The sequence below is a fragment of the Molothrus ater genome, chromosome 2 (assembly GCF_012460135.2).
Source record: "Molothrus ater isolate BHLD 08-10-18 breed brown headed cowbird chromosome 2, BPBGC_Mater_1.1, whole genome shotgun sequence".
Lineage (NCBI taxonomy): Eukaryota > Metazoa > Chordata > Aves > Passeriformes > Icteridae > Molothrus > Molothrus ater.
Genome location: NC_050479.2, coordinates 79,205,893 through 79,320,899, shown reverse-complemented (window position 1 = coordinate 79,320,899; position 115,007 = coordinate 79,205,893). Strand labels below are relative to the sequence as shown.

General features: G+C 40.0%; 5 protein-coding genes, 1 long non-coding RNA gene and 9 other non-coding genes across 17 annotated transcripts; 4 read left to right on the top strand and 11 right to left on the bottom strand.

The window, feature by feature from the left end:
* The first annotated feature begins 24,012 nt into the window (after positions 1-24,012).
* On the top strand, positions 24,013-67,521 carry CEP295 (centrosomal protein 295). Its single transcript, XM_036388112.1, has 29 exons — positions 24,013-24,060; positions 25,514-25,647; positions 26,360-26,560; positions 28,829-28,953; positions 29,724-29,817; positions 34,517-34,630; positions 35,476-35,616; positions 36,653-36,836; positions 38,621-38,788; positions 39,658-39,882; positions 41,138-41,268; positions 42,684-42,896; positions 43,977-44,068; positions 44,201-45,269; positions 46,223-46,394; positions 46,540-46,692; positions 48,209-48,322; positions 53,696-53,802; positions 55,262-55,376; positions 56,985-57,218; positions 58,756-58,916; positions 59,147-59,300; positions 61,372-62,015; positions 62,636-62,809; positions 63,882-63,999; positions 64,755-64,961; positions 65,550-65,658; positions 66,171-66,270; positions 67,108-67,521. Exons 2-29 carry the CDS (start codon positions 25,540-25,542, stop codon positions 67,153-67,155), a joined length of 5,475 nt encoding a protein of 1,824 aa, XP_036244005.1. The 5' UTR covers positions 24,013-24,060; positions 25,514-25,539; the 3' UTR covers positions 67,156-67,521.
* Positions 54,921-55,004, top strand: LOC118693968 (small nucleolar RNA U2-19). Its single transcript, XR_004981352.1, has one exon. It is a non-coding gene; the product is annotated as a small nucleolar RNA U2-19 (small nucleolar RNA).
* Positions 67,522-68,007: 486 nt separating the features above from the next.
* LOC129046615 (uncharacterized) lies at positions 68,008-74,620 on the bottom strand. Of its 3 annotated transcripts, XR_008508247.1 has the most exons (8): positions 74,568-74,620; positions 73,227-73,356; positions 72,831-72,875; positions 71,905-71,941; positions 71,521-71,589; positions 69,798-69,869; positions 68,902-68,974; positions 68,008-68,262 (listed from the first exon to the last, which is right to left on the bottom strand). It is a non-coding gene; the product is annotated as an uncharacterized LOC129046615 (long non-coding RNA). The 3 variants fall into 3 exon arrangements; XR_008508246.1 differs by lacking the exon at positions 74,568-74,620 and having other exon boundaries at positions 72,826-72,875; positions 73,227-74,559; XR_008508245.1 differs by lacking the exon at positions 74,568-74,620 and having other exon boundaries at positions 73,227-74,558.
* On the bottom strand, positions 68,729-68,858 carry LOC118693944 (small nucleolar RNA SNORA25). The gene has a single exon (XR_004981348.1). It is a non-coding gene; the product is annotated as a small nucleolar RNA SNORA25 (small nucleolar RNA).
* LOC118693936 (small nucleolar RNA SNORA8) lies at positions 70,016-70,157 on the bottom strand. Its single transcript, XR_004981346.1, has one exon. It is a non-coding gene; the product is annotated as a small nucleolar RNA SNORA8 (small nucleolar RNA).
* LOC118693962 (small nucleolar RNA SNORA18) lies at positions 70,860-70,991 on the bottom strand. Its single transcript, XR_004981351.1, has one exon. It is a non-coding gene; the product is annotated as a small nucleolar RNA SNORA18 (small nucleolar RNA).
* LOC118693922 (small nucleolar RNA Z40) lies at positions 71,664-71,736 on the bottom strand. The gene has a single exon (XR_004981343.1). It is a non-coding gene; the product is annotated as a small nucleolar RNA Z40 (small nucleolar RNA).
* On the bottom strand, positions 72,423-72,554 carry LOC118693950 (small nucleolar RNA SNORA1). Its single transcript, XR_004981349.1, has one exon. It is a non-coding gene; the product is annotated as a small nucleolar RNA SNORA1 (small nucleolar RNA).
* On the bottom strand, positions 72,996-73,134 carry LOC118693930 (small nucleolar RNA SNORA8). The gene has a single exon (XR_004981344.1). It is a non-coding gene; the product is annotated as a small nucleolar RNA SNORA8 (small nucleolar RNA).
* On the bottom strand, positions 73,462-73,589 carry LOC118693974 (small nucleolar RNA SNORA40). Its single transcript, XR_004981353.1, has one exon. It is a non-coding gene; the product is annotated as a small nucleolar RNA SNORA40 (small nucleolar RNA).
* A 137-nt stretch (positions 74,621-74,757) lies between the features above and the next one.
* Positions 74,758-74,829, bottom strand: LOC118694004 (small nucleolar RNA SNORD5). Its single transcript, XR_004981362.1, has one exon. It is a non-coding gene; the product is annotated as a small nucleolar RNA SNORD5 (small nucleolar RNA).
* Positions 74,830-75,992: 1,163 nt separating this feature from the next.
* On the bottom strand, positions 75,993-80,527 carry TAF1D (TATA-box binding protein associated factor, RNA polymerase I subunit D). Its single transcript, XM_036389171.2, has 7 exons — positions 80,506-80,527; positions 80,289-80,361; positions 78,241-78,489; positions 77,690-78,137; positions 77,246-77,421; positions 76,625-76,682; positions 75,993-76,325 (listed from the first exon to the last, which is right to left on the bottom strand). Exons 3-7 carry the CDS (start codon positions 78,474-78,476, stop codon positions 76,218-76,220), a joined length of 1,026 nt encoding a protein of 341 aa, XP_036245064.1. The 5' UTR covers positions 78,477-78,489; positions 80,289-80,361; positions 80,506-80,527; the 3' UTR covers positions 75,993-76,217.
* A 358-nt stretch (positions 80,528-80,885) lies between these two features.
* On the top strand, positions 80,886-92,467 carry C2H11orf54 (chromosome 2 C11orf54 homolog). The gene is made up of 9 exons (XM_036394708.2): positions 80,886-80,909; positions 83,492-83,614; positions 85,728-85,826; positions 86,768-86,841; positions 87,402-87,503; positions 88,446-88,622; positions 89,349-89,498; positions 90,079-90,195; positions 92,195-92,467. The coding sequence occupies exons 2-9, from the start codon at positions 83,557-83,559 to the stop codon at positions 92,366-92,368; spliced, it is 951 nt and encodes a 316-aa protein (XP_036250601.1). The 5' UTR covers positions 80,886-80,909; positions 83,492-83,556; the 3' UTR covers positions 92,369-92,467.
* A 470-nt stretch (positions 92,468-92,937) lies between these two features.
* On the top strand, positions 92,938-105,581 carry MED17 (mediator complex subunit 17). The gene is made up of 12 exons (XM_036383821.1): positions 92,938-93,191; positions 93,487-93,653; positions 94,067-94,286; positions 95,642-95,778; positions 95,877-95,961; positions 97,102-97,254; positions 98,032-98,162; positions 99,206-99,390; positions 99,913-100,050; positions 101,013-101,130; positions 102,337-102,496; positions 104,433-105,581. Exons 1-12 carry the CDS (start codon positions 92,960-92,962, stop codon positions 104,636-104,638), a joined length of 1,932 nt encoding a protein of 643 aa, XP_036239714.1. The 5' UTR covers positions 92,938-92,959; the 3' UTR covers positions 104,639-105,581.
* Positions 105,582-109,077: 3,496 nt separating this feature from the next.
* Positions 109,078-114,412, bottom strand: VSTM5 (V-set and transmembrane domain containing 5). The gene is made up of 4 exons (XM_036383835.2): positions 114,303-114,412; positions 110,952-111,281; positions 110,711-110,851; positions 109,078-109,189 (listed from the first exon to the last, which is right to left on the bottom strand). The coding sequence occupies exons 1-4, from the start codon at positions 114,385-114,387 to the stop codon at positions 109,146-109,148; spliced, it is 600 nt and encodes a 199-aa protein (XP_036239728.1). The 5' UTR covers positions 114,388-114,412; the 3' UTR covers positions 109,078-109,145.
* Between the last annotated feature and the right edge of the window lie 595 nt (positions 114,413-115,007).

Genomic DNA, 115,007 nt, shown 5'->3' with positions numbered 1-115,007 from the left:
AAGTAGAGGGGCACCTTTAAGCATAGCAGTGATTCCATGCACAAATGTACCTTTGAACGGGGAAAATTTTGGCATTAGAGTTATCTACTCATTTAGTAGGGCTATTATGTATGTTTAATGATCACTTGCAGTACCATGAGAAATATCCAAGAATGGTCACCGCTTAAAACCATTAAGGAAAGATAAATTATGTGTGTATATTCAATTCCTCCTTGGGCTGACTTTAAGAAAGAAAATGCAGCCAAGTCGATTTAAGGTTAAAGTGAATGTGTGAATCTTTGCTACATATTCCAGGAAATCTGTAAAACTTACATAGTACATAATTTGGTGGTTATCGAGGTACATATTTATGCTAAAGTACTCCAACAACAAACTATACTGGAACTTAAAAGTTTGAGCAGTAGATCCTGGCTGGCACACAATTACTTGCTGCTGTGATCACTCCAGCTTCAGCGATGCCCAGCAACAGGATGTTGCCATTTAGGAAACACAGATTCCTGTCTAAGCTTTAGGCAGAAGACATTCTGTGGGCCATATAGGTTTTCCAACCTGCATCTGTCCAAAACAGATATGATTAAGTGCATTTTTGTTTAGCTATTGATTTATTCACCTGGCTTCCTCAAATATCGGATATATGTATGTCTCTTGTCCAAGAAAAATAGGGCTCTTTGGAGTATTGATTGCAGCAGTGGAGTCTGCAGTACAGCTCAGTAAAAGGTTTGGTTCACATTTTAAGACATTGCACTGTTCTAGGTCATAGGTAATAGTAGGTAATAAACCTACACGTCCTTTGGATGTAGGTGTAAAAATTTGCTGCCAGGATTATAATCTTTATTATTTATTCTTAATGTAGAAAAAAAAAATCTTTTCAAGTTGAGCTATCAGTATGCAGTAATTTCCCCCTGAACCTGCTCAGAATTTATAGATTTGTTTTATACAGTACTGTAAAGCATGGGAAATGCTATTGCCAAATTTAGTATTTTGCCCCTTTGTTGTATCCTGCTTCTGTGACAGTAACAGCTTAGTCTTTTAATAAATACATATGGTTTTACATATGTGCATGTATGGAGAGAACAAGCAAAATAATCACACATAAAGTGCAACTGAAGTGCAGAAACTGTGGTGTTCATTACAAGTTCTAATACAAAATATAATCAAATGGGTTCATACACGTGTACACTTACAAGGCCCTTTCCCTTGAATATTGTTTCCTTCTCTGGGAACTTACAGTGGCAAAACCCTACAGATGATATCCTTCCCAAATGGCAAAATAGTTTGTGACAATAAGAAACAGATGTTGCTTGCCAAGAGTCTTTGGATTTGTGATTTTCACAGTCTCTGGCAGTTTTGGACTTTTTCTCCAATGACTGGTGGAACCACAGCACAGATACTTTCCACTGCTGTGCAGTTGCACCCCCAGGTTTTGCTTTTGCCTTTGCCTTCCAGGAACTCCTTTGCCTTTCTTTTGATTTCTCTTTGGTTCCACACTTTCTTCAGATTTACTCTGGGTTCTTGTTTTCCTTATTTTCTGTTCATATCAATCTCCTGTGAGACTTCCCCTAAATCTCATCCTCAGAGTCTTCTTTCTCTCATTAGATTCAACATGGAAATCTCACAGTTACCTCCAACACTCAGACTAGATGATCTGTCAAGCTTTGTGTGGGACAGAGGTGCCATGGAAGTGCCTATTTATCTCTTTCTGACTATGAAAAGTACATAAGAAGTAGATCAGATTTAGACATTTAAAGTGGGGTGAGATGAATTCCATCTTATGATACTTCTCTGTTGCCAGTGAAGTCAAAGACAAACTGAGTCATTTCGGTACCAAAGATAAGACATTTTTATGTCCTGGTAACAATGGTACCTGAGGGGATGGACAATGAATGCTTTCTTTTCTAACTCAGCAGCTACCTCAAAACACAAGTGACCATTACTTATCTGTAAGTAGTTTGGTAGTCTTGGACAAATGAGAAATCTACATGGCTTTTAGTGTGTATTTTCAGTGACTGCTTCATGAGAGATGTCACTCACTGAACTGTCTCAGAGACTATAATGCTCCTTCTCCTCTGGAGAGGAGATCTTTGGACCTCAGTCTGTGTTAGAATAAGTGTATCAAAAAGGTGCTTTAAGGAGCACAGCAGCTCAGGACTGGAAGTAACTATGTATGGAACAAGATCCTAGGAACAGACTGTTAACTAAAGTTAAAGCTCAACAATTTTCACACTAAGAATGAGATTAAAAACATAAAAGCAAATAAAAAGGGAAAGTAATATACATCCTGTAAAATTGTCAGTAATAATAATGTCTACATTGAGGTAGGATGCTTTCCTGATTTGGGCCCAGAAATTATGATGACCTCTCTATATATAGAAAGTCAAAGTAAATTATCACAGTGCTTTCTTCTGACTTTACAATTACTGAAAAAGCTCTCAAACAGAAAGCTGGGCCATATTGACAAGGTAGAAGAAGCTGGTTTGTACCGTCACCATCCTGCAGAAATCCTTTTTCTGAAACCTGAATAACACTTTCACTGTCACAACAATTTGCCCAGTGTAGAGCCTAAAATAACCTTTTGAAGACAGGAGTTTTGATACAAAACAAAAGACTGGATTCATCTGCTGGTGTTAACTTGGCGTAGCTCCATTGAAGTCAGTGGAATTATATTGATTTACACAAGGAGCAAATTTGATCTATAAACATTTGAAGCTAAGACTAACGCACACTAAGACACTATCCTTTTTCCCTAGTACTCCAGGTTGCAGCAGAACTCTTGGACTTTAAGATTCCTTTTTCAGCAGAACATGATATGTAGCATTCTGAAAGATATTATAGAAATGTGATGTCACCAGAACTTTAGCTAATCTTATCTGAAAACCGTAAAAGTATTATTCAGATACTTCTGAGAGATAATTTATATTTTGTGTGTTGGATACATGCCAGTATATTTTGTAGGCTAATTCTGTAGTGCAAGTTTAGTCTTTTTATATTTCATCCGCTGTCACAAATGATCAAATGACAGATAAAAAATTTACTTGATAATAATTGAGTATGTCATCTGCTTTCAAAGGCTCACAGTTCCAAAACTGGGAAAGACTGAACAAGGAGAAATGTATAGTGTCTCATTATACTTTATCTTTCAGGTAGCTAAATATTGTGACTAAAAGTCAGACTAGACAGTTACATCTGTACCATGTTTTACAGAAGTGGAAAGATAAGTCACAGACGTTGACAAGGCTTTCTTCAGTACATTCTATTGAAAAAAATGCTTTAGTTGATCTGCTTATAATTTTTCATGCTGTGTCCTCTTTTGGCACTGAACTCTATGAAATTTACAAAAGCAACACCTGCAGCTCTAAATCACAGCCCTTTTGAAAGTTTATGTCTACATATAACACTCTCTCATTCAATCAACCTAAATGTGTTAACAGCTATGTAACTTACAGTGAATCCCTGAAGACTTACGCCTGAGAAAGAATCTTCTTTGTTTGAAGATGTGTCTCTCTGAAGAACCTGTCATAGCACCACACTTTCAAACTCTGCTCTATAAACACCATGGCACTGTGCTGAGCAACTTCCTGTGAGTTACTAAGTGCTTTCAACTCTTACTGAACTTTTAGGAATTGTAGGAAGTTGACTATTTACAGGAAGAGCTGAGACTTTTAAAGAATGAAGTGCAAACTAATTTTATTAGCTTACAAGCTTGTAGCTACTTTTAGGTATAGTTTGACATTTTCTATTTTTTCTTCTCGACATAAAAATATACTTAACTGGCAAAGTCTTGCTGTCACTTCAATTAAGATTCTCACACCAGCCATCAGCTTCTTCTGTTGCTGTTGATGTTAGAGGACAAAATGTTTTGGAGGAACTTAAGTATAAAAAGCTTTAGATTTTAAAGTTAATATGTAGTGCCATGAATTTCAGCAGATAATTTGCTTCCCTTACATATATAAATGCACTAATGTTGTGAGCTATTTTATATTTTTCCAAAATCTTAGCAGACAGATATCCAAAGGACCAATTTGGTTGTGGACTTTTCTCTAAACAATCAGTGTATTTCCAGACCAGAGCTGTTGACTGCTTAATGATCTGTTGAAAGATTCAGTAGCATTTGGCACACAGCTATTGTTTACAGCATGCCCTTCATTCTCTCTGGCACATAACAGAGCCTTCTGCTTCCTTTTGCTTCCCTGATGATCACCTTATAGTGACTCTGGAGGTAAAATAATATAATTAAAGGGAGTGTGGGAATCTCCAGATAACATTAGAAAATCACATAGCAGGATTATCCAGCTTTGTGCTTAGCAAGTTTAGCGGAAAGATGGGTTCTGTGCTTTTTGACATAGATGTCACTATAATTCTTTGTGATGGGCCTTCACATTTGATGATATTGCAAAAGCAGAGTGGAATAGATTTAACCTTGAAATAAATTGCAATCTGTGTGAATAATTAAACAGTAGGGTGCCTTCACAATGAAGTGGTGGATCCCTATAGCTTTGCTTTTTTCAAAGAGCTGATATCTTTTTTTACAAAATATACTTAAATCATCTGGAAGAAATTTACAGCCCCTGTACTGAGATTATGGGCTGGAGACATTATAGTTCCTTTTGATTTCTGGAACCATGAATCCATGAAGAGTTTCTGTTCTTTGTGGATCGTGGCATAGTGAGTAGAATTGTGCCTATAGCCCTTGCTTTGCTCATGGTACTAGTAGTTCTGTATTACATTAATGTGTGTAATTAAAAGTCATCTCTCAGGAGTCCAGATGATTTCCTGAAGTGGTTAGGAAGTTTTCTCTACCTTGCCCCCTCACTTGCCTGGGCAAAACCGGCCAGATGTACTTTTTTTTATCTTTCCCTCCACCAAACCCATTAGAAGTGAGATGCTGGATAGCATAGACTGGTGGCTGGAGAGGGTGAAGATTTCACACTGGCTGGCTGGAATTTCTTGTTCGCGACCCAGCTTTGGGCCTAAGGAAGAGAGATCAGTCATAAAATGAATATATATGTTTCTGTCAGAAAGGAAGTGTTGGGGGTTTATGCTTACAGTTGGGTGGAGGAGTGGAGTAGATTCTGGCTGCAGATGGGTTCCAGTAATACCACTAATGATGTCACTATAGAACATTTTCATGCATAGCATGATTAACAGAGAATGTGTGGTTCCTGTTGACCTGCCTCTGAAAAGAAGTTTGTAACTCAGCTGTAAAGTCTGAGGGTTATATTGCCATGCAGATTGAACTAGGCAGTAAAGACCTGTTCCTCATAAAAGTATGCAGGTTTAATTCCAGCCCCCAAACCCTTTTATTTATTAATATCAGACTTGGAGATTTTAGGAGAAGCATAAGGAACTGTCTTGTATCAGCAGTTCTTTCTGGGCTCAATTCCAAAGTCTTTCTCCACATTGTATCCATGAATTTATCTAATATTACATCTGTGGACATCCTTAATAATTCAGTTCCTTGGATCCCAGAGGCCAAATTCATAACTTTCTTTTTTTCCCCCTTAAGGTTCTACACTTATAATGCAAAGATATATATTGCACTTCTTTTTTTTTTCAGTGTTGGGAGAAGTGAAGGGGGGAAATACTCTTGCCCCCTTCTCCTTCAGTCTAATAACTTCCATGAGTAGATGCTACTCAGCATGAGGGACTATGAGAGCAATCTCACCAAGCTGGGCTGGGCATGAAATTCTATTTTGAAACTGGACTCACATAGAAGCCCACAGTCAGGGATGGGGGTATTTGAAATAGTACATTGATGATGGCTTCAGATTTAGAGTTCTGGCTTTGGATGTTTTCCCAGTGGAGGTAAACATGATTATAGACCCTAGCAGGTGTTATATAATCTCTAGTCACATTTGGATTCACTGCTATGTATGTTTGATACTTCCTCTCATACAAAATATTAGAGATTAGTTCTCTTCACCTCCATCTGTGTAGCTGGGATTTTTTTCCAATAAAATTCAATAACAAGAAATATCCAATGCATTTATACTCACAGAAAACCAGTCATGCAAAGCATTCGTTTATGAAAGAGAGATGGTTACGCTGAGTCAATACTAATACAATTACCTACTTGAACAAGCTCAGTTACTCAATGCATTACCTAATTCTGCCTTTTGAGAATTTTGCTAGGTTGTTTTTTCCTTAAGGTTCTCTTTCTGTACGCTTTTATTCTTGTGTTTTCAGGAACCACCAGTAGCTAGAAATGTAGAAGTACACACTGTTGTCATGGACAACCTGACTTACCTACACAGATATTTACCATCACTGTAAACAAAAAACAGATGCAAGATTTGCAAACTATATTTACAGCTCTGAGACACAGTATGCTATTTGGTAGAGCTGGGAAATATTTTTCTTCTGTCAAAATCTTTAAATAACCTTTTCTTATATCCAGTGGGACCAAACTTTTCTTATTCCAAGTGGGACAAAAGTTTTGAGGGGCAGGGAAATGAGTGGGATAAAAATAGTCTCTATTAAATTTTTTAATTAAAAAAACCCTCTAGATGACTTCTCATTTTTTACCTTACTCTATTCCAAATGTTTTGCTTCAATTTACTTTTTTATGAAAATTATGAAAATTTTAAATGGCAAACCATACTGAGGTTAAACATTTCTAATTTGGAGAATACAGAAAGAGGAGGATTTTTACTATTTCCTAATAGAAACTGCTTTGAAATTGATAATTTTACATAACCCCCCCCCACACACACACACACTTCTGTAGAAATGGTGCTTTCCAAACAAAATATTTATGTTAAAAAGTGTGACTAGTCTAGTTTATCAACAATTCTTAAAAATGAAGATTGTTAATTTCGAGTTATATCTCTGACCCTCTGAAATCAATGGGAATCTTCTAGTTTCTAGAGACTGTAGTAATTATTTTTCCTAAGTGTTATATGTCAAGCCCATATTAAAGCCGAGCTCATATTAAAAAACAACTTTAAATAGGTTTCATTTCATCTTAGGGACCTACTGAAGTTTACCATAGCCTGACATTGCTGACCAGGAGCAATGAAACAGGAGCTGATTTAAACTCTGCATCCAAGGAGCATGGAGCTGCTGGTCCTTCCCCTTTACTTGTAGTTAGAGGAAGCTGCTCCACTGCACTTACCTGTGTGGTTGCACTTGATCCTCCAAATTTGTGGATTAACCCGGAGTGTCGCACTGATCACAGTTTCAAGTCAGTTCAAAAGGCACCAGAATCCAATTGTGATCCACATAGAAGTGAGTGGTAACGTTGCTCCTCTACCACAGCTGTTCATCTCACAACGTAGTGTTATGAGCAAATTTAGGTATGTGCCATTGGGCAGTGCATGCTTAGCATTCATCTTAAGTTTTCCATAACATATTTAGTAAATTAAAACTCATATACTCCCTGGAGAACAGACAAGAAACCCCGTTCCTTCTCCAGTCCCCACCTTAATCACTAAGTTACAAGCCATACTCTCTCAGGTCCCTGTGAATATCAGTTGTTCTACATAAAGTGGAACAGTTTCAGCAAAGGTGGTGAGACAGACATTCAGAGTGCTCTACAACTGACATTATGGCACATCCATGGGAAAACAAGCTCAAACCTTTAAGGCAAATGAATTAACTGGGGCACTTCTGTCCTAGGCTGCATTCAAACTCCAATCTCTATCAGTGAGTTGTTAGGTAAAAACACTTATCAAGAGCATCCAGCAGGCCAGAAGAGCTCAGCCTTGAACCTAATCCAAAGCAGTTTGGTAGCAGTACACTGGTCACAAGAACATGGCTGGTACTGGTATGCCTTCTTCTGGAGTTAATAATTATTTAGAAATAATGGCTGCAGTGGTTTGTTTTTTGATCAAGCAGAAGGAATGAGGGTAGAGCAGCCCTCATATTTGCTGTGTCACAAGGGGAGTGTGAAGCAGAAGCTCTTTGGGAAAGCTACTGCTGGAAATCTGCACCCGCTCCATCGCTCTGCAGCTCACCACTGGGAAAGGGCTGGCTTTGCCGAGCTTGGCCGCAATGAGCATCGCTCAGCTGACAACTCAGAAAGCTGGGCTTGGCTCACACACAGCCATTTCCAGGTGATGACTCGGGTCAGTCAATACATTCACTTTGGGAGTCATAGTAAGAACACTCTCAGTTTGAGCAAGGCTACACTGCATGAGTATCTCCCTCATCTGAAAGAGAGATGAAGGCTGCATACAGGACAAGGCATGAATAGCATGAGGAAAAGAAAGAGAGGCATTATATCTTTTGGAGAGAATGGTTTCATATATTTCCCTTGATCGTTTTAAAGGTTTGGGTTTTTTTCCTTTTTTGTCATGAATCCCATTTGTAGCCAATGGGACTCTATGCTTCCACCCTTTCCCCACTTTTCACATATACTCCATAGAATGCATAGCTATGGCTGTAACTCAACAGTTGTGCCCAGACTGCATCCCTTCTCCAAAGAAGAGGGACCATTACTTAGCAAAAGACTCAGAAATTAGTGGCTCTTTTTGAGAGAAAAAAAGTGCAGCTGGACACAGGAGGGGACCAATCTCTGTTGGGTTACAGGCTAAAAAGAACAGATTTCATGGATCAGATGCCTAGCAGTAAGCTTCCCTTCATTGCTTGGATTCTGAGCTGTCTGGAGCAGAGCAGGTTGTTTGGTTTGATATTTTTTATCAGGTTGCATGATATAGTATAAATAAGAACAATTCACAGTTCAGTACTGCTGATTTAGGCAGTACCTAATCTTTTTTGGTGCAGGGAAACAATGAGCTCTTGGCTTCTTTTTTTAATGTGTCACACACAGGAGGAATTCCTCATGTTTTACACAGTCAGTTGCTGCTAGATTTTTTTCTGCCACTGGCATTCAGTCTTTGTTGTTGCTGCATTTGCCACATCTCTAAGTGCATAATAATACAATACATATTAGCATCAGACCTGCCACTATGTTACTTGCTGATATAGCTGCTGCAAGAACAGCTTTCTCTTCCTGTTTCTGGTCAGGGGGAGAACCTTTCCTAAAAACCCTTAAATTAATCAAATATTCCCAGTGTGCACCTTTTACTGTCAAACTTTGCTGCTTTTAGGGCAGTGTGCAAGTGTGCAGGGCACTGTTACAGCCTGTGAGTGTGCAGGACGCTGTTGTGAGCATGGCATGTAATGGAGGAGCCGGGCCACTCCTCTATCACAAAGGGCCATGCCTGACAAGAGCAGAACAGGCTGGTATCAGCTGGAACCAACTGGAACTGGCTGGCACTTGCAGGCTGCAGCCCTTACGCTTCCAGACTTGTGGCCTCTGGTCTGTTGACTTCCCTTTGGGACAGCTCTTGGACTCTCTTATCCCCATTAGGGCAGCTCTTGGTATCTCTTATCTACACCCTGGAACAGCTCTTGGTAACTCATCTTCCAACTGGTATGGCTTTTCTACTCTCACATCTTCCCATTGGGACAACTCTTGGACTCCTCACATCTTCTGCTTTGTACAGAGATGTGTCATTGGCAGCCTTACAATCCTGCAGTGTTAATCAAACCAAACAGTGGGCTTATTTTGTTTCTAATACAGATATAGAGCCTTAATTACTCCAGTTTGTTTTAACTACCTCAGCACGTTCTTATCTGTTTTACTGCACTTCATTTCATATTACACATTTCCAGTTGGAGGCTTGACAGGAGGCAGAAGCAATCAAACCATATTGTCTTGCAAAACAGTGGGGAAACTGCCATGTCTCTCATGCAAAAGATTAATCATAGACTGTGTGCTGTCTTTGTTAAACAAAAACACGTCTCACTTAAACAGCTTAAAAGTTACGTCCTCTGTGATGCTGTCAGGGTGGGGGCCAAAAGTCAGACGTCTAAGGAGTTGAATCTTTGAAGAAGCAGCTGCTTTTTTTTTTTTTTTTTTTTTTTTTTCCCTTGTAAATCTTACCATAAACTGCTGCAGCTGATCTGGGAGCACGATGCTTACAGGAGGCTGCTGCTGCAGAAGGGAAGGGACAAACTGTTGCTGGGCAGATTAGTGAGGGAAGCCGGGAGTACTTCAGGTGAAGAGGGAATAGCCTGCTATTGCCAGCCGAGGGAGCTGTTTAGGTGCAAGCTTGAATTTTAGATCCCGACATTATCTCTGGAATATAAGGAGCCTAATTGTGTAACTGCTGCCCTAAAATACCCGTGAGGGCCAGGAACTTTATTTCTAGGTCTGACAACAGCTTGGAGAAACCTACATAGGTGCTGTCTCCCTCTTCACTGTGTTTAATCTGAGGAGATAGGGCTATTTCCAGAATTATTAAACAGAAAAAACAGGAGTGGCAAGACTTCTGACAAGGCAACAAAAGTTTATTTGGAATTTTTACACACAGATTTATTAAGGAATGCTTCAGAAATACATGAAATTGCTGTAGGGATTGATTTTCAATCCAGGAGTGTAACTCCTCCATATTGCATTTATTGTGATCCATCTTGTCCTAAACATCTGAATTTAAGGTAATGCAGCACAGAGGACTGGATTTTTATTAATTTCACCAAAATACAGAGAAATGGTAAAACGTAAAAAAATTTGCAGGTGGTGGGGAGGAGGCAAATAGAAAGTCCTGGCACAGGGACTTATCCTCTGCTTGCAGAGAATGCGTCTAATCTTCATTAACAAATTCAAAGCCTGCTTGGCATGGATCCTAGATGTGTAGCAGTTTGTTTAGCAAAGATGGAAAGCTCACTCTACATTAATTCCTAATGGTTTATTGCAAAATGTTCTATAATGATGACGTGCTTGAGCTGTTAATTGATTATGAAATGCCTTGGGATCTTTATGAAAAGCATAAGATATAACTATTATTGGATCATGCCACTCATTAACTTTACAGAAAATAAATGTGCTGTAATTCCAACTGTCCTGTAAATCTCTTCTGTTTGGAAATACTTTTATGTCATCCTCATTTTCTCTGGTAGTATCAGTGTTTGCTGCTTGTTCAAATTCCAGTACATTCAGGGAGATTAAGGGCCTGAACAATCTGACCGAAGTCAACCTGAATTGTTCCCACTGAATACAGAGGAAGTTGGAGCAGTCCTTGTTTGCTCTGTCCAAGCCTGAAAAGAAAATCTCTGGAAGAGCGTGACAGCCATGAGACTTTCCGAAGAGAGGGGACATGAAAATTCTTGTTTCTGAACTGAGAGAACTACTTTATCCTAGAGCTGTTCCAAGCTCCCTGCTGTCTTTTGTTGTCAAAAAAAAATCTGCATAAATGGTGAGGTGTAGGAGATTGGGACAGTGTTTTCTGTGATACTATTTAATCTGGCATACTCAAGGTCTGGGTATAATTACCCCATAACCTGGTTTCAAGAGGAGTTTGAATTCTCAGGGTACCACTGAGACATGGTTAGGTGACACTGGCCAGTGCATAAGAGCCAATCCAGGAAAGGAGATTAATGAGTGGGATTTTTACCTTGTTCTGAATGGAGCTTAGGGAAGAAGCTTGGCAGCAAGCCTCCGTGAAGGGCTGAATTTCAGCTCCAGTTCTTGCACTTGCAGCAAGTCCATCATAAATGGAGAGCTGAGAAATTTTATAATTAATACATTTGAACTAATTTAACTGGAGACATGAAAGTTGTATTTTTAAGCATTTTTACCTTATACCATTTCAGAAATAATGCTGTTGCCACCAGTTATTTGGGAGCAAACGTGTTGCAAAAAAACTTTCAATTTTATCAGAAATAGTGTAGACCCCTAATTTCTGCAGAGCATTCTGTCTAGAGAAGTCAGCAGACTCCTGCATTACTCCAGACCTCAAATGCTGACAGGTAGCACTGGCACCTGGAAGGTGAAAGTGAATTCTGGATATTCATAAGTAAATTGAAGAAACTGATGTCCCATTGTTCTTTTGCTTTCAATTAAAAAATTAAGAGAGAGAGAAATAAGAAATCCCCCCAAATGTAATGAAGTATTTGCATATAAAAAGACCTTTAACTTACATTCTTTGCTCATTGGCAGTCTTTGGAAGCCCATAATTCTTTTCTGATGTTAAACTTACTCAGAAAAAAATTCACATTTCTGGGGAAGTAGAAGTTTGTTTTAAAAATTTATTGTTGTTCATTTATTTTCACAGGATGCAGACCTTTCCAGACACAACAATTGTTTCTAGACACGATCAGAAGAAAAATGTAAGATTCTGTGGTGGTGTGTTGTTTTGGTTTTTTTAAAATATCCTTGATAAAGGTTTATAGACCCTATATCAGTAGAAAATCTTACTATGGCAGCAAAGGAAATGTGGATGTTTTCAGTTTCTCATCCTGAGTGTGCAGCTTTGTGACTAGATAACCATGAACAAATGACTTACTATATCAAGGACTAAAGTTAGTGTTATTTCTACTGGTGTAAATCTGGAATAACTCCACAGAAGTCAATGGAGTTACAATGCTAAGCCAATATTGTTTCCTCATCTGTAAAAGAGGTTAATGACATTATCCTCTCTTGGGGAATATGTCAAGGATATTTAGTTAATGTTGACTCTGTAAAATGCTAATTGATTGTTAGTGCAAAAATTTTATACTTTACAAGTGAAAGAAACAGCACACAAGGTACTCATGCTTAACCCACTCTGCTAAAGATAGATTGGCTTTCATTACAACATCTCAAACAATTTTCCCATTATCTCTTTCATTTGGGAGGCAAGACTGATCCATTCTATTAGGAAAGCAACCAGATGCATGTAAATAAATTAACACCGAAAGATTACCAAGCGTAGCATGTGCATATGTCCTACACTATGCAGCTTGCTTGTGTACCAGTCCAAGGAGAACATTGTAAATTTAAAATAAGCAGCTTTGATTCTGCTAACTAATTTGTTGTTATATATAGATTGAGAGAGAATAAAATATACACAGACAAAATGGTGGACAGATAAATAATTACTGCCAAAAGTGATCTGCAGCTTTCAGGCAATCTTTTAACATTTTTCTGTCTCATTATTTCTGTATATAAATGAGAAGTGTCTTTGTAAGAAGCAGCATGAAAGCCCTGGTATATGTCTTTCCAATGCAAACAGAAACATGACTGTAATTCTTAGCAACTCAGAATTAGCAATTTATGAAGCACTCATGGGACACTGTCACAAAGCAAGCAGAAGCATGCAAAACTGCAATAGCAGTAATTTCCACTCCTGTTCTGAGGTTCATGCTGGTAATTCTCAATGCATTTTTCACAAATGGGTGCATAATTCCCATTTTGCAGATGTGGAAAGGGATGGTCCTGGGGCAAGTGCCTTGCCTGAACAAAACAGTGGTGAAGGAGGTGCAAGGAAGCCATGCAGAGAAGAAAAGGGCAGGAGTGAGGGTGGCATTTCCAGCAGCAGGCATCTCACAGAGTGCTCTCATACCCACTTTCTCACATGGAAAGAGAAACTTGGCTTACCAGCTCCCATCATCTATCCACTGACATTAGATTAAAGGTAGAGGACAGAAGGATACCACATAAAATAGCATCACGGAGCTCTTCCTTATGAATGACCAACTCAAGTATTGGGATCTCCTGGATTTTTTCAGGTGCTACTCTTTTCAACAGATGTTTTCATTGCATCTTCAACTAACAAACTGCCAGTCTCCTTTTGTTATTGCCTCTACTAGTGCTGCAATGATGAGGAGGCTGATTGAACAGCTCTCATGTTCTAATCTTTCCAGGGGAAATCTTTCTCTTGAATCTGGTCTGTAGGACACATCTTTCCAGGATAAACCAGCCCAGGTTTCTGTTCAGTCTGCAAGGACTGGTGAAAACAGACAGTGATGGTTAAAGCTTCCTTCTGTCTTAGCCATGTGACTGTGTCCAGTGGGATAGTATTTCCAGAGAAAAACATTTTTAACCAGTTCTGTATTAACCAATAATATTCTTACACGGAACTCTTGATCTGGCAGTGTAGTTCAGTGGCTTTGGGCACCAGCTGCCAAGTGTCTACACAGGATTTCAAGCTGGCTTGTTCCATTCATGCCATGAGCGCTGCACTGCTGCTGGTTCCTCAGTCATCATGATACACAGCCTGGGTTTATTAACATGACATAAGAAGATGCTAGACTTACCTTTATTGCCAAAACATTTGCCAATAAAAACCCAAAAATTCTACAACAATCACTGGAAATCACGCTCTGAGAAAACATTTTATTTCCAAAATTAGGTTTTTGTATATTCACATGCTAAAAGGAAAAGCAGGAACAATATTTCCTCTAAAGTTTTAATTTAGAAAAGAAAATAATACAGTAATTTTTTCAGTAGCTTCTATAAATTAGCAATAGCACTGGTTTGGCCAACTTGTCCTTAAAATGAGCTCATTAAATCTAATTGTACACACTGTATAGCAAAGAATCATATGAAAAAAATCTCTGAGTTTTATGTCCAATTAAAAGAATACTCGATGGTGTTCAGCACTGATTCCAGTGGTGGATGTCTGCCAAGATACATTTAACTAAAATTAATACACTTCGAGATAGAATCAGCCCTGACAACAGGGAAGTAATCTATTAGAGGCAATAACTCAAAGATCACAGCAAAATGGCATGTTAAAAGAAATCAAAAACTTGGGAAAATGTTGGTTTTTATTAAAATTTATTATCTCTGATTTAAACAGATGGCTTAGTAGAAGAGATTAAGATATTTTTAAGATTTTGTAACTTGACCGTAGTGAATCAAAATGAATGAACACATGCCTTGCAAGTAGAAAATAGGGCTAATATCCTCCCCTACAGTCAAAAGCAAAGCAAAAATGCACAACTAAATAATGTGAGGATGAGCTCCAGAGTGCCAATTTATGCATCAGGAAGTCTGGACTCAGCAGGGGAACCCAAATATCTAAATGATGCATGTCAGCTCTATGTTCCCAGAGAAAATAATTGGACACCATGCAGGGTAGCCCAGAATGCCACACAACAAAGGCTTAGTGGCTGGCCAGTATGAGATCCTCAGGATTACAGGTGTCTGAGCAGTGCTCTGTTCCTGCACCTCAGAGCTTCTTTCTGCTCAGGACACACTGCACAGAGCCTTCCCCCCAGTGCAGTGGCCAAGCTGAGCATGGCTCATTCTTTCCAGGTGAATGGAATGGCTGAAGGACCAACCTAACCTGGAGTCTCGACTCATCCGTTCGCTTTGAAAGTTCATCTCATGACTGTCTGATGTAAAATGCAATGATCATTCAGAGCACAGCAGAGAATTCAACCTTGGCCTGATTTCCAGGGCCCCTCACCTTTCTCTCTGGCATTGCACTGTCTGCTTTCTTTGCATCTCATTCCTGGATGTGCAGCAGCCCCTTTGGCACAGGATGTGCTCCTAAGAGACTTTTCTAGCCTGAGACAGGGCATTTTCAGGTTAAGGATTAACCCCAAATCTCCATTGCCCTGGGTAACTGCTTTGACCACTAAGCAACAGGACTGAAGAAGCAAAAGCAGTATCACTTCTGTAAAGGGTAACTTGGCTGTCATGCTTTACACTGAAAAAATACAGTCCTTATGTGATATATATTTAAGTTTATAGCTCACATAGCCATTTCTGGTTCCATCATGGTGGACTTCTGTTTTCACCAAGCAGGCACCTACTTTCACAGAAAAGAGCAATACACAGAAGTCTCATTTCAAGTGTTGAGAGAGCTTCCAAGTCAAGTAGGGCCATGCCATCTCCAAGAGTAGGTTTTCTGTGGAACATGGGATTTTGAATATTAATTTCTTGTGTTCTTCCCAACTTCCTGTCTCTAGGCACTGAAGGGATGTCCCTAGAATTGCTCCTGGCTGCAAAGCATGATACCAGCAATGGGGCAGTTGCAACCAAAGGACAAACTTGAGTTTCATACTTAAAACTTTACCTCCACAACTCTCGTCACATTCTGTTAGCTCAGTTCCCAGTCTATATGGCCTGAAATGGACAGTATGCTTCAATATACTTGTCAAATGCCTTCCCTCTGTGAATCAGGATTTCTCAGAACAAAACCTCATATTAAATCTTTAGTATTTTAGAGTGGAGGTTAAAAGACCACATGCAGTGGTAGTTAGCAAGCAAACAAGAAACTTATGTTTTCAGTAAATCTGCATATATTTGTGTCTCCTATCACTGCAGTACCTGAAGGATTTATAGCCTTTATATAGCATTAGTATAACCTAATTTTATACTGGTCACTGAAGCTCAGCTTTTTGAGTCCCAGTCCAGTGTCTTCCAGTAGCCCAGGCATTCTGTTTTTAACTTGATTATTGTTTTTTCTGCTGGTGTTGCTTTTCTGGAAATAGAATCACAAACATAAACATTGTCTTATTCTGTCTCCTTCATTCTTAAACCAGTGTTCATTTCCATGGAATAAAATTTAACTTTTGGCAGAGGACTGAACAGCAGACCTAAGCATATTGACAAGCACTGATTGGCCATGCATGCAAAGAATTCAACCTTGGCCAGTCTTTTTCACCCAAACAATCTCAGTGTCCTTCACTGATTTGTGCCTGGCTGTTCCCTGCCACCTGCACTGGACTGAGATGCCTGACCAGGCAACCCAGCCTATCTGAAAGGAAGTTAACAGATAATATGCAATAAAGCTTTATTGTTTCCCCAGTATGTGTTTACTCTGTATCACAGAGAATCCATTTGTCAAATATTAATTGAATTCTCCAACATTTGGCATATTTGCATAAGTATTATGAGATAGAGCATTATCTCCCTTGGTGTTATACCCATTTCCTTTAGATGGTCTCTCTGATCCATTAATCATGTTTCCCCGTATCCTCCCACAGAAACTTAATTGTTCACATCCTGTAGAACCCACTCACAAAGAAAGAAATTAGCTCTATGTAAATCTAAGGCTATTACCTTGCCTCTATAAATGTAAAACAATTTAATTATCCTCTACAAAGGACAGTGATAAAATTCCAGATGAGCATTGATCACCCAAAGAAGCAGATTGAGGTGATTTTATTGGACCAGTGGGGAAAAAAGTGTTTTTGCTCTACCAAGGACATTACTGGGGCAAATGATACTGCTGCCAATGTCTGTCCCTGCTACTGCTGCTGTCCCCTCTACTGACGTCAGTATTACTTTAATATCTGAAACAAAGAGTTAGATTCAATAGATGCCTCCAATTTTAGGGCTGATGTAGCCTCATACTGGTGGGTACACCACTTGGGCTTTGCTGGAACACCATTAGGGACCATTAAGCACACCATTAGGGAACCATGTAAAGGTGCAGCTGTCCAGCTGCCTTATAGAAAATACTGAGAAAAGGAATGTATCTTGAATTCCACCTCTCAGATCTGTAGAGATATGATTTTCAGAATATGTATCTTTAGCCTCAAACATCTACTAAATATTGGAATCAACATGAAAAAACAAAAAAGCCTTCTTGAGTACACTAGATGGTGATGTACATATATCTATATAAATTAAAAAGACATAATTCCTGAATCTTGTTCAAGTTTAGATTCTGAGCCTTTTAGCCCTGTCAACATCAAAAGAGCTTGGGCATATAAAGATCAGAAATTCTAGAAGCTCATGGATCTTTAGCATTGAAAAATATTAACAGCTTCTAGACTTTAGTAGCTTAGCAAGGCTTTCAGGATCAGGATTCTGGGATTTAGTTCCATTTATCAGATCTATCCCAAAACGCCTAAGCCAGCATTACAGGCACAAAAATCTCTCATCTTGTAGAAAACAGAAGCCAAGACTCCAGTTTACCAAACTAGCATCTAAATCAGCAATAGCTTCCTTACACATTTGTTTTCCTCAGACTTGACTCTAAGTTTAATTTTTTGCAATCACAAAAGACCCTTTGTTCTTTCACCCTTCCTTGGTTTCTATAATATTTAGCAAAATTATGACAGAAAATGTCTCTGTGTCTTTAGAGAGATTGGTTTCTATTAAAGAGTAAAATGGGAGCAGTAAGAACCAGTATATCACTACTCCATGTTCACTGCTTTCTTCTGAACTCATTTGCTCCCTTTTCAGCTTTTCCAAATTACGTCTCTTGATGTAAATTCATTCTCACTGCTTGTAAATTTTTCTTCACCACCCATTCCTTTTGTAAGGTTCTCTTTGGATGAAACATATTTCATCCATAAAGCCTTTTAATGACTTCATCTATATAATCAGTTTCTTTCTACTGAAGAAAACATCAAAGTTAATCTGCAGTAGAAGTGTAATCTGCTATATCACAAGTCTGTCTGATCATACAGTCTCTTTGATTTACAGCATGAAGGTCTTGATCAAACCAGGATCCACTCTTTTACACCGTGAACACTTTTGCTGGTATTTCACAAACAATATTAAGATGTTATAACAGCTATCCAAGAATAATGACATGTACTTTCCCAAGAGGAGACCTGCAACCTGTATCATGTTCTGTATGTTACCCACTGTACAGGTGAGTTGTCAGAGAGACAGCAGAAGCCAGCATTAAGGAAAGGGAGTATCTAACACACATTTTTAATTGCTTTATGTATAAATGACTACTAAGACACCAAAAAGAATTCTGGGCTTCTGGGCTTGAATTAGACAATATATTGGCAGATCCTGACAATTTCATTTTTTATGATTTTATCCAGAGCCTTAATTAAACCTGTTCCTTAGAGACTTGTAGACTTAAAGCTTTAAGCTATTCTTCAGCTTGTCTTCGCATTAATTTTTTTGTTTATAGCATGGCATTTGGATGCCCATCTGAGAGAAACTGAAGCTTGTGAAAACTCCCATGCCTCCTGTATAAAATGTAATAAATATAATTCAACAAATGGAGGGGACAAACAATACAGAATAAGTCAAATTAGGTTGGAGAAAAAGTAATCATTTTGAAATTAGAAAAAAAAACCCTAGTTTTCGCCTCTCACCTTTACTACATGCTGAAAATACAATGCTTACTAATAATGTAGGACTAAACTAAAAAAGCATTTTTCATCACATAAGGAGGGCTTTCCCTACAATGCAAAATTTTAAGCCACTTAAGAGATCTTGCTGGAGTAGAATCTGTTATTTAACAGATATCAAGAAATCCGGTTTTCTGCTTGAAACTACCTGCAATAAAGAAAGGAATGTTCAATATAATTTGCGAAATTTAATAGAAGTAGATATTAGAAGAAGCAGCTCAGGAAGGTTAGCCAAACAAGGTATGGCACAGTAGTTGAGAAAAGCTGGCAAAGACCAGCTGTAAACTCACTGGACTGAGCATAATTGGCCTATTAGTGAACATAGTTACTATGCATATTTTAGGAACTGGAGAAAATTCTGTGTATGGTCCCCATATATTTAGAAGGCTGAATGCAGGTTACAAGAATTTTAGCAAATGAATGTGCACACACCAAGTTTTCATTGTAGAAGTCTACACATGCTGGCATCACTGAGTAACTAGGCAGACTGGTTCTGAGGATATACAATAGGTACACAAGGTTCCTTTTTGTCTGTAAAAACCTGAATCCAGCTCAGTTCCGTTGGCTTCAAGGTTTGGGAGAGATCATGTGTTTGAGAGCCCATTTTAAAATGACCTCAGGCAGCATGGTGGCTCATGCATGAATGATAAGTTCTTAGTCACTTGTTGCTGCTCTTACCACCCCAAGGCTGGTTGTTTTCCAGTGACCCAAATCATTAAGCTGGGCTAAGAATGCTGGGTGAAATCCCAGGAGCATTTGTGACAGAGAATGAGGCTGGTTTCCTAATAAGAACTTCTAGATCATTCATAGGACAGCCTGCCTTTTGTTTTATCTGTAAGACAACATCATATATGTCCAAAACCACATCTGAATTTACAGACATTTCCTTCCAGAATAATTTTAGGCTGTACACTGTATTTAATTACACTTAATTATCCTTCTGCCAGCTACATAGCCTTTTATTCTTCATAGTTTACTTCTTTTTAATTTCTTTTTTTAAACTGTAGAATCTTTATTTTGGACAGAATCTGCACCTTGAGAATTTATGCAGGCACAGCTCTGGATACAGTTGCTTTGGTACTGAAGAGCGTAGCTTTGCAGCTTTTTATTACATGACACAGAGTATAATAACAAAAGCTATTCTTCCACATCTGTCAAGAAAATTTATCTCCAAATCAGTCTCAGGCAGAAACTATTATAGGCTGTGCTTGCACAGGCTGACCATGGTAGATTAGTCAGCCTCAAAAATAAAGATTAGCCCTTCTTCCTTCTTAGGAAACTCCATGTCTTTTTGCAAAGCTTACATAGGAACATATTTATTGCAAACTATTTAACAAAAGCACTTTGCAGCTTTGAAAATGTATGAACTGCAGGATTACAAACATTTGTAAAACCACATCATGTCAGCTCCTGGCAGTCACGATAATTAGACATCAGGTGCCAGGTGCTAAAAGAGAACAGCATGGGAGAAGTAATCACACATCAAACTAAAATGAACCATAGGGAAACTTTTAAGATTATATGACAGTGTGGGATGTGACATTGAGGAATACTGAATGCAGAGAAAGGCCAATTCAGACTGAGATAAATTCTCATTTCATTCTGATACTTCAGTTAATAGCAAGAAGGAGACTAGAAGCAGAAATCTGCAGTAACGTATAATGATGTGTTAGAGGACTCAGGGCAGGAGGATTCCATGTCTGAATATGACATGTTTTTTAAAGCTCTTCCTTCAGAGTTTTTTAAGGAGAATACTTAATTCATGCAGGGTGCCAAGTCCTGTGCAAGGGCGAGTTGTCAGATGTTTGTACTGTTCCATTATCAGCTTTTAGAAAACCTTTAAAACCAGGGCTTCCCTGATAAAGATGCAGAAAAGCCTACAAAGTCATCTTTCCCTTGTGCAAATGAGAGCCGTGAGTGGACAGCGAAGAATTTCTGATGAAGAAAGGAGCAAGTGTTCCTGGGTGGCAGTAAAAGATCTAGGTTGCTTATGCTGGTCTGCTCAACCTGCCCATGAGATAGGGAATATTTTCTCTCAGGCCACACGAGGTCAAGTCCAGCCTCAGGGATCTCACATTCAGACCAAAGGGCCCCACAGAGCACACCGAGGCAAGGTGCCTGTGCCAAAATCTCTTGCAATAGTTCATCTACTGATGGAATAAACTTCTGTGATAGGGAAGTACAAACAGTCTGCTCTCAAAAGACATTTTCTGGAACAGCACAAGGCCTGTACTGTGATTTGAGCTCCTGATTGTGCACTGCAGGCCAACTCATCAGTGGCTTTCACAGTCATACAACCCCTCTTCAACCTCAAATGTATTAAATTAATATGATTTCTATCAAATCTGTGTTTTCACGTAAATTCACTCTGAGACATTTTTTACATATGAAATTTAAATTTTCCAGTGGCTATCTTGGGGCCTTGTAGATAATTCCTGCAAGTGTAATTTCTTTTCTCAAGAGGAATGTGACCAATAATTGAAGCTCAGTACCTCCAGTTTCATATATCCCTGGCTAAATGCACAAGTACTGCTGCATCACTATTCACCTTTCATAAAAGAAACACCATCTACTTCTCAGGGGAAGGAATTCATGCAAGTCTGTAATACTGTAATTCAAGTGTGTGGAGTAAAAAGTAGAAAACATTACCGTATTAAAATTCCTGGTTTTCAGTTATGCATGTAAATTAAGCAGTAGCAGAAATAATTCTGCAAGACAATGACAGAAAGCACCCTTGAAACAAAATTCTTACCCAGCACATATTGGTTTCATAATAGCCCTTTATTCAACAGTATAATTGAGGAGCAGATATTTGACCTCTTTCACATTTTAAAAGTAGAGGATTAAAATCCATAATCTCAATTACTCTCTTAATAGACTGTCTTGACTTTTTTTTTCACCTGTTGACCTGAAGGATAAAGCTATTTACAAGTGATGTTATTGAGGAGAATGCTGCCATAATGAAAATGCTGAAGGACAAAAAAATCCAATAAGGAGACTAGAAAACACATTTGGAAGTGCACTTCTCAAGTCTAATTTATTCAATATGCATACTGTGAAACAACTGTGTGTCTAATGTACAATCAGGTATTAACTTGGTGCCAGCTATTCCAGTCAGTAGTTTGCAGCAAGTTGCAGGTACTTGTCAGAAAGCAAAAGTCTGTGAACAAGAAGGTAGTTGAGCAGTGAAATGCAGAAGGCAGGGAAGAAAGCACATTAAACTGCTATGTTAACTCTTTTCCTTATGCTGACATCTTTTCTCTTGCAATTCTGTATTTTTTTAGTCTATTTCCTGTGCAGCCATGCATCTGCATGCACCAAACCACTAAGTTTTACTGAGTAATCTCAGCCCTCCTGGCTTCAGTCCTGTAGGGACTGAATATGGTGGGTTACTATGACATTTAGTTCCTAGTATAAAATATTTTTTCCTTTTTCTATAAGAAATTGCCAAAAAAGTAGCTGTATTTTGCACTGAAGTTTCATTGCAAGACAACTGATTATCTCCTTTGCGCCTGGTCCAAGTCACAAAGATTTCTTTCATTTTTGTAGCAGCAGCTCAGACCCTTGAAATGTGCTCCATGCAAAGAAACAGATTAACACAGCCTCTCTTGCCTCATCTGTATGTGTAGCAGAATTGTTTCCCTCAATACAAATAAAATTTACATTCCTCATAAATCAAGGTTATCTAATGTCTCCACTTTCAAATCTCAGCTGCTGCAAATCTTACACACATGATAAATGGCTCCTTTTAGAAAGAAAGCTGAAGCATGAGGAAGACTTATAGAATGGTTTGGATTGGATGGAATTGTGTGGAAACCGACCATGAGAGTTATAAAGACAAATTCTAATAATAACTGAGAAAAGTAAAGCACGGAAGAAGGCCTTTGAACCTATCCTTTGTTTGCAATTAACCTTTATAAGTCTTAAGTTGATTTAGGAGCATTTGAATTAAAGCTTTAAGGATGTTGTTTTTTGAGGAACTTTCTTCTTGTAGTTAAGCCTTAAAGAGTTTTGCAATAATAACCTTTTGAAGTATAATTTTAGAATATTATTTGTAGCAAGGATCTTTGAAACTATAGCTTTAGAATATATAAAAAGGAAACGTGCAGCTTGAGAAAGGAAGATGAACATCAACTCAAGGATTAAAAGTTTTGACCAAGGGAAGCTGGGCATCACTGTTATGAGATTTATAGGATAAATCTCACTGTTATGAGATTTATCCTTGGAATCAAAAGGTGGACCCACATCTGGAAACTGGACCTCACCATCTGGGAGACTTCTTCCTTCTTTTGGAAACCAGAACCACCACCACCTGGGATACTCCTTTTCTGGGATACAACCTGAGAAAAACTAAATCACAATAGTGTATAGAATTGTGACATAAAAATTTGGAATAGAAACCGCTGATGACTAAAAATTTGGAATAGGAACTGCTGAGAAAGCTTATGAGTACCCCTAGAAAATACCTGTAAGCCTCAACCTTCGGTGTGCAGTTGGAGGGAAAACTTCCCCCACTGTACTCAGCGCTGTATTGCTCATACTTTACCATATTAATTAATAAATTGATTGCTGCTTGAATATTGGCCTAGTCAAGCTTCTCATTTATAACATAAATGATCTTCGAGGTCCCTTTCCAAGCCAAATCCAGTTATAATTCTGATACTCCTTGTACTGACACAGTGCAACCGAAAAGAGTTCTGAACAGGGAAGCTGCACAGAAGTAACACTAGTGAGGCAGAACTAGCAGGATTCAGTTTTATTCCACTCTCTCAGCATTTCAGGCTCAGCCAGTGAGTGCACCTCCCACTCGAGCACTTGGAAACTCCGACTGCGGGCTCTTGAGGCGGTTTTGGGAGGGAGCCGCCCTGACAAACCCCTCCCCTGCGTTTATTTCTCCACGTGCGCGCTGAGATTGCCGCGTTAGGAGAGCAAGGCACTGCCCGCAGTTATACAGGCGACGAGGAAGAGGCTGACCACCACGAAGGAACTTCCAAAAGTGCCTGAGGGAACAAACGCCTTTTTTCGCCCACAGCGCCGCTTTTATATCGGGCGCGCGCGCCCCCCGCCGCCGTCCCGAGTCCCAATTGGTCACTGCGAGATGGGGGCGGGGCTAGAGCAGCAGAGCGGGCGGTGGCGCATGCGCCATTGGCGGCTCGTTGGGGGCGCGTGGTCACGTGGCGGGGGCGGCGGCCGTTGGCGCCTCAGCGACCGGGAGGGCTCATGCGGCGGGGTCGCCACAAGGTGCGGGTGCCGGGGGCGGCTCTGCTCTTTTTCTCCCTTTCCCCTTCCCTTCCTGGCTGATTTACTTTCTCCTCCCTCAGTTCGGGCGCATCCAGGTGCGGCCCCAAGCTAGGTCTCCCGGTGACTGGCGGGAGCGGCCCGGCGGACCAGGGGCCCTCTCCGGCCCGCACCACCCGCGTTGTGCTGCAGCTGAGCCCGGGCAAGCGCGGCGTTCGCGATCTCTACCTCTGCTCTTATCCTTTGGACTCAGGCTTTGCATTGGTCATCCTCAACATTTTTCCTCTCTTTAGGAGTGTGCGTGTGAGAGAGAGAATGTAGTAATTTGCTACTTAACTTTGTGCCGTGATAAACTTGTATAGCTCATCGGGTGACTAAGGGAGGGCTGGCAGGATCCAGAATGCTACTGTCCCTCTTTCTGCTGTAAATAATCCTTTTATATGTAAATAATCCTTTAATAATCCTTTACCGAAAATGTTTCATGGATCTTCGGCTTTACACCTCACCTGATTTCTTTACACTGTTGCTACTCTTTCTGTGATACCGTGTCTCTAAATATACTAAGATCAATATATATGATGCTGAAAAGAATTGTTTCCTGTTGTTCGTGTTGGTTAAACTCTTTAGTGCTATATGAATAGCTCTCTAGATTTTTTAGAGTTGGTAGTGGCTTTTGAAAGTCTTTGTTTGCTTGTTTTGTGCGAATATTTTCAGGGTAATAACTTTGTAAAGATCCAGTAAAAATCTTACTTGATTTGGGGGCAGGGGAATTTTAGACTTTCACAGTAAAATCTTGAGGGAAATATAATTTGAAATTTTTCCTCCTTGGAAAACTTGAATAAAAAATCGTTAGTGAGCAGTTTCAGCTTTCCAGTGAAATGCTTGGTACGCAGGCTGTTGCTGGAGTTACAGAGTCTGTACGGCAGAAAACCTTGGAGTGCAGCCAAAAACATCAACAAAATTGCTGTTGTATCTTGCATCTTCTCTACAACGGTTATGAGAGTATTTCAGTACAAATCGCCTGAGTGACCAGCGTACTTTACTGTGGGGTGTGCTTTTCGGTAGTTGGTGGGTTTATTTTTAAATCTTCCCAGGAGCAGAATGGTGTTCACCCTTCATTTTGCAAATGTTGGTGCCTCGTCCGTGGAATAGATTGTGAATGTCATCCTGTTGCAGTGTTTGGTGCATAGCTCAAATAAGTTCAAAAGCATTATCTTTTGTGACTGTGACAAAGACAGAGCCAATGCTGTTGCCTGCAGTTAAGAGTCATTAAGATTGGAAAAGACTTCAGAGATAAACTCCAGCCTTCAGCTGGGACAGACCTGAACAGTTGAAGCTCTCACATTTGAGAGCTTAATGATAGAGTTACAACATTATGGCAGTATCCTGTCTTTATAGGTGTTTTGCCAGTGTAATTTATGCACAATTTCTCTTTTTCTTTGCATTGTTCTCACAGAAGTTGATTATTCAGCTTATTCAAAGATGAAGAGGAAACTTGCAGCAGCTGGGACATTGAGGCTTAGTCCTAATGAAGAAGCCATGTTTCTGAAAGAAGAGTATGAAAGAAGAAGAAAACTAAGGTTACAACAGGTATGCCTGTATTTTTCCATGTGTTGTATTTCATTTGATAATGTAACAAATAATTTAGAAAAAGTAACTGAAAAGATTATTTCCAAATAATTCCAAATAAGCTAAATTTCAAGGTGATAGTATTGTAGAATGGTGAAATTTTTTATTTTGGAAAAGACCCTTGAGATCATCATGTCCAGCTATTAATCCAGTGCTGCCAAGTCCACTGCTAAATCATGTCCTTAAGTGCCACAACTTTGACCTTTTCAAGGGGTGGTGACTCAACCACTTCCCTGGGCAGTTTGTTCCAGTGCTTGACAACCTTTTCTGTAAAAAAAAAAAAAAAAAGCCTAAAATACGAAGTGGAAAATAATAAACTAGGTTTACTAAGTTTTCAGTATAGGTGTTGATTTTAATCTTGAATTGTAATAGGAGCCTTTCGTAGATTATTGTGTTGTATTTTTGGAGGGAAGGATATTCCAAGTAGTGTTTGCGATTTGTCACTTGTATGTCATTTTTTGGACTTTACCAAAGTGTTTAATTAAGATTAAATGTATTGTTTTAGATATTAACTTTGGAAAAAGATAACAGCAACTTGAAAGTATTTTCTGGACAGATTGTGAATGGAGTAGTAGATGAGATGGAAGGAGGGTAAACTGTTGTGGGAAGTCTTGCTGCAAAAACTATTATGCTTTTCTTGAATTGCTGATAAACATAAATGCTATTTCTACAGGTCAGAGAGCAGCAGAAGTATATCTCCTACCAGATAAGGCAGAAGGTAAAGCAGAGGAGAGAAGAACAGCTGCATCAGTTAGAGGAGGCACTGAGAGCTGAATGGCAGAAGGCACAGGATGAGAAGATGAAAGCCCTGGAAGAACTGTATCTGTCAAGCTTAAGAGCGATTGGGGAGGGTCACCGACAGGCCAAGGAAAACGTAAGTGAGCTTGGTACTATTGTGTCATGGTTTCACCCCAGCCAGCAGCCAAGCACCAGGCAGCTGCTTCCTCACTCCCTCACCAGTGGGATCTGGGAGAGAATCAGAAGGGTGAAAGCCAGAAAAATCATGGGTTGAGATATAGACAGTTCAATAGAGAAAGCAAAAGCCACATACGGAGCAAAGCAAAATGAGGAATTCATTCACATCTTCCCATGAGCAGGCAGGTGTTCAGCCATCTCCAGGACAGCAGGGACCCATCATGGGTAATGGTTACTTGAGGAAGACAAACACCATCACGCCAAACATCCCCCCCTTTCCTCCTTCATCCCCCCCCTTTATGTACTGAGCATGATGCCACATGGTGTGGAATATCCCTTTGGTCAGCTGGGATCACCTGTCCTGGCTGTGCCTCCTCCCAGCCACCCATGTACCCCCACTCTCTCACCAGTGTGGCAGCACAAAGAGCAGAAAAGGCCTTGGCTCTGTGTGAGCACTGCTCAGCAATAACAAAAACATTATTAATATATTAATATATATTATCAACCCTGTGTTCAGCACAAATCAAAGCACAGCCTCATACCAGCCACTGTGAAGAAAATAATTTCTATTCCAGCCAATACCAGCATATGTTGTCAGAGCCAATTTCAATGTTTTAGAAATACCAAAATTGCTGTTTGGTTGGTTTTTCCTTTGGCATTCCTGATTTTGAAGTCCTGATACCTAAATAGACAACTTTTTAAGCATGGAAACTTTTTTGAAGTGGTTATGTGAAAGAATCCGTGTATCCCGGGGCTGTTGTATGGGTCCAATCCGGCTAGCTCGGACCCTGGCCCACACGGTCATACATGAACAAAGTTAAAGACGAGAAGCACTCTTCTCCACATGGGGACAAGTGTCCAGTTTACTGGCTTGGGACAGGACACAGCTGGTGCAGCAACCGCCCAAGGAGAAAAGAGGCAGAACCACGCCTGCAGTGAAGTTTTATAGCTGAGGATGGGGGCGGGGAAAGAGGACCGCAGCCAATGGGATAATGCTGGGGAGGGGCGAGGGGAGGGGTACCCAGGGGCCAAACCACCAGGGTGTATAGCAAGGGGGTGCATGGGGGAGAGACCATGTAATGAGAAAGGGGAAATAATCTACATGACATACCATACTCAGTACAAACCTCCCATCACCCAGTGCAAAACAACTACTAAATAAACTATTTGGTGCAATACAACAGTTATGTACTTTTTTTGCAGCTATCTTCCCAAAAGATAGGCCTTGACAAGAGAGACTATCTGTGAAGGCTTTTTCTGTGAAGTCTGCTGGGCAGACTTTAAAGTTACTTTGATTGTATTAGCTTGTATGATCGTGTATGTTTGTACTTGGCTAAACTGTACATAATGACTCAGTATCTCAATTATACCAGTAATACAGTAATTTTTTCTCCACCATAGATCTTTTTATAGTTAAGAAAATCCACTTAACATTTTTTTTCCCTTCAGTGCTCCAGTGACATGGAAAGCCTTGGTAAGGGCTTCAGAGGCCTTTGCCGGATTGCAAATGGGTGTCACTTTTTAATTCTGCACCTATGAACTGGTTTCACTTTCTTTAAAATCCTGTAACTTGTGTAGGCTCTGCTTGAGAGATCATTGAGATTGCTGGGTAGAATTTTTCTATCGGTTTGACTCTGAATTAGGTTTACAGAAATCAGTCAGACTTCTTACGTGGATTTTGTGAAGTAGCTTACTTCCTGCATTAGTCAGGATCTTTAAATCCAAGTAAAATAGGATTATGCTTTTCCATTTATCCATGTCTTTTCTTTATAAAAAGTCCTTTCCAATGCTAGGATAGGTGAGTTAGCAAAAAAATCTGGAACTAGTGTTATAGGAACAGAGAAATAATAAATGTCTCTGTTGATGACTGAAGGGTAGTACACACTTTTTCTGCATAGTTTAGTCTGCATTTGCTACAGGCTGTTTAAATAACTGTGTTTAATTATCTTTTTCATCAAACTGATCTAGAAGAAGCTAGGATTTCTACATCAATATTTGGTTAAATTGGCTGAGGGATGTGGCAGGTTCACTGCTGTTGTTGGCGGAGAAGAAGAAAATAAAGATGGCAGAGAAGTAAAAGTTATTAGCGTATTTTAAGCTTAATACAGTAGAAGGTAGTTTTGAGGTTGTGTTTCTCACCAGCAGTATCTAATTTGAAATATCATACTAATAGTATGAGATGTGAGTAAAATTCTGTATTAAGTGATGACAATATTTTAATGTTAAGGAACCTGACTTAGAAGCTCTGGCAAAGCAAGCAGAAGAAAGGAAACAAAGAGCAGAGACGAGACATAGAAAAGCTCTGATAGAGCAGAAGCACCAAAAAGAAAAATTACTTCGTGAGCAAGCCAGGTACGTAATAGTTATTTTGTTTTATTAAGAATGAACTTTACGGTGTCACAAGGCAAAAGGCAAAAATGTTGATGCTTCTTGATTGGAGCTTTTTCAGTCTTGAAATGTTATGGGTTAGAGGATTAATGCTCGTGGACAAAGCTTGTGGCTTTTGATAAAAACTGTATCTTTAAAACCAAGACAAGAATGTCAGATATTCAAGCTGGCCTTATAGATTCTCCAGGAGTGACATATGAAGTGAAGTATTGTCAGGCCAGTTCCTGATGGAGAGTTAACCACCTGGAAAAAAGACCGAGTGCATTTGTCATGGTCTTCCTTCTTAGATTTTTTTTGTAAGCAGATTGGACCAAACTTGAGCTGATATGGAATATGGTCTGTGTCCTCTTGGGCATGGTTGTACTTGTGTAGAGCTAAGACCTGTAAATTAAGTAGTTAACTATATCTACACTCAAGCAATTAAAGTGTGTTGAAGTGCACAATGCTTTCTGGAAACTTAGGTCAAAAGCAGAGATTTTGCATTGCTTTTGGGATACTTGTATATATGAATGTTTTTGCATAACTTGAAGAAGGTAATTTTTAATGCTGCCTTCCAGCGCAAGTTCTGTTGTCTTTTTAATATGCTTCCCCATGCCTATGGCCCAACCATTCAATGCAAGTACTTAGGAATCTGATTTCAGGTTTACCTTTTATTTTGCACTGTTCTGTCACTGTTGCTTGAATAATTTTCTGTCTCCTCTTTTGTGGTTTGTTTTGTTTCTGTCTGCACGTAGACGAGCAGATGCACGTAAACGGGCTCTGGAAGTGGAAAGACAAAGAGCAGCCAAAGTTGCTAGCCTGCCACCTCCTCCACCTCGTCCTTTTGAGGTATGTATCTGTAAAACAACAATGATCACAATTTCAGGGGTACCATATATAAGTATTTGCATATATAAGGAGAGTGGCCTCAGCAAAAACCAAAAGAATGATTTAATTAGATATTAGCAGATTTCTTGCTACTAAGCTTGGGTACTTTATTGATCTCTTGTTATATGTGAATTTTATTTTTTGTAATCTGTCTTTTTAAACTTTCATCATATCTCATTTTCATTTAGTAGCCCCAGTGATATGAGACTTTACAACGATCTCTCAGCATGTACATTACATGCCTCCTCAGCCTGCTGTCATACTGATGCAGTTAGCAGTTTGTTTAGTTCTGTAATAATTCTGTCTTTTTAGCTGTGGGGCAGCTTTGTTGGGGTTTTCTTCTCCCTTCAATTTCTTTTTCTTGTAGGGAGTACTAAATAAAGAGGGAGTTCTTTAATTTTCATAGGAAACCATCACCCAAGTCTGTTGGGAGGCTGCAGCCTTTTGAGGTGTGCCTTTGTACCCCATTCACGCTGCTTTGGTTTCATAGAGCTGGTGCATACATGTAGAATTTCCTGTAGGATTGCAGCTCTAAACTGCAGAAAGAACACTACATGCATTTTTACTTTGTAGTTAACTAACAGAACTTCATGAATGAAGAGTTTAAATTGCCTCTTGGGGTGTTGTACCCTTTTAGACCTTTGGGTTCAGGGATATTCAAACTACTGACAATAAAATAAAGGGTTGAGGTATACTAGCCCCTCTCAGAGCCTGTGAAGCTTTCAAAACTTTTCCCAGCTACATCCCAGCACATTATGTACAGGTTAGAGTGCAGGATAGATAAGGGTTTGGTGTTGTATCTGGAAAAACTGAGTAAGGTTTGACCCTCCCAGTTTTAAGAATGATTAGAAGGAATACCCATGGCCTTTCATTTGTACAAGTTTCTCTCTAGATCTTTTCGTTGGTTGCCCAAAGGTTTTCATCTTGTATAAGCTGGATATGAGTGAAGATTAAAACAAGGGTTGTAAGGGAGTGGTCAAGTTTGGGGTTGTTTCTGGTGAAGTGTATGCTGTATTGAAATTTAGTACATCTGGAATAAGGTCCTGTTTGGTACAGTTCAGGTAAATTCGCACACCCTTTCACTCTGCTTTTGCCATCTATGTTGTGCCACAGGGTGTGTTCCTGGTGTGTCTGGTGTAGAGCAGGTGAAGTCTCTATCAGTCCAAAGTTTACTCTTTATTTCCTGGGTTTCAGGTGCTTCTGTTGCTCAGTTTGGCATTGCTGGGAAAGCAGTGAGATGCTGTGGCTTTGCTTTGTAGTAACTTTTGCAGTTTAGAGTGGGTTTTATGTCACATTTTATTTAACCCTTCCCCGTAGATAGTCACTGCAGTTAACCTCCCTAACAGCTAAAATGACACAGTACTTAATATGTAATGCTTTATTTAATACTTTTATCCAGGAACATCAATAATGCATCTTCCTTCCCATTTTATAAACACAGAATTTTCTCCTTATTCTTTAGTGTTTTGTCACCAGGGAAAGCAAGAAAGCTTTGTTTCAGGTTTCTCCAGGTTCTGGTGAAACAGATTCAATTGTGTTGGATGTTATGTCTGGGTCAGTTCTCTATTTAAGTATTGTTTCTTTCCAAAAATTAATGCATTTCCATCCATTAGCAAATGTCCTTTACCCACCTTTTCAACAAATGTGATTTTTAAGTTGTTTTAGTGGAGTTTCCAAACATCTGGATTTTCTACAGTATGTGGATTTTGTTTCTGTTATGAAGTTCATGTTGTGACAATGGCAGATTGAATAAGTAATTTTGCAGACATGTTGAGTTTTGGTTGAGGAAAAGAGATTGCTCTGTATATCAGTATTTCAGTATAGCACAGCGTGTCAGTTTGTTCCATTTAAAGATTATCTGATTGTAAGACTTTTTCTAGTTTTCATATCTGTGTAGATTTTAGTCTGTGTAGATTTGATCTGTGTAGATTTTAGTCCTTTTGTTGTAGACCTATGACTGGGAGGGCAGAGGGCTAAGAATAAAGTTATTTTCTTCAAAGAGTTGTTGGGTGCCATGTACTTCATGGGGGAAAATGTGAAGTAATTGAAAGATGTAGAGATTTTTATTCCTGTTTCTGGTTCAAGAGAGAGAAAACAAAAGATTGACTGTCATCTGGGGGAAGGTAAATCTAGAGCTTTGTCTTGCAAGTGTGTTACTCAAAAGGCGCTGAATTTAAATTGTTTAACTTTAAATCCTGTGAATTACAGCAAATTACAGGGTCATCTGAGTAAGTCTGCTTGTTTTTTCAAATGTTTGCCTAAGGAGCTTATTAAATGCAACTGTAATCATAATCTGATGCTCTGTCGAAGTAACAATTGACTATAATTTCACCAAAAGGAGCTCTAGGGCATTGTTGTTCATGGCATGATTACTTGGAATTTATGAAACAGTCTCTAAAAATACTCCTATTATTGTGATTTTACCCAGTTAGAAAAGAAGTATTTTTTTCTCTGATGTCATAGCCCATTTTGGTTCTCAGAATTACAGATTTTAGAAGTTGAGGCCATATTTAGTTAGACCAAACGAAAAGTTACTTAATTGAAGTTAAACTGTAAAGACTATTTTATTGAAAAATGTTGCAGAGTTCTTGGAAATGTACTTTTTCTTACATGATCTATTGGATTTTTATGGAACGGAAACAAAACCTAAAAAGAATTACTATACTCTGCTTGAGTATTCATAGCATTTGTAGAGCTGGGGTCATGAGTTTTTCTTGGGATTTTTGTCCCATTTTGTGATACCTTGCTGCTCCAGTTTTGCCTGATTTTAGTATAGAATTATTTGCTTTTTGATGGAAGGAAAAAAAAAGGAGGAGGAGTTAGAAAACCATGATAGAAGTGTGGTATTTTTTTCAACCTAAATTGCTTTTGACGCTAATTGAAAAATTGCAGCCTCCAACATAATTCTCACATCTTCTCAGCTTTTGAATAAAATTTTGGAGGTTTGATTGATTACATATAATTAATAATTATTTGTTATTGGTTTGTTAATTTAATGTTTTTTAAATAATTCAGAAGATATGTTTAATTGTACATTCTGAAATTAACCCAGTACAGGGCAAGCACTGGTAATCTGGCTAATGAGGCTTAGGTCTGGGATTTGTCTGTTTTTATAGCTATAATCATTATCTGCAAATGTTGATCTGTTACAATTACTATGATTTTTATTGATTAAGAAATTCAGCATATTTTTTAAGGACCATAAAATAAGTTACTGAAGTTCTGTTGGTAAGGCTGAAAGTAGTTTTACTGGTTTTGGGTCCCTTATGACAAGAAAGACATTGAGGTGCTGGAGTGTGTCCAGGGAAGGGCAATGGAGCTGGGGAAGGGTCTGGAGCACAAGTCTGATGAGGAGTGGTTGAGGGAGCTGGGGGTGTTTAGCCTGGAGAAAAGGAGGATCAGGGGGAGCCTTGTCACTCTCCACAAGTGCCTGAAAGGAGATTGTAACCAGGTGAGGGTTGGTCTCTTCACCCAGGTAACAAGTCATAGGACAGGAGGAAATAGCCTCAAGTTGCACCAGGGGAAGTTTAGACTGGATATTAGGAAAAAATTCTTCACTGCCTTGTCAAGCACTGGAACTGACTGCTTCGGGGAGTGGTGGAGTTGCTATTCCTGGAGATATCTAAAGAATGTGAGTTGGGGCACTCAGGAACATGATTTGGACATGGCAGTGCTGAGTTAATGGCTGGACTTGAAGGTTTTTTCTGATATAAATGATTCTATAATTCTTCTATTTTCATTTAAAGACTTTCTACAGTCTTTGTAAAAAAGTAATAGTCATTCCTGAAATTTTGTATGCCTTATTTTATGCAGATATAAGTTTAAGGTATTCCTGAGACTTAATGCTGTTCTTTGTGTGTGTGCATTTCTCTATTGCCATGTTAGTTTTAGAGCACTCAAGCTATGAGTCTTTCCAGTTTAGTTAATGTGGATAAGAACACCTTTTAGGAGAAGGTTGAGGGAAGAGGAAGCTGAGAGAAAATTAGTAGAGGAGATGTTAAGTACAAAGAGGGGTCCTACAGGATATTGAGTAACCTAACCTGGCTACTTTGCTAGTGAGAACATGAGGCTAAGCCAAAGAAGAGGGAGGGTCTGGTGCCTTATTGTTCAAATTTCCATAAAAGAGTTGAAAAAACCCCACAGCAACTTAGCATTCTATGAATAGACACTTTTCAGTGAAGTTAAGAAAATGCTCTTTTCTCTGGTCAACTAAAATTGGACATAATGGCTCTGAGTTTCCTAAAGCAAGTCTGTAAATGACAAGTGTTGCTTTGCTGTTGGGTATAATTATTTTGTGGGTCTGTGGCTGCCCTGCTCTGAGGTGAATGTGACAGCTGTTGTAAGTGGGATTTGTATAAATGCATTAAACTCAAGTGCTTTTAAATTAGTGCTTTTGAAACATGACACTGATGAGCATCAATTTCTGTGCAGGGGTTTGCCCAAGATGCTCTCCATTATTAAAGCCCTCTAGATCTGTCTTGTGCTGATGTGGTTTATTAATTATTACATGTATATAAGGTTTTAAACACTATTTTCAGGACAGAACTTGGTGGGGTGGGTTTCTTTTAATAATAATTTAGCTATACAGATCACTTCTGTTTAGTTGCTGGGATGGAGAAACGGTTCTGTGATACAGCTGTAGTTGTACTTTTCTTCCTAGAGTTTTGAAGTGAAAAAGATCCTTGCCATGAAGCCCTGTGGTGCTGGCAACTTTTCTGTTACACGTTACCATATTGCTGAAGCTTTGGTGGACAGAGAAGTGGACGGAGAGCAGGTGATTAACTCCAACTGTTTGTGCTACAGTCTTACATGTGTGTTTCTTTACATTGAATTCATTGTCTGGATATCAGCTGATGGATTTTCTAGAAGCTGTTTAAAAGATATGAACTTGTATAAAGCAGCTTACACTACTTACTAAAGAGAATCTCAGATGGGCATCCTTGTAAGGCCTGTTACGTGCTCAGTCACTTAGGGGATCACACCTGGCAGTCCCTTGTGAACAGGCTTTTACTGGAAGGTGAGATCACAAGACTGGTGTAACGTTCAAGCATCCAAACTGGAAAACTTGTGGCTCATGCTGAATTGATAGCTGCAGTTGCCCTGCTTTTCTCTCTTCCCCTCTTTTTAGCAATGTACTCCCAGACTTGCCTTGCATTTGGCTTGCTTATTTGGAATTACTTTTTTTTCCTAAGTATATTTTTATGTTAGTAAGATTTTTCTTCCTTGAAAGTTGCAGATTGTTTCTGGTTTCCCAAGTGAGATGGAAGATATATCAGAGATATTTTCCCCCTTGTTTAAAACAAAATCATGAGGATAGAAGTTCCCAATCTGTAATTTTGACCATATCATTCATTTTACCATGTATTGTAGAAAAAATAACCACTCTGTGATAACAAATAATACAAATTATTATCTCCAGTACAGCTTGAAACTGGAACACTTTGTCACCTAAACTTACAAAATATGTAACAATGAAATTTTTTTTCAAAGGTAAAAAATTATTTTTGTCCTGCTTGCTTTTTTAAGTGCTTTTGCTGCAGAATTATTCATTTATTTATTGTTATGTATGCTTTAAACTATCACAATACTTTGTGGACTAAACTACTGATTGATTGCCAGCCAGATGCTCATGTAGCTGCTGAAGAAGAAGGGAGACGTTTGGAGGAACTACACAGGGAGGCAGAGAGGGAAAGAAGAAAGCAGCTTGAAAAGGCACATATTAGGGGAAGTCATGCCTTGAAGAAGATCCAGTTGGCCAAGGTAGGCAAAGCAGTTATGCCTGTTTTTAATGTCAGAACTACCACTGTTAAGTAAGTTGTAGGTAAGTGATTAATAAAGGAATTACACTTAGAGGAGGGAAATTCATGGACTAAATAAAGTTTGCAGAATGTCTTTGCAAAAAAAAAAAAAAAAAGTCAAAATCTGTTTGCTTATTTTGACCAGCTATTAACCAATAGGTAATAGTCAAGCAAAACTTTTTTAATAGGTAATGAGTTCTGCTTTTCCACATTAGCTTTAGTTGGAGTTGGTGATTTGGTGCTTCAGGGGAAAAAATTATTGCTAAGGAGGTGACAAGTTTTATTTTACTTCATTTTTACTTAAAGACTGATGCTCTGTTAGTGTGCAAGTCTGGAAATGGTGAAATAGTTTCCTTTAAGAAATAAAAATTAAACTACTGATAAAAGTCTTTGTACTGAGATCTACACTCAAAAATTTTTGTGGTCTGATAGCTTCACATGTATTTTTGTTGGCTAGAAAAAGAAAAGCTTGCTTTTTATCAGCTGGCATATGATTGGCCCTGAATGAGTAACCAAACTAAAATGGGGATTTCTGGAAATATTTCTGGTGCTCCTGAAATTAACAGAAAAAAAATCCAAACAAACTTTTTTTTTAAAATAGCTCTCATATATACTCAGTGTGCCAAAGAGTATTTAGTTTGCATCTTCAAAAGTAGCAACTGCTGAATTATATACTAGCAAAAGTCACTTGGCAAAAGAAATACTTATTTACCTTATAAAACAGGAAGTTTTATTATCTTGAGGGAAGTTGGCCTGCAGGTGTGGAGTCTGATCTTTTATTTAACATCAGATCTTGTAAGTAGTATTGATGACTCCTGTGTCCAAAGGGCTGATAGAGTCTTCTCCTGAGGAAGCACTTTCTCCCTAGAATAACATTAAGTTTGAACATTAATCAAACGTCATGGTAACCAAATGGATGCATTTTCTATCAGTCTTGATATGTGGCTGTCTGAATGTGAACACTGAAGGTTTATGTTATCCCTTCTTTATTCTTGAAGGACAGGGAAAGATTCCTGGAAGAACTGGAGCAAATGCATGCTCAGGATCGGATGCGCAGGAGACAGGTTGTTGCACAGATGCCACCTCAGCTTTCAGTGCCACCATGCAAACGCATGGAAATAAAAGAAGAATGGCAGAGAGAACTGGAGTCTGCATTTGAAGAAATGTGCAGTGAAGACAGGAGTAAGTTCTTTATTGGAGGTTGCTGAACTTGGTACCCAGTAAAGAAGAGGCTGCTGCAGCTGCCTCTTCCCAGGTGCGGCTGGTTACGAGACTGTGTGTGTATTCATAGTTGGCACGCACACAGACAGCCTGCCAGGGCACATCCATACAGCTGGCTGTGCAGGCCAGCAGGAGGAACACAGCACTCACATTAAGTACAAACAGCACAAATGGCCTCCTTCTGTTTACTGCTCTGATCAACATGAAGGCCTTTTGTGGGATATATGTCTTTAATATGGTATAGATCCCTCCAGCAGTTGGTCTTAGACACTCAGTCTATCCAGGAGTTGTCCCCTGTATCCCAGGTGTCTATCTGCTACACTACAGATCCTCCTCAGGTCTTATACATCCAGTCTAGTGTCAAGTGATTCATGCTGGAGCCTTAGAGTTACCTCTCATACTCATGTATGGACTCAAATGCACATGTGCTCAAGTATGTGCTGTGGCTCACTTGGTGAATAGTTTTAGACACTTGCTCTTACCTGGCAGCTGGCCCTTGATCCTTAGTCTTCCCAGTTCTGGCTGCTGGGCATGTGAGCCCCCAAGATCTGCTGTTCCACTCCAGCTGTTACTGCACAGACCCAGCTGGGCATGTGAACGTATGCACAGACATGCGCATCCTATGGATTCCTGTGGGAACTGACCTTATATACTCAGCCTACCCAGTAGCTGACCCTGGATCCTCTTGCAGTCTTGGACATGCGCACACATGTGCTGGCAGGTTTCTTAGGATCCTTTTCTGTCCTCTATAGCTGGCTTGAATGCTTGGATCTCCTGATCCCTCTACTAGATAGCTTGTAGGTTCCCTGGCCTCTGCAGTACCCAGCCCAGTCTTACAGCTGCCTGATGTGTAACTCCTAAGCCTCTTACCATTCTTGCTAGCTAGTCTGGCTTGTGATTTGCTAGCCACTGCCTGCTGATACTCATAGCCACCTAAATGCACTCATTATGGCCTCTGCAGTTAGCAATGCTCTAGACTCAGGTGCACCTGTGACTTCTGGTCCCTGTTTCAGTTGCTGGCCCTTACATATCTGTCTACACACATGCATACAAAATACAGTGTTCCTCACAGCTACAAGTGGAAATTAGTGAGAGAACAGAATAGACTGTCAGGTACAGTGCATGGCCAGACAAGTGGACTGACTGTCTCATTTTACCTCGCTATTTTTACACTTTTATCTCATAGTTGTTCTGCCCCTGACTAACTTGATCCTTTCCCTGCCTTGGGTTCCTCCCCTAAGTACATGTAACAAGCATAAAATTTCAAGGTGATCTTCTCCGGTGTCCCACATCCCTTGTAGGCAGTAACCCTCTCAGTCAGTAAGGTGATCATAGGGGAATTCCTGTTGTGCAGTCCTCTGGGATTTCACACCTGGACTGTGTGATCACTTCTGTGGCAGCCTTGTGAACAGCCAGGTCAGGGTGTGTCTTTTCCCCAGTGTAATTTTTCTTGTGAGCTGCTTTTGGTGTAAAGCTGGGCCTTTCCATCCCATCAACTTTCATTTTGAAAAACATAGCATATTCTAGTGGAAACTGCTGCGGAGGTTCTGAATGAATAGATGGCTGTTGATCTAAACAGTTTTGAATCTTGTGTTTTGGGGGAAAAAAAAGCTGGATTAAATGTGTTGTGAAATGACCTATTGATATTTGAATTTCCTGGGGATTTATGTGTGAGTGTAGTCTTGCAGTGTTGTTTGATTTGTATTCCAAATGGTCATTTTATTTCATTGTGCTCTTTTAATTAGACATGAAAGGAGACCTGATTCTGCAGTTTGAGCCACAACCTTTGCCAGCCCCTTCTGAAAGAGCTCAAGATAATGATCTTGATATCTCCTTGGAGCATGAATCTGCTTGTGATACTCAGCAAGAGTCAGGACATGTGATAGAAGAGGAGGTCCCTAATGAGCCAGAAAGTAAAACTTCTAAACTGCATATTTAAATTAAACCTTTTCATTTTATATTAGAAAAGATTGGTCTATAAAATAAATTTTAGTAATAAGTAAAATGCCTTAAGTAACTTCTTAGTGTGCATACAACAATTCAGTGTAATTTGGTTTCTGTTTAGCATAGAGGATAATACCCTAATGATTATGAATTTAAAAATGAAAATGTGACTTCTTTTTCTGACATGCTTCAGTTCATTAGTATGCTGAGAATAATTTTCAGTTGTAAGAACTATACTGTTAGTAGCCATAATTATTCCTGTGTACTTAGTATAAATTATCGATTGATGCTGATGTGTGAACTTCAGATTTCGAGAGATTTCAAAGCTGAAGCTTTATAGTCTGCTTATTGCGTGTCTTTTATGTTCAGGTTTGTGGTTGAGCTGCTGCATATTGTGAGTAGGCTGGAATGGATGCACGAGTGTGTCCTGTTTGCCTGTGGCATGTCCAGGGTCGTGTGATGTGAGCCAGAAGTCTCCATGAGCTTTGCTGCTTGGCCAAGCACTTCTGCATCCTTTGGGGGGCACAGTCTGGTGTTTGGTCTGCGGTGCATTGTGTTGCCAGTGCTGATAGAAAGCAGAGGGCAGGTGTGGGGATGGTACTGCATATTTCTGCTACAGATTGACTATAAAATACTGCATCCAGTTTAGTCCTTCTTTCATAGCTTGCAGAGACAAGTTACTGCTTTTTCTCTTGCAGGTAAGAGAAAATTTTGCTAAGATTTTAAAAATACACCTAAGCTATTTGTCCAACTCTGTAAGCAATAAAAAAAAGAGTGTTTTTTTATGATACGAAGATATTCGTTACCCAAAACTCTTAACATTTTCTATTCTTTATAGGGCATGAAGAAGGAAAAACTTGCCAACCTCGATCAAAACTTGCCTTAAAGAAGTTGTTGAACAAAATTAGAAGCCAAAAAGATGAGTGGACATCAAAAAGTGAGAAAGAGAGTCAAAGTGAATTTGAAACTATTGAATCAGGCACAATTGCTAGTGAAAGGAGACCATTATGTGATTTAGAACTTAAAAAGGAGCAGCAGAAAAATACAGTGTGTGAAGCCAAAGGTACGTACTTGCAGCAAAGTTTGTTGTGTAGGAGCAAAAAGACTTTTATGGGGGGACTGTGACAGTGACTGTGACAAAATTGTTTAATGAACTTTCAGTGTTAAATGTTTTGTCACATTGAATGAAAGTACAGTTTCCTGTCTGTGCCTACAAGGCATTGTGGATTTGTTGAAACCACAAATAGGAAGATTTTTTGCTCTTATGTCCAACTTGTCCATTAAGATCTTGAAGAGAACAGATGTCCAAAATACCTTTCTCTCTTTTAAATCTCACTCAAATTGTCACATTTGGTATTGCTGTACTTTAATAGGTGTTTGCCTCCAGGGATAGAATTCTCAGTGCAGGAGTCAGCATTGAAGTTCTGTACCTGTTGAACTGCAAAGCTGCTTTCTTTGGAGATTGACAGCTATAAATGCCGAAGACAAGCATAAGCTGATGAGTGGAGTTTTTTCTGCTGTTAAGCACCATTCCAAAAAACCTTTTTGTTGAATTGGAATTTATAGCAGTTAGACACTGCAGTTCATTTGATAGTTGGATCATCTTGGGGTTACTTTCCATGTCTGTCCTTGGTGCCTTCTGGTTAGACTACTGCTGAATTGGTGATCTTGTATGTTGAGTGGGATTTCTCAAGTTTTCAAGTGATCAGGTTGCGGCATGTTGTTTTGGGTTTTTTGCTTTTGGGTAATTTGTTTCCATAGGGTGATTGGTTTTTTTTAAACAAGATAAAGTGATTTAGTTCCATCATGTACATGGCTATACCAACATAATGCCTGGGGATTGGAGAGTGCAGCATGAGTGAAACCATGCCTTGGGGAAAATGTGCTGCTATTTGAATCTAACAGTACAGGATTGAGACTTGCTTTTTGTGCAATAACCAAATGTTAGATCATTTGCCCAGTACTGCCAGTTTTAGACCCTCTTTCTTCCAAGAGGTTAATGTGTGGCTTTTGATTCTTCAGGATGATCTTGCTCTTGGCCTCCCAAGTAATATTAGAAATAATTTTCAGTCCCATTGAAGCTGGGACATTACTGGTATTCAAGAAAAACACACAATAAAGGGCTATTAAAGACTTAAATAATATAAAAAACCTGATTTTCCAGCTTATGGAGACAGGCAGAGTAGTTGGATATAGATCCTTTCAAGAGCAGCTTATGCATTTTGTTGAGAGATATTGGGAAACTGTAAAGCAAGACGTAAAGAAGATCCAAGGCTTGTTCTGACTGCAATTACAGCTAAATAACATGTATATTTTAGACTCTATGAAAATGTTGGAAAATACAGTTGCAGATGAAAAGTCAGTTCCGATCCATCCTCAAGAACAAGCAGCTAAAATCAGAATGGAAGAAGCAGCTAAAATGAGAAAGGAAGAGGAGAAACAGAAGTGGGTAAGTGTGTTTGTATTTATTCTTACCTCATTTGTGGTGTAAAAAAACGATTAACAGGAGATTTTTAAATATTTCCGGTTATACAGCAGCTATAGGCATTCTTAACATTTCAACTTTTACTGTAACATTTTCTATACTTCTCAAAAATGAAGCTGTAGCTGGAATTTAGAATAGAGCGGAAATCCCCAGTTTCTTCAAATCTAACAGGTGCTGAAGGCAAGGATAGTCATGGTTAAATGAAAATCACAGTTGTACATTAGTATCTTTGTTTTATAAAGGAAGGGTATAGTCAGCAATACATAACTCTGAAAACTTTATTTACCCTGTGTAATAATGTAGGAAAGTCTGTGGGATTGTATTTAGAGTGACAGGAAAAGCATGCAAACCTTGAGTAATTTTTTTTTCGGTTATCTAAGAACAAAATGCAGGAAGTTTTTTGTGTGTCTGGGAATGCTATATTTATTACATTTAGAAAATAATTCCTTTATGCATTATTTCTTTATATCTATTCTGTATTGTGTTTCATTGTATTTTAATTTTTGTTGTATCCCTAGAGACATACCAGCTGTTATGTGGTAGGTTTAAAAATAGCTGTTTGAAAAAAGGAGAATTTTGGGTCTACATACAGCCTTCAGTTGTAGATTTTAAGTTCAGAAATCAAGGAAATAAATTTTGACAAAATAGTAATATTTAAAAAAAAACAAGAAGTAACAGATCTTTGTGAAAGTGTGGCTACTTTTTTTAACCTTCATTTTCTTGGGTTGCTTTTCCTGACATCCCCTTTCAGACTGTTATTAAAGGCTGTTGTCCACTTCATCTTTGCCAGTACTTTGAAATTTTTCTTTGCTTCCATTCTAAAAGCACATATGCTGTCATTAGGCGTGGATCTAAGTGAATTGTAGCTGATAGGTACATGGAAAGAGAATAAAAATAAACAGACTACTTCAGAAGTTTATGGAGTGCTCTCAAAGTGGTTGTACATTAGCTATTTCAGAAGCTTTTGTAAAGCTTGAATTAGTGTTTAGGTGTGTTGAACTCTGATGAAAAACTGAATATAATGCAAAATAGATTTTTCAAGTAAGTTTAGGAAAATGGCTTCTTTTGCAGTCTTTGGAAGATGATAACATCTTGAATGAATTCTGATTTTATCCATTTTATTAATTTGAGAACAGATAATAATGCAATTATAAATGGACTCAGGGATTGTTAGAAATGTTGAGCCAGTAAAACAAAGTTATTCCTGTAGACTTTGAAACTACTTTTAAAGGTCCTGTTGCAACTTGGTAATACCTGTCACCAGCAATAGAATTTCTTCTGTAATTTGGAACAAAAGTTTGTGTGTGGTGTTGTGTGTGAGCAGCCTGGTTTCTTTGTCATTTGGTTCTAGAGATTACCCCTCATTTTTCTTTTGATAGAATGAGGAAATAGAGAAACAGAAACAGGAGCAGCTGGCCTTGATTAAAAAAATTGAGGAAGAGAAAGCTCTTTTGGAGGCTGATTATCTGAAGATCCAAATGCAAACTTGTTTGGAGCAGGCTAAGAAGAAAAAGGAAGAGGAAGAGCAAAGTCAGCTGGTGCAAAACCACACTCTCCATTCCACAGACCAGCAGAACCAAATGGAACATGAGGTGAATAATAACAGAAAATTGTGTGTGGGTTTTCATTTACTATTATAATAAAATAAAGAATGCCATTTACCAATTTTGAACTATATCAATTAAGACTATTTTTATTTTTTAGGCTGTGAGTTATAAATTTGTACGTATTAAAGCTTCTTTTTCTAGTGTACAAGCTTCTATTTCACATGGTATCACTGGACCTGAAGGAGTGTCATGAATATGTGTCAGAGGAGGTTTAGGTTAGATACTGTGGTAAAAGGTTTTTAACCAAGAGGATGGTTGGGCACAGGAACAGCTCCCAGAGAAATGGTCACAGCACCAAGCCTCTCTTGAGTTCAAAAGAGTTTGGACAATGCTCTCAGATACATGCTGTGACTCTTGGGGATGGTCCTGTGCAGGACCAGCAACTGGACTTTGATGACCTTGTGGGTCCCTTTCAGCTCAGATATTCCGTGATTTTGTGATTGTGACTTTTGCTGTTGTATTGTCTCTCTGTAGTTCAGGGGTCAGCCTTGATAATAATACCTGTTAGTAAAATCTGATTATAGTCACATAATGATTGTACATATAGACATAACCTTTTTCAGAAAGGTAAAAAAAATCATGGTGGGAGGGAAAAGAGAAAAATCTGTCTCTGTCTTTGTTTAAATCTCAAACAGCTGCTTAAAGAAGAGAAATTTATGGAGGATGTTGAAGGAAAGTAATCTTTTTATATATAAAATCTTGCTTCACTTGCACAACCAGTACTCTTTTGAGAGCCTGATTGCCTTGGAAATGCAGCTACACTGGCTCATTGCTCCCTGAGTTTGCAGGGTATATTTACCTCTTTAGGCTGAGCTGCTGTAAGCACCATTGACTTTGATGGTGTGTGCAGAGAGAGGCTGTAGCTGTGGGCCATCTGCTCTAGAAACTCCTTTAGCTTCATTGCCTCAGGCTGAAATCTCACAGACTTCAAACACGGTGGTACCCAGCAGCTTCTGTAAACTTAGGTGCAAGAGCATACAGCTTAAGGCTGATGCCATAATAGTTTTGTGAGTTAGTTGTGAGTTAGTTGTATATGTGCAATTAAAATTATTTTATTTTGATTAGACTGGAAATATATCTGAAGCCAGGAGTCCAGGAGAAGACAGTCGTAAACAGACGATACGTAATTTTCAACAACGCCTTCTGCAGCAAAAAAGGTAAGTGTCTTTATGGAATGTAAAGTGTCTTTATGGAATGCCTGTTCAAAGTAATTTGAATGGCCTTGATTATTGAAATTGCTGTTTCTTTTTGCACTGCTTTGAAAAGATTCATGTTTTCGTTCTGTTCAGGTTGCACAAACAAACCATTGAAGAAGTTAAAAAGAATCTACAGGAGTATCAAAATACACTGAGGCAAAGGTATCTGTCTGCTTCTGAAACACCTCTGAGCACCAGGGAAACAAAGCCCATTAATTTAGAGCTGGTGTCAGAGCTGCCCCTGCAGACACAAGGAGTGCAGCCAGCGCAGTACCAGGCATCAGAACAAGTTCACGCCCAAGAGTATGTGCGGTCATTACCTGTGTTTTCAGGAACGTTGGGTATGTTGGAAAAGCCATCTTCACAGAAGCAGCAAGAGCAAGTGCATAATATTTGTCCTGGAAAATCAGTGCAGTTCTCAGAAGCAGCAGAATTGAAGCATGGAGGGTTTCACTTGCCCTGTGACCGTCCTTCACAGGGACAAGTGGGAATATTCGAAACTGCCAATAATCACATCAGAGAACCATTCCAGTCCCATTTACCATCAGGGTCAGTCAGGAAAGAAGTGACTGCAGTAAGAACACAACCAGAAGCACACCAACAGCACTTTAGATTTGTGTTGCCTGCAGAAAGTTCCTCTGAGTCTTCAGAAACAGTACACTCTAAAGAGTTACCTCAGAAGATATCTAACTATCGAAACAAGACAGAAGCTGGAGAAGAGCATCCATTTAAGACATCCGTCATGCCACCCACAAAGAGATCAGCCTTGGCTGATCCTTTAACCTATCAGCAGGGATCTGTAGAGAGCAGCAGCAAAACAAGCCCTGATCAACCTCTCAGTCTTTCTGAACCCACAGTTCTAGTGCATGAAGAATCTAAAGCCCAGGGTGTTGAAGAATTCTTGATGTCAAAAGCAGGAGATGCATCTTCATTAAATTATTCTGGTATACTGAGCTTAAGGGACAGAGTGTTGGCCTCATCAGAAAGCATCCAAGCTCAGCAAAAGTATTTGAAAGAATTGCAAGAGCAGCTAGATGCACAAAGAGAAGCTCTTCTTTCTAAACAGAGAATACAAGAAAAACTACTTTTACAGAAGCAGGATAAATTGAAGGAACAGATGCAGAGACAGCAAGAGGCTTTGAAAGAACTTCTAAACAAGCAGGTAAGCTTTAGAAACACTTTGCATGGGTAATCATTAGTAGGTGATCAAACCTACAAGTCAATGCTACATTGTACCCCCATGGAGTGCTGATAGTTTTAGGTGATTTCCCATAATGAAAATTTCAATTAGGACTTCCGATTCTAATCAGTGCTTTTCCTCTGTAAAGCTCTGAGAGCACAGTTTTATTAAGTCTAATAGAAATACTGTGAAGGTCTTTGCTTGGTCTCTGAACATACTGCCTATTGAAATTGTTGTCTGAATACCTATAGGTAGAGTTGTCTTCATATCTGTAAATGCACCTCTATGTGTTAAGCAGCTCTTGTATTAAAAATACATAAGTAATACCTGAAAGGATATCACAATCATTTTGAATAGATAATTTTTCAAGTTTGTCTTTTTCTGTGTACCCACTATGAAATTGGTTTGGCCACTGCAGACTCAAGTTGTAATTTGCTTGTTTCTCAGTAACAGAAGAAAAATCCAAGTTTATTTTTGAGCTTATAAAGAGCCTCCTTTTGCCTCTCCTTGTATTTTTGGGGTTTTTTTTAAACAGAAGCCATCTTAGAAGAATAACTGTTCCCTGTAGTTCCTGTCTTTTGATTTCACAGTTTCCAAGCAGCTAAAATTCTTGAATTCAGGAGCAGAAAAAGTAAAAGCAGACTTTTTGGGAAATCTTCCTGTTAAAAATGATGAGTACTCTGATCTAATCTCACAAAGGCCTTGAAAATGTAACTAATTGTGTTTTAGCACATTAGGTTTGTAGAGCTCAGTAAAATATCTCCATGTCCAAATGTTTTTGTGAGCTAAGCAGATCTGTCTGGTATTCTGTATAACTGAATTACTTTCTTAATGTGCTTAATGTTGTCCTGCATGGAATACACACAGGAGAAAATGCTCTTTTGAAAAATGAGTATAAATATAATCTTATATAAAACTGCTTCCTCCCTTCTCAGGTGAGACATACGTGCCCAAATGAAGAAATGACAGAGGCACAAAAACCTGTCAGTATTAAGACAACTGACTTCTTTCAAGTTTCAGAAAACTACCAGCAAGAGAATTGTGGCAGGAGTAAATTTCACGGAAGTGAAACAATTTCACGGTGCATTGGCCCAGTTGAGCAAACTGGTAAGGCTGTTGTGTTGTTTTTCATTATAATTTTTATTGCTTTACAGCTGAGTTGGAGTTCTCTTCCATCTCTCCAAGTTATTTGAAGAGTGTGTGTGTGTGTTTGTACACATATTATTGCAACATATTAAACTTTGTTTTGCAGAACAACCTGAGAAAGTTCTCTGTAAAGAACAGAAACGGAGATCTTCCAAACCACCAGTGACTAAAGTCAAGTTAGGTCTTGGTTTGGAACAGCATGAACTTAGTGTTATACCAGAGGTAGACACGCCGAAGAATTGCAGCCTCTCTTTGGCAGGTAAAGTATAAAATATGTAATAAGTGCTGTTATGAGTAATAGATTGGAGGAATATAATCTTTGAGATTATTAGGAAATTATAGCTGATACTGTTGCCTTTCTTGAAGTATAACTTATACTGGCAAAATTGTAGTTCAGAAGAGTTTTCTTTTGTGTCTGTCTAGAAAAACATAATTTAAACAAAATTTAAACACCAGGAAACGAAAATTCAGTTACTCCATGACCTGAGTTCCCTGTTGATATTTCTTCTTGGCAGGATCTGGGTTAATAGGCAGTTTTACAGTAAGTCTAAAGAGTAGTTGGTAGATTTTGTTTAATGGTTTACTTTTTGATTATACCAAGTAAGTGACTGTGAAATCTTTCAAGTAAGGTGGTAGTATCAAGCTTCTACAGAAATTTTTAGGCCATCTTTTTAAATTGTTTTTTCTAGTTAAAAAACACTCATTGCAAAAACTTGAAGAGCAATAAAAATTTTATAAACATATTTGTTACAGTCGGCTGGCAATGCTTTGCAATTCTCTGTAAGGAACATTATTTAACAGGTACAACAAATTCATGTTTTCTAAAGGTAAACATTTAATTTTTTTTCAGTGTCTCTTCACATCTAAAATGTAATGTGTATTTTACAGAGCTTTTTATGTTGTGTTCTTAAAAAGGCTCAGCAGAACAATGTGAGTAATTACAGGCCAGTCAGGCCTATTCCTTGCAAAATAATGGAACAGCTGATACGGGACATCCTTCAATTAAAGAAAAGTAGTTAATACTAGTCAGCATCAGTTTATGCAGAAGAATGCTTGTTGGACCAATTTGATATCTTGATTAGATAGCAAGTTCTGTTGGGGAAGGTTCTGATGGAAGAATATATTTATGTTCTCAAAAGCACTTGGCTTAGTAACTTAAACTTGAACTTTAGTAACTTAAACTTAGCTGTATAATACTGTTATGATCCATAGGTGATTTATTCTTGTATTATCAAACCATTGGTAATGGTAGGTAGTAAAAACTTGAGATTTTTATTGGATTGGTTGGCCAGAAAGGGCTGTTTTGTGGGCTGGGTTGCAGAGAAAGAAATCTTTAAACCAGAGCAGAGAAGTTGTATTACCTCTGGATCTGGAGAAGTTATATTTTTTGCAACTTTTCTTGGACTTGCTGTGTGAAAAAATTAGTTTGAGATTTTTTTGAAGAAATACTTTGGTGGAGTTAGGAATTAGTTTTTGAGAAGTCTATGATCTGAATAATCTTTCAGCCTGTATAATGCATAGACTGATGTGATATGGCTAAATTCATTAAAATGGAGACCATAAAAATTCAGCAGTGTATTTCTGTAGAATAGAATATGCGTCTTAATGTTCCTCATGAAGTGCAAAACACTTCCTTTTTATACCTAAACTGATTGCAGGTGTTTTAAATCCAGATAAAACAGATGATGGTTTTAGAGAAACTGCTCAGATTTCAGCCTCTGGAGAGTTTGCATGTGTGAAACATCATGCTCTTCATGAAGGTATCTTTCCCTCAGGCATAACAAGCTATGAAGGAAAAGCCTCCAATGAAAGTCCAAGGCAAACTAATCCACCAGGAAGATTATTACAAGAATTGCTGATGATGGCTGCTGAAACTTCATGTGAGTCAGGTGAGGAAATCCTCTCCCTTCAAGAACACCATTCAGCCATTCAACATTGCTGATTTTGCTGCTGTTTATTTGTAGAATATGACCTGGCTGTTAAAGAACCTGCAGTGCTATTTAATGCCATTGAATTTTGAGTATAAAAAAGGATGTTTCAATAAGCACTTGTTTCAAAATGAATGAGTTTTTGTCTTTGAGGTTTTTGTGATCCATTACCATTCTGGTAACAAGTCCACATTGCAGGACACTTCATTGCTGGTCCACAGTTTCTTGTCCAGGGCATGTGCTTTTTGTCTGTAACCTTTAGAATGGTAAAGGTTTGCAGGTATTCCAGGTGGGAACCTATTTTGGGTAGACCAGTGGCATTCCTGATTCAGTACCCAGTGATTCTTGTATTGATGGAAGGGAAACCTATGCTTAAAAAGACTTCTGGACTGTTAATGTGTTGATCTAGATGTCCATTGAAAGATCAGTGTGTATAAGAAATTACTTAAAAATATGGTTGAGACAAAAAATAGAAGGCTGAGATCTTATCAGCTCAAGAAAACTTGGAAAGAATGTCTTAGGTGTGACAGACCCAAAAATTGAGAATTGTAGAATATTTCAAATTTAAAGACCTATAAGGTTTGTTGAGTCTGACTCCCTGCTTCTCCCAGGGTGTCCTAAAACTAAACCACTGCCCAGTTGCTCCTTGAACTCTGATGGCCTTAGTGCTATGATCACTTCCCTGGGGAATGTGTCCCAGTGACTAACCACCCTCTCAGTGAAAAACCTTTTCCTAATGTCCCATCTGAGCTTGCCCTAATGCAGCTTCATTCCATTTCCTTGTGACCCATTGCCTTGTTTGGTGTCAGGTAATTATTTAGTATCTGCAGTTTCTGTTTAATTAGGCAGTTGTGACTATCAGCTCACAGTGCATTAGCCTTGACTCTCAGCTTGTGAGACTAACACAGTGCTAGAGCTGAGCCAGACACCTGGAATTCTCAAGTAGCTGTGACTGCTCTCCTGTCTAGGAAAAGTCTGTGCATAGCCAGTATTCAAGAGGGGTCCATTCTACTTTGACCTTTTCTAGTAGCCATCATAGGCTTTTCACATGCTCCACTGAATATGTCAAAAGGAGCAGCAGTGTAATATTGTAAAGACTGCTTTAGCTCTATTCTTGTCTGTCTGTGAAGAGCTTTTACTGAACAAGGATACCTTTGAAGATCGGCCATGTTCATAGGTGGCAGAGTTTCCTGATTCCATAAAATAAAACAAGTTGTTTTGGTTATCAAGAAAAAAAAATTTGTTATAAAGTTTTATGAATGTTCAAAATAATTTTGTTACAAGGACATTGAAACCTACTAAGCACGTTATGGGTAACTTGACTGGCTTTATAAAAGAACAAAGGTGACTAGTTTGTAAAACATTCACTAAAGCAATCTGAAGCTTATTACAAGATGACAGTGTTGCATGGTCCAGTACAGTTTTCAGTATCCATCTAAAATATTACTGGAGCTGCAGAGGAGTTCTCAGAAACTTAGCAGCTTTCATATGCCCATTGTTACAAGCAATACAGCTATGTAGTATACATGTCCTGGTTTTGCTAGAAATTTCTTCACTGGCCCTAAGCTTTGATTTTTTGTTTTGTTTGCATTGAGACATCATTTCCAATTCAATCGGATTTACTTGGAATTGGAGTTGTTTTGAATAAGTACATATAAGCTCATTTTCCTTCAGCTGTTTCTTTATTTCTCAGAATGCCCCTTTTGAAGTATATCTATCTTTGAACTTCAATTATCATGAAAACATTTTGTCTTTTAACAATATTTGATGAAAAGACTTGTATTTTTCTGAGTAAGTTTAGAACCGTTGCTAAAGCAGCTGTTACCAAATTAATATAAAATATCTTGGTGGAGTGCATTTTTACATTATAGACTATTGTATATGAACAATGCAATAGTTTATGTAAGAGGATTAGGAAACTTTATGTGAACATCTATATTAAAAGAAAAAACCCCCAAAGCTTTCTGTGATTATATATTTAAGAGGATTGCCCTCTTGAGCAGATCAGCAACCAAAAGTGCCAGCAATAATCTTGAAAACATATAGGCTATGAGGCTCTCTTGGGTACTTTCAGTAACCAGTATGGTATTTCAGCAAGAAAACCTACAGCCCCTTACACTTTAAATACAGAGTTCCTGAAGGGAAAATTTAAGGTTCATTTTAGGTTGTTGCTTATGATTTTTTATTTAATTTTGTTTTTAAATATTTTTTGCTACTTGTTTCTTACCAGAACATGTTTGCATTTTTTTCATGTTTTCAAGATGTAATTGTATCTCTACAGGTAAGAGCAAATGAGTGCTTTGTGTGATCCTTGACCTTGTTCTTTGCAGTAATGTTCTTGCTGGTTTGAACCTTTGACCAGATAATATAAGTCTTTACAACTTAGGAGTTGTACTGCTTTCATGGTTACAAAACCACTAGATGTGTACAAATCCCTAGTCACTGCTCACATGCTTTTTCAAATCATAAATAAAAGATGAAAAGAAAAAGTTGGTAAGTCTGCTTTTTACATACAGATGCTTTATCAACAGAGGTGAGTTTCCTTTGATAGGAGATTTGCCTTGGGTAACAGGCAGTTTTTTTGAAAAGTCTGTAATTAGCTGCCTGTATACTTTGCCTCTCAAATTTAAGGGCAGCCATGTCTGTAAAATGGGTCTTAAGGATTCCTTGTGGTTAGGGGGGATGAATCCCTGTGCTCAGTACTGAGTGGTTGCAAGTGCTACACAAACTGATCAGCTGGTTGCAGCCAGAGAACAGGTAACTGAAGTGATGATGCCTTGAGTGCCACCAGTGAGTCTAAAATCTGAGTTGCTCTTTTACACGCCACTGATGCATTGATAGGATGAATTGGGAACTTGGGACACTTGATGTTCTTTCCAATCCTATTTGGCTAGAATGGGCCAATAGGATTCAAACGGTTAATAGGGAATTACAGAGTAACCCTGCAGCTGAGACAGGCAGTTTGATTGCATAAACCTAATTTCCTTAGCAAGTCAGCCTGCAACTACTGACTAGGTTTGATACATACACCTCTTCCACAGTTCTTCTTGAGGACTCTTCATCAGGCTTGTCTCTCTCTATATCTGCAGTGGTTCCCTTGAGCCGTGTTCCAGATGTGATTATCTTCATGTGTTACTACTGTGTACAGGGATGTTATTCCAAGCATGACTTTATTTTGTGATCCAGGCTAACCTAAGATTTCAGTTTATCTTTAGTAATCACAAATAGTTGTCCATAATTTGGCATTTCAACAGACTGCCTTTTCCATTACCAGTTTAGCTTCTGTTTGTTTCCTTGTTTGTCTACATGTCTGCATTTGGACTAAGCCCTGTTTTTATATTGTCTTCACTGAGTCTTTGGATATTTGGTCATGTCTTTCAAATTGCACCCTAAAATAATTGTTGTTATTTTACTGTCATTCCTCTTGGGGTGGAAAAATAAGCATTTGAGTTATTGCAGATTCAGCTTTTAAACATAAATTCTTTGTGACATTGTGGTGGCCAGAAAGTTAAAACATTAAATTCCCATGTTGATGTCAGCATGCTGTAAGAACCTTGCACTATTATTTTAGAGGAGGGAGAAAGACTGAATAACCTTCCTTTATGAATCACCAAATACAGGATTTTTAGAGATATTAATACAATAAAGTCATGGGATATGAGCATGGAGTTTTAATTAAATAATTTGGTTTATAGCATGAAACTGATACTGTTCATTCCTGGTATTAATATCACAAGAACAGTGCAGGTTATTGCAGTTCAGTAATGAAATATTTGTAACATAGCTGTCCACAGAATTTATATACAAGAGATTATTAAATGCTTGAATCTCATTTCTAGTGTGTCCTGAATCACCTGTCCTGGTGATATTCTAGAGAAAATAAAATAACTTCTTTCAGAAAAGTATCTCTAATGTTGATGGAAAGGTATCAAGAAATGGAGAATTATGCGGTAGCTTGCTCCAGCACTTGCTTTTTTATTAAATTTTAAAATAGTCTATTCCTAGTTTCTGAACGTCTGACAGCCATTTCTAGACACTGCTTCTTGTTAAGGTTTAGCAATCATTTGTGCTATGCATTTTTTTTCCTATGGAGATGTTTACATAGCATTGATTAGATGATTGCAGTTTTCATGCTTCTTCAAGGAATTTTCTTGAAGGCCTTGCTCATTTCCAGCATCCTCTGTCTCCTGTATTCTGCTCCAAGGAAGAGGAGCAGACTTGAGCTGAGTACTTGACCTCTAAATAAACGTGTTTTAGATGTATTTCCATTTATGTTTTGTACTTTCTCCTAGATGTCTGCTGGATAATAGTGACTATAAGAAATCTTGGACTTCTTTTCCTCTCCCTGAAATGAGGTTCAAAATGCTTCATATTTATTGAGAATACAGTCTTTATTATTGTCATATCATATCAGTCCATTACTGTTGTTGCTTTACAGAGGAAACATTTCCCCTTTTTTTATAGTATAAATTAGAACAACCAGAGTTTGCCATCTGGTAAGAAGCTGAGTTTCAGCATACACAAAGTACAAACTAGTGTTAGGATTCAGAAAAAGTTAGATCTGCTTAAGTAGAGAGTCTTATAAAAGCTGGGGATTTGAAATGTCTGTCATTAGCAGCCTTTTTAGAATTGGGAGAAAACATGCCTACTTCACTTGTGTTTAATTTCAGTTTCATACTTAGCACTTCTTTCTTGAAAACTATACTGGAAATAATAATATGTATTTGTTTGTGACAGTTAACTTATAATCATAGAATTGTCAAACTTTGAAGGTGCTTATCAGCACTGAATGCAGAAATGGCATTTGTTGGGTGCTACTGTGGTGGTTTTTTTGCAGGTACCGACCTTACTTAGTTTTATGTGTAAGAGCATTATGGTAAAAGTGACTCAGTTCCATGGTATTAGTCTTGCTATAGTTAAGCAGTTCAGTTCTTCTGGTTTCTCTGACTCAGAATGTCTGCTTTTCTTTGTAATCCCTGTAATGGTAGATTGTAAAGAATTCCCCCCACTCCAGTGAAATGATTGTGATAACACTGGCAAAGCCACGTTTCATTCTGCTAAGCCAAAACATGAAATTCCAGCTCTTCCTGCCTGCTCTGTGGTAGTTAGAAATTATAGGAAGGTGTGTCAAGGACCACAGGTCACTGATGAAATTGGTGGTGTGGTGCAGCAGAAACTGCTGTGTAGGTGAAAGTGGTTAAGGCCGGGCAGAATCAGTGCCTGAAGAGTGAGGCCAGCAGCAGTGGAGTGTTACTGCCCTCTGCTGTGCATTGCTCACTATGAACTCAAAAATGGCTTTTTGTTCCTCATTGCTTCTGTTACCTTTGTGTTCAGCCCAGTCCCAGGACTCTCAAGTGTCTCAAGATTCACCAGTTGTTGCTGCTGAAGGTGGAGAGAGACTTAGAACAAGTTCTGGACCATCACTGAGGCTTGATAATACGGTTGGTCACAACAAAATAATCATATAACTCACTCTTTATTTTGTGGTGTAATCTTTTTTTCATATTGGGTGGCTAAGAGTGGGTGCACTATTCTAGATGGAGCAGTAAAACAAGCCCCAAGTAAAGAGGTAAGCACTGTGATGCATCATCTGGCTCTGTTCCTGTTCATACAGCATGGGATGCTGTTGCTCCTCAGTCAGGGCACCCAATGGGTTACACTCAGCTTGCTGAGACTCCTTTTTCATAGTGCTGCTCCCCAGACAGGCCCAGCTGGGACTGGTGCTCTGGCTTCTTCTTTCCCAGGTGCTGGACTTTGCTGAGTTTCATACCATTCCTGTAGAGGCAGCCTCAGAGGTCTTTCTGGATACCAGCACTGCTGCTCAGTGCATGGGATGTTCTTCCTGACTTAATGTATCTGCAATTTTGATAAAAGTGTGGTCTCACCTCCTCTGGGTCATTGCCAAATACAGAGCCCTGTGTACTTGTTCCCCACCTCCACAGAGTGTGTAACCCCTCAGTCCCTGACTTCTGAGCCTGATTATCCAGCCAAGGTTTTACCCTTCTTACTGTCCATCCATCCAGGTTGCAACATCCAAACTGGCATCATAGAATACTGTGAGAGTGTTAAAAGCCTTGCCAAAACCAGCACCAGTCTCCCTCCTTTCTCTCCCTCAAAGATTCCATAATTTTGGTAGCAGATAAAAACAGTATTTAAAACATGCTGTGTTATGACATGGATAGATAAAAGTACCTTGGAATGTAAATGTTCTAAATGTGTATGTTAAATACACACACACACATATATATAGTAGTACGTAATGAAAAATGTAGCAGAAGGGTTTCCTAGATTTTTTATTTTCTTAAGGCACATTTTAAGTCAGAGTTTGAGAAGAACTGTTCACATCTAGTTCTTCAAAATTCTTCTTCGTGACTTTATAGAGCTTACCTTAAAATTAAAGAAGATAATGCTTTAGAAGATTTTGTATATTTTAGTTTAATTTCATAGAATGAAAGTCTCCTGTATGCAAAAAGCTCAATATTGAAAGTACTTATAAAGTTCATGAGTTTTTAATGTTTTGCATATATGTCCCTCTGAGATCCACAATTCAGCTGAAGTGGATCTGTGATGAGAAATAGCCAAATCTGACCACCAGAAGATTGTTTTATCTTCCAGGTGTCATGATTTGTATGCAGTTCTGAGAGGCTTTATGTGAGACTGAGTGTGTGAATGTGTGTGTGTATATGAGAGAGAGGGGAGGGGGCTGTTGGGGGGTGATGTGCCTGGGACATGGGGGGTGAATGTGTTGTACTGAGCAAGGATGAATCTATATTTGCCTGACTGTGCAAAACATGAAGGCTCCTACACTTGAACTGAGCTCAGAATAAAATGTGTGGGTTTACAGCTTTACTTCTGAACATGTGAATACATGGTAATAATAGGTGTGTTATTTTATTCTAGGAAGTGCCAGGTTCAGAGGCTTTCATGCAACGAATACCCTGTGATGTAACTTCAACAGTTTCCACTGGCACCTTTTCAACCAGTGAAATGTTGAATGCAAGCCCTGTTGACACCGGTGGGTGTTCAGGTTTTGTTGTTCTTGTAAAAAGAAAATTGTGGTTTAATTTTATGGCAGAATGGGTCTAACTCACCAAACATAAGTTCTTCTGAAATAAGCTTATGTCAAATTTCACCAAAGGTTGATTAATACATCTTATAGAGTTGAGTATAACCAGAATGTTTTCTTAGCTGCTTATGATTTTTTACTTTTATAATAATTTTAATATTATTATACATCTGCTTTGGCAAAGGATATTTTGAGTTTTATTATGCAACTGTAACACTAGCAGCTATCAAGTGGCAATTCTTGTTTTATAAATTATCATCAAATGATACACTGATAAAAGTTTCCTAATAAATATATTTCATGGATTATTGCAGAGCTATGATTGTCTTGCTGTTAAGAGACTTGTTCCAGTATCTGCCTGTCACCACAGTAATTCTTAAGGACTTATTTATGGAAATGTCATTTGAATGCCATATTGACTTTTAATAGTTTTCTGGGGAATATGTGTTCTTACTATTTTTTGTCTGTAGTCTGCCTCTTGATGTTGTTAGTTTTTCATAAAATCAAAACCAATTCCTTTATTATAAATACATAAGTCTTCCTGGCAGTATTACTTATGAACATGGAATTGAGTTTGAAATTGATTAGATAGTGACCCTTGGATTTACTTACTTCGAGGCTTAATATTGGGTTATTCTGACATGCATCTGATTTCTTAAGAAACATATGTATATGTGTTATTCCATGTTTATAAATCAATTTTTGAAGATTACAGTTTTTACAGCCTGAGATTTCAATGGCTCATTTTAACTCTAATTTTTCAAACAGATGTTATTTTGAATAGTAAGGTTTCTAACTCAAGTGACACATCTGTGTTTTAGTGATGTAAAAAAGCTAAAGTCATTTCTAAGGTAATTTTCTTGAAATTTTTCTTCTCCATTCTTTTTTTTAGTTGTGAAAGAAAAATACCAGATTTTTTCTTGAAGAAAAATACTAGAAGTTATTTGACTAAATAAATTTTTCAAGTCTAGCTGTGTCTTCACCATACACTCAGTGCTTAGTAGTGACCTTTTCTGGTAGCTTTGTGCAGTTCTTCTGTAAGCTTATAAATAATAAAGATACAGATTAAGAAGGGTTGGTGTACTGTTTAGGAACATGATTTTGTTTGTCTTGATCCCTCAGATTTCTAGTGTTGGCATAAAGCAATTTCTGTTTGAGCACAAATAAAACCACTGTGGGTGTCATGAAGATATTCAAGATCACATGAAAGGATTGACACGTTTATATGCAGTAGGAAGTAAAGGTGTGCGAGTTAGCATAAAATAGCAGTATTAATTCTTTTCTGCTGTTATTTCAGTATTTCCTAAGTCTACATTCTGTAAAAGTGCTAAGCTGTAAAAGTGCCGTGTACTGACTCTTCTCTAATCAGATATTAGCAACTTGCATTTGTGAAAATGTGTGGTGAGGTTTGTAGGAGCGTTGACAGGAGACAATAAAAGAAAGAAACAAAACCCCAGAACTCTATGACTATTTCAGGCTGCTAAGCACTGTCATTTCAAATGATGTAATGCAAGTGGTTTGTATGCATGACTATGAACATCTAACTTATTATTTCAGGATTGTCTTCTGATAGAAGAGAAGATGGAATTGTGAGAGAAACAGGAAGTCACCCTTGGAACTCCTCGCTTCCTTTTACCTTGCAGCAGAGGCAAGAAATTTTGTCTGGAGTGTCTGAAAGTCAGTTGTCTGAAGGAAAGAGGTGTTTTTATAAGGAAAACCAGATACAGCAGATCTTGAAGAGACCTACTGGGAACTTGAACTCTTACTCAGAGGACAATACACATTTCCAAGGTATTCATTATTTTATAGCATTTTTATGCTGCTCTCTGATCATAAAGAATGAGGAGCTTGCTCAGTGTTAGGCATTGGTCTGTATTATTTATATTCAATTTACATTTTAAAGTCAATAAGGATTCTACATGCAAGAATGCAATACTTTGATGTTCTTGGAGCTTGGTGTTAGATACATGTTCACAAAGATTACCTAGTGCAGAAAAAAGGTAGATTGACTGGATCCCTGTCAGTTCTGTGCAGCTTCCTGCCACTGTGGCTGGGCTGCTCGCCACCTGTGCCATTTTTGTCACTTGTTTATGCACAGCTTTCACTTCAGGAGGGTGCAGAAATACTATATAATACTTCATTGTTGACAAGGGGTCACAAAGTTGGTGAAACTCCGACTGGCTGGTGGGAATTTTATGCTCTCTAGAAAAATACAATAATTCATGAAAATTAAAAACATCGTTATTAGCGATCATGAAGATTTAATTCAAATCACTTCTTCCTGGAATGTTTGAAAACTTCAAATCATATAATTATAGGTTATTCTAGACTTGGAAGAACCTTCTAGTTATGTGACCCAAATTCTCCTTCCTGCTCACAGCAGAGCCAACTTAGACCAGGTTGCTTAAGGGCTTGTCCAGGCAAGTTCTGAGTATCTCCAAGGACAAGATTCTATATCACTAAGCAACATTTTAATAACTTTCTTCTTTTTTTTTTTTTTTCTTCTTTTCTTACATGTTTGAGGAGACTGCATTTTCTTTAAACTGACAGAGGGCAGATTCAGATTAAACGCTAGGAAGAAATCAATCATAGTGAGGGTGTTGAGGTTGGGTAGTGAGGGTGCTGGTACAGGTTGCCCAGAAAAGTTGTGGGTGCCCCATCCCTGGAAGTGTTCAAGGCCAGGTTGGATGGGGCTTTGAGTAACTGTTTGAGTGGAAGGTGTCCCATAGCAAGGGGACACTAGATGGAACTAGATGATCTTTAAGGTCCTTTCCAACCCAGACTATTCTAGGATTCTCTGTACTGTACCTCTTAAGAGTTAATAGACAGCAGACATTTTTTGTACCACTTCCCTCACACCCCCAGTTCTTCTTTTAAGATTGAACAAACTCAGGTGTTTAGCTGCTCTTTGAACATCATGTGCTACATCCATCCTCTAATCATCCTTGTGCCTCTTCATTGGTCTTGTTCTGTTGTGAGTTTTGTACTGAGAAACCCACACTAATTCTGAGGCAGTCTCACAAGAGCTGAACAGAGAACTTACAGACTTCACCTTTTCATTTAAAGAATAATAAAATTGAATCAAGGTAGCACTTTCTTACTGCTTTTTATACTTGCATTGTGTCAAAGAATTTGATGCTGTAAAGATTTCATTTTTCAGCTGGTATTTGTATACCTGCAGAATTCTATAGGCTTTATTTACTGTATGTGGAAACAACTTGTGATGTGTCCATTGTTGGAGGTTTTGGAGGTTTTTTGTTTGCTTTTTTTTTTTGTTTTGGGGGTGGGTGATGTTTGTTTGTTTTTAAAATAACCTCTTCTCTTATAGCTCTAGCAACTGAACTCTGTTTTCCTGAAATGGAGGGACCTTTTCCAAACTTCCATCACCAGATCTTTCGACCTTTGGAACCAAGTGTTGACTTCGATACATCGTCATCATCATCCTGTTCTCAATACAGAATTTCCCAACACAGTAGAGAATTTAGCAAGGTACTGCAGAAAAAACTCTGGTGGAGGAAATGCTTTGGCTGAAGATTTTTGTAAGATTTAAATGTATAATCCCTATACTATATAGAAAAAAACACAGTGCATATTTTGTGTATGTAGATTGCTGGTTGTAGCAGAAAACATAACCTAAAAATCAAAAACTACCTTTTTCTTTTTATCCTTCATATTTCTGAGAAAATTTATCTTAAATCAAATTTTTTTTATGCCACTAGACTTCAGAATTTTCTACAGAAAGTCCAAATGTGTCTGCATTTCTAGAAGAAAACTCCAGTCTGAATGGACAAAGAAGCAGTCTGCCTTCTACTCTTGAAGCAAATGGGCAAAACATTTCATCAGAAGGGTTGGTTAGAGAAAATGTTACTCTAGGTATGTTCAGTGTGGTTTTCAAAATCAGCTTTGTGCCAGTATATAAATACCAGCCCTTAATGTGGGTTTGAAGTGGGGACAGATCTCACTTCCCTCTGCCCTGCTTTGAAATGTCTTAACTCCGCTGCACTCTCACACACAGTCTCCTCCACCACCTTTAATGGGAGAACTCCTAAATTTTTTAAAGTTCATTTCTTAAGCAGTTATGACTGTGATACAAAAGCAGACCAGGTATTCAGATGACTGTAATGGGTATTCTATTACTTATTCCTTCTGTGATGATTTGGTTGGCAAAGAAACATCAACTCTGGCTGAAACTGTTCTTTTTCAAGTATTTATAAATGTATATCCATTACTTTGTAAGTTTGAGTAAGGTAAGGAGGTCCCAAAAATTGATTAAAATTTTATTCATGTGTTGGAGTCTCTCTGAACTGAATCATTTGTCTTTTAAATACATTGTGTTCTTCAAGAAATAATTCCATTTTCCTTTCCCTCTGTTAAGTCACAGCAGTATACTGCACACTGTGATTCTTGGTTTGTTGACAGAACTGCCTTATCTCTCCACAAAATAAAGTGGAGGATACGACAGCAACTTTTGAGCTACAGTGAATAATTAATTTAGTGGATTGGAAGTTTATGATTAAGTTAACTGCAGCTTATAGCAGGAAAAATATTTTGTGATGTGCAGTTAAATTTAAATTAACTTGATATTTCATGTAATTCTAAATTCTAAAAAGTCTAAATGCAGCTAGTAGCAATCTAAATATTTCTGCAGCAAGAATCAGGTGTTTCAGTGTTTCAAGATGCTCCAGCAAAAAGCTGAACAGGAAACATGGCACAATAGTTTAAGTAATAGATGTAGTTATAATGTAAATGTTATTGGTCAGTTATATTTGTGACTTGCAAAGCAATAAAAAATGCTAGAGGAGGCTGACACTTCAAGATGTTGTGATTGCAGTCCCAGCAAATAGGATATAGGAAGCTCCATTCTAACTTCGAACCATTCTGTTTCTAAATTGCTTATAGAGAGAATCTTTGTGGTTTAACTGTAAAATCTTCCCATCTCTTAAGTGTTTTCATAATCCCAAACCAGTTATTGTTGTGCTTTAAAAGGAGGGGAAAAATAACATAACCAACAAACGAAGCAAGTAAAAACTGTTTGGATTGTTCAAGGAAGGCTGATATGCAAGTGCATCATGCAGAGAATATTCTGTTGATGGCTGATGTTGCAGTGTAATTCTCCCCTCCCCATTAACTGCTGTTTATCAGCAGACAATATTCTTTATACATGTAAAACTAGATATTTTCTGTGTATCAAAGAATGAAAAAAAAAATCTAAAGGAAGCCATTAAAGGTTTCTGTGGCACTTTCCATGTGTATAAAAAGCCTGGTGATAGCACAATGCTGGAGTCTGTGTAACCTTACTAGCAAACTTAGGACAAAAAAAACGTGATTTAAACAACACTGTTGTCTGTTTGGCACATGCTGTCCTGCTGAAATGCCTCCCCAGTAATTAATGTTGATACCCAGTCTTTCTCTTTGCCCAGCCTCTTCTGGGGAAAAATGGTATCTTGACTTCTATGCTCAGAAAAAGAAAATAATTTAGGTTGCAATACTGTACCTTGTAGGAACAGTAGCCTCTGTTGCACTTTAAATCTTCCTTTCTACTTTGAAGATTTTCTGCCCAAGTAATGGGTTTTTTTCTGGTTTAGAGACATTGTTGCAGGCCCAAAAGAGACTCAGAGGACTTCCATTTATAGAGTATGAGCTGTAAAATGTTCTGGCTTCCAGTGTAGCTATGTCAGCACCATCACAAAGTCCATCCCTAAACATATTCTAAGAAGCAGCAAGTGTTGTTTCTTGAAGTTTTGTGTACAGTGATGGAATAATCTTCTGTAATGTTAATGGCATTATGTTTGAGGAAGCTTTAGCAGTTTTTTAAACAAAATGTTTCTTCCTTTTTATTAGACTTCTTGTTATACATTACTGAAAAATCTTCTCATAGAGAGACTTAAAGTGGAAATTGTGTTTTGCTAGCAAGAAGTTTGACTTCTGACAATTTTCTAAACAGGATCTGAAGAATCTTTTCACTCACTGCAATTGGAATCTACTCTGAGTGATGACTGTCAGAATGCTGATCAGCCAGGGGATATGAACGTTGTGTCACAGAGACCTTTTGAACAAGCCCCTGGAATTAAAAACAGAGGCAATGAGAGTTGTATTTCACCTGAAAGTGCATATGAAGAGCTGTCAAGAAGTATGGGATGTATTAATCTCCAGTGTTCAGTGGAAGAACTGCAGAACAAAAGTCTGATTCACCTGAAAGAGCAAAAATCATTTTATCAACTAGATCCCATACCAGTTACAATGGATGAAACTTTCCCTCAGCAGTTAGTAAAAGAGACTGTGTCTTCTGAAAAGTTACCTTTTGAGGCATTTGGTAAGAAGAAGGATGTGAAGCTTCCTGAAAAATCATTTCATGTAGATGAAGTAAATAAAGCTGTGGAGCTGCATTCTCAGTGCAATATGGACATGAAGGAGCCAGATCAAAGCTTTCCAGAAGGACAAGGATCTCTGAGGGTTCTCAGAGAAACCAACTTGGAAGACTCAGACATCCATTTGCACCCTGTTGTACAGCAGAACAGTTCTTTGTTCCAAGGACACGAAAAACATTCTCATCCTGTGCCCAGAGGCTCATGTCATATTCCAGTCTGGGTGAGTAGAACAAATTTCCAAAAGCAGGGGTTTTGTTGTTGCACAAAGTTCCTTTAGACCTTTAATATCTGAAAGCTTGGCAAATGTTGGTTTTACAGTTCTAGTTCCTGTTTCCTGGAGTTTTGCCCTACTCCTTCTTCCAGATCCTAGCACTGAGATAACTAGCAGTAGTTTAAATGAGCTGAGTTCCCACAATGGTTGGAGAAGCTGTAGGATCCCTACTGCATCTCCTTCTCTTAGCACCAAGTCATAGAGCTCATGCAGCTGGCTCCATTTAGAAGCCTGAAGGAGGTAAATAAATTAACCAAAGCATAAGCAAACTTAAAGAAATAGCATTGATGTAGATTTAAAAAAAAATTCCCTAGAATTAAGTAATTCAAACTTGGAGAGGGGGAGTTTTTGTAGTTGTTTGATTGCTTTGGGTTATTCGTTTCAGTTTTTCGAATTCTGATATACAAATGTTCTTTCTGTATTTCATTTACTGCTTGGGGCAGGTTTTCTTTTTTCTGTATGTAAATGAGCTTCCTTTTTCTGACAATAGTTGTTGTTGTTGCTATTGCTGGAAATACTGGGTTTTTACTGTTTTTCCTTATTGATGTCTCGATTAATTTATTTTCTAGGAGACTGAGTCAGGGCATGGTATTATGGAAGAACCTGAGCTCACTCTGGTAAGCTCCAATGACATCAGTATTGTAGAATCAGACATTGAACATTCTAACCAAGAGAAAATTAAGGAGGATGCAATGGATAACTCAGCATGTGTGGATCGGTCTGAATGTAATGTTTATACTGAGGTGAGCATTATCTAATGTGATTCTGGTTTGAACTTAGTATTAATCACAGTAAGGAGAGACCCCACTGTAGCAGTTAATCCACTGTTGAAAAACAAGAGGTTGTTGTGTTCTCCAAGTTTTGTAATTGCTTTGGATCATCTTGGTTTGATGTTGTGTTTTCCAGACAGATCGAATAGATCCTAAATTTGGGATATTGCTTAGAGTCACTACCTTGTCATATTGACCTAGATAGAGTTTGAGAAGACTTGTTGCAATAAACAAAACCATCTTGCTGGTGTTTGCAAGACTGAATTGTATTTTACTAGTTGAAAACTGAATGAGAGTGTGGGATAAAGTGAAAACTACGGACTAGACAGGAAAAAAAAGGAGAATCCCCTCACCTTGTGAGATGGAGCCATACCAGACTGCAACAGCAGTTAGAGGGAAAATGAATCAGCTCTTCAAAACTGCCACACTTAATTAACCTGTGGTGTTCTTCTTGCTGCTTGCTTATATAAAGCAAAGGCTGTTGTAAACTGCAGAGGGGTGGGCTGTAGTGAGACCACAGCTTGGGTGCTGAAGCACTGATGCAGAACCAGTGTCTACAGTGTAGAACTGAGCCTGTTAGATGAACAGATTAAATCATGCACTAATTGCTAGAGCCATCTAGAGAATTCTAGAGCCATCTAGAGAATTGTAAGTGTCTAAGGATGGGATCTTATCAGGTAGCTGATACATGGGTGAGGTGGAGGTTGGCAGCTGGAGGCTGTACTGCTGCAGTGGGTGTCACCTGCCTCTGGAAAATGGGGGGAAAAGACAGAACAGGAAGAGGGGGATGGGGAGAACTGAAGAGAGCAGGAGGAAAGGAAAAGAAACTGGATTTGCAGACCTGTATTAAGAGTTTTTTAGAAAACAGCTTTTTCATACCTATTAGCAAAATCCATTTCTGGTTTTTCTTTGCATCAGGCATAAAGGCAAAAGCATGTATTTTATTTGTAGTGGGTCTATGCTAGTGGTACAGTAGTACTGCTTCACTCAAATTTGTCATACATGTTAAGCATTTCCAATCCAATCACTGATCCATTTGAAACAGGAGAGAGAATTTTTGCCACTAACTCCAGATGCAGATGATTCAGCATTCATAAGGCCTGACAGTTCTCCCAAAGCCCAGAGTCCCAACAAGAGTCACTGTCCATCACATCAGACTGCAGGTAATTATGTGGTTCTTCAATACACTGAAGTAGAAAGTATTTTTAGTATTAAAATCATCAACAAAATACACCTCTCATTTGGAAAACTCAGAGCTGCTTTTACTTAGGTAAGTGCATCCTGCTGTTCAGGCTTGGTCTGTAGTACCTTTGACCAAGGTTTAGTGTGTGTCACATTGACTTGTGTCTTCCTAGGCCAGGTTCTCTCTCATGAAACTTCAGAATCTCTGCCACTAAACTTGTTTGGTTTTGTAATGACTTAATTTTGAAAAAATATGTGCCATTTTCTGATTTGTTGTCATAATTTATGTGCTTTTGTTTATTTCTAATTTTTTGTTAGTCCCCCAAGTCATTTAGCCAAAGAATTGTCCTTTTTCCTATTCTGATGGTAGTCTGGAACAGTAGTAAAATCCTGACTTTTTTTTGTCCAAGATGAGCTGCAGTAATGTGAAGGTCAGGATTTCACAGAACTTAATTGTGTTGAGGACTTGTCAGGTCTTCATGTTCTGATGCATCCAGCTGCTTTTGATGCAGTATTTCTCAGAGCATTAGTCTGGGCAGACCTGCAGACCATTACTGGATTCCATAGGTCTGAGCTTGCTGCTGGTTCTGCAAGATGCCTCATCATTCAGTGCCATTCTCCTCAAGCCATTTACAAAAGTGCTCAAGCTCAGCATTTTAGAAATACCTTGAAATGCATGACTTATTGCTCATTGTTAAAAGTGAGAAATGTGGAGACTTTTCATTTTCTTTCACAGTGATGCTGCTGGAATTTGCAGCTACATCTGGAAGTTTACAAAAATCTTTTTTAAAAAGAAAGCAGAATTTCATCCAGGAATCTCTGAAAAGAGTAGAAGCAATAAAAAATAAGGAGAGAGAAAATGAAAAGCTGGAAGCAAGAAAGCTTATAGGAGGAAAGTCTGAGAATCTAAGAAGCAGACAGAAGGAGTCGGGTCTTCTCTCTGGTAGGTTTATGTAGGGGACAAGACACAGCATTAGATATCCCTCCAATTGCTGTTTCATATCAAAGAATAGATTTTATATAATTTTTTTTGTTGTTTGCTACATGTTTTCTATTGCAAACTGGGATATTCTTTAATTTGTTTTCTCAGGGAATCAGGGAGCTTTGTTTTCCCTCACTGTCTGGCTGCCTGTGCTGTAAAGGCCCTTAGGGGGGGCCTCTTCATATTTCACAATCAGCCCACCTTTATCATCATAAGGTGCCTCTGCAAACCACAGCTGCTTATCACAGAGCAGCCCTGTTTAGCAGACTGGTGCATCCTCTAGTGCCTGCTCCTGGAGACTTGGAGGTCAGCTCTGGAGAGCCACAGATGGCCCTAAGCACAGGCAGCAGCCTCAAGAGTGAAACTGGGGGGATTTATTTTAACTCAGGATGGCATCTCTATTGCTTCATTCTGCTAGCTTGTTTTGAGTTTTGTCATATCATTTAGAAATCTTTGGAAATATCTCATGCTTTTGAGTTAGGTGAACTAGAGATTTAAATTTAGGATATACATACAAACATATGTTTGGCTTTTTTTTTTTCCCCTTAGGAAAAAATGGTGCACTTGCCAATCAGTTGAAAAAAGTAGGAGAAGTGAAAGTATCTTCTCCAGAGAATAGGAAGTCTGGAGAAATTGAAATGCACCAGCATACATCCAGGTATTGCATGAACACAAGTGAGAGAACTCAAAAAAAAAAAAAAAAACCCATACGAAAAAAGTAGTTAATCTGTGTTTTGTGAAAGCTGCTGCTCAGTCTGTGCTCTTAAAGTTGGACCCAGTGCTGCTTAACTTTGAAGAGGTGGGAGAGGAGCCAGGTGTGTTTGATGCAGGTACCCAGTGCAGAGGTGGCACTGAGGAAGGTCACTGCTGGTGTCACCTGCTGCGGCAGCTGTGCCACTTAATGCCTGATATGGGGTGAAATTTGATGCCAAGTTCACTTGGGCACTTAGGAGCAGTAACAGGCCAACAAGTGCTGCTCTGAACAGGGAGAGGGTTTGTTTAATGCAGCTGAAAAAGAATTCAAAGTGATTCTGGATTACTGGGCCATGCAATGAAATCGTCCCAATTGCTAGCAAGTGAACCAGGGCAAAACCTTAAGCTTGTTAACCTACTCCATCTTTGCCAATTCCTTCCTACCCAGACACTGATTTTTTTTGTTTGTTTTCACAGACTTTATAATCAGCTTGCAGAAGTAAAAATCAGAAATGAAGAAAAAACAAGGCAAGAAACTTATGCTAAAAACAGAGAAAAGGCTAAAGAGTTTCAAAAGGTAATGATAGTTTCCTACAGTGTCCTCTTGCCCTTTGGTCTCTTGATTTCACAGAGCTTCCAGAGTAATTGAGATGTGGTGTGAATGGAGCTGAAATGGAGACCCTCAAACGAGTCTGGATGTTAAATGATGCCATTGGTACAGCCTGTACAAGAATTTTCTTGTGAAAAACAGCTGAGCTCAAGTTTTCTCTAAAAGGCATGTCTGCCTCAGGCTGAATTTTATGACCTGAGCTTGAGCAAAAAGGCTCCAGCTGCTCTAAAGTCTGTAGCAAAATAATAACTTGACCAAACTTCTATTTTTAAGGTAGCATTCTGGGTTTGGTGGTTTTTGGGCTGCTTTGACTACTCTAGGGAGGGTGAGATTCTGGGCATGCCCAAACTTAAAAGGTGCAAGAATCTTGGGGTTTTGATGGCAGTTGTTGTGGAACAGGGTTGAACAAAGGGCCTTGGGCTTGTCAATTCCCCATTTCCTCTCCTGCACCCCAGACAAACAAAAGGAAGGAAATGCTGGATAATCCTCACAGGCTGTGACTACTATAGGGGAATTTAGGTCCAATTCCTGCCTTTAGCCCTGACCAGCTCCCCTGTTTTGTGGTGGAATGAGAGTGGCTGCTCTTGTTGCAGTGCTTTATAGAGATTCCTTCTTAACAGAAAAGAGGAATATGACCACCTTCCCCCTGCTGTGTAATCTGTGGCCTCTCTGGAACAGAGGCACTGCTGTCCAGTACAGCACTGCCCATTCCTGTTCTGGTTACAGGCAGTTCCCAGGCATGCTGGCTTTAGGGCAGCCACTTCAGCTTCAGTACTGTGGTCTCATGGTTTGTTGTATTTGCAGAAAATGCTGGAGAAACTGCGGGCCAAGAAGACTTGGAAAGCCCCATGACAGGGAAAGACTTTGAGCAACAAGGGCACACGGTGGTGTTGGTACAATCCAGGCCCCTGGGTGCTGCAGCCTCAGTGGTGAATTGTGAAGCCATTTAGGAATCCTCAGCTTTAAGCTGTAGGAACACTGAGTCCCCTAACCCCTGTGGTCCCCTGTTCAGAGCTCACCACAGCTGCAGGTGGACTGAAGAAACAATGCTTTCTTCATTGTTTGTCTCAGACTGAGTTACTGGCCTGAAAGGCTTTTCTTACATGTTAATATTTCAAATAGATTTTGTAAGTTTTGTAATATACATGTATAAAATGTTTTTAAATAAAGTTTTAAGGTTATTTGAATCTCTGGGGAAAAGGACCTTTCTCCTGTAAAGCTGGAGTTTTTAGTCTATTCTTTGCACTGTTTGATTTAAGACTAGCAGTATGGTTTCCTGCAGTCACAAGGTACATCTTAAAGCACTTAATGGGAGAACTAAAAACTTACTTCTTCCAAAGAGATGTTTTCTATCCCTGTTTTATCAGCTAAGCACACATCAATTAGGTCAGATTCAAAGCACAACTTTTGCTGTAAATTTAGTTATTAACAGGTGCAGTACCAAGGGCTTTTCATTAATGCTCTTTCTGGTTAAAATGCACCACAGCAAGTCATGGAGTAGGTAGGAATGGGGAAGAGACCTTTAAAGGTCCTGCTTAAAGCTCCAACAAGATTGGCCTGGAGCATTCTCTGCTCCAGGAAGAACACCAGCTCTGAGCCTATTCACAGGAGGTGCTCCATCCCTGTGCTCATTTTTGCAGCCTCCTCTAACTCTACTCCAAGGAAACTCCTAGAAAGCTGATTTTTGATGAATCAACTCTACACTTCTTTTCACTCATTTCTTTTAATCTGGAGCAGTTGACATGTACTGCAGCAGCAAACCATAAGCCAGATCCAGTCTGTTAAACTCCATGGAGTCAGGTGGAGGCTGTAATACTGGGATTATTACAGCATGAAGTAACAAGTTAAAATGAATGTTTAATTCAAAAAACTGCAATAAACACTCTAGGGACGGTTCTTTCTTTGTCTGGAACACCTGTGCAGTTCTTTGGAGCAGGCTTGCATCAACATCAGCAGGACCTAAGAGAGGAAAAATATCTATTAACATTTTCTATCCAAATAAAAACAACTTTTCTAATATCCAATCTAAACCTCTCCTGGCACAAGTTGAAGTCATCTCCTCTAATTTTTGTTAATTGGCAGGCCAACCCCCACCTCACTACACGCTCCTTTCAGGGGGTTGTACAAAGCAGAAGACTCCCCCTGTGCCACCTTCTCTCCAGCTCCCTCAGCTGCTCCTCATGAAACTTGGTGCTCAAGTTTCCCTTCCCCAGCTCCACTGCCCTTCTCTGGACACACAAACAGCAACTGGGCTGCAAGACTGCTCAAACCACAACTGTAGCAACCCTGTTCCTTAATGCCCCATGCTGCAAGTTCTTGCTTCAGAATGGAACTGAGCAGCCTCTCCTCCACATCAGCATCAAAAAACCCTGAAGGCAGCTGGGTAAGGCCCTTTTCCAGGCCAGGGGGCCCAACTACACGAGGTGTTATCTCCTCACAAATAGACCATAGCACACACAGAGTGTCCACGGCATCCTGCAGAGGATTTCAATATGCGGTCACCGCGTTAAGAGCTGCTGGTTTTTCAGCCACGCAAACCCTCTTTGAAGTGACCTTCAATTTTTTTACAGTCTCAGCCTTTTTGGTAAGTGCCCTTACCTTCACACTCTCTTTGCTAGCTCCCACATGGTGTTTCTCATGCCTCTGACAGGCAGCAACTTGATGGCAGACCCTAGGAGTTAAAAGAGTTGGGTTGGGTTAGTACAGGGGAAAGTGCACCTTGGGTGTAAATTAGATGGAACAGCCTATGTCTCCTGTTCTTGCTTCTGTTTCAAAGAACCAAACTCAGCAGGAGCTCTGGAATTAAATCAGCAAATCACTTAACTGGAACTTTTGCTCCCCTGTAGCTTAAGTGTTGAAGATGCCCAAGGATACATCCCTACACCTCAGGCAGAACTTGCTCTTAACAGCAGCAGGGAGTATTGTGTCCTTGACCCGTGTTAAAGCTTTATGCCCAGCAGACTTGGTGCCACCTCCTGTGGCAGCAGAGGAGTCTGGTGGATTTGCTTTATGGTCATGTCCACAGCTCACCAGAAACAGTAACATCCCAGCAGCCTTGGTAATGACCAGATACTCCTCTCACTGCTCTTACAGGACTTCAGTGAATAGCCCAGGTGCCCATGTTTTCCAGTGAAGGACCAATCAATCCTGCCAATACACAACCCAAGTTGTGAACAAGCCTCAAGTATGGCACAAACTCCAAGTACTGAGGAATTCCTCACAGCCAACAGCAGTTAATTCAGACACCTGTACTACAAATGGCTGCACAACTGTGACTGCAGTTTTAAGTATAAATACACACAAGAATGACTCACAGATAAGTGATCTCCTCAGATACGGCCAAGATCTGCAGTGATCACTACCCAGTAATCTCTGGTACCCACAACCATTTCTACACTTAGTTCTACAACAGTTTAGTAGTTCCCATGTTTACAGTCATACAAAGCTAATACACCAAATGTAAAATCATATGGAACTAGTAACTGAGTGCTTACCTGTCAAACAAATTGCTTCCATGTTTTTAACTCAGGGAAATTCAATTCACTTCATTCTGTATCCTCAAGCACCTGTTAGAAAGAATTGAATGCACTTGCTGAGTTCCAGAGCCCACTAGCCAGTTTTCACACAGATAATCAAAATGAAGACAAATTAAAACATTTATTTTTATTTATTACATGAAAATAAGTACACTGAAATCCCTTTAGAGGTTAAAGATTGTTTCAGCAAAAATACCTGGTTTAACAGGCACAGCAGACTGAAAATGAAGGATGCCAAATGCTGCACTGGTGTAGCACTGCTTTTTGAACATCCCACCAGGAGAAGGCTGCTGGGTGCACAGACTTTCAACCACCACAGCTTGTTTTACATTTGAGCTTCTTGCATGCACCAGGCAGTAAGAGGTACTCTCCACAGAACTGCCGTGCAGCTGAGCTGGAGAACAGACTAACATCAACAGCAGCTTCAGAATTCTCCTGTGTGAAGATTTGTACTTTTTCCAGAGTACTTTGCTTCTTTTACTTTGAATTCTTTGTTCTGTAGAACAGAATCCAGGGATTTTAACAGTATAGCAGTAACTTGGCTGGACTGCTCAGAAATTAACTCTTTAAACCCCATACTTGAAGAAATTAACCAAATATTGCTGCTCAGTATGAAACTGTGGAGCATCCTTATACAAAAAAAATGCAGCAAGTTTAATGAAGTTACTTCATAACATACATAGCAGTGCTGTCTCTTCTTACCTACAGCCACTGAAACAAGAAATAATCACTCCTGCATGATTAGAGGCGAGAATAGACTTGTTTCAAGCCATCCAGAAAACAAGCAGCAAAAAAATTGTTTAGGCAAGTCAGGTGCCTACACAAAAACCTGGGCAAGAGACAAAGTTCAGCCAATGTAATTCAGAATGTCAGTTGCACCTGAAGTCCCAGAACAGACTGAATTTTTACTCCAACTAAGCTTTTCCATTTGAATCACTTTTTGGTTTGTATTCCAAGCATGTTGCAGTACACCTAAAGGAGAACACTGGGCATCCTGCATTCCTCAGATTGTATGCTAACATTTGTCTTGCAGTTTTATCCCACAGAGCTAACAGGTAGTTCAGTGGGTAAAGCCAAACCACAAGTTTAATCTGTGAGGCGTTTCCAACGACATGAACCTACAGGAAAGATCCCATCGGGATAGACCTCAACACTTCTGGTGCTACAAATTAACACAAGAGATAAGAAACCAAAATCAAGCAGACTGGAAAGTACCTGGTACAGATCACAGTGTCATTTATGTTGTTTTAAGACATTCTGGAGTAGGAAGAGGGTGAGATACGCTAGCACCTCCTTCATATTAGCAAGTTTTTAATTACAAGTTAAGTTACCTGAGAAGCAAACATCAATGGGAATTATCTACAGAACTCTGCAGAATCCTCCCTCTAAGTTTCCTACTGAGTGTAACTTACTGGTCAATGCAAAACTATCAGTTAAAGCAGTTAACCTGTTCATCTCGTTTGTGACTGAGGAATTTATATGAACATTCCTTGGGCAAACTTAGGTTACAATAAATTCTTCCTTTAACAGAATGAACAATCCATTAAGATATAGTAGTGTAATGTTGAAAACAGTCCCTGAAACCTTCACAGTAAGCTTGGTCTGAGAGACTCCTGGCCTACTGAGGACCAGAGCCCCTCAGTCTTTAAGGTATAGGCAGAATTTCAGATGTCACACTAACCCTTGAAACAGCTTCAGACTTTGTGAAATGGCAGCCTGCATTTCTTTCTTCTTCACTTTCTCTAAGTACCTGCAACCAGGAAAGAACAAGTAAAGTTACAAACCAGCATACAAATCAGCAGAACCTACAATAGTATTAAGTAAATTTGTTCAGAAAGGCTCTTCTCATTCACTCTCTTCAGAGCAGTTGAACATTTTGCCAATCATCACAACAATTTTCTCACAGCATTCTTAAGTTTGGGGAAAATAAGCTCTCATGTTTTCTGAAACAACACTGCATTTTCTCAGTAAGAGAGGAGCAGCAGTATAACCAGCTCACCAAGTTAAAGACAGGTAGCTGACCTGAAACAGGTAAGGGTAAAAAAAACCAGGGACACAAACTTACCAAGATGCTAGTTCAGACCTGACATCAGGTGAACTTCCTAAAACAAAATAAATTGTTGTATCTTAGTAATACTTTTAAGTTTCCTCAGTATTTTAGCAGTTCATCAAGACTTGAGTGCTTTAATCTCCATATGAAGCCAGGCAGAGTAGTCCAGTTACACTGGCTGAATGCTGATGACACAACAAAGCACTTCATCTGCCATCAAACCACAGCCCAGTTTATCACACAACTACCAACAAGGCCCATCTGCACCTGAAGAGACCGGAGCACAGAAGGTAAAACTAAGGGAGTTACCTCACAAAGAAAGCATGGAAGAGACCATTGTAAGACACCTTAAAAATATGCTTTTAATAAACCATCTACAGGAATTCAGCACTGCAAGTATTTTTTCTCTACTGCTAATTCTACTTCTTTTAGTACACAGGATGCAGAATTGAGGCACATTAACTCACATTTATGCTTAGATTTCACAGTAGCTGCATTTTTAAGTATGTTTGCAGAATTGTCCCACTAAGTGAATTTGTTACAGGTCTCATTGTCACCACTGCAATTAAGTGTACAGCGAGGAAAGCAGAACCTGTTACTCTTCTAGCCACGTTTTCCAATTCAGACACACTGCAGGTTGTGTCTAGCTGCTGAAGAACGAGGCATAAAAACTCCACAATGTCTTTACAATAGCCTGGGTTTTAAACCTAGCCAGGTAACTCGGAAAGAAACCTGTCTCTAGTGGTCATCTGGAGCTTGGATTTTTTGTTGTTTCAAAATACTTTTTCTTATCAAAAGCAGCCAAGAAGTTAAGACTTGAGCTTTTACCTTCATACAACTACCACCACCTAGGAAAAAACCCAACTGTTTCCTCAATACTTATGTATATATATATATTGTAATACTTATGTATATATTATATATTGTAATACTTACAATACCTGAGTAGAGGCTTTCCAATCTGTTCCACACATCACAGGGATGCCCTTTTAAGAAAAAATATTTTGGAACAATGTCATTAGTTTAACTATACTTTTATCCTGTAACAGTTTAACAGTTTTCTGATGTTGTATTTGAAGATCTTCCCACTAATAAACACTAGATCTACTTGTTTCAACAGAAATACCAAGTTTAACCAGCACATCTGCATGAAAACCAACGATGCCAGCTGTTGAAATACTGTAGCACTGCTTTTTGAACACCTCATCAGGAAGACACTGCTGGGTGCAGATACCATACAGTGCAAAAATTAGTCTGATTACTTGCTGTGGGAATAGCACTAAACTGTAGAAACCCAATGGTCTTATGCTGAAGCTCAGAAGAAACACAAAGCTCACCTCTTTTGCTACCATGCTGCACAGATGTCCACTGAAGTAAAGGATTTGTGAATTAGGTCAGCAAACAGCCTTAAGAACTCAAGAGATCCCCAAGTAGTTACAACTGCTGCTGCAGTGTGAGTGCGTTCATCTGCGAAGAAAGATACAACCAAACTACACTTCTGAAAATTCACAACACCAAACTCTAGATTGATCAGTATTTAAATGAATGAATGCCATTTGAGGCCATGCAAATATTGTCCCTTCATATAAGTAACACAACTAATACATTCATCAGCTGTGGGTTGCAAAAGAAGGGTTTTTTCTAAGCACTAGGTTCCAGGTTTTTTGTCTACAGCAAAAGACAAAACCTGATCAAGTGCTGGAACAGAGTGAACACATTTATTTTTTTTACTATTTTTAAAACAGCATTTGAAGCTACTTCCCAACCGACTACATACTTACTGTTAGCAGCAGCAGAAGCTGACGGTTACCACACTTGGCAGTCCCAGAGACAGGTAGCTTGAGCCAAGGGAACTGTGGTGAGGAGCTCAGAACCACATACACTCCTTGGAACAACGTACACTGTGCCCACCTGATGTGCTCCTAATGCAGTTCTCTACCTACAGCCATGGCCAAGTGAGATGTCTGCTCCTATCCTCTCACTCAAGAATGTTCCTGTAAGGTTTCACTACTGGCCAATCCTCAGCTCAGTGTTTCCCATGTCTATGGGGTTTTCCTATGCTAGGTGATCTCTTCCATGCTATTCCCTACGTTGTCCCAAGCCATGCAAACTTGGCAACATCCTACAGTAAGAAGCCTTCACAGCCATGTACATGCTAGACTACCAGCTGCTCTCTGCTGTCCCTCCTGTTCTTGCAAGAGAGATGAATTAAGATGGAATTTTACTCCAGGGAAGCCACCAGAAGCTACAGCTGTTGATACACCCTGGTACAGAAAGTGTGGGTGAGGCACCACAAAGACACTGAGGGGAAAGTAGTTCCTCAACATCTTTAGCAGAGAAAATTCCAGGCAGTGTTGTCTAAACCAAATCAGACAAAGCTGCAGCATTTGACCGAAGGTAAAGCTTTTGTTTTTTTAAAAAACTGCACTTTCAAGTATTCAAAAACTCAAGTTTTTGTTCAAAGAGAGGCTACAGGCTTTTATTTTGGTCAAACTGATGAAAGGTATGTAGCACTGAACTCATACCCGGGAATTTTCACACTCATAAGCTGCTCAGCTGTGGAGCACTGTAATGTGTTTATTTTAACTATGGAGCACTGCCTTTTCAAAAGCTTTTGTGAAATAATGCAAAAAAGGCTACCTGAAGGAAACAAAACTGAGACCCAAGTAACATCTTACCTTATGCAGCAAGAAAACCAAGACATATTTCATCTTCCAAAACAACATAACTAGAAGAGAAAGAAAAGCAAAGTGATAAAAACTGTCATATACAGTCAAATAACTCAAAGTTACTTAAATCAAAGCTTGATTTTGGCAATCAATTTAGCAGCTGTGATAAGCTTGATTTTTATGTATAAATTTATCCAGTTCTAATCAGAATTGAAATTTAGTTCATTTCTGAGTCACTCAACAGTTGAACAGCTGAATTAATCACATGAACTGCAGAATGAACAGGACTCCACATACCCCTCACTATGCCCTAGATCCAGGATGAGTCTTTCAAGCCTTTAAGTATTTCTCAGGGAGACACCCAAAGAGTTACATTTAGCCATTAATGCTGGACCACTTTTAGTTGTGATCTTTAAATGCTGAAGGGTAATTTCTGCAGACCTAGAGCTATCAAGCTGCATTTGGGAAATTTCCTTAGAGAGATCTGGGACCTTAATTCAAGCATGTAAATAACACAGCTTGACTTGCTCTCAATATTGAGCACCTACTGCAAACCTCCTGAGACTGTCAGTTTCATCTGAAGGAAATTTAATAGCAGACAAAGCCTTTTTTGCTCCCTCAGCACAGATTACTTTTACCTGCTGAACAGCTGTCAGTTAGCTGCTGACAACAGTACCTGAGTAAGGCTGTGAGGTGACTCCTTTTTTAATCTTCCTTATTCACAAGTCAACATTTTAAACATTTATTACTTCAGCTACCAAAACTGCTGCAGGAGGTCTCAGTGATATTTAGACCACTTCTAAACACTAGCCATGTTTCCTACTGACTAAAACACCTTTGAGAAAGGTATTTGCATCTGGGGCAATGCCTGGCAAGTACTATTAATAAAGAGCTTTTAGCTTCTGCTAAGTCATGTTCACATCAGAAACCATTCTGGACAGAAGGGGGAAAGAGGGAAAAAGTAATTTTTAACCCAAGATTTACTATATTGCCAGTTATTTTTACAATAATGTACAACTTCAGATTATTGTATGAGATTAAGGAGCAGAGAATTCGTTTTCTGAGAGTTTATTCCACATGGAATAGACAATCTCAATCATACAAAATTGGATTTGATTATCATTCAAATACATTAACCACATTTTTAATAGACTTTTGTCAAAATCAACCAACCACTTCTGCATTTTTATGATTGGCTTGCATTAATCTTTAATTCTTTCTTCAACCCTTTAACTTCTAAAGTATTTCAAGCCTGCACCTCTAAGACAGAAAAACAATCTCTCAAGGACCACCCACAAAGGAATCTGCTATGAAAGAAAGGCATCTAAACTGCCCTTTTAACTTGAGCATACCGATGTATACGTGCTTTTCTATATACACATAGATAGAGAACAGCACAGTAGACACTTGAAAGCTATAAGCACGAGGACAAGTTATTCTATTTTTGTAACTGTCTGAGACACAAGCCCAATATACTCACAGTAAGGCAAATGTGCCTGGGCAGCTGGGTGGAGAGCTGAACACTGATTCCAGACCAAAGTTTTAAACCAAACAGGCCCATGAAAAGGTAGCTGAGGAATGACCACTGCCACCTCATTGTCCATTTGCTGTTCACCAAGGTGAGCCTTGCAGAGGCACAGAGTTCTCTTCAGCACCCTCTTATTCATCCACTATTTCAATCACTTCAGGTGTTTTGGCATGTTTTCTTCGTGGCTTTAACTTCTTTTTTTTGGGAATTGTGCTGCTTAGAATAAAAGAGCTGTTCTCCTAAGAAAATGGAAGACAGAAGTAGAAACAAGTCTAGTTTTGAGATACTTATATAAGATTTTAGTACTACATTTTTGGATGTTAAGAACTCTAGAGAACTGCAGAATTCCTATAATTGCAGCATTACATTGAAGACAAGTGTGGACTACGAACCTCCTTCTGCACTAACATCAGAATTCAGAGGTTACACAACTCTGGATCTAAGCTCAAGAATTAAATACTGAAGATATTATCTACTAATTCTTTAACTTCAGAACAGGAAGTCTAGAGCATTTCTGAGTTAAGGAGTGCTTACTTACCACTACTCTGGCATCAAGTTGTTCCTGAGTATCAGAATTCAAGCTGTCCTCATCATCACTGAAAAAAAAATAGTTTAAACTGTTTACTTTTATAGAACCTTAAAATGTATTAACTACAAGCCCTTAAGTGAACAGTAGCTGAAAGACAGCATTTTACCTTTAGCACTGTCTTTTTGGCTTCCTAAAGGTTATCAGTGTATTTACAACAGCAAGTATTCTTTACTTTACGATCTTCTTATTGCACTAAGCTAATTGCTCAACCCCTGAAGACCAAAGATAACACTCTGGTTTTTAATAATGTAAAAAGGTATTAAAATTATCCTTTAGTATTTGTTTTAGAACACTGCATTTTATTTGGGATAACATTAGAGGAGTGCATTTCAGCAAACACTTTAATTTCTACCAACAATTATCAGTCTTCAGATCAAATTTTAAAAAATTCTTTCTGTGAGAACTTTTATATTACCATCTACAAACACAGAATACCCCAAAAGATAGCGCACTTTGTTCCCAAAATAAACAATGCTTTCATAGGTTAAAAGGACAGGAGAACAACTGAACTTGATACACACACGTTTATATGTTAGTAAAGCACAAAAAAGCAAGCCAAGATGAACTTACTCTGTCTCCTCAATAGGGGAAATGGGGCCTTCATCATCTAAGTATTTGTGCTTCCGTAACACCATACACTCTTTTTCTAAGTCGTCACTGGCCTGAAGGGCTTTTAAAGCTTTTTTAAGATGTTCTTCATATTTAAGCACTTCAATGTACTTGAAATATCCCTTTGCAGCTGCTTGCTGTAGAAAAAAATACTAACGTAAGATCTTAAAAGTACCACTATAAAGCACTTACATTGTGAACTGATAATGTAACATTTTATCAACACCCATATATATTCTTGCATTGTTTGCTTTAAAAGGTAATAATTTTACAACATCAAGTATCCTGTTTAATAGAAGTAAAATCTGTTTCATTGTTTTATTCTAGTAGAAGCACAACAGACCCCATTTTAATTCACAATTTTTAGACTAAAGAAATATTTATCCTACATAACAGAGGACTTACCTCATAGCCAAGAACCATCTTTAAGGGAATATGTTTCTCCCCATAATGTTTTTCAACAAAAGGGAACTGAAAACCTCTGTCTAGAAGCCTTCTCTTTTGTTCCTGAGGTGAGGCTGTCAGTGGGGGCCTCCCTGTGGGCATGTGTGTGCTCTCATACTTTTTCTTCTTGCTCTTCCGTGCCTGTATTTTGTATTTTCGGTGTGCGGCGGCTTTGAACTTCCTTCCCCTAAAGTGATAGGCAAAAATGGCCTTCAAATTGAGTTTTGACTTCTGCTGCTTGGGAACAGCCAATGATTTCCCTGGACTTTGGGGAGACAGTGAAGAGTCTGAGGAGCTTTCATTGTCAGGTACTTCTGTACCAGATTCAGCTTGTTGCCTTGAAGATTGAGATCGCCTTTTCTGCTTTGAAGGTGCAATGGAGCACTCAGGACGAGCAGCAGAGACGTCACTGAAGAAGAAAAAAGTATTTACTTTCAAAAGAAGGTTCACTTTTAAGAAACATTACACAGGTTCTCCACAGAAAAAATTCCAGACTAGAGACAGAAGCTTACCTTTCTGAATCACTGCTGATCAGTAAAACCTCAGTTGAGGCAGCTGATGATTTACATATGCTGTTGGGATGATCTGCAGACTCCCCAGGAGCAGCCACCTTCTGCCTTGACCGCTCTGTTCCTGTACTCCTTTGCCATGAGCACACCTCAGATAGCTCCTCCTCCTGATGGCTGATCAGCTCCTGGGCATCAGGGTAATCAGAGCCAGAAGCCTGGGGCTCATCTGTATCAGTCATGTTTCAGTTTGCCCTAGAAGGCAATAAGAATTCAAGAAACTAAAAAAAAAAAATGTACATTAATCAGGCAACAAACTTTCTACTACTCCACTCCTGATCACAGGGTAAACTTAAGAACAATCCTGAGGAAACTTGAGCAGAGATTTTTCCTATGAACCATGACCAGTTACATTCTTCATACTGACATTAGTCATAGCCACTAAACTTAAGATATTCACAGCATAACTGAGGTCAGACAATTTTTGAGTCTTTTTAGTTCAGCTCTTGCCCAAAGGAACGCAAAAATCAGTGGTGCAACAGATTGTTCAGACTTACTGAGATGAATTCTGAATGTTTTAACCCTGTCTGTACTAGTTAAGTTTGCCTCCAAACAAGCACACATACACATAGCCAATGGCTTTTTATACTTGTAAGGATATTGCAGTTTCACGTCATACATAAATATTCACTTCACTGTTATTTAAAACCTTTAAATTAATCAAAGACAGTGTCATCAAGACAAGCAATGCCATTTCCCTTCTGTTCTTTTGTGGGCTCTAAGATACCTAAAATCTCCTGCTCTTAATTCATCACCCACTTATTTGGCTGTCAATAATCAGAGTCCAGCCCCAGAACTAAAATGTTATTTTCACTTGAATCTGCAAGACAACACAGTCCAGTTCTTTAGCTGCCCAAGCCTATACAAAAGGGACTGTAACACTCAGCAAAGGAACCTAGTTTTCCTCTGTATGAGCCCAAAGTTATTTTACCTGTTAGTCATTTACTAGCCCAGTAAACCTGCATCTTTCTAATTTTACTGTGCTTTTTAGAGTTTTACAAACTCATCATAATATCCATTAATATTTTAAATGGTATTACACAGTCAGCATCTGAAGACACTAGAGCAGAGTTTATCCAATGTCCTCACATAACCTGCAGCACATGATCCTGAGGGCACATGCACATAAAGCAAAGGATTAGATCCAGTCAGAATTTAGGAAAGGCAGGTCCCAACTAACCCACCTGATCTCCTTCTCTGACCAGTGTATGACGCAAAGGCTGTGGATGTTGTCTGCCTGCATTTTAGTAAAGCTTTGGGACAGCATTTCTCACAGCATTCTCCTGGAGGAACTAGCTGGTCATGGTTTGGATGGGTGCACTGTTCATTGCATGAAAAACCTGATGGATGGCTGGGCCCTGAAAGTGGTGCTGAATGGAGTTATATCCAGCTGGTAGCTCGTCTTAAGGGATCAGCGCTGGGGCCAGACCAGTCATGTCCACAAACGACCTCAAAAAGGGGATTAAGTGCACCCTCATTCAGCTGGCAGGTGACACCAAGCTGGGTGGGAATGATCTGCTGAGAAGCAGGAAGGCTCTGCAGAGGTGTCTGCACAAGATGAATTTGATTGAAGCCAAATGAGTGAGGTTCAACAAGGCAAAGTGCTGGGTCTTGCACTTGGGTCACAGCAGAAAAGGCCCTGGGGGTGCTGGTCAACTGTAGCCCAGTATGGTCCAGGGTGTGCCTAGGTGGCCAAGGCCAATGCCATCCTGGCCTGTATCAGCAATAGCAGCGACAGCAGGACAAGGGCAGGGATTGTCCCCCTGTACTAAGCAGTGGTGAGGTCTCACCTCAAACCCCGTGTTTCATTTTGGGCCCCTCACCACAAGAAAGACGCTCGTGCCAGCTTTGCTATGCCTTTGAAGGAACATTGCTCACGCTGGCTCACCCACGGCCTGACAAACACGAAGCCCAGAAACGAAACCAACCAACGCCAGAGCCAGGACTGCGGCAGCAATGCCCCTCTGAGCGCACAGGCCCTGCCGGGTACTCACAAGTCGCAGCTCAGCATCTTTCGAGGTCTCTACCGCAGCTCCGGCATGCAGCGCTGGCACAGCACGCAGATCCCTTAGGGAAGAAAAGCAACCATATAAATTTGCTGAAGGCCTAACAAAGGCACCCGGCGCACCCCTCGCCAGGCTCGGCTGCCAGCAGCGCGCCGGGGCCAGCGCCACGGCAAGGCCTTTCGAACGCGGGCAGGCACCAACGCACCACGGGCCGGGAACACCGCTCCCACGGGGCCCCCCACCGACCACCGCCACACGCCCCGGTCCTCGGGGCACGACTCCACACCGCCCGGACTGTCCCTCCAGCCCCGGCTTCCGCGGTCCCAGGGCCCCAGCAGCGCGGATGGCGGCGGATCCGCCCGCACAGACCGACCCACCTCCGCCCGCCGCTGCCCTGCCGTAAAGGACGCACAATTCCCGCCCCGCGCCTTAAATAGTGTCGGGAAGCTCGCGAGAGGCGCGCGGGCCGACGGGAAGGAGGGGCAGGAGGAGAATGGCGCCATGCTGGGAGTGGCAGCGGGGTGGCCGCGCCCAGGGGCGGGGCCGAGCGGGGCCGAGCCGTGCCGTGCCGTGCCGTGCCGTGCCGTGCCAGTCCCGGCGGCAGGGTAGGTAGGTGCGGTTGGGCGGTAGCAGCGCTTGGTGCGTGGCAGAGCTCTAGCAGGTCCCGGCTTCCCGCGGCTTCCAGCCCGGTGAGCGGCTCCCGTCTCTGCTGTGCTGCTTTGTCCTTCCCCCGACTCCTCTGAACTGGCAGCTCCAGCCTGAACAGCCCCTTCCTTCCCCCTGCCGCTATGCCAAGCGTGCCGCCGCCTTTAGCGCTCCCCCGCTCCCGTAATCACCGCTGCCTCTGCCTGCCGGGATGCTCTCTGTCCCACGGAGCCCAGCCTCGCCTAGCACTCCTGTTATTACCCTGCCGTGACCCGTCCCTTCCCCAAATCCCAGCTGCTCAGTTGCCTCTGCTGCCCCGCAGCCTTCCTCTGCCCCGTACGGGATCTCCTCGCACCGCCCCAGGCGAAAAATACGGCCTCTGCGTCTGTCTTCCTCTTCTGGGTGTCATCACTAAATTTCTCTCTCGCAACTGCCATCTTCAATTTTTTCCACGGATATTTCTTTCCCCACCACCCCACTCCCCGATGCGTGTCTAGCCTGCCTATAACCTCTCCTTTTTGGCTGTAACTCTCCAAGCTAATTTCAATTCCGGTTTTGATGATAGACATGTAATTAATCTAACGTTTTACGTTTCATCTGCCTTGTCCTGGCACCTAGCTACTCTCTCTGATGTTTTCTTTGCACTTCAAAAGTAGGCTTTTGAGTCTTTACATACTTGTTGCCTCCATTCTAGTTGCATCATCCCACATCTATAATAATTTTATCATCCCTTTCGCATTTGTGTTCTTTCTTTGAAATTCTTCTGTAGCAATTCAGTGTCACTGCACCCCTCTGTGATGGATCTTAAGTGTGTGCTCTTGTCTCAAGTTCTCTCTATCCCACACCACACAATTCACTCCCTGGTGAATATTTGCAGTGGTGGGCCACAGATCTACTCCTTTGTGTCTTTCCTGGTAAGAACTACAGGCAGTAGTTTGTCTCAATATAATAAACCCAATCAGATTTGGTTTATTATGGTACATCAGATTTTTCCACAGTCTTTCTCCCCTTTCTTGATTGTGGGGAGCTAACTTACTTGAATACTGTACAAGTCTTGCCTCTGCCTTTTGCACAACAACAGTTCTAGCTTGTCTTCTCAGACTGTTTCAGGACAACCGATGTGTTGAGTGCTGGAACAGCCTTCTCCTGGATGTGGCAAAAGGTTCTTGACGGGATGAGGATAATCTAAAACAATGCTCCCAAAGCCATGTTCTCACTTTCTGCCTATGGCTAATTACTCCCTTTCTTGGTGCACACTAAAAGTCTTGTGGTATGATTCACTCCACCTGACATGAGGCTTCTCCCAGAGGCACCAAATCCAGCCTGCTGCTTTCTCCTCCAGAGCCCGAAGAGGGATGAAGTCAACTGTGGAGATAGATAAGACCAACTAAGATGAGAATTATTATACACAGGTTGCAGTCTTTCTTCTCTTCTCTACTGCTTGCTACAGCAGTAATTTGGGGTGGCTGAGCATTGAGCTGAAAGATTTCAGTTAAGTGACTGCTACGATCTCCCCACTCTTCTTATTTCTTTTTTTTCCCACTGGTTTGGTTTTCTTTTTTCCTTTATGCAGACTCAAGAGGCTAATGGTGTAAGGACAGTTACATTTTTTGACAGTCATAAAAGTTAGGATTTTTTAAAAACTGAAGCTAGAACTATACATAAGCAGCTGTTTCACACCATAGTCCTTCCTAACAAAGACTCAGTCAGGTCTAGGAATGTAGTTAGGATTTCCCTTTTTCCTTCTTCCACCTGAGATCTGGGTAAATGGGACACATTTTATTTTTTATTGCTGTGTGTATGTGCCTAAGGAGTTAATGATTGCTGCAGCTGATTTTTAGGTAGTGCACAATCAGTTGTTTCTGCCCTGACCCAGTGCCTTGCCCTTCTAGCTGGCTTTGCTGTTGCATGGCTGACTGAAGTACACTTCATTTCTGAAGAGGCTCTTAAACTCATGTTCAAAACTTTTTGCTACAGTACATACTTTTTTTTACATGCTTTTTGTATGGGTACAGAGCCTGATACTACAGAACTTCTGGAGTTGATTTCTATTTTGCTGTTAGCCTGTTCTTCTCTGGGAGGGGAAACACATGCCCAGAAATTAATTTGAGACCATGTCACAGCTCGGGTTGAAAGTCCACCGTTGCTGGAAAAGTAAACATTAAATTTGGGAAGACCTTAGGAGGCAGCTGATGTGCTCAGAAAAGCTGAGGTTCCTTTCAAAACTTTCTTGTGACTCCAGGCTTACAAAGAGACAAATCTGATCACTTCATCTGCATTCAGTGTAGGATATGTTTTCCCTACACCCAGCTGTCAGCTGGGTATGTGTAATATGTGTAATGCTCTGAGCCAGCTATAGGGCTGACAGACACATCTTCTTCCAAAATGCATAAGAAATTCAACATTACTATTGAAGCTGTCAGTCTCTCCTGTGATGCCAGAACTACAGTTCCATTTTTTCTATGTATTCTAGAATGAAATTGAAAAATAATTAACATGTTGAAAGGAGTGTGTTTAAATTGTTAAGCTATTATCTTTGTTGGCAGACCAGTCACTCTACAGTGTGCTGTACTGTAACTTGTTACCTGAAGAAATCAGTGCCCATCAGGAAATGGCCAAAGTCGAAAGGTTTGCTTTTCATGTCCCAAGTCTGGAGGAGCTTGCTGGGGGTAAGTAATGCAACATGTGACTTTATACAAACTGGTAATGTACTCTTCAAACTTATCTTAAAGCTCATACCAAAGTCTTTCTACAGCTAGTACATGCAGAATTCCTGCTTTTAGCACACTGAGAGGTGAAGAACAGCGCTATTTCTCTATATGTGATGGTTTTCTTAGAGCAAACAATGATTCCTCCCCAAACCCCCAAGATATTTAAACACACAGATGGGCTCTCAATTCCTTTAATACCACTGAATATGCAGATTTGTGTGCAGGTCATGAAAGTTTGACCACTACACACCAAACTTCTTTACAAATACAGAATCAGCTGCCCTCCTCTCCCCTCCAGTATTTCTTTCTTTTTCAGGACTGCTCAAAACATAGCTGACAAGATGCAGTCTAGCATGGCAGATCCTCTTGCTTGAACCTAGTTGGCTCCTCCTTTGCTCATTGTCTTAGAACAGGGCTGCAGGAAACATCTTCTGTAGTTTACTTCTTTCTAAAGCCTTAGCAAGATGTGCTGGGAATAACAGAATGGTTGAGGTCGGAAGGGACTTCTGGGTTCAGCCCAGTTGCTCATGAGCTTCTTTTCTTGCCCTTGTAGGAAGACATTATTCCTTCTGTCAGCCTCTCCCCTGCAGCAGATATACTAAAGGGTTTTTTGTCTTTCAGATTGATCCTCAAGTTCAGTGTCTGCCACTTTCCTGAATCTGTGTCAGTGTGACATTTCCATGTATTGAGAACGTGTGGTCCCAGCAGTGCCTTGGGTGGTTCCCAGTGCTTTTCTTGCCCAGTCAGATGGGGGCAGTAGGCCAGGGCTGCTGCAGAGAACACCATGTACTTGCAGTAGAACTACTTGCAGTAGAGCTTGAAAGAGTATCAGTAAAAATTCATCACAAAACAGAATTTTCCTTTTTTTCCTGATCTGTCCTGAGGATCTCCTGTAAGCTGGGAATTGTGTTGCTGTTCAGGTTTTGGGTATAATTTGAGGAGTACCCTTTTGCTGTCCTTGTCCATATGCCAGAAGGTACTGAGATGTATTTAGAAATGTACCAAGTACCAGCTACTACTTTTGGTCAAGAGCTTGATAAATCTGATCTTAAGAAGTAAGGTATGGCTGAAACCCTAACTGGAGGAAACAAAGGCGCAGGAAAGTCTGTGTAAATAAGGAACCACCTGATTTATAGACTGGATGTTCTGTTCTTTAGTTTGAGACACTGTCAAAGCAGGTCCCCAGGCATGAAAGAACCTGGACCTTGCAACATAGTATTTGAAGCAGTGTATGTGAAGACACTACTTCACGTACACTACTAAAGGTTTGGAACTAAAAAATTACACTACCCACACTAAAGGTTTGGAAGTTGTTTCCAAACAATGCACTCAGCTAATCCTCCCTGTTGTTTGAATGACTTTGCAAGTTCGGAGCCTAAAAAAACATTGATATGAAGCAAACCAAAAATTTTAGATTTGGTTCATTATCACTAACACCATTCATTATCTGTCTTGCTGTGACAGTGGCACTTGCCAGAAAATCTCCACAAGAGCATAAACATGATAGGCAGCATCTCATGGTGGTAGAAATTTCCAGACAGGAGAGATGGTTTGAGATTATAATCAAGCTATTGCAACCTGTCTAGTTAATGTATGTAAAGAACTGATTGTTGCTTCAGCTAAATCTTGCTTCCTCCTTTGCTCTTGCATCATATTTGACCGTGACTGTAATTGTCTGCTCTTGGAAGCAAACCCACTGCTGAATGAGATTTAAGTTTACCCATGTTACTTCACACTGTGTTGCTCCTAGTGCTCCTTGGAGCAGTCAGGCAGTGTATTTCAATGAAAATGGTTTTTGAATTCTTAAAATTAATTAATGTGGCAAACGATTATCTGCACAAACTTCTGCTCCTCTCTGAAGCTACATAACAAGTGTAGTAATGTAACGAGTGTTGTAGTAATGTAACAAGTGCCTGCAGACATTTAAATCAATGGAGTTACTTAGGGTAAGCATAAATAATGTACCTTGCAGAAATAAAGCCCAAACAGATACATTTATTGTTGTTAGAAACTTGTGAGACTCTTGGTAGTTTTTCATTGTCAATAATTTTGCCATTATTCTTAATTACAGTTTTGCAGAAAGGGCTTAAAGAGAACTTTGCTGATGCTCAAGTCTCTGTTGTAGACTGTCCTGATCTGACTAAGGAACCCTTCAACTTTCCTGCTAAAGGTAACCTAGCATTCCTGTCTTTCACTAAGACTTCTCCAGTTTTTTTGGCATGATCCTTCTTAGTTTTGATACTTTAAAGATGTTGAGAGAGCTTAAAATGTTTTTCAGGTAAAGCATATGCATGAGAGGAAAGCTACATTTTATTTCTGGATTTATTTCCTAGTTGATGTATGAACAAGGACAAGTCATTACTGAGTACTTGTCATATTTTTCTTTTCTTAACCTATCATTGCACACCTACTTATTTCATAAGCTTTATTTAGTGTACTGAAAAGGTTTTGAATTTAAGTTGTTATCTTTCAGATGGAGAAATTTTTTAGAACCATGCCAATCACTATCTGAAGCTAAGGAGTTGTACTTCCATTAATTTTTTAATTGCTGGCATTCATGTATGTCAGTGAAGTGAACCTGTCTTACTCTGAATGGGATTCATCTCGTTTCACACTAGCTGTCTGGAAGACATGTCATCTGTGCTACTCCTCTGAGTTCCCTCTGGCATCAATGTGCAAGAAACACCTCCAGGAGGTTATTCATCCCTTCTTAAAATACATATCCAAATAAGTGGGATGAATTGTCTTGAGATAGCTTTCAGCTTTGCTAAAATTTTGCAAGTGGAGTCCCAGCAGAGTTCTCTACTCTGTGGTGAGGGAATTACTGGAAAACTGGCAAATGGAGGGTGTTGTCCACTCTGGCAATTTTTTTTTTGTGCTTACAGAATGTTTTTTTTCAACATGTTGTGTAGCATTAAATCCTACAGTGAATAATCTTAGGGTTTGGACTTCTTCGTAGTTCAACACTTTATCTAAGCATGCTAGGGAAACAGTGTTCTCAAAGGTTTGAGAAGTTTGAGGAACCAGGTCTTTGGTGGCTTAGGATGCATGCTTTTTGAAGATTTTTGGGAAAAAAAGATTTTACCAAGCTAACTGGCTGTATTTTTCCAGGAATCTGTGGAAAGCCTAGGATAGCAGATGTGGGAGGTGTTCCTTATCTCATACCTGTTGTACAGAAAGAAAAAGTGAGTTTTTCCCTGTAGCTGTGGGGTTTAATACATTTGTCAAAAGAAAAGCAATAAAAACTAAGGACTAAGAGATATTAGGATCTAGATACTAGGATTCTACATTTGTTAAATACACTTTTCAGTGTTTAATGAGACTGATTCTGATGTGTGTTGTATGTCACAAAATCCAATAAGAACAATAATTCAGTCTTGGAATAAAATAAGCGGGGAATATGCAGGTAGAATCTATCTTTTAGCAGACAAATGGACATCTACCAAATTTGTTATTACTAAGCATTGTGTTCAGAAGCCATGTTCAACATATCAAAATTTTAATGAGGGTGGGTGTTGTGAATTAAATGCCTCCAGGACTACAGTGAACAGGCTGACAATTGCAGATCAGACCACCACAACAAAATCATAGAATGGTTTGGGTTGGGAGAGACCTTGGAGATAGTCTAGGTTCAACCCTTCCTGCAGTGAGCAAGGATGCCACCCACTAGGCCAGGTTGCTCAGGGCCCCATCCAGCCCAGCTTTGGACACTTCCAGGGATGGAAGTATTGTTTTTCTTTTGCAGGTTTATGATCTAAATACAGTCGCAAAGGACATAGAGCTACCTGGAGCTTTCATTCTTGGAGCTGGAGCTGCTTCATCCAAAGTTCTTGGAGTAAATGCTGAGGTCAGTATGTAAGAGTGATGGTTCTCAATGAATTCATGGAAGTATCATAACAGTAGAGCAGTATCATGCTGGGTATTCCCCATTTACAACAATGTATTTAATAAACACTTTCACACCATAAACACTTAGAAGGAATTGAGATGAGGGGCATCCACTGAGGTGCATACTCCTGAGATAATAAAGATTAATTTTTAACTTGTAATTCTTCAGGAAGCATGCGGTTACCTTGAAGCATGCAAGAAACATGGTTTTTGAAACTGATTGACAAAGACCTGACCAGAGGTTTTAATTCCAAGATTTAGAAATGTTCCTCAAACTTACTGGTAAATGCCTTTCAGATACTCCCTGTCTTTTGCCCTCTTGGATGACTTTGTTTCACTGTTGTGAATTTTAAAGATACCACATAGAAAATTATAAACTGCAGGAGGGGTAGGAGACAAAAACTATTGCCTATGGAGACCTTAAAAATCACAGATATTTCCAGGCATAAATGTTTGGTCTTACTGTCTCCTTTTGATGGATTTATTGGCAGATGAGATAGTCCATATCAGCATTAAATTTGGGCCACTGTAATAGTGGTTGTTACTGTACACTGAGAGAGTATTACATAGAATTCCAATACTTGCATGCAGACAATAGATATTTTTTCTTTTGGTTTTTTGTGTTTGTTTTTTTTTAACACTAGCATTCATCTTTATATAACAATAAGTTTAACTGTTCAAAAAAAGTAGACCTGTTTTCTGGACCTTTCAATTACATTACAATATTAGTGCATTTTTCTTACCGGTACAGACCTCATCCTGAGAGACAGAGCTGTGTGATGAAGAGGATTTTTTCTTGGGATCATGGTCCAAAGCTTAAATCACATTTATGTGAGTTCAGCTCATTTGGTGGCTTCTTACATGTTCTTATTGACTTATTCTTATATATTCTTTTTCCCAGTTTATCCCTATTGTTCAAACTAAGAGTGAAAAAAAGCCTGCTGTAAATGGGAGCTACATTGCTCAGATTAATCCTGCAGACAAAGGGTGCCTGCTTGAGAAGTACAGCAGTAAATACACTGATTGTGAGTTTGGACTGTTGGCCAACCTTTATGCCAGCGAGGGCCAACCTGGTAAGGTACGTACTTCCATCTAAGGTGACTTTGCAGTGCTTTCTGACTGACTGGAAACTCATGGTTCTCCTATCAGCATTCTGTGATAATAGTAAAGTAGTAATCCCACAAGAGAAACATGCAAAAATAAGGAACTGATGCCAGTGATTGAGGGGAAGAATTAATGGAGACAGAGGCACTTGAATTTTTGAGGGATAGGTATTAGTTTACAAAAATTTTTCCATCATAAATCATTCATCCAAATCCAATCCAAACTAGCAGTGACTTAAGGTAATGGTGCAATTACTTGTGTAAATGAGACATGGGCACTTAGGTAGTTTTTTGCACAAGTGCTTCTTCTGACACAGCCAGCACGAAGAGGTGCTGGCAGAACAGTCGAAAACCCAAGTGCTTCATGGAAACTGAACAGCCTTCTCTGTTACCCAGTGTTTCTTTCTGACAGAGTGGAAGCCAGCTGGTGGACAGAAGGGAGTTGCTCAAGTCACTGTCTCATACATAGGTAAATCTCTTGCTGCCCAGCTCCCTTTACAGGCAAAGCTAGCATTGAACAGAACTAAGGAAAAGAGAGCTGGTCACAAACTGGAAAGATGCAGCAGCACTTGCGTGGAAGCTTATCTTTTCAAAAAGTGATCTTGGGTTATCAGCTTGGGAGAATTTAAGAGCAGCTTTCACAGACCTTTTCAGACTATTACAGCAGGAGATGGCAGTAACAAACTTACTTTATCTTCCAGGTCATTGAAGTGAAAGCCAATGGAAGAACTGGGGAGCTTAACTTTGTGACCTGTCTGAGACAAACTTTAGAGAAACACTATGGAGAAAAGCCAGTTGGGATGGGTGGAACGTTTATCATTCAGAAGGGGAAAGCAAAGATTCACATTATGGTACGTTGTTCTCAAGGCATGTAACTTTCTTTTTCCTCCTGAAAACAGAAGTATAAATCAGGGTGTAACATCTTAGTTCCTTCACTTTGTTTTATATTTTTAAATGTATGCATAAACTATTAGGATGGGCACGGTACTAAAGTCAGGAGTTGACATTACAAAATCAGTATTACAAAACTAGTAATTCTGTTTTAGTTGGCATTAAGGCCATCATCTTTTGAAATCTGTGTGCAGCTAAAGAACTGGAGAACTATTCTAAAATGAATTGAAATGAAATACATGAACTCAGAGGATACTTATAAGAAGCATTAAAGTTTTTAAAAAATAACTGAGCTTCTAAAATGTACCAGGAGGAGGAGCATCCTCACTTCAGTAGTTCTCCCACTACCTATGCAATAAAAGATGTAAGATTCCAGTCACTTCTTCTGGAAGAAACAGAGTGATGGACACTGTGAGTTTCTTTCAGTCAATAAGGAAAATGAACAGAATAGTGGGGAGGGAAAAAGCAAAGTTTTTAGAGAAAAGGTATCCTGATGCAAGTGTCTTCCTTTTACTTAAAAAGCTTTTATTTTTGCTCTAGCCTCCAGAATTTTCTGCCTGTCCCCTGAATACTGATGAGGATGTGAATAACTGGCTCAAATTCTTTGAAATGAAGGCTCCACTGATTTGTCAGCCAGTAATAGTTTCCAGAGATCCGGTGAGTCTCTTTTTCTACTTTTTCTAAGTATAGACTGAGACCTGTAATGAATTTTGTCTTGGATGTGATTTTCCGTTCAAGAATGGGAGTGTGTGTGTATATATATATATATATATAGTGTTCAGCTCTTCCAGAGCTGGGGCAATGATTGAGAAGCTTCACATTTCTGTGAACTCTTTGAATTGAGGATAGGTGAATCTGTTCTGAAACCTAGTGGTTGTTCATAGTGGATTAACTTCATGGTTCTGTTGCATGTGTGCAAGTGTTTGCATCCCAAACCCAGCAGTATGGTTTACATTCACTGCTGGCCACACTAGGAGAAATGTGAAGAGCATGGAAGATGGCTCAGCCACCTGTTTATGTAGTTCACTTTCATAACAACTCCCTCTGCTAATGCTGTGTCAAAAGACATGAAGCCTGTTTCCTGCTGCTGATGTGAATTAAAGTCTGCAAAGCCTCATGCTGGAAACTTACCTAGCATCTTTCACAAGCACCAAGTTCAACAGCAAATAATTCAGGATAAAAACCAATCTGGTTTCAAAAACCATTAAGGTGTTCATAATTAGGAAAACTATTTGTTTAAAAGTAACCAGAAAACCATAGATGAAAATGGCTATTTAATAGATAACAATGCAGTCATAAGTAATATAAAAACGTTTTTTCCCAGAGGTAAGTGGGACATACTGTAGGCTTAAATATGTTGAAGGGTGTGATTTTATTGTGTTATGTGGCAGCCTTTGGCCTAAGGCTAAACTGTATCTTCCCATTATCCACTGATGCATCCTTTGAAAGCATCCATCGGCAGCTGCTCCATTCAGAACCAATGCAACTTGTAGGCTGGATTTCTCTGGGTTTCTCCTGTCTGCATCCACTGCAAGCTCAACAGCACTTGGCCAGGCCTGTGGTTGTGGAAATGTTTGAGTGTCACTACAAGAAGAGCAGGTGACCATGGCATTCCAATGCCATAGCACTATTCACCAGTATCCCCTTGCAGCCCAGGAAACTAATCATGTCCTGGGCTATGTCAAACTAGGTGTGGCCAGGTCAAGCAAGGGGATTCTTTCCCTCATGAGACCCCACCTGAAGTGCTACATGTAGCTTTGGGACCTGTTAGAGCAGAGCCCAAGGAGGGCCATGAAAATGAGCCAAGGGCTGGAGTACCTCTTCCTTTGAAGAGAGACTGGGAGCTGACATTGTTCAGCCTGGAGAAGAAAAGGCTCCGGAAAGATCTTATTGCAGCCTTCCAGTACTTAAAGGAGGCTTTTAGGAAAGATAGAGTGAAACTTTTTACCAGGACATGTAGCAACAAAAGAAGAGGCAAGGATTTAAAATTGAAACAAAACAGATTTAGATTGGACATGTGGAAAAAAAATTTTAGGCTAAGTGTGGAGAGAGAATGGAACAGGTTGCCCAGAGATGGAGATGGCCCATCCCTGGAAGTGTTCAGGGCCAGGTTAGATGGGGCTTTGAGCAAGCTGCTTGAATGGAAGATCTCCCAGCCCATGACAGGGTGGTTAGAATAGATCATCTGTGAAGGTCTCTTTGAACCCAACCCATTCTAAGATAGATAAAACTGGTCATGTTGATCTCATGGTTTAGGATGTTAGTTGCTATTTTATTCGTTTCTCTTCCCATATTCATCTAAGCTGGCTCTCAGAATTGCAGTAGAGACAGCCCCTTTATCACATGGGCCTGTGGCAATTCAGTGCAAAGGGGTTTGATTTCCAGTAGGGGTTCTTTGGTGGGACTGCATTATTTAATCCCAGTGGAAAGAAAGGAGGGGGGAAAAAGGGTTAAAAAGGATGTCTCAGATTAACACCAAAAGCTGGGGGCTGTCAGGGTTTCTAAATTCTTTTGTCTTACTGGTTTCACAAGTGTCTTGCAAGTTTTCACTGCTTAACGTTGGAGATGTGTGGAAATGTGTATCAGGATGGACTATCCCATGACTTAAATGCTGTTCCCATGAGCGCGTTGGTGACCGGCTTCTGTGTGGTGCCAGGGCTTCGATCTGCGTGTGGAGCACACGCACTGTTTCAGTCACCACGGGGAAGGAGGGCACTACCACCAGGACACCAGCCCGGACAGCGTGCAGTACCTGGGCTACTTCCAGCCCGCCGAGCTGCTCTTCCGCATCGACCGGCCCCAGGAGACGCACCTCGTGGGGAGAGACTGAGCCCCGGGCCGATTGCACCTTCCTCAAGTACAAACGCTGATTTTTGTAACGCTTTCAATTATCACTTATCAGATTTAAGAATAAATATGAGAATAGTCAGCTGCCGCCTTCTTAATTGTGTCAAAGGGCAGAACTTGGTGTATATGTTTCATTGGAGTTACGACGGAATTTAAACGGTAATTTAATGGCAATGTTACTGTATGTTTTCCTTTTGTTTGGTTGAGCTTCCTGCGTGGCCACAGCTGACCATGGGGAACTAGAGGTGAAGTTAGGTTTAGAACGGGACATGAAACCAAGTTCTGGTCGAAAATAAGGCCGGAGAAGTAATCGGCACCGGCTCCGACCTTCAGCGCCCGGCACCGTCCCCTCACCGCACTGGCCCCGCCCCCTCCCGAGTGCCTCCGGAGGTAGCCGAGCCCACTCGGCGCTGGCCCCTCCTGCTTCCGAGCTCTCTCCGAAACTGGCCGAGCCCGCTCGGCACCGGTCCCGCTCCCTCGCGAACGCCTCCGGAAGTGGCCGAGCCCGCCCGGCGCTGGCCCCGCCCCCTGCCGGGCCCGCCCCCTGCCGAGTGCGGGCGGGGGTCGCTCCAAGATGGCGGGTGTGCCGGCTGTGCGCATCAGCATCGAGTCGGCGTGCGAGAAGCAGGTGCAGGAGGTGGGGCTGGATGGCAGTGAGACCTACCTCCAGCCGCTCTCCATGTCCCAGAACCTGGCGCGCCTGGCGCAGCGCATCGACTTCAGCCAGGGCTCCGGCTCGGAGGAGGACGAGCCGGGCTCGGCGGGCCGGCCCTGGGCCGAGGCGGGCGAGACGGAGGATGAGGAAGGTGAGAAGGGCCGGGAGCCCGAGCCCTCCCTCCGGGATGCGGCTGCTGGAGGCCCGCCGCGCTGAGGCGGTGCCAGCCTGCGGCTCCGCGGGTGGTTGGGCCTGGCCTGCCTTCCCCCAGGGGCTGGTCACAGTGTTCGTGACCCAGCCCCAGTAAATTGGACTGGGAAAAGACAACAGCAGATTTGATGTCGTGTTGTATTTCGTGCCGTTATGATCTCCCTGTGGTTCAAAAATCAGTCTTACACGTACCTTTCTAAAGTCCTTTGTTTTTCCTGCCTTTGTTTTTTTTTTAGGGTTGGTAAAGTTCCAGCCATCCCTCTGGCCTTGGGATTCAGTGAGGAACAACTTAAGAAGTGCCTTGACTGAGATGTGTGTGTTGTATGACGTTCTTAGCATTGTGAAGGATAAGAAGTTCATGACTCTAGATCCAGTCGGGCAGGATCCCCTTCCTCCAAAACAAGTATGTTGTACCTAGTTGAGCACTTTGTGTGCTCAATCATGATGCTAATGATTTTATTCCAATGGATTTTTTTTCCACATGTGGTCAGTACAAAATTTATCAAAATGCTCCTTTTGATGTGCTAGTGCAGTGCTTTGAGGGTCAGAGTAAGGCTGGGATTGGGAGTTGAGGCCAGTTTCAAAGCCTCTTTACTGAAGTTTTAAGTTAAAATCCAACTTCCAATTGTATAATGGTGATATGAAAATAATTCTGGATAAGTTACTGGACATCTGGAAAAGCAACCTATCAGTCACTGTCCGTTAGTTTCCATTAATAATAAATAAATATTAAAATTATTAATTATTATTCATAATAATAATCATCATCATCTTGTGTGAATTAAAGTCCAAGTATCTTGTTGTTTTTGGTACTAGAATCCTCAGTTTCTACAGCTGATTTCAAAAAAGAAGTCCTTAGCTGGAGCAGCTCAGATCCTGTTGAAAGGTGCAGAAAGATTATCCAAATCAGTTGCTGAAAATCAGGAAAATAAGCGACAAAGAGACTTCAACTCTGAGCTGCTAAGACTGAGACAACACTGGAAGCTGAGAAAAGTGGGAGATAAAATTCTTGGTGATCTGAGCTACAGAAGTGCAGGTAAACAGTAGGATCTGTTTTCACAAGAAGGGATATTTTATGAAGTTGTCTTTTCATAACTGGAAAAAGAGATGGAATCTCTCTTAATAAATAATTTCAATGTGAATTTATTACATTTTTGAAACAGATTTATAAAGGTAGAACTATTGTTTTAGTATCAGGGAAAATATCTTGGCATCTTCAATCCAGAAAGTGATTTTAAAGGCTAACTGTAGTATTTTACTAAGACTTTGTTCAGAAAAGCAATACTGCATTTGCAGTGTAGTTGATCAGTTGACAGGCAGACTTTGTAAATCCTTGGCTTTTATCTACATTTGGTGTGTAAAGCATTAAAAAAAAAAGCGAAGAGTTGGTTGCTTTTTTTTTTTTTTTTAATCGAAGATCAGGAAATCCTAGAATATCTCAAGTTAGAAGGGACCCAAAAGGCTTATGATGTCTAACTCCCTGCTCCCCAGAATTCATACAAGGTAAAATTAAACCATATGACTAAAGAGTGATGTTGAAGGCAGATTATTTTATCTATTATTCCTACAGTTGAGAAATGATGCTGAGGATATGCCTTAATTCATGGATTACATTTAAAGGGGGTGAGCAGCCCAGGGTTCTAGAGGCCGTTATGGAGTGACAAAGTGAATACAGAATCACACAGAACTTAGGATGCAGGTACAAAGCAGGCATCAGAACCAAATGTGTTGGGTTCCTGTTGGCATTGGTGAGGGAGGGGAAGGACAAATTGAGATTTGTTAAAATGAAAAAGCTGTAGCTATACCCCAGGCTATGTATTGTTTTTAGTTGATTTACCCTGAACTAGGTGAACTGTGTCCTGGGTGAAAAAGATGTACAGCTAGGACAGATGTGGGTATCTGCTTTTATCAGTCCCTGAATGACTGCCTATAAAGTTACCTTTTACAGTCAGGACATGGTCATAGTTTTAAGATTTCTAGCCAAACATTATCAGAATTCCTTTAAATCAAGTAGGGTGTTGTACCTTTAACTACCTGCTTGTGAAACTTCACACAGTTACTTTTGTATCTTTCTTTTTTCCTTCCTTGCACCTAATGACTCAATTTCAAAAAAACTCTTGGCTTCCTCCCATAATTATTGAATACTCTGTGTTAACTTACTGCAAAATATTACACATTGCACAGTGGAGGATTGACATGCTGATACAGTGGTGTGAGCTTTCTAATTTACCTGGGTTTTTTTAAGAAGTAATTAAGAAATGTGAGTCAAGTGCAGATTGGAAGATTTGGAGGCTCAGAAATACATATTCTTCCAAAACAGAAATACGAGCTTTTTTATTTGCAGAAGGTGCTTAATATTTAATGTGTATGCCTTTGTCCTTCTTTCCTCAGGCTCCCTTTTTCTTCATCATGGCACATTTGAGGTGATAAAGAACACTGACATTGACCTGGATAAAAAAATACCTGAGGATTACTGTCCTTTGGATGTTCAAATTCCAAGTGATTTAGAGGGATCAGCATACATCAAGGTTTGTCAGAGAAACATTAATAACCTAATGGAGTTTTGTTTTAGATTTGTATGCTTGCAACAGAGAACAAATATTAAATACTGTTCCCTCTTGCCTAGGTTTCTATTCAAAAACAAGCACCAGACATTGGTGACCTCGGGACAGTCAATCTCTTTAAAAGACCTTTGCCAAAATCAAAACCAGGTACAGCTTACATGTTGTGTTAGGAATATGTTCTTGAGGAATGAGTTTGCATATGATGCTTGTTTGAAAATTTCAGCATATAGCTGGGAAGAAGAGTGAATAAGACTTCCCTTATTTAAACTGAAATACTCTGTTTGGGTGGTGCTTGGGCTTTGGAAATCATGCTTTCAAAACATGCTCCTTCAGTTTTTCATATGTGGTTATTCAGTTCTGAAAAAAATTATTAGGGTTGTATTTTGAGTATTCCTGGAGCCTCTTTTGTTTGACATTAAAAGTTTGAGCCCATAACTGAAATCAAACCAAGGTGTTGTGTTTCAGTCGGTTACATCCCATTAATTCAGCTGAACTAGTGACTGTTCACTCTCCACTCTGCCCAAAATGCATCATTTGTGTCTGTTGTTCGTATGTTTTATCTGGATCTGAAACTCTACTGGTGGTCTGTGTGTTAATTACCAACAGCTCACCTGGCAGATGGTACATTGATTCATTTAATATGTGCCAGTATGGGAAGTTTTAAACTTTTGGATTAAAAAGCTATCCTTTACTCTGTAAAGTTAGAAATAAACTGGCAGGATTTTATTTCACAGTTGTCTGATACAAATGCTAGTGCTGTCCTGAACATAGGCAACAGAACATAGAGTGCTGTACTATGAGGTGCTTCATATGGTATTGAGAGTATGTTATGCAGCTTGTGTGCTTACTTACTCCATAATCTCCCAAGAATTTTGGGCCTATAAACCCTGTGAAAGCACATACATGCACTGAACATTACTGGGTAGTTCATCATAGAGTGAATTTAATAAAGCCAGAAGTATCATTGAAAGTAAACTAAAACTTAAGGAGCAGAGGTTCATAAAGAGAGACCTTCACAAAAGGCCTGGGAGTGTAATATACTGTACCATAAGGGTGTTGCACTTCACAATATGCATATATGTAAAATTGAATCAAAATTAGTTTTAGTTTTACCTAAAGTGCTTGCTTAACTAAGATAAAATTCTGATAATACTCAATTTGGATATAAGGCACTGACTCCTTTATCTTAGTGATGACACCTGGCTACTGCATAGTATTTGGCATCTGAACAAAAAGGTGGCTTCTCTTTGCTCTTCCCTCTTGCAAACATTTATTTATATTTTTCAGGTTCTGCACACTGGCAGACAAAGTTGGAGACTGCACAGAATGTTCTTCTATGTAAAGAAATTTTTGCCCAGCTGTCACGAGAAGCTGTTCAAATTAAATCACAGATTCCTCACATTGTAGTGAAAAATCAGATAATTTCCCAGCCTTTCCCAGGTAGGAAGCTTTTTAAGATGCTTAGCCTACAGTTGTTTCCTTAAAGACTGATTGATGTCACCTTTTTTAATTCTCTGTCCTTACAAAAGTAAAAACAAACTCCTTGATTTTCAAAGTTTTTGAAAAACAGAATTTCAGCTAATGCACAGTAGTTTCTAATGTACTCTGTTTTCCTTTGTGGTTATGTTTTTTGTCAGCAGCACTTGAAAACTGTCAGCTGTAATGCCATGTGCATGTGGCAGTTTGGAGCTGAGGATAAGTCATTGCTCCTGGATTGCGTGTAAGAATAAATTTAAGACTTGAGTTTATGAGTCCTCAAAAGACCAAAAGCAAATGCTCTTCAGTGAGGATAATTAAACAGCATAAAGGTGGCTCAGAGTCAGGTGGTGAATCCTCTGTTCTTACAAGGGGTACACAACCCATTGTATCATGCAAATAATATGTTTCTGGATTGCTTAAAATGTGTCTGATGGTTAATCACTCCTTCTTTAAGAAAGCAATGGGGTCCTGGGGACTTCTTTTTGTGTGGGATTGAGTCATAGAAACTGATGTGAAATGCATCTAGTGAGTTCACAGTTGTCAACACTTCAGTGAATATCAAGTTTTACTTGCCTTTGGTGCTGTGCCCTCCACCATCATTCTTTGATTTTTCTCTGATACAGTGAATACCTGTTGTTAAACTACTCAGTATAAAAAGTGAAGAAGTTCTCAGTAGCAATCTTGAAAATTGTCAGTGATCACTTTTTAAAATCTTTTTTTTCCATTTGCTTTGTACAGGTTTGCAGCTGTCTATTTCTCTGTGTCACTCTTCCAATGATAAAAAGTCACAAAAGGCTGCTTCTGAAAAACAGAATCCAGAGGATCATCTCTATGTTCTGGAACATAATTTGCATCAACTTATCAGAGAGGTACTGCATATATGGCTGAAGTACTGAAGAGTTTTTGGGCTTTTGTTCAGCCTTCTGCCCAGTGTGTGGCCCTGGTATAACAGCCAAGTGCCACTAGAGGCCAGTCCTTCTCCATCCATTTGTGGAAGGCAGCCTACTGCTTGGGTTTCCATGGGTGTGGGTGGTTTGGGAGTTCCAGTTAATGCTTTCAGGGCATGCTAGTTCTTTACTTAACCTCAGATCTGGCTGCTCACTTCAGAAAAGCCATGCAAAGCTTTTCTGGTAGAGTTCATCAGTTCTGCCCTTTTTGTGTCTAATAATGCTTACCAAGCACTGTCAGTGAGCATCTGGTCAGCCATACCCTCATGAAGGAACAATCAATTGCCATAATAGCTTTGTTTATTTGAACGTCCGCTTCTCTGCTTCAGCATTTTGGATTCTTGAATAATCTAGCAGAACCTGGGGCATGAAGTTGAGGTTGTCTCTCTTCAGGAAAGAAGCCCAGTTTTGCATCTCTAAGTAGAATTGAAACCATGTTCCAGAGAGTGTTCACCTCCTTAGAGCATGGCTCTGCAAGTCATGCAGTCATGTGGAACAGTCCAGGGTTTTAAACACTGATTTAGGGCTCATGAAACTTTGGCTCAGTGCCCACCTTTCCTGTGGATTTCCTTTACTTTGGACATACTGCTAAAACTTTCTGTACTTCAATTTTTTTTTGTCTAAAATACTTCCTTTATTTTGAAGTGACCATTCTTTCCGTCTCCATAGATGTATATAAAGAAGACTTATTAGTTGGAACTACTGCCATGGTACCAAATTTCTGTTAGCTAGCACTTTTTTTTTTAATTACTTTCTATAAGTTTTGAAAGACACATATAAATGGAGGAAGCAAAGTATGAAGAATTGTCTTTAAAGTGCTGTCGGGTTGATAAAGTTAAAAAAGTTTTTGAAAGTACGTACACTCTAAAAATGTGATGTGAAGCAACATATTGTAAGATACATATTATTTATTGCAGATACATTATTTGGTGCCTTCCTTTTATAACATCTGTTGATTGTTGCAGTGTCACAAGCAGACTCTGAGCTCGACAGTGATGCCACATCCAGCTAGTGCACCTTTTGGCCATAAGAGAATGAGACTTGCAGGGCCCCAGGCTTTTGATAAAAATGAAATCACTTCTTTACAGTCGAATGAAGGACTTCTGGAAAAGATCATAAAACAGGCAAAGCATATATTTTTGAGACGAAGGTGGGTCACAAGATAGTCTTGTTACAGTAACATGTACCATTACATAGAATACAATTGTCTATTTTAAGTGTTTTTAAAACTAGCTGCTGTTTCTTTCATGGTTAATACAGTCTTTTTTTGTACTTTAGTACTTTTAAGTACTAAGAACCAAAAATTATGAAAAAATATGAGAAAACAACATTCAGCTAGTAAAAAGAAAAGATACCAGATCTCTTTGAGATCTCTGTGACAGGTGCAACATAAGCTGCTGATAATTGTCCCTACTTACCTCAAAGTGCATAAATCCTTTTTAGTACTCTTAGCAGTGCAGTAGCTAATACTGAGTAATACCACTTCAATACTGCTGCAGAATGTATGAGAAATGTACAGAATAAACTGTACTTCATTAGCACCAGAACAGTGCTGAAATAGAATTTTGATCCACATGTTTGTTATATCTAATAACCTCCTTGCTTCCTGAAAGCAAGGTAACAGTACAAACTGCCTGGATTATTGTGTGTGGAATATGGCTTTATCTTCTAGAACTGCTCGAACCATTGACAGTCTGGCGAGTCGTATTGAGGATCCTCAGATTCAGGCTCACTGGTCCAATATCAATGATGTTTATGAATCCAGTGTTAAAGTTCTAATAACTTCTCAAGGATATGAGCAGATATGCAAGTAAGTGTGAGAATGCATGTCCTTTTAGTTGTAAAGGCATGAAGCAAAGGCACCATGTATTCACATTGTGCTTTAAAGGTTTAGATTTTCTTCAGACAGACAAGTAGGAGTCCATTATTTGTGTGTATTTGTTTTTCTGACTTCACTGTAGGGTGAACAGTCACCTTCAGAAAACGTCACCCACTTTACCCTTTAATGAAGATATTTAGTACATCTTTAATTAGTACAGTTTTCTCTCAAAGAAGAAATTTAAGATGAGAGTGGGCACTTGGTGGTGGCAGGGGTCGGGGAATTTCCTTTGGATGGAGATGACTGAATACAAAGTATCATTTGATAGCGCTGGATTCTAAAGTTCCAGTCTGGTCATGGAAAGCTAATCTGCTCAGTCCTAGCTTGGTTGCATACGTACTGAAATGTGCAACTCCTGTAATTCATGCAATAATTATGCATGTTGTTACTGAAATACAAGATTGGATGTTCCAGAAATAAATGCTTGCAGATTGACCAGCAGTGAATTCATTAATGCATCAACAGTGTTTTCTTAGAGCAGTGCTCTCTGGCTGTGACCACAGTATGGGGCAACCTGCTGTGGGGCAAATGACTATTGGTGCATTTCCAGTCTTTATCCCAGAGTACATAAGCTGCCCAAGTTTTGTCTGTAGCATAGAACACACCATTTTCCCCTGCACAACTGGAAGGAAACTTGGGCATGGGGCAGGTGGGGAGCTGTGAGGCTTCCTTGACCTGAACAAATGGTAGGCCAGGTCTGGGAGCATGCCACATATAGAGGCAGCTGTTGTGGTGACAGATGAACCTGGAATATTTGGAGTTGCTGTCCCATTCTTTGCACCATCTGTCTTAGGAATTCTTGTCAGTGATTGGGTGGGATTCTGTGTTCTTAGTTTCCTGTTTTCTTAAGCCTTTTAATGCTTTTTGAATAAATATGGATCTTGTCTTCAAAGATCCATTCAACTACAGCTGAACATTGGAGTTGAACAAATCAGAGTTGTGCATAGAGATGGAAGAGTTATTACATTGTCTCATCAAGAGCAAGAACTGCAGGATTTCCTTTTATCTCAGGTAGACTTATATATGTTATTCTTCCCTTTCTCGTGATGTTTGGGAAACAGAAAGAAGTTAGAATCTCACTTTCATCTATGTAGAAATTATTCAAAAGTTCAAATTAAGATAGTGGAGAAGGGAAGCTGGATGACTGAATTTTCACTATGTTTGTGTAGAGTCTTTAGCAACTGTTACTAAAATATATTGCCATTTTTTACTAGGGTCAGTAGTCATAATAATTTTTCCCTCCAATTTAAAATGCATTTCTTTATGCTGCTCATTATGGGAGAAACAAGTCGGTGGTAATCATAGCAGACAATAAAATATTCTATATATGAAACTTACTGTAGCTAAGTTCTTAATGAACCCACAATTACTGTCATTTCAGCATTGTCTGTTAATGCTCACTTTGCACCTGTCGTTACCAAATCAGCTCATACTTGAATGAACTCTGTTTTCTTAATTGCTTAGAACAACCTGCTGGTTTTATTCAGAAGTAACAATCTCCCCACTATGCATTATAAATAGTCAAAATACAGGTCTTTAATAACAGTGGTTGGCCTGTTGCAGTTACATAAAACTCCATGACACAGAAAACAAGTTGAAACAGATTCTGCTGAGGTCATGTCGTCTTGCTCAGGTGTTGTCAGACTTGTTCACAGAGAATTGCTGAATGGTGCTGGATACTTCCTTGTTACAAGGGTTAAGTCATGATAAAGGAAAACAGTAGCATTTAAACTCCTTAGCTGTTAGAGCTCAGTGCTTACACTTGAGCATTACTGGAGATAATCATGCGTGTGAGGACCTCAACTTTTTTTTCTGAATTTTTTCTGCTAATACTTTCTCATATTTTTATATATTTTACAGCAGAAGTCTTGTTTATGTTGAAATAGAGGATTGTTTACAAACTAATTTTCTGAGACCTAAATAAAGATTTTTGTAAATTAATAGCATCAATTTAAATAAAATGGCTAAGAGCATATACCAATGAAAAATTCATTTAACTGCATAATAGAGTGGCCTTCTCTTCTGTGAAGGAACTAGTCTAATCAAATAAAACAAAGTTCTACCATCATATTAAAAAAAGTTCTCTGAAAGTAGAGAACTTAAAGTAATTTTTATAGGTAATTACTGTACAGAAAACAGGCTTGCTAAACTACATAAGCAATTCTTTCTATGCTCTGCAAATATTCGACAGAAAACAAACCTCTTGTTATGTTTCAGATGTCACAGCACCAAGTGCATGCAGTTCAGCAGCTTGCAAAAGTTATGGGATGGCATGTGCTGAGTTTCAGTAATCACGTTGGTCTGGGGCCAGTGGAGAGCATTGGCAATGCATCAGCAATAACTGTAGCATCACCAAATGGAGACTATGCCATTTCAGGTATGTTCCCTCTTGCAAATAGAACTCAAATCTTTCTGAGAGTGTTTTTAGAATATTTTGCTATAAATTGATACTATGCTTTAAAAGTCTACAGACTGTCTCTTGTGTATGGAATTGATATCTAAATAGAATCAACACCTTGCCCAGGAAGCCACTTAATATAAAATTTACATAGGATTGAAAATATTTCTTATAGTCACTGTGGAAAATTATATGTATTATATTAATACATTATTTGAATACATTATTTTGATAAATATTATGTAAATATTTGTTTATATAATATATAATTATAGAAAATTAGTTATATGTATTATTATTAGCATAGAAAAAAGTGATTACAGAAACCATCAGGATCCTGAGAGAGGGAACAAGATAAACAACAGGATCACAACTCCAAACTTAGGCAGAACAGTTTTGGTCTCTTTAGGGATCTTTTTGAAAAATCCTATGGATAGAAAGAAGAGGGGTCCAGGAGTGCTGTTTGATTATTGTTTTCAAGGGTCACCTCTTTTAAGCTCAAGAATGGTCATTCCTAATGTTCAGGAAGTTGTGCAAAGGTGACAGAAGACCTGTGTGTATGAACACGGAGCCCATGGCTGAACTCGTGACATAGGAAGGAAGCTCCAAGAGATTATTAGTAGTTGTCCTGGGAGGGATATAGAGACACTATCCAAGCATGCATTGATAAGGATAGGAAAGCTAAGGGTAGGACAGGAATCTGGTGAGGGATGTACAGGGCAGCAAGAAGAGCTTCAACAGGGATGTCAGCAGCAAAGGAAAGACGAGGGAAAATGCGGGATTGCTGTTAAACAGAGAGTAGTACCTGGTGGCACAGGACATGGAGGAGGCCAAGGTACTCAGTACCTTCTTTACTTTGGTCTTAAGATTGGCCTTCAGAAATGGATCTGTGAGACTCATGGGAAATTTTGGAGCAAAGATTCAGCCTCAGTAGTGGAAGACCAGGTTAGAGAACCTTTGAACAGACTTAGACATATACAAGTTCATGGGACCAGGTGGGATATATATCCATGACTGCTGAGGGTGTTGATTGATGTTACTGCAAGGCCACTCTTGATCCTAAAAGGCCAGGCTCAGGAAGGGCTCCTGAGGACTGAAAGAAGGCAAATGTTTCATCCTGTATTCAAGAAGGAAAACATGGGGAACTACAGCCTGATCAGCCTCATTGTAATTACTGGGAAGATGAGTTGGAAAAAAATAGTCTCAGAAGAATTCTCCAAATATACTGTGGAGAACATGGTGATGAGGAGTAGTTGACATCAATTTATGAAAGAGAAATTATGTTCAATCAGCCTCATAGTTATCTCTTTATAGAAGGTTAGCTTGGGAGATGGGGGAAAAGCTAGGTGGTACCTCTCTAACTGTTTGTTTAAAAAGCCAACACACACCACTCCCCAGCATGAAAACACAGAAACCCATCCAAGCCAGCGAAGCACCACCACCCCTCCACTAGTCTCACAGAATTTTGTGATTAAAAGTAACTGCCTAATGATTTAGATCCTGTCTACTTGAGAGAATGAGAGAAATCGACTAGAAACAATATATTTTTCAACAGAATAGTGGGGAATACATCCAAAGAAAGAATGAGCAATGAAGCCTTTGCCCTTCCTGGAATCGTTGGGGAAAAAGAAATGCATTTGTAAGGTGTACATTTTTGTGTTTATTAAAAGTTTCTCTGTCTTGAGCTAACCCAAGAACCTGCAGTGTGAAAGCAACAAAATAATAGAGAAGTGGGAGATGAGAGAGAAAACCCAGAGAAAAAGCTTTGAAAAAGAAAGGAAGAGAATTTCCCTTGTTCGCTTTCAGCGTGTTTGGAATTGAGTAGGAGTAAAGTATAGAATACACAGGGAAGAATATTTAGTATGAAGAATGCCTACAGTGTAAAAATGCTCATTGAGATCTCCTTTCCCCACAGTCCGTAACGGCCCGGAAAGCGGCAGCAAAGTCATGGTTCAGTTCCCACGGAGCCAGTGCAAGGATCTCCCCAAGGGCGATGTCCTGCAGGACAGCAAGTGGAATCATCTCCGGGGGCCATTCAAGGAGGTGCAGTGGAATAAAATGGAAGGGCGGAACTTTGTGTATAAAATGGAACTCCTCATGGCTGCCCTAACTCCTTGCTAGTGAAGCATCAGCCTCTCTCTAGGGCTTTGAAGTGTCTCTGTGCAATGATAACTTCCAGTGCAGCAAAGGGAAGTGGGAGCTATGGGCCAATACAAGGAAGCAAAATCAAATTTATTTCCTGTACAGAAATAACCATTTTGGTATTTGTAATAAAACCTTTTTCAGTAGCATATAAAATACATACAATTTTTTGTAAAAGTTCCTTCCAGCTGTATCTTTGAAATTTGCTCTGTCCAGAGTGACATAGATGAGTAACTAATGTATTTTTTGTTTATAAAATTAAATTTGGTAGTCCTTGAGTTGAAGCATTCTTGAGTTGGAATTTTTGTACATTGATGGAGATTCTGGGTGACTCCTTTCTTTTTGAGAAATGTTTACTTGGCAGTTTAATTTGAGAGTGTTACAAAGTCACTGCCTGTGGCAAAAGTCTTTCCTCTCTGATGGCCTGTGTCATGTTGGCTATTTTGCTTGGTTTTTTGAGCTTGTTTTTTACAAGAATATAGCGGAAAGGGTCTTACTTGGCTGGCAAAGTTCTGACAATTTGAGTTTGTGGGTGACTTGTGACTTAGTGACTAGATAGAAGGAGATAACTCTCATTCAGTAGACCTGCACACTTGAGTATCTGGGTCTTTCTTCTGCATATTCCATGATTATCATCCAGGGAAATAATAACATCTTCCTGAATATCAGCTATTTTGAGTTCTTTCTAAATAAAAAAGTCACGTTTTTTATAGTTTTGGTTGTAGTTGTAGCCTTCTTGAAACTTACAGTATAGTGTTCAACAAAGCTTTCATTTTGTTTGGTACTTAAGTGCTAAGGGTCTTTTTGCAACCTGTCTGTGTAAACTGGTTCATATTCATGTCTGTATTGTCTTTTGAGGTGTCTGTCTATATGTATATAAATGAACTTCTTGCACATAAACATGATCAAATTGAGCATCACACTTCCATGGTGACAATTGTTACTTTGTTGTATTCTCAAGTATAAAGAATAATTCTAGGAAAATAAGCAGCAAGCTGCTGCTCAGCAGGTATCCAAAGCAGTTCTTGTACTTATATTGGTGTTGGCCAGCATGGAGCATCTTGTTCCAGTTCCTGTGAGTACTTGCTTCTGTGTGACTGAACTAAGAGAGAGAAAGGGTTTTCCTTGCAGGGGCTCATGTGTTACCCAAGACAACTGATGAAAATTAAAAGCCCTAGTTGAAAATAAGTCTCTTGATCTTGAAGCCCTGTGATGCCAGGTCCTGTATTGCTGTGCCAGCAGACGCTGTGTGATTACAGGCAGAGGGGGAGTTGTTCCTTGGTGAACAGTTCAGCCAACAGCCTGATGCATGCGTTCATGCATCTGACTAGATGAGGCTGTTCTGACTCCTGCTAACACAACAAATCTCTTATTAATAATTATAAGATGAGTCTATGAAACTTGGACATGTCTTTATGCTTTATTGTTCTTAACCTAAATTGACAGGTCTGCATGTAGCAATAGCCTTTTCATCAAGTTCTTAGTTACCAACTAATCAGATCACTGTGGAGCTATTACAATCTCATGGTTGCAGGACTTCTCTCCTGAAAAGGACATCTCCTGTGATGCAGAACAGCAAGCTCTGCATGTTAGCATGAAAACACTTGTCAAGACTTCTAGGTCTAGCTGAAAAAAGAATAATAACAACATCAAGAAAAGAGTTATTCGAGATCTGGAGAGTCAGTGTTTTGGTGTTGAATACACAGGGATTCCTAATTTTATTGGAAAACAGACTGATTAGACATCTAACAGATAGTCTTGAAACTTGGTAGTGCATCTTTGAATATGAAATGATGACATTAGTGAATTATTAAGACCTTTTCAATTGATTGCCAAAGTAATCTGATGAAGTTGGACATCTCTTTAATTCAAGTTTAAAATGCCTTAATCCCTTTGGTCATCTAGAATGCTCTAAATATTAAATGTGCTGCTGTTCCGCAGGGAATTTACAAGTACAGTAAGAACAGCTGTTAGTTTCTGAATTTCTACTCTAACAACCTTCCATGAGACTATAGATGCTCCAGAGTAGCAAGAAACTGATACAGTTTAGCCTCACATTCTGTACCTCAAATATTGACCTTAATAATGCACAGCGACAAAGAGCATTTTCAGGTAAATTTGAGTATTTTTTAAGTAATGTTACCTGTGTAGAGTAAGCGTGTTAAATTGTGGGTAAAATTTTTGGGTGAGGAATTGTCTATAAAGAAAGCTATGTACAGGTTAACTGTACTGGATGTTCTCTCTGAATACTGTTTGAGTCCCTACTATTCATGTGGGATGTTACTGCCTAAAAGTGAGGTTGGCACCAGGTTTAATAACCAAGGATTGAGTGCCTGAAGTTGAAGTGACTTCAGCCAAGCTGAAAGAGGTAGAAAAACTGTGCTGGTTGTAAACTTCTTTTATTGTAGTACATTTTAAACTGAAGAATTTTAAGTGTTCATTTCCTACTTTCCTGCCAGCTTTCAAACATTGTGGTTTAAATGTGTGCATGACCTCTGCAGTCACAGCAGTGCACTGGAATGGTCAGTCATGTCTGGATATGTTTCCTGACTTCGTCTGGCAATTGCAGTGTTCAGGTCAGTGTTAGCAGGTAATAGTGGTTTTATGTGTAAGCTGGACTTTTTGTAATTCCTAAGTCTGGCAGAGCACCTGCTCTGTATTCAGCTCAGCCTAATACCTAGCTTCACATTCAAAGTGCTTTAATACTTTTTGCCTTAAAAGCCTAAGATATGTTCAAAGTCTAAGATTTAGGGCTCAAAAAGAACCCCTAACAATGTTTTCCATATTCTATAAGCATACTTTACCAAGTAATTCAAGTTAGGTGATTGAAATAGATGCACTTAGTTTACCTGTTGTCAAAGCTTGGTTCACTCAAAGACACAAAAATGGACAAGTTTAAAGCAGAGAATTGGAATAAACTGTTACTTGTCTGCTGTATCTGATACTTACCTCATTTCTCACCTTTTTTGACCTGTTCTAGATGTAGGAAGGAGCAAACAGCTGAATCTGGTACCTCAATTTATGAGTGGGAGAGAGGCCCTTTGTATTACAAAGGACCAGCTCAGTATAGGATGGTTTAAAGCTACTGTGCACAGGATGCTTTGGCTTGTTTGGCCCCTACCTGCATCATTATGTACTTGCTGAGAAATTCCCTGAACATTTTTCCAAATGGAGCCCACAGTACCTCTGCATTTGAGCATCCCAGTCCCTGACCAGAGGCAAAACTCTGTCAGCCTGTCCTGTAAAAGATTTTTGCAAACAAGTGAGACAAAGTGTGAGAAAGGCAGTAGCAGCAGTTTGACTCAAACAGCAACGTGGCAATCTACAGGCGCAGACTAGTCCATGATGTCTTCCAAGTTCAAAGTTTATTTCACACTGCAAAATTCTCATTACAAAAGCAAAACAGAATAATTTGGAACTCGGTCAGTTTACTGCTTTCTCACTGACAAACACAAATGTTATTTCACCCCACAGATCTACAGGTGGAGAATTGCAATACGTGCAATATGCAGATTCAAGAAAACATTAGTTGGGTCACTTCATGTTTTCTTACAACATAGGGAAAGCAAAGGTGGCTTCTCAACAGGAGCAATTTTAGAACTGTATTTGTTAATATTATATTTCAAAAACATGCTGTTACAACTTTTTTTCTCAGATAGATTGTTCAGCACTGGGCTAAGTTTGCAAAGGACATCTTTTACAACAAAACTGTTTAGTATTTTGCCACCCCAACTGGTGTTGTGTGTCACTGTTTTATCTGACCCCTCTAATCTTCATAGAGTGTTCTCTTTAGTGCCTGCCTGCACTGTTCCTTGTACAACCACCTGCTCTAGTAATGTCATAAAATGTGTGTTAAGATCCATCCTGGGGCAGTGTAAACAACTGCGGGAAACACAAGCGGGAGAACTTTGACCAGCTCAGCGTTCTTTCAAAGTCAGTTTTGTCTCATGAAAAATTGCAGTTTGTCTTCAGAGCTTTAGGAAGTTCCTTACACCCAAAAGCAGCAGCACAGCTGCAATAAACAGGATTCAGTGCTTGCAATTAATTTTTTAATGTAATACTGTAATTAGATATTTAATTTATTATGTTGATGGATACTAATGACCACTCTGACTGTAATAGGAGACTTGCTGTATCCAAAATGCAGGTGTCCTTCAAGACGATGATAATTTCCTTTATGGGTTGATCTTAGAGGGTTGGTTGTTTTTAAGAGTGGTAGAGGCTCTAGATTTTATTAGCTAGCCACAAAAATGTGTTCATGCTCAGCATGAAAGCCTACTCTTTTTAACTCTGACCTTGACTAGCAGAACCGAAAACTTAACAGGTTGAAACAGCTCCATCAGACACTGCTGATTTAATTACTTTGCAAGTCAGGATGTTTCTGCGGTAGTCACAAACATTTTACCTTCTAGGTTTGTTCTTGCTTTCTTGGCCAACACTTTCTCCTGAGGTAGAATTGTTATTTTTATTATGATACAGTCCTTGGCTAACACTCAATGGTTTCCAGTTCAATCTCTTCTGTTGTACTTGCTGTAAATGAAAGGATATTATTATTGATTGGCAAATGGATTGGAAGGCCAACATTCCAAAATTAACTCAAGACATTTTTAACTTTTTATTATTAGCTCAAGCTTTCTCATCTAAAATTAGGTTTTAAATACATATTTTCAAAATATTTAACTGTATAAAGAGGTTCTCACAATCTTTAAAGTGACCATGATTTCTTCCGGTACAAGGCTAAAGATACTAAGAAAATGAAGTCCATAGGGACCGTTCTTATATCTCTCTTCATGACTTCTGAAAGGAGGGCTCTTCTGAGATAGAATTGGGGCTGAAATTAGGTCTCTGCTTTGGACCGTTTCCTGGGAGATCACACAAGTTTCTAGAACTGTGCTTTCTTGAACTCTGCCATATGTTACATGAGTATGTCTATTCAATTCAGCCCTGTGGGAAGACTGGCTTCAGCTGGAGTAAGAGGCTTTATCTAAACAAAATTCTGTATATTCTGGCATGATAGGAAAGTTTTCAGTAGCTACAGAACCTTGTGAGTAGTGTATGCACCATGAAAACAGCAGCAACACATGAGCAACAGAAAGGAAGAGGCAGCTCAAACCAAGTTAATTTCTTCTTCTATTAGGTTTTGCAGAGTTGACACAAAGTCTGGGCCATGAATCTTAGGATGCTTGAGTGTCTCTGTTGGTCCAGTAAAATATTGATAGCTAGGCTGCTTGTTGTAATGTAACACTTCTTATAGAAGAAATACAGACCTTTTACCTAGAGGGCAAGAAACCACGAGGGGATCTGCACTTACAAAGAAGGCAGGTAAACATCTGAAATACTTTGAAGTGGTAAAGGAAACCTCCCATTTCAAAGATGTGCCTGAGAGCTTGATCCCAGGCTCATAACATGCACCTTGTCTTTCTGCCTAGGCCAAATATCCCTGGCAGTAGCTTGGAAATTTCTTCTCTAATATGTCCCTTCAGTGTAGCTCTTGTGTTCCTTGACCTGCTTTTCATGACTGTTGTCTTCAGTGTCAGGTTTTGATATTACTCAGTGTTCGTTGGAGTCTGCAACTGGATCAAAAGTGAACAGATGAAGTGGGGGTTTGAGAGGAGGAGATGCAGTCCTCTGCTGAGGACTGAACTGAAGTAGGGGCACTCCCAAGGGTCATTTGATTATTTTCCCGTAGGATACACCCTGCTGATGTGAACTCAGAGAGTTGCTGATGCTCTTGACTTTGTCTCCTGCCCTTTGATGGGGGGTTATTTGAGCTCTGGCCTTTTCTCCCCAAGTTTTGCAATCAGCAATGTTGGGAAGTATTTTATTATTTCTAATGTGAAACAAAAAAGGTAGATGTCCTGTGGATTGTTCTTCAACTAAACACCTGTTATTCAGTTGCCTCAGCTAGTAAGGAGTTAGAACAGGACAACTGATCTGAGACTTTCAGTCTTGTTTCTCAGTGGCCCTGTTTAGCACCTTTATGGTACAAATTTTAGGCTCAAATTTCAGGCTTGAAGACCCTATACCCTGACTACATTTTTAGAGAAATACCTGTCAGTTTGTGTGTTGTCTTCTTCTGAAATAGATGCAGAGATTTATTACACAGCCACATGAAGCAGATTAGAATGGCAGATACTGCAGCGAGAAATGTGAAGAGAACTGCGACAAAATGCAAATCTTCATAGATAATCTCTGTAGGGAAAATGGAAAAAAAATAATATTATAAAATTGATTACAAGCAGATTGATGCTTAAACACAGGGTAAAGCCAAGAAGTCATGAGTAGTTTGTACCATAAACATTGACTATGATGGTGCCATAGGCATTGGTTCCATGCTCCTCCATTACAGTGACAAAATAGTAGCCGGCATCTCTCATGCCCACATTCCGAAGCTGTATAGAGCCATTTTCAAAAGTAGTCACTCTGTCCTTGTAGACCGTGGATATGTTGACATAATTCCCACTTCTCCACTCAACAATGCTGGTGGTGCCCCAACTTGACACATGCTTCCACTCAATGGTGGCCACGCCTTGGCAAGAGTATTCAACTGAGAGGAGAATGTTTTGTGCCACTGTTGCATTGATGTTGGGTTGTGGGACAACTAAGGATACTCCTCTGGGAGCTGAAAGACAAAGGAGAGTGGTGAGTCTGGAGGTGATGCTGCACCAACTGTCCAGGGCAGGTTGGGACCTCTGGATCATGGTGATTCATCCTACCTATCTCAGTGATCTGTTTTAAGAGGGGATAGATTATGCTTTTCAATAGCTTCTTCTTTTGCTTTCCATAAAAGTAACATACATACTTGAAGACTAAATACACATTTATAATTTGTGATAGCAAAAATGCTTCAACCATAGTGGACACGTATTTGCATATGTTTCAATGTTTTAACATCCACATAGAAAGGGACTTTGGATAAGCATAACATTTTCTGAAAACTGAGCAATGTTCTTTTGTTCATCGGTAACTGGCTTCATCTAAAAATCCTGCATTTACATGGAAAGTTTAGTTGCCATGTCTGAGGTAATCTATCATATTCATTAACTACCATCCCCCAAAAGCAAGAACTGTAGTAGGCATAAGTATGTGAAGTCTTGGCAAGGACTTTGTCATGTTTTCAGGATGTGTAATGAACATTAGAAATATCAGCTTCTTAAAGGACACCAGTTAATAAGCCAGTGCAGATAAATCACATGTATCCAAAGGTACGCAGTCCCTGAGAAGCCAGGGACTTCATGTTCCTGATGATATCCGGGCAAAAATGCATATAAAAGAATATTTAATTTTCATCTACTTCCTCCTGATGTGATTACAGAGCTGTTTGTGACACTGTAAAACTGAACTGGCTGCTTAGTTTAATGTGTAACTGCAATAATTTCTGCTTGCATTTGGTGTCTCTGCATGAAGATTTGGATGCACACCAACACTGGAGTTTTAACTGGCATACATTTTTCTTTTGATTAATGGCTTGTCTGAGACCCTTGGCTAAAGACTGAAATCCTGTTATCTACCCACAAAAATCAAAGCAGACAAAAGGCAGATAAAGCACACAGTAAGGCTGAATGCCTTTTCCTGGTTTGGCTTGGAGCAACTCACCTGCTCTACTCCCTTACTGTGGGAACAGCCTGACTGCAAGAGCAAAACAAAAAAGAAATGCTGACCTGTAAATGTCTGTAACGTTTGTAACCCCATAGGGGAGTGAGAATCAGACCCTCAGCTACACTGCATGAGTGCAAAGCAGGACACCTGGGGATGATCCTGGAGTTTCTGCAGTGTCTTCAGAGATAAGAATGATTAAGAAAGGCAAAGAAAAAAAATCTCCAAGGGAAAAAAAAAATTGTAAAAAATCTTAACATAAGAGCCCTCCACAGCCACCACAAATGGAAGAGATGGGTGAATTACAACCTGACTTCACCGTATTTGGGATCTGTAGCAGAATTCACTAACGCTGTTGGTCAGGATAAGGTAGGGGAGCTCAAGAAGCCAGTTCAGTTCCCAGGCTCTCATCTACGGTACCAAATAGGACCTAGGCTTTTTCCAAGATACCATGCCTGGGCTCCCCCTTTCATGAGCATTGTCCATACTCATGCTTCTCAGTCCCCCTGCAGGAACATCATGCTTTCTGGGCAGCTCAGTGCATCCTCAGCTGAGCTGTGGTCTGCTGTTCAGCCTGTGTGCAGGAGAGACTAACCAGAGCTGTGAAAACGAGGTTTGTGCCAGCTACAGAAACAGAACAGCCGGGAACCTCTGGTAATCGCTGCAAATTGTTCCAATTGTTTTCTGGTCCGTGTATTTATTTAAAGGCCTTTCCCACTGTTTCTGACCACACAGGAGCTGAGTGTCTCCCCTCAGTGACCCTTTCATGTTTTTATAAAGGCTTTGTTTTGAATATGCAATTGCAAAATAAATGTAAAAAGAGAGATAATTAAAATCTTTCCATTAAATTATTTGCAAACATGTGCTGTCCCTATCTGGTATGCAAAGCTAAAAAAGGCAGTGCAGTATCTATCTAACCATTCAAAAACATTTTTAGTAGGCAGTGTGCCTAGATCACCTGAACCAGTCTATCCACCAGGCTGGAGAGCAAACACCACACCCACATGCAGCGCCCTACGGAAGGTGACGGCTGTGCTTCTCCCAAAACCAGCCCATTCACACCCAGTAAAACACGCACCCAGGAGAAGCGCGTACAGGGGCTGCTCAGAGCTCACTGAGTTTGCCGTCCTGGCACGCTGCTCTACTCCAAAGTATTTGCCTGGCCAAGAGTCAAGGTGGGAAGTGCGGCTCTGCCTACCAGAACTGGCCGCGGCACCGCAGCTGGGCCTGCAGTGTGTTGGGCAGTGAGTGAGAATCAAAAAGGCTGACGGGGCCAGCAGGAGCTCTGAACTGGGGGACAGCTCTGACACGGGCTTCTGAAACCCTGCGGGCTGCTTCTCCACCCTTTGGTGTCCTGCTTGCGCGTCACTTCTCTCCGTGGAGTGCCGTGACCGAACCACACTTGCTGGCGGCTCTGACACCCCGCTCCCCGGGCCAGGGTGGGGCTGGCAGCAGCCTCCCTCAGGCCCCTCTGGGACCGGACCGGACGGCTCCCTGAGGTTGCCCCATCCCCACTCACCCCCCGTGGGGTGCTGGATCAGAACCCACCTTCCCTCCTCACCGCCGTGTTTCCCAGTTAGACACCCCTCGGGCTGACTAACCGGGTTGTTTCCCCCTCCTCGCCTTGTTCCCTCGGCCGCTGGAAAAGCAGCGGGGGCACGGCGGCTGCTGGGGCCGCCTCTGCCGGAGCGGGCGTGAGGCCGGGGCGTGGGGCGCTCCCCCCGCGGCCGCGCTGCTCCCGCTCGGCTCCCCCGCTCCCTCCGAGCGGCAGGAGCGGGGACGAGCCTCCCCTGACCGTGTCAGGGAGAGCAGCGATGCCTGCCTCAGTCTCGGTACGTCCCGTCCCTGTCCCCTCCCCAGCCGCTCCCGGTTGCGGACGAGCCGGGCAGAGCGCTGGCCGCGGGCGGGGGTCGGCGGGCGCTCTGCACCGCCCGCGGATGCCGGGCGCTGGGGCTGAGCCGGGGCTGAGCCGGGGCATCGCGGCGAGGAGCAGCAGGGAAGCGCCGGGGAGGGAGCGGGGGAGGCAGAGACGGAGCCGGACACTTACTCTGCAGAGCCCACCCGGCGGCCAGGCAGAGGGTGACGGTCCCCACGACGGCGCTCCGGCCTCGAGGGCCCTGCAGCGGTCTCATCAGCGGGAAGCCGATGCCCCAGGGGTTGCATTTAAGTGGCTGGGCCGGCCGGCGCGGCCCGACCCCGGGGCCTGCCTGCCCCAGAGGCCTCTCCCTCGCTTCTCTCCCTCCTCTTCCTCCCGCTCCCGCCGCGGCGCCGGGGCTGCTCCCAGCTCCCCCCCGCAGCGGCCCCCGGGCGCTCCCCCGCTCACACCCCGCGATCTCCCGTCCGGGCTGGAGATGCAATTGGCTGAGTGAGGAAGGGAAGGCGCTGCCCGGCCGCCGACCATCGCCCAGCAGGGAAATGAACGCGATGGGCGCAACCCTGCCCGGCCCTGCCGTGCCCGGCCGGAGCCTGGAGCTGGGAGCCGAGCCCGGGATCGGGACATCTGGCCAAGGAGGCTGGTTTTAAGTGTGATTTGGCATCTGCAAGGGAAATTTCACTTCAGGGTGCTAAAACTGACTTTTTTCCTCCAAGAAGTCTGATGATGATGCAGGTGAGACAGGGATGGGGGGAAGGCTGGAGAGCAGCATCTCTGTGTCCCCAGAGATCATCTCAGGTGACCACGCTGGAAAATGAACCTGTTCCCATCCCACTGTACCCGGCACATGCACTAGGTGCTCCTCTCTCTCTTCTATTA

Coding starts and splice junctions, on each gene's coding strand:
- C2H11orf54 (XM_036394708.2), top strand. CDS start 83,557: ATGGCCAAAGTCGAAAGGTTTGCTTTTCATGTCCCAAGTCTGGAGGAG. Junction 83,615..85,727: donor TCTGGAGGAGCTTGCTGGGG/GTAAGTAATGCA, acceptor TCTTAATTACAG/TTTTGCAGAAAGGGCTTAAA. Junction 88,623..89,348: donor GCGAGGGCCAACCTGGTAAG/GTACGTACTTCC, acceptor TTTATCTTCCAG/GTCATTGAAGTGAAAGCCAA.
- CEP295 (XM_036388112.1), top strand. CDS start 25,540: ATGAAGAGGAAACTTGCAGCAGCTGGGACATTGAGGCTTAGTCCTAAT. Junction 26,561..28,828: donor ACCGACAGGCCAAGGAAAAC/GTAAGTGAGCTT, acceptor TTTAATGTTAAG/GAACCTGACTTAGAAGCTCT. Junction 65,659..66,170: donor ATGCACCAGCATACATCCAG/GTATTGCATGAA, acceptor TTGTTTTCACAG/ACTTTATAATCAGCTTGCAG.
- VSTM5 (XM_036383835.2), bottom strand. CDS start 114,387: ATGAGACCGCTGCAGGGCCCTCGAGGCCGGAGCGCCGTCGTGGGGACC. Junction 111,282..114,302: donor CGCCGGGTGGGCTCTGCAGA/GTAAGTGTCCGG, acceptor TTTGTCTTTCAG/CTCCCAGAGGAGTATCCTTA. Junction 110,852..110,951: donor CATCATAGTCAATGTTTATG/GTACAAACTACT, acceptor TTTTCCCTACAG/AGATTATCTATGAAGATTTG.
- MED17 (XM_036383821.1), top strand. CDS start 92,960: ATGGCGGGTGTGCCGGCTGTGCGCATCAGCATCGAGTCGGCGTGCGAG. Junction 93,654..94,066: donor ATCCCCTTCCTCCAAAACAA/GTATGTTGTACC, acceptor TTTTGGTACTAG/AATCCTCAGTTTCTACAGCT. Junction 95,962..97,101: donor TTTGCCAAAATCAAAACCAG/GTACAGCTTACA, acceptor TATATTTTTCAG/GTTCTGCACACTGGCAGACA.
- TAF1D (XM_036389171.2), bottom strand. CDS start 78,476: ATGACTGATACAGATGAGCCCCAGGCTTCTGGCTCTGATTACCCTGAT. Junction 78,138..78,240: donor ATCAGCAGTGATTCAGAAAG/GTAAGCTTCTGT, acceptor TTTCTTCTTCAG/TGACGTCTCTGCTGCTCGTC. Junction 76,683..77,245: donor TCCCCTATTGAGGAGACAGA/GTAAGTTCATCT, acceptor TTTTTTTTTCAG/TGATGATGAGGACAGCTTGA.